Source organism: Geotrypetes seraphini, chromosome 3 (assembly GCF_902459505.1).
Source record: "Geotrypetes seraphini chromosome 3, aGeoSer1.1, whole genome shotgun sequence".
NCBI classification, from domain to species: domain Eukaryota; kingdom Metazoa; phylum Chordata; class Amphibia; order Gymnophiona; family Dermophiidae; genus Geotrypetes; species Geotrypetes seraphini.
This window is the reverse complement of record NC_047086.1, coordinates 1,173,477-1,317,655: the sequence shown is the minus strand read 5'-3', so window position 1 is coordinate 1,317,655 and position 144,179 is coordinate 1,173,477. Positions and strand designations below refer to the sequence as shown.

Here is a 144,179-nt window from a genome sequence, read left to right as displayed (position 1 = left end):
GCACTCCACTTTAGCCGTTATATCAAACCAAACCGTTTGATGATCGCTACTACCCAGGTGAGCACCCACTCGAACATTAGAGATACTCTCTCCATTTGTGAGGACCAGATCCAATATCGCTTTTTCCCTTGTGGGTTCCGTCACCATTTGTCTGAGCAGAGCCTCTTGAAAGGCATCCACAATCTCCCTACTTCTTTCCGATTCCGCAGACGGAACATTCCAGTCCGCATCCGGCAGGTTGAAATCTCCCAACAGCAGAACCTCCTCTTTCCTTCCAAACTTTTGGATATCCACAATCAGATCCTTATCAATTTGCTGCGATTGAGTCGGAGGTCTGTAGACTACACCCACGTAGATAGAAGTTCCATCTTCTCTTTTCAGAGCAATCCATATCGCTTCTTCCTCTCCCCAGGTCCCTTGCATTTCGGTCGCTTGGATATTGATCTTTACATAGAGAGCTACTCCTCCACCTTTATGACCATCTCTGTCCTTCCTAAAAAGATTATATCCCGGTATGTTTGCATCCCATCCATGTGATTCACTGAACCATGTCTCTGTGATAGCAACAATATCTAGATCTGCCTCTAATATCAGGGCTTGCAGATCATGAACTTTGTTGCTTAGACTGCGAGCATTTGTGGTCATCGCTTTCCAGCTATTTTTCAGCGATAATCTCCTTTTTCGTATGGATTTTTGTGTCGTTTCACTTTCCATTGCAATACTAAGAAATGAGTTGCTGATATTGCTTATGTTGCAGCCTTTACTACTATCACATCTTTTCTTTTGCCGGGGGTGGTCTCTATAATTGTCCTTCGTACATACACCACCCCCACCTTCTAGTTTAAATGCCTAGAAAAATATTGTCTAAATTTCTCTGCAAGGTTTCTTTTTCCTGCTGTAGTAATATGTAGCCCATCAGTGCAATATAGCTTCTTGTCCTTCCATGTATTTCCCCATCCTCCTATGTACCTGATAGCGTCCCTCATCGAAGATTACTGAACAAGCTGAAATCGATAGGATTAGGAGACACTCTAACTACATGGGTTGGGGATTGGCTGAGCGGTTGACTTCAGAAGGTGGTGGTGAACGGTACCCCATCCGAAGCATTGGACGTGATCAGTGGAGTGCCGCAGGGCTCGGTCCTGGGCCCGATTCTATTTAACTTATTCATAAGAGATATGACGCAAGGACTTAGAGGAAGGGTATCACTGTTCGCCGACGACGCCAAACTTTGCAACATAGTAGGCAAAAGCTTATTACCTGATAATATGACATACGACCTACTGTTGCTGGAACAATGGTCAACTACTTGGCAGCTAGGCTTCAATGCTAAAAAATGCAAGATAATGCATCTGGGTAAGAGAAACCCGCGTAGAACTTATGTACTAAATGGTGAGACCTTGGTTAGGACCACGGCGGAACGCGACCTAGGGGTGATCATTAGTGAGGACATGAAGGTTGCCAATCAAGTGGAGAAGGCTTCCTCCAGGGCAAGACAAATGATAGGGTGTATCCGCAGAGGTTTCGTCAGCAGGAGACCTGAAGTTATGATGCCGTTGTACAGAGCCATGGTGAGGCCTCACTTGGAGTACTGTGTTCAGTTTTGGAGACCACACTACCGAAAGGACGTGCTGAGGATCGAGTCGGTTCAGCGAACGGCCACCAGGATGGTCTTGGGGCTCAAGGATCTCACGTATGAAGAAAGATTAAAAAAATTGCGGCTGTACTCACTTGAGGAAAGAAGAGAACGAGGAGATATGATTGAAACATATAAGTACATCACGGGACACATCGAGTTAGAAGATGATATCTTCTGGCTCATGGGACCCTCGACCACCAGAGGGCATCCGCTGAAAATCAGGGGAGGGAAGTTTCATGGCGACTCCAGGAAGTACTTCTTCACCGAAAGAGTAGTGGATCATTGGAACAGACTCCCACTCCAGGTGATAAAGGCCAGCAGCGTGACGGATTTTAAGAGAAAATGGGATACTCACGTGGGATCTTTAAGGGAGTAAATTCAGGGGAGGGGATACTTGGAATGGGCAGACTTGGTGGGCTATAGCCCTTTTCTGCTGCTTTTTTCTATGTTTCTATGTTTCTAAGTTTCAATGCCAAAAAATGCAAGGTCATGCACCTTGGCGGCAAAAATCCATGCAGGACTTATACCCTAAATGGTGAGATCCTAGCAAGGACTGTAGCAGAACGTGACTTGGGGTGATCATTAGCGAAGACATGAAGACTGCCAATCAAGTGGAGAAAGCTTCATCCAGGGCTAGACAAATCATGGGCTGTATCCTTAGAAGTTTCGTCAGCCATAAGCCCGAGGTCATAATGTCATTGTACAGATCCATGGTGAGACCCCATCTGGAATACTGTATACAATTCTGGAGGCCGCATTATCAAAAAGATGTGCAGAGAGTTGAGTCAGTTCAGCGAATGGCCACCAGGATGGTCTCAGGACTCAAGGATCTCACATATGAGGAACGATTGGGTAAGTTGCAGCTGTACTCACTCGAGGAACGCAGAGAGAGGGGAGATATGATCGAGATGTTCAAATATGTCACAGGTCGTATCAAGGTGGAAGAGGATCTCTTTTTCCTTAAAGGACCCACCGCAACAAGAGGGCATCCATTGAAAATCAGGGGTGGGAAATTTCATGGCGACACCAGAAAATATTTCTTCACCGAAAGGATGGTTGATCGCTGGAATAATCTTCCACAACAGCAGCGTGCCAGATTTTAAGAAAAGATGGGATTGGCATGTGGGATCTCTTCATGGCGGTAGTTAGGAGGTGGGCAGACTAGATGGGCCGTGGCCCTTTTCTGTCATCATGTTCTATGTTTCTATGTTACCAAATTGTGGATTGTAGTGCAAATGACACTACAAAGTGCGGACCTTAGAAAACTGGAAGACTGGGCATCCAAATGCCATAAGAACATAAAAATTGCCGCTGCTGGCTCAGATCAGTGGTCCATCGTGCCCCGCAGTCCGCTCACCTGGCGGCCCTTCGGTCAAAGACCAGTGCCCTATCAGAGTCTAGCCTTACCTGCGTATAGAAACATAGAAACATAGAAAAAGACAGCAGATAAGGGCCGCGGCCCATCTAGTCTGCCCACCCCAATGACCCTCCCCTATTTATCCCTGTGCAGAGATCCCACGTGACGATCCCATTTCTTCTTAAAATCAGGCACGCTGCTTGCCTCAATCACCTGAAGTGTAAATCTATTCCAGCGATCAACCACTCTTTCGGTGAAAAAGTATTTCCTGGTGTCGCCGTGCAATTTCCCATCCCTGATTTTCCATGGATGTCCTCTTGTCGTCGTCGGACCTTTGAAAAAGAAGATATCTTCTTCTACCTCGATACGGCACGTGAGGTATTTGAACGTCTCGATCATGTCTCCCCTCTCTCTGCGTTCCTCGAGTGAGTATAGCTGTAATTTATCCAGCAGTTCCTCGTACGGGAGATCCTTGAGTCCCGAGACCATCCGGGTGGCCATTCGCTGGACTGACTCAAGCCTCAGTACATCCTTGCGGTAATGAGGCCTCCAGAATTGTACGCAGTATTCCAGATGAGGCCTCACCATGGATCTATACAATGGCATAATGACTTCAGGCTTGCGGCTGACGAAACTCCTACGTATACATCCTATGATCTGCCTAGCCTTAGATGAAGCCTGCTCCACTTGATTGGCAGTCTTCATGTCTTCACTGATGATTACCCCCAAGTCCCGTTCTGCAACAGTCCTTGCTAGGATCTCGCCATTTAGGGTGTAAGTCTTGCATGGATTTTGACTGCCAAGGTGCATGACTTTGCATTTCTTGGCATTGAAGCTCAGTTGCCAGGTCCTAGACCATTGCTCCAATAGGAGTAGGTCGTGTTTCATATTGTCCGTTGTGCTATTGCTTGTTATGTTACATAGTTTGGCGTCATCGGCGAATAACGTTATTTTACCGCGAAGCCCCTCAGCCAAGTCTCTTATAAAGATATTGAAAAGGATCGGGCCCAAGACCGAGCCCTGCGGCACTCCGCTGATCACTGCCATCGTTACGGAGGGGGTGCCGTTCACCACCACCCTCTGAAGCCTACCACCAAGCCAGTCCCCAACCCATTTAGTCAAAGTGTCACCTAATCCTATAGAACTCATTTTGCACAATAACCTGCAGTGAGGGACACTATCAAATGCTTTGCTGAAGTCCAAATATACAATGTCCAAGGACTCTCCAACATCGAGCTTCCCCGTCACCCAGTCAAAGAAGCTGATCAAGTTGGATTGGCAGGATTTCCCCTTGGTAAATCCATGCTGACGGGGATCCCGCAGATTCTCCTCATCCAGGATCATATCTAATTGATGTTTGATTAGAGTTTCCATTAGTTTGCTCACTATTGATGTGAGACTCAGTGGTCTCTAGTTTTCAGCCTCTGTTCTGCAACCTTTTTTGTGGAGTGGAATGATGTTAGCCGTTTTCCAGTCCAACGGGACTCTACCTGTACTAAGGGAGAGATTGAAGAATGCGGATAGTGGTTCCGCCAGGACGTCCCTTAACTCCCTGAGCACCCTGGGGTGTAGGTTATCTGGCCCCATTGCTTTGTTAACCTTGAGTTTTGACAACTCACAGTAGACACTGCTTGTTGTGAACTTGAAGTTACTAAACGGGTCTACTGAGCCATCCTTTTTTTGTAGTTGAGGGCCGGAACCTGGCGCCTCGTGGGTGAAGACTGAGCAGAAGTATTCGTTTAACAGTTTAGCTTTTTCCGAGTCTGCTTCTACATAGGTCCCGTCTGGTTTCTTAAGGCATACTATCCCGCTCGTGCTGCGGTTTCTGTCGCTAATGTACCTGAAGAAGGATTTATCGCCCTTCTTGATGTTCTTTGCTAGAGTTTCCTCCATTCGGATTTTGGCCTCTCTAACTGCTGTTTTGATGGCTCTTGCCCTAGTCAAATAGACTTCTCTAGAGTCCTGAGATCCTGTATGTTTGTAGGAGATGAACGCTTTTTTCTTCTCTTTGATGAGGTCCGAGATCTCCGCAGAGAACCATTGTGGCTTATTGTTCCTACGCCGTTTACTCCCTGATTTTATATAGCGATTGGTCGCCTCCTGAATGGTAGCTTTCAGAGTCGACCACAGTTCCTCTACGTTATCTGTTCCTGCTTGGTTTTGTAGTGCTTGATGGATGAAATCCCCCATACCCTCAAAGTTGGCGTTCTTGAAGCTAAGGACCCTGGTCAATGTGTTAGTTTTGGCGAAACCCTTCCTGAGCTTGAACCATATCATATTGTGGTCGCTGGAGGCCAACTTGTCGCACACTGAGACCTCAGTGACACTTTCACCATTGGTAAGCAATAGGTCCAGTATTGCCTGTTCCCTCGTTGGCTCCAATACCAGTTGCCTCAGTTTAGCTCCCTTCATAGAGTTCAATAGTCTCCTGCTGCTGCTGGATAAAGAGGAAAGTGTGTTCCAATCCACATCAGGCATGTTGAAGTCTCCTAACAACACTGTATCCCCACGTAAGGTGATATTCTCTATGTCACTGATTAGTTCTATATCTATGTCATCCTGTTGCCTTGGGGGTCTGTAAACTATGCCAAGATACAGGCATTTGTCATTCCCCCTGGCCAAATTTACCCAAAGGGATTCCCCTGTGTACCTGATATCTGTGATTCTGGTGATTTTAATATCATCCTTAGTGTATAATGCTACACCACCTCCCACTCTGCCCTTCCTGTCTTGGCGAAGGAGGTTGTATCCTGGTATCACCACGTCCCACCCGTGGGAGTCAGTGAGCCAGGTCTCAGATATCGCCACCACATCCAGGTCAGCGTTTCTCATTTCAGTCTCAAGTTCCAGGATCTTGTTGCCCAAACTATGGGCGTTGACGTACATAGCCCTCCATGTAGCATGTTTGCTATGCCTCCCTGGGGCTGTTCCTGTTTGAGCTGCGTGGACCTTTTCAGTACTACTTGTAGTTTGTGTACCTTCCCTAGAACCAGTATTGCAAAGTGTACCTGCCCTAGGTTCGAAAGTGTTTGTACTCTGTGGGGGAATAACTGTTTGAGCTACTTTTATTCTTTTAGTACAGCTTGCAATGTGTGTACCCTCCCTAGACCCGGAATTACAGTGTGAACCTACCTTAGACTTAGAAATGTGTGTACTCGCCCCATACTTAGAAATGTGTTTACTCATCACAGACCCAGGCCCAGGATTGCGGTGTTTGCTTACCCCAGTCTCAGAGAAATGTTGATGACATAGCTCGTCAGATAAGTTGTTTGTGTTTGTGCTTGTACCCTCCCCCAACATACCTAGTTTAAAGCCTTGTGAAGTAGGCGGCCAAGTCGGTGTCCAAGGACGTTCTTCCCTCTTCTGGTCAGGTGTAGCCCATCTGGTCCCTGTAGTCCTAGTAGTGTCTCTCCATGTTGCAGGAACCCGAAGTTCATCTCCTTGCACCAATCTCGCAGCCAGTCGTTAGTCCTCTGGATGCGATCCTCCCTGGCTCTGCCCTTGCCCCTTACAGGGAAGATCGAGGAGAAGACCACCTGTGCATCCATCCTCCTCAGCTTCTCACCCAGGGCTCTGAAGTCTGCCGGTATGCTATCCTGGGTGCTCCTGGCGGTGTCGTTTGTTCCGACGTGGATAAGGATCATGGGGAAGTGGTCCTGAGGTTTGATGAGTCTATCCAGGCAAGCGGTTACATCCCGGAACCTGGCCCCTGGCAAACAGCAAACCTCTCTTGATTGCAAGTCTGGTCTGCAGATTGGTCCCTCGGTGCCCCTCAGTAGCGAATCTCCAATGACAACCACTCTGCGCTTTTTAGGGGTGGTTCGATCTGGTGTCTCTGGAACTGGAATCTCTCTTTCTCTACTAAGTCAATTCCCTTCAATATCTTGAATGTTTCGATCATGTCCCCTCTCAGTCTCCTCTTTTCAAGGGAGAAGAGGCCCAGTTTCTCTAGCCTCTCATTGTACCTCAACTCCTCCAGTCCCTTAACCATTTTTGTCGCTCTCCTCTGGATCCTTTTAAGTTGTGCTATATCCTTTCATATATGGCAACCAGTGTTGGATGCAGTATTCTAGGTGGGGGCATACCATGGCCCGGTACAACGGCTTGATAACCTTCTCAGATCTGTTTGTGATCCCTTTCGTAATCATTCCTAGCATTCTGTTTGCCCTTTTCACTGCCGCCACACATTGTGCGGATGGTTTCATTGACTTGTGCATTGATTTTTGTTACTACAAAATTAACCTTAAGTAGTAGTGAATTTATCTACCATTTACATATACCCTTATGTGTTGAAACTTTTACAACAATTTTCTAGGATCCTCAGCGGCACCACTTAGAGCTCAAATAGATCTCATTGCTCTAAGCTTTATGTGTCAGTTCGTCATCGAGTCCTTTATATTCTTGACTTATATTTAAACCTTTTAGTTGCTTTTGTAAGTTAACTCATACTTCAATATTCATTTATAAGCGTTATACTTAGCTTAATCACGTGGTCTCTGGCTAGGGATTATATTAACCAGTATGTTTCACTGTTGTAGGTTTATCAAGGTTTAATCCCTATAAACAACAAAAGCTAAAGTTAATACCCAAGCATTGTGCAACAATAATAACTCAGTAACCAACTCCACTAAGTTACAAAGTATGCATTCTCACCTAACTGTTCTACCGCCAGATGCTGTGACCACTCTGTCCTCAGATATGGCAGCGGCGTTTGAACCCAAATCAGCTGAGCTCACACGTTGCATCAGCGTCAAGGGACTGCCCGTAAAATTTAAAGTAATAGTTTTTTGCTATTTCTACCGACTCTTAAAGAACCTCCCACCCAGACATCATATTAGATCAAGGATCCCCACTCAAGTTCTGCATTCAGTCCATAAGGAACCATAAATCCAGCGTTGTTCTTACTTACTTACTATAGAAAACTGCACTGGCTGCCAATAGAAGCGAGAGTCATCTTCAAATTCGCCTGCCTCTGCTTCAAAACCCTAACTGGCTTGTCCCTGATATATCTGTCTCACCACTTTGTGTTCCCTGGAACCACTCGCACGCGTAATGCCAACCTGTTTACCTACCCTTCCCCTAAGGGATGCACCTACAAAAGATTCCTCAATAGAACTCTCTCATACCAAGCTGGCAGATGGACAAACTGCCTGACCACCCTCATCTCATCTGCCCCATCTTACTCATCCTTCAGGAAACCTCTCAAATCTTTCCTCTACGACAAATTTCTCGAACCCCCCCCCCCCCCCCATCACCAAATAATCAAATACCTCCATCCTGTAATTGATACTGGTTGTCATCTTGACATTCACCACCCTGTATTGGTTTTGTACACTGCTTTGTTCTTTATAAGCCTCTCTACTATATATATATATCTCCGCTGTATACGTACAGTCTCCTGCATGGTAAATTTACATGGTGCCTCGCTGTTTAAACACCTTTACTGAATATGTACAGTTCTCATTGTATCTTCGCTGTAAATGTACAGTCTCTTACATTGTAAACCGCTCTGAACTGTTTGTGGTACTGCGGCATATAAAATAAAGTTATTATTATTATTCCTATTATTATAATTTAACAACTCTTCACTACTGTCTCCCTCCCGTCCCCATTCTACACTCTCTATTATGCCCCATTGAACCTGATCTATACAGTGCTGTGTATTCAAGAAATGCTCTACCATTGGAGCTTGAACATTTCTGGTCTTAATCCGTGATTTATGCTCGTTCAGTCTTATGTATATGGGCCGTGACTATTATATAGATGACATAGCTGACTGGCAATTTGTATTAGTTGAAGATGTTATAACTTTGCCTGTTTGGGGGTCCCACACCATTGGCAGTGCCACACTCTGTATGATTTCCAACTGATTTGTCTCTAAACTTTCCTAATTTTTGTTGAATCAAAATCTGTTCTATAGTTTTGCCTTTTTTAAAAGAAAACATTGGAATCTCATTAAATATGGCATGCAACTGTAGCACATGCCAATACTTTGTAATTTGAGCTACAGAAAACGGAAGGACACAAATCAACCTAACTAGGTTGTTATCAACCACTTTTTCAGCCAGTAACAAATCTCTATTGGCATATTTTGCCCTCGTGTAGGCACGTTGGACCGCTTTTGGAGGGTAACCTCTAGCCATAAACACATTTTCAGTTCTTTAGCTACTTCTTTAAAATCCCGTTCTTCAGAAGAAACCCTACAGATTCTTAAGAATTGGCTGACTGGAAGATTAAACTTTCGATGGTAAGGATGGTGACTGGAGAAATGTAGTAGGGTGTTGTGTGCTACTGGGTTCCTGAATAATTGAGTTATTATTGTTGCAAAATGCTTGGGTATTAACTTTAGCTTTTGTTGTTTATAGGGATTAAACCTTGATAAAGCTACAACAGTGAAACATATTGGTTAATACAATCCCTAGCCAGAGACCACGTGATTAAGCTAAGTATAATGCTTATAAATGAATATTGAAGTATGAGTTAACTTACAAAAGCAACTAAAAGGTTTAAATATAAGTCAAGAATATAAAGGACCTGATGACGAACTGACACATAAAGCTTAGAGCAATGAGATCTATTTGAGCTCTAAGTGGTGCCGCTGAGGATCCTAGAAAATTGTTGTAAAAGTTTCAACACATAAGGGTATATGTAAATGGTAGTTAAATTCACTACTACTTAAGGTTAATTTTGTGGATACAGCACCCTTGTGAAATAATATAGCGGATTGTGCAACTTTCATGATTGATTTTTGTTACTGACATGCATCACCTTACACTTCAAGGATTCCTACATTCCAGGACTTACAGAGTAAAGACAAAGAAAAATCAGAACCATGGTCCAACCCCTGCAGTGTACCCCAAGGATCACCTTTCTCTCCCACACTCTCAACCTCTACATTGCATCCCTCAGCATCTGTCTAGACAAATTAGGCCTAACCTCCTTTAGCTATGCAGACTACATCACCATTCTCCTTCCTTTTGATCAACCAGCACCCTCCATGACAGATGCACTACACAGAACTCTAGAAACAGTGGAAACATGGATGAAAGAGCACAAACTGAAACTGAATCCTGACAAAACAAAATTCATCCTCCTCGAAAATAACAAAACTCCAACCATAACAAATCTAGTAATAATCTCAACCACATACCCCACTCAACCCACTCTAAAACTTATGGGAATGCTGATAGACAGAGGCTGTACCATGCAGCCACAAATCAACAAAAAAATACAGAAATCATTTGCAGTCATGAGAAACCTAAGGTAAGTTCGAAAATTCTTCGACAGAAAACAATTCCAGCTCGTGGTCCAGTCCCTAGTCCTGGGTCTTCTAGACTACTGCAACATCCTCTATCTTCCCTGCCCTGCAACCATGATAAAACAACTACAAACAGTACAAAACACAGCTCTGAGACTTATCTACTCACTGAGGAAACATGACCACATCACAGTGGCTTACCTCGATTCACACTGGCTCCCAATACAAGCAAGAATACTATTCAGATTCTACTGTCTACTATTTAAGACCATAAACGGAGACTGCCCAGCCTACTTGAGCAACCAACTAATCAAAACAACCATAACCAGACTTAGGAGAACCCACACTCCATTCACGCATCCTCCAATCAGAAACGTCATACGAAAAAAAATGTACGATGGCCTCCTAGCCACTCAAGTAGCAAAATTAGACCACCAACTCTCCAATTTACTGATCTCAACCTCAGACTACAAAACCTTCAGAAAAGAAATAACAACCCTGCTATTCAAGAAATCCTTAAAGACAAACTAACACAGCAAGAATCATCTCAATAGCAACCCACTCCACTATGTAATACCACCGAAACTGTCCAGATAACTCCTTATGTATTCTTAAATGTCCAGATAACTCCTGTATGTAATCCACCTTGAACCACAAGGTAATGGCGGAATAGAAATCATTAATGTAATGTAACTTATCCATGCTGAACCTCATTTGCCATTTTGCGGCCCATTTCTCGAGTGTGTTTATGTCTCGTTGTAGGTCTTCGCAATCCTTCTGTGTCTTCACTACTCTGAATAACTTTGTATCGTCTGGAAATTTAATCACCTCACTCGTTGTGCCAATTTCTAGGTCATTTATAAATATGTTGAAAAGCACAGGCCCGAGCACCAAACCCTGTGGCACTCCACTCATGACGCTTTTCCAATCCAAGTGTTGTCTATTTGCCCCCACTCTCTGTTTCCTATCCACCAACCTGTTTTTAATCCACGTGAGTATATTACCCTCGATTCCATGGCTCGCAATTTTTCGAAGTGGGGAAATTTCAGGAACAAAGATGCAGCAAATTCTGGTAGGCCTCAAACAGGGTTAATTCCTGAAATTGTTGACCATGTCCTTGATCTGATTTTGACAGAGGTTCCTGAGGATAGTGTCACAGTTGTAGGGAAAGTTTGTGAGGTGTTATAAAACCAAAGGACTTTGGTATCTGTTGTGTTTAGTTTAAGTTTATTGATTGTAGCCCAGGTATGTATTTTGTCTATGCCATTGGATATTTTTTGAGAGACATCACGTGTGTTGTGTTTGATCGGGATGAACAGGAGGATGTCATCTGCATAAGACAGTAGACATTCATTGTTGTTGAAATTAATGTGACCCAAGGAACTCATGAAGAGGTTCTGGAGAATGTTCCATCTTTCCAAATGAGGTATTTCCTATTTTATAGCAAAATGGCTTAGAACGGTGCCTTCAATGCCTATTTCATTTAGTTTGGTTAAAAGTAAGTGGTGGTTGACTGAGTCAAAAGCAGCTGATAAAGTAGATTGGAGTAGAACTGCCTGGTGTCCCATGCTTAAGGTTTGTTTGATTTTGGTGGTTAAGGTTAATAGAGATTCTGTGCTATGCTGTGAGCGAAACCCAAACTGAGAGGGATGGAGGCAGGGGAATTTTTCAATAGAAATTTGAGAGTTATTGTTTGCAGACTTATACTTCTAGGCTGAATATAGAGATGAAATGATGGTCTCATTATAAGGTTTTGGTGACAAGAACATGAAGTGTAAGGAACATAAGAATAGCCTTACTGGTCCATCACACCCAGTAGCCCGTTCTCAAGGTGGCCAAAACCCAAAGAGTAGCAACGTTCCATGCTACCGATCCAGGGCAAGCAGAGGCTTCCCATGCCTTAATAACAGATTATGGACTTTTCCTCCAGAAATTTGTCCAAATCTTTCTTAAAGCCAGCTACATTATCTGCTTTTACCACAAGCACTGGCAATGCGTTCCAGAGCTTAACTATTCTCTGAGTAAAAAATATTCCCTTCAATTGGTTTTAAAAGTATTTCCCTGAAGTTTCGAGTGTCCCCTCATCTTTCTAATTTTTGACGGAGTGAAAAATCGATCCACTTTTACCTGTTCTACTCCTCTCAGGAATCAGCATATGAAACAGAAAAAAAAGAGTAAGAAATATTAAAGTGAGAATTTTATAAGGAATCCTTGCTGACCCTGGGAACCAGTGCTCTGATCTAATCAGGGCAGTAGCCTGATCACCGTGCTTTGCACCTGAGATTAACTTCACGACTGTGTTTTGGATTAGCTGAAGGGCATCGCAATAATCAAGATGCGTACGAAAAATGAATGAAGTAGAGCACCTAAAGTTTTTGTCTCAAAACAGGATTTAACCGAGTGTATCTTTTTCAATTTAGGAAAGCATTTCTGAGCAACCACTGAAATATGATGCTGAAAATTCAAACAGTGAGTTTCAAAGTAAGCTGTTATCTACTTAAATAAATGGCATAAAGCCCAGTCAGGCTTCAAAGTAGGACCTGTCTTCCTAGCCAGATACTCTCTAAAGCTGGGGGACCTGGCTAGCAATTCTTGCCGTGTTTTGATTTTAAATCCCTAACTCCGGGCTGATAATTCGTTCCTCTGCTCATTAACCTCTGTCATGCTAGTAATTGCATTTTCTGTTTTGCATTTGAGTCCTCGTTTCCACTGTGAATCTGCTGGGCCATGTCTTTTCCACAGCTGTGAAAACTGTTACAGCTGATCAAAGTGGATTAATTTATATGTATATAAAGCTGCTCCATTATTTCCACTCCTTCAGAGTCTAATCTTCAAAATGTGATGTTTGAAAGAGAAAGACAAACAAATCCTGGCTGACAGTGGGAGTCCAGATCCTTGTGTGCACATAGGAATTGATTTAATTTGCAGAAGACTGCTTTACCTCCTGACATGAAAAATTCCTTCTCAGAAGTGATGGAGTTTAGCAAGAAATGGAATAAGGAACCTGGATGGCAATATGGGTGCCCTCAGTTAATGGAGAGGTCTTCAATCTGCAGTCTCCCTCAGTCTGGGTGGCCGACAGGGTTGGTGGTCATTTCTGCAAGATGTTCTGGAGGTGGTTTCAGAGTGTGGTCTGTGCTTTCACTTCGGTTCTGAGAAGATCTGTCACAGGATAAACTTTGAAACTGAAAGTAATCATCATCTTTCTAAGTTACATATTTTCAAGGATTTGTTCTCTGTGGGATTGACAAGGCAAGGCTGCAGGCAGGGAGTGTATATTGGCCACTGTACTATGCACACCGGCATTCCTCAGGACCTCAGGGTGCCATGGCAAAAATGGCCACTGCCTGTTCTGGACTCTGCAAAAGCTTCTGCATGCGCACATGTCCTTCCTGGAGTGTGGGGACCAGAAGACAGCTGAGCCCTGATTTCTGCAGCACACACATTTGCACTGTATCACCTCCTCTGGGTCCTGACAGTCTCTGCAGACATTTTCACAGCTTCAGTAGCTTCTCTGTGGGTCACACTGCCACTGTGTTCCTCCCAGCATAGCTGAGAAGGTGGGTGTTGCTTTAGTTCACAAGGTGGAGGAATGGAGAAGACAAAAGCAGTAAGTTCTAAGACAGAAAGACTGCAAAGCGTCATAAAACACTAAGAGACAGATAGTAAACCAGGAGAGTAGCACTGACCCCTTTCATACTGCAAGATGTTAAAACAGGACACTGGCACCTGACAGGAGTATTAAAGAACATAAGAAAAGCCATACAGGGCCAGACCAATAGTACACAGTGGCCAATCCAGGTCACAAGTACCTGGCAAGATCCCAAAAGAGATTGTATGCTACTTATCCCAAAGTCCATCTTAATAATGGCTTATGGACTTTACTTTTATGAAATTATCCAAGCCATTTTAAAATCCTGCTAAGCTAACTGCTTTCACTACATTCTCTGGCAATGTATTACACAGAAACATAGCAAAATGAAAATAGATAAAGATCTATCTATTCTGTCTAACCATGCCATCTACTATCCCCTCCTCTCCCATACTTAGCCCAGCTTTCTTGAATTCAGATACAATTTTATTCTCTACCACCTCCACCAGGAGACCATTCATTGCATTCACCACCCTTTCCGTAAAAAAATATTTTCTGATATTCTAAATCTATCTCCTTTCATCTTTATCCTTTGCCCCTCATTCCAGAGTTTCCTTTCAACTGAGACTCACCTCATACGCTTTTATATTGTGTAGTTAATTAAACCTCTATCATATTCTATTCAATTCTATTCAATTCTATTCCGATTCTATTCAATTTATTCATAGGAGATTTGACCCAAGGACTTAGAGGAAAAGTATCACTGTTTGCCGACGATGCCAAACTATGCAACATAGTTGGCAAAAGCAGTGTGCCTGACTTTATGACGCAGGACCTAAAACAGCTTGAGCAGTGGTCATCAACTTGGCAGCTAGGCTTCAATGCTAAAAAATGTAAAATAATGCATCTAGGCAAAAAAAATCCACACAGAACTTACACACTAAATGGTGAAACCTTGTCCAGGACCACGATGGAACGTGATTTAGGAGTGATCATTAGCGACGATATGAAGGCTGCCAATCAAGTAGAGAAGGCTTCATCCAAGGCAAGACAAATGATGGGCTGTATCCGTAGGGGTTTTGTTAGCAGAAAACCTGAAGTAATAATGCCACTGTACAGATCCATGGTGAGACCTTATCTCGAGTATTGTGTTCAATTCTGGAGACCACACTACCGAAAAGATGTGTTGAGAATTGAGTCGGTTCAGCGAATGGCTACCAAGATGGTTTTGGGGCTCAGGGATCTCACGTATGAAGAAAGGTTAAAAAAACTGCGGATGTACTCATTGGAGGAGCGAAGACAGAGAGGAGACATGATTGAAACCTTCAAGTATATTACTGGGCGTATAGTGGTGAAAGATGATATCTTCAGTCTTACGGGGCCCTCGGTAACCAGAGGACACTCGCTGAAAATCAGAGGAGGGAAATTTCAGGGTGATGCTAGGAAGTACTTCTTCACCGAAAGGGTGGTCGATCATTGGAACGAGCTGCCTCAGCGGGTGATTGAGGCCAGCAGCGTGTTAGATTTCAAGAGGAAATGGGATATTCATGTGGGATCTCTAGGAGAGTAAGAATCAGGGAGTGGGTCACTGGTATGGGCAGATTCGATGGGCTATGGCCCTTTTCTGCCGTCAATTTCTATGTTTCTATGTTTCTATCATTGTATATGATGATCTTAAGGTGGCCAAACAGGTTGAAAAGGTGACGGCGAAAGCTAGAAGGATGCTAGGTTGCATAGGGAGAGGTATGGCCAGTAAGAAAAAGGAGGTATTGATGCCTCTGTATAAGACTCTGGTGAGACCTCATTTAGAATATTGTGTACAATTCTGGAGGCCGCCCCTTCAAAAAGATATAAAAAGGATGGAGTCGGTCCAGAGGAAGGCTACTAAAATGGTGTGTGGTCTTCGTGATAAGGTGTATGGGGACAAAGATCTCAATCTGTATACTTTGGAGGAAAGACGGGAAAGGGGAGATATGATAGAGACGTTTAAATACCTATGTGGTGTAAATGTGCATGAGTTGAGTCTCTTTCATTTGAAAGGAAACTGCAATGAGAGGTCATAGGATGAAGTTAAGAGGTGATAGGCTCCGGAGTAATCTAAGGAAATACTTTTATACAGAAACCGTGGTAGATGCATGGAACAGTCTCTTGGTAGAGGTGGTGGAGACAGAGACTGTGTCTAAATTTAAGAAAGCGTGGAATAGGCAGGTGGGATCTCTTAGAGAGAGGAAAAGATAATGGTTACTGCAGATGGGCCATTTGGCCTTTATCTGCCATCATGCTTCTATGTTTCTATATCTCCCCTCTCCCGTCTTTCCTCCCTGTCCCAAGGAAAAGAACAGTTAAACTTCCCCAGCAGGCATCAAAGGGCTTGGTAAAACCTGGCCTGGAACAGGCTCAGCTGACTCAGCCCAGAGGAAAGGGGCAGAGGCAAGATTCAGTACAACATAACAGCCAGGGGGGAAGGGCACTGCAAACCAATTATCTCCCCTATCGATCCTTTCCTCAGAGTGAGAAACCTAAACCCAACCCAGGAGGGGGTGGGGTCAGCACTCGTGATAGTGGGGACCGGCTTCCTCAAATAGAGAGGAGGCAGAGCAAGCAGAGGTTCTCAGCTGGCTCTAATGGAGAGAGTGCAGCTACTTGCCGAAGGGGCAGTTCCAGAGTTCCAGTTCCCCAGCCAAGGACGCTATACAAAGGTCAGCCTAGTAGGAGGGAGACTGTAAGCCCTGGGAGGTTTATTGCCTTGCCTGGGAGGGTGACCTGGGAGTTGTGTATGGGAAAGAGCACTTTAGCAGAGAGCTGACAGGCAGGCAAGGTGGGGGAGGGGAGGAACAGCCCAGGAGAGGAACCTGCCAATACAACCTGGACTCCCTGTCCAATGAAGAAGAAATGAATAGTCTTCATGGGGATAGTGAATGGGAGGAGGACATGGAGATAGGGGGGGAATGAAGTATGACCCTTAGCTAAAGCAGGCTGTGAGAAAGGCAGAAGCAGCTCTGCCTAATTAAAGGTAATTTGAGGGAAGTCTGTTTCCAGACTTTCCAGTAAGCCCCAAAAGACTCCAGGGGAGAAGTAAGGAGTAGAGAATGACACGGTGACAAAATTCATCACCGTTCCCGTCCCCATGGATAACCGCAGGAAATAATCCCATGTCATTTTCTAGTGTCTATTTCAATCTCAATCCTTCTACACCAGCATTCTTCAAAGCAAAGCTTGAGGGTCAGTGGTTGTGGCCATTCATACTCTGATTCTTCCCTCTCTCCTTAAAGAATGACATGAAGATGGTTTACCGTGGTTATCCGCGGGGACGGGAACGGTGATGAATTTTGTCACCATGTCATTCTCTAGTTAGGAGTTTGTGACTGCCTCGGTGAGGGAGACCCTTGGGGGGAGGGCAAGTAGCCCAGCAGCAGGGATGACTGACTGGGTGAGCCCATGAACACTGGCTGGAAGTTGCCAGCCTGCCACAGGAAGATGTGGGTTCCAGAAAACTAAAGTACACTCCTGAATGTTTGTTTGGGGAAAACGTTTTTTTTTTTTTCTCTTTACTGACAAGTACAGGGCAAGTTGCCCACATTGGGGGCAAGAGGGATTGCTCCATAGGACTTATAGGACATTGCCTTGATGAACATATTATTGGTTTACCATGCTCGTGGAATTACAAATAAAGTGAAGCTGTTTTTCTTTTGAGAAATCCCTTTTCCTGGTTTTCCTTTCTGCCAGCCATACAAAAGGCGCTACATAAATCTACCTGTGGTCCGAGGCGGGTTTCCCACCTACTCGGGGACTGGCCCGGTCACAGTATACAGATTGAGATCTTTGTCCCCATACGCCTTATCACGAAGCCAACACACCATTTTAGTGGCCTTCCTCTGGACCAACTCCATCCTTTTTATATCTTTTTGAAGGTGCAGCCTCCAGAATTGTACACAATATTCTAAATGAGATCTCACCAAAGTTTTATACAGGGCATCAATACCTCCTTTTTCCTACTGGCCATACCTCACCTTATCCACCTTAGCATCCTTCTAGCTTTTGAATAGGCCACACTACTTTAATTCAGGGGCATTTGAGTGGAGGAAGAGAAACAGCTGAAGGGAGGAGTTTAGACGGAGTTTAAATTTAGTATAGACACGCTGACGCCATCTTGGTCTGGGGAAGAGCTGGAGTGAGATGTTCTTGGCAGTAGCTAAAGGTGAGCTAAAAGAACATATTAAATATAAATATGGGATACATGAATTGAAGTTATAATCTGCTGTAATCTTTTTAGGGGTATGTCTTTAAAGAAGTGGTCTAGCAAAACATTTTGGATATTAAGCCCCTGGCCGAGTATGAAACCCGTAAAACACGCTTTTAAAGCTAAGTAACACAAATTCTTTATTTAAGTGAATAGGAATAAGAGAATGAGATTTAGTAGATTAAGGACCAATGAATTAGTACATAAAGCTTAGGGCAATGAAAGCTATTTGAGCCCCGAGTGGTACCGCTGAAGTCCTTGGCGAACTCTAATTAAGTACTGTATATTGAATATAGTTCTCAAGCTGAAAATATTGGCCTATAATAGAAGTGGTTCCTCCTTTTTTTTCATACATGGAATATATCTGATCTGGGCTTCCAGGATGGTATTTTTGAATAACATCCACACCTGATGTAAATTTTTGACTTTTGCAGCTGCTCCTCTAAGTTTCTTTTTTACCATTCCCTCATGTTATCATAGCCTTTTTAAAAAAGTTAAATGCAATTGAATTGGATTTCCTGTGTGAATCTATTTGAGGCATTATATCAAATCTGATCATTTTATGATCACTATTAATCAAGTGGCCCCAGTACAATTACCTCCCTCACCAATTCATGTACTCCACTAAGAACTAGATCTTGTCGGTTCCTGAACCAGCTGCTCCATAAAGCAGTCCTTGATTTCATCAGGGAATTTTGCTTTGCCACAATCTGCTGAACACATGTACCAGTTTTCAACAAGGTGAGCTCCCGCTGTCTACTTTTCCCTCTTAAGCCACATACTCACCCCTGTCTGAACTCCCCTGAAGGCATATAAGAACATAAGCAGTGCCTCTGCTGGGTCAGACCAGAGGTCCATCACACCCAGCAGTCCACTCATGCGGCGGTCCATCAGGTCCAATACCTGTATAGTAATCCTCTATCTATACCCCTCTATCCCCTTTTCCTTCAGAAAATCATCTAATCCCTTCTTGAACCCCAATACTGTACTCTGACCCTCAAATTCCTCCCCCCTCAGACACATACCCACCCAGTCTAATCCTCCACCCATAGGTACATAACCTTGCCACTGAGCATAAATTCTGTTTCCAGGTAGAAAATCAACTCTCCTTCCATTCCCTGACCTCATCTAGAAGTCTGGTAATCGGGTGCCACTCTACTCTCATCCTGGAACTGTGCTGGGTTCAAAATGTCAGCAATGACCCCTAGGGGAAGTGTTGTGGTACTAGAAGTAGGGGACATGGTTCTATATAAGTGGAATCCTTCATGCCCTGGACCTATTTGACCACCAGAGATTGACTTAATTAGGCCCAGAGAACCTACTGGTCTATGTGCAGTCTCAAACCATTGAGCCATATGGTATAAGAGAAAGTCAGTTTGTGTTTGGCAGCAGTTAACAGGGAGGGGCTTTTTCACAATACATCAAGTTTCAGGTTTATTCAAAATTTGATATACTGCCCAATCAGGCTTCAAGGCAGTTATACATAAATAAAATAGAAGGGGAAACAGAGAAATGAATACAAAATCAAAACAGATAACAGAGAAACATGGATCACATAATAGAAACATGACTGAACTGGACCAAAAGTAGAAAGAGGATAGAAAAGAACAAATGGGGAAAAGCATAAGGTTGGGAAAACAAGGAAACAGGCCTAAGAGCAAGTCTAAAATCCTTAAAAGGATGATCAACGTCAAAGGCATCTTTGAACAGGTTAGATTTGAAGATGTTTAGTGATGTCACCTCTCTTAAGTGATTGGGAGCTGAGTTCACTTGGTCTTAATATGTCTTAATGAAGGGATTGATTAGATGATCGGAGAGAACGCTGAGAAGAATATGGAATCCTGGTTGGCCAGCGGCTCTAGTTTGCAAGTCAATAGCATAATCTTGTAGATTATTTGAGATTCTATTGGTAACCAGTGGGGGCGTTAGGTATTGGTTAATAGCACAATTTTCTCATCATTTTGCAAAGTGCCCTTTCTGTTTCATGAAAACAAGCTAATTCCTCATTTTTATGTTCTAGGGCAGTGTTACCCATGTCAGTCCTGGTTAACCCCCTTGCCAGGACAGCCATGAATATGCAAGAACTTGATTTGCATCCCTAGTCTGCTATTGAGAGAGACCTGGGGAAGCCACTGCTTGCCCTGGATCGCTAGCATGGACTGTTGCTACTTTTTGGGTTTTGGCCAGGTACTAGGGACCTGGATTGGCCACCATTGGTCTGACCAGTAAGGCTAGTCTTAAATTCTTATACACTGCCTCCATTATCTGCAAAGATTCATTGTGGATATTGTGAACACTTGTCTGGCAGGGAATACTCTAGGACTGACTTTGGAAGCACTGAAGCTAGGATTAAAACTGTGGATATGACTGTCTTGGCCATCTCTGCTGTTCTTCCTGGCTCTGATTCCTCCACATCAACAACTCCATCAAGAACAACAAAAATCAATCAAACAAAATCCGGTGTAATGACAGGGGCCCACCCTCGAGACCCCCCAGGTCAGGCCTATTCAGTAACACTGCTGTATTTTGGAAATGATAAAGATTAGAATCCTTAGGGTCAATGATTTTCAGGCTTTGCTCCATCTTCTGCTGCTGATTATAAAAATAAGAGCAGGAATGTTTCGTTAAAATGCTCTATTTCCCCACCCCCCATTTCTCAGCTGGATTATTGCCTTTTCAATCACTGTGGGTTTGCGTTTACTGTCGCTGCTATCAGAGATCAGCTCAGAAAATTGCTCTGGAGATGTAGACCATTTAATATTTCATAAACTCATTACCCTGAGAGGGGAGGGAGCTAATGGAAGGACTTTTCTCGACAGTGCAAAGGTCTCTCAGGAGTTCAGCTCTCACGAGCCTCGGTCCATACCCAGGGTTACTCTGATCTCATTTCTAAACTCTGTGTACATTATAGCAGCACAGGTTTGCAAAGAGAATTGCTGAGGAAAATATCAATTATTAAAGCAAATGTTCTGCCTCCAGGGTTCATCTTTCATTTTCAAACCTTTTGTAACCTGTTTTGCCGAACTGCTGTAAAGATTTTTTCAAGGGAGTCAGAAATCTCTTAGCTAAACATTTCAGAGTCCCTCATTAAGCTTCCAGAGTATCTTGGGTTAGAAACAAGCACTAGGTCTTCCATTGGGAAGGACTGGTTAAAAAGCCCTGTCTTGTGTGAGGCTGCTGCACTTGTAAGAAAGCAGCACACACTAGGGACCTTCACCCCCTCCCCCGTCTCCCAGGATGGTCCAGGTCTCTTCCCTGACAAAAGACTCTTGCTTCCTCTCTCACAAGTGGACTGTCCTAGGATTTGTCTGAAGTATACTGTCCAGTGTGTGCATCATTAGATTGTAAGCTCTTTCTGGCAGGGACCATCTCTTGTGTGTTTAATGTACAGCACCCCATGGATCTGGTAGTGCTATAGTAAATATAAGGACATAACAATTGTTCTACTGAGACAAACAGAAGGTCCATCAAGCCCAGTATCTTGTTTCTAACAGAGGCCAACCCAGGTCCCAAGTACCTGGCAAGATCGCAAGTAGTAAAACAGATTTTGTGCTGCTTATCCTAGGAATAAGCAGTGGATTTCCCCAAGCCATCTCAATAATGGCTTATGGACTTTTCTTTTAGGAAATGATCCAAACCTTTTTTAAACCCTGCTAAGCTAACTGATTTCACCACATTCTCCGGCAATTACATGTTCAATTACATGCTGTGTGATTAAAAATTTTCTCCGGTTTGTTTTAAATCTACTGCTTAATAGCTTCATCGCATGCACCCTAGTCCTAGTATTTTTGGAAGGAACAAGCTATTCACATCTTCCCTTTCCACTCCACTCAGTAGTTTCTAGACCTCTATCATACCTCCCTGAGCTGTTTCTTCTCCAAGCTGGATACCACCATGATTCAGAGGTACTTTGCAATTGGATGGACAAATGTGTCAGCCAGTGGCTTAGCTAGGAGTGAATGGGCAGAAAAATTGAGATGGGCCCAAGATACTGGGGACGGTACGAAGATGCACATTTGTTAAAATTGTCAAATTACAATGAATAAATCAGAACAAATTCTTTTTATCGGCCTTTCTTGTACTGGAGTCTGTTTTTCTTAACTCTCTCCAATGTCTGTTGTACTTTAGAGGTATCTTCTCTTTGTCTTTGTCTCTATCCTCCCTGCATCTCTCCTCTGTATCCCTTTACCTCCCTTTGTGTCCAGTTTTGCCCCTCTGTGTCCCCTCCTGCACTCTTCCCCCCCCCCCCCCCCCTCTCTTCTGGTCCAGTGTACCTCTATCTCTTCTCTCTGCTCTCACCCTGAGAGAGCATTTTTATCCAATCAAAGTTGCCAGAGATGGGAAAAGACAAATAACATGAAGATTATCGAAAAGAAGAAGAACTAACATGCAGGCTGTTGGTGTGTTGCTTATTTGGCATCTTCAGTAGCTGGCAACTAAGGCCAGAACCAGAAAGACTTCTACAGTCAACATAAGAACATAAGAACAAAAGAATTGCCACTGCTGGGTCAGACCAGTGGTCCATCGTGCCAGCAGTCCACTCACGCGGCAGCCCTCTGGTCAAAGACCAGCGCCCTAACTGAGACTAGCCCTAATTGAGTACATTCTGGTTCAGCAGGCACTTGTCTAACTTTGTCTTGAATCCCTGGAGGGTGTTTTCTCCTATGACAGACTCCGGAAGAGCGTTCTAGTTTTCTACCACTCTCTGGGTGAAGAAGAACTTCCTTATGTTCATACAGAATCTAACCACTTTCAATTTTAGAGATTGCTCTATCGTTCTCCCTAACTTGGAGAGGGTGAACAGTCTGTCTTTATCTACTAAGTCTATTCCCTTCAGTACCTTGAATGTTTCGATCATGTCCTCTGCTCAAGGGAGAAGAGGCCCAGTTTCTCTAATCTTTCATTGTACGGCAAGTCCTCCAGCTCCTTAACCATCTTAGTCGCTCTTCTCTGGACCCTTTCGAGTAGTACCGTGTCCTTCTTCATGTACGGCGACCAGTGCTGGATGCAGTACTCCAGGTGAGGGCACACCATGGCCCGGTACAACGGCATGATAACCCTCTCCGATCTGTTTGTGATCCCCTTCTTTATCATTCCTAGCATTCTGTTCGCCCTTTTCGCTGCCGCCGTACATTGCATGGCTGGCTTCATCAACTTGTCGATCAGAACTCCCAAAGACAGATAAAGATCAAGTCTGCATATTTTATATCCCGTTAATATCATATGTTATGTATGCAAGCGCAGGGCATCTCAAGAGGGAGGGAAGACATCGTAATGCGGGCTATATATATATTTAAATAAATATTTAATGTTGAGATTGCTGAGTTAAATATTAGCAATATTGTTGGCTTTCAACTTTGTTTGGAGTTGTGCCATATATAATTGCCAAAAGTGGTTGGTACGGTAGCAAGTAGGCAGTGTTTAACCATGAACGACTGTAAGCACACAGAGTGCCTCGTTGGGCAGAATGGATGGTCCGAGGTCCATGCGTATCTTTATCTAGCGTCATTTATTCTGTTACTATGTGAAAAGTGTCTCCTGTCTTTCTGTGGCTGAGAAAAGGGGTTAGAGAGCAAAGATGCTTCTCTCTGAATATATTTATAGAGAAGCATTTCTCCATGCCATATCTCTTCAGTATTTTGCAATTTCTTCCCTTTGTCACTAGATAGAAAGGCAGACAGGTGCAGACAGAATTGTGAAGGTGCAGAGCTGAGCTATGGCAGCAGGATCTCAAGGAGAGTCTTCCTAGAGACTATAGCACCATCTAGAGGTGAACAGATGATATGCATTTGCCCAATAGCAGTAGACTTGATTTTAAATGCAGAACTCATTCTTGCAATTGATAATCTCTGAACCTCTGAGTGTATTTAGCACCCTGGAAAGTCCAGAAAAGAGCTTACCATTAATTCTATATGAACCTTTTCCCACCTCTGGCTACCACCACTTCCATTGACTGTGACCAGCAACTAATTCATTTATGTATAAACATTTGTCATCTGCACAGCTTGGGACCTGATCAAGGCCACCTGCAATTGTCCCAATATTCGGAACTTAAGCGCAAATAAGGTTGCATAAAAACAAGGCCTATCTTTACCCACTAAGCCAAGTCTGGTTAAGTCTGAATTTTGCCTCAACTGGTCGTGCACAAGCCAGAATAAAAAAAACAAATAGTTAATGCCAGTTGCCAGAAATGGCCCAGGGTTGAATATTACATTACATTACATTAGAAACATAGAAACATAGAAATAGACGGCAGATAAGGGCCCACGGCCCATCTAGTCTGCCCACCTTAATGTCCCTCCCCTACCTTTGCCCTGTGAATAGATCCCATGTGCCGATCCCATTTGGCCTTAAAATCAGGCACGCTGCTGGCCTCAATCACCTGTAGTGGAAGACTATTCCAACGATCAACCACTCTTTCAGTGAAAAAGAATTTCCTGGTGTCACCTCGTAGTTTCCCGCCCCTGATTTTCAACGGATGCCCTCTTGTTGTCGTGGGACCCTTGAAAAAGAAGATATCTTCCTCCGCCTCGATGCGGCCCGTAAGATACTTGAACGTCTCGATCATGTCTCCCCTCTCTCTGCGCTCCTCGAGCGAGTATAGCTGTAATTTGTCAAGCCGTTTTTCGTATGGTAGATCCTTGAGTCCCGAGACCATCCGGGTGGCCATTCTTTGCACCGACTCCAGTCTCAGCACATCCTTGCGATAATGCGGCCTCCAGAATTGCACACAGCATTCCAGGTGGGGCCTCACCATGGATCTATACAATGGCATAATGACTTCCGCCTTACGACTGACGAAACCCCTTCGTATGCAGCCCATGATTTGTCTTGCCTTGGACGAAGCCTGCTCCACTTGATTGGCAGACTTCATGTCCTCACTGACGATTACCCCCAAGTCCCGTTCTGCTACCATTTTTGCTAGGATCTCGCCATTAAGGGTATAAGACTTGCATGGATTCTGGCTGCCCAGGTGCATAACTTTGCATTTTTTGGCATTGAAGTTGAGTTGCCATGTCCTAGACCATCGCTCCAGTAGGAGTAGGTCGTGCATCATGTTGTCGGGCATTGAATCTTCATCTGTTGTGCATTTGCCCACTACATTACTCAGTTTGGCGTCATCGGCGAATAATGTTATTTTACCTCGAAGCCCTTCTGCCAAGTCTCTTATAAAGATGTTGAATAGGATTGGGCCCAAGACTGAGCCCTGTGGTACTCCACTAATCACCTCCGATATTTCGGAGGGGGTGCCGTTCACCACCACCCTTTGGAGCCTACCTCCAAGCCAGCTCCCAATCCATTTCGTCAATGTGTTACCTAATCCTATAGAACTCATCTTGCTCAGTAACCTGCGGTGTGGTACGCTATCGAATGCTTTGCTAAAGTCCAGGTACACGATGTCCAGGGACTCCCCAATATCCAGCTTCCCTGTCACCCAATCAAAGAAGCTGATCAGGTTGGATTGGCAGGATCTCCCCTTAGTAAATCCATGTTGTCAATTTGGAGCAGATACGAAAATTGGCCTTTACTATCGTCCCCCAGGACAGGCGGAGGAAACTGACTCAGAAATGATGGAGGAAATCAAACAAGAATGCAAGACAGGCAATGTAATTATATTGGGAGACTTCAATTTCCCAGGGATAGACTGGAAACTAGCAACCTCCAACTGCGGCAAGGAGGCCAAGTTCCTGGAGGTGCTAGGGGATTGCTTCCCGGAACAAATGGTAAAAGAGCCAACAAGAGGCAACGCCACCTTGGACTTGGTCCTAAATGGCCTCACGGGACCGATAACAGTAGTGGAAGTCATGGTTCCACTGGGAACGAGTGATCACAATGTAATTAACTTTAAACTTGACATCGGGAAAGGGAAACATGCCAAAACCTTAACCACCACATTGAACTTTAAAAAGGGTAAATACGATAGCATGAGAGCCATGGTAGAAAAACGACTCGAAAAGAAGGTGGACAAACTTGAAACGGTAGATCAGGCATGGTCCCTACTGAAAAATACTATCACAGAAGCACAAGATCTCTACATTCCGAGGATTTCCAAAGATCGGAGATCAAAGAGCAAAAGAGAACCGGCATGGCTTACCAAACAGGTGAAGGAAGCCATAAAAGAAAAGAAGGACTCTTTCAAAAAATGGAAATACATAAAGACAACCGAAGCCTGGAACAAACATAAAGATGATCAGAAGAAATGTCACAAGGCGGTGAGGGATGCAAAACAGGAATATGAGGAAAAAATAGCCCAGGAGGCCAAAAACTTCAAGCCCTTCTTTAGATACGTGAAAGGGAAAAAACCTGCAAAAGAGGCAGTCGGACCCTTGGACGACCAGGGAAGAAAAGGGTACATCAAGGAAGATAAACAAATCGCAGACAAACTAAATTCCTTCTTTGCGTCCGTCTTTACGAAGGAGGACACCTCAACAATACCTGAAGCGGAGAAAGTGTTTGCAGGAGAAATAGAAGACAGCCTCACCACAGTTGAAGTGGACTTAGACCAGATATACTATCAGATCGACAAACTTAAAAGTGACAAATCCCCTGGACCGGATGGAATTCACCCGAGAGTCTTAAAGGAATTGAAGGTTGAAATCGGAGAGTTATTGCAAAAACTTGCAAACCTGACAATCAGAATTGGACAGATACCGGACGACTGGAGGATAGCGAACGTCACCCCAATTTTCAAAAAAGGATCAAGAGGGGAACCGGGCAACTATAGACCTGTGAGTCTTACGTCTGTCCCCGGCAAGATGGTTGAAGCACTGATCAAGGATAGCATGGTCCGGCACTTGGACGCACACGACTTGATGAAACCCAGTCAACACGGATTCAGGAAAGGGAAATCATGTTTGACGAATTTACTCCAATTTTTTGAGACCGTGAACGAGCAAATTGATAGTGGGAAGCCGGTGGACATAATATACTTGGACTTCCAGAAAGCGTTCGACAAAGTTCCACATGAAAGACTTCTCAGGAAACTACACAGCCATGGCATAGAGGGGGATATACAAAGATGGATAGGCAAATGGCTGGAAAACCGAAAGCAGAGAGTGGGCATAAATGGGAAGTTCTCCGACTGGGAGAAAGTGACTAGTGGTGTACCCCAGGGCTCGGTACTTGGGCCGATCCTTTTTAATATTTATATCAATGATCTGGAGGAAGGAACATCCAGTGAGATCATCAAGTTTGCAGACGATACAAAACTATGCCGGGCGATCAGATCGCATGAGGATAGAGAGAAACTCCAGAGCGACTTGTGTCGGTTAGAAACATGGGCGGAGAAATGGCAGATGAAGTTCAATGTGGAGAAATGCAAGGTAATGCATTTAGGAAATAAGAATAAGGAATACGAGTATACAATGTCAGGTGCAACTCTGGGGAAGAGTGAACAAGAAAAGGACCTGGGTGTACTGATAGATAGGACCCTGAAGCCGTCGGCACAATGTGCGGCAGCGGCAAAGAAGGCAAATAGAATGTTGGGCATGATAAAGAAAGGAATCTCGAGTAGATCGGAGAAAGTTATAATGCCGCTTTATAGGGCAATGGTCAGACCACACTTGGAATACTGCGTCCAACATTGGTCTCCCTACCTAAAGAAGGATATAAAACTGCTGGAGAGGGTGCAGAGACGAGCAACAAAACTGGTGAAGGGTATGGAAAAACTGGAATACGAGGACAGACTTATAACACTAGGATTATTCTCCCTTGAGAAAAGGAGACTGCGTGGGGATATGATCGAGACCTTCAAAATACTGAAAGGAATCGACAAAATAGAGCAGAGAAGATTATTTACGTTGTCCAATTTGACACGGACTAGAGGACATGTAATGAAGCTAAGGGGGGACAGGTTCAGGACTAATGTCAGGAAGTTCTGCTTCACTCAGAGAGTGGTTGACACCTGGAATGCCCTCCCAGATGAGATTATTGCGGAATCGACCGTCCTAGGCTTCAAGAGCAAACTAGATGCATATCTCCTTAAGAGAGGCATGTAAGGATATGGTGGACTATAAATTACGACAGGTGTACACCTGGCAGGGCCTCCACGTGTGCGGATCGCCGGACTTGATGGACCGAAGGTCTGATCCGGAGATGGCATTTCTTATGTTCTTATGTTCTTATGTTGTCAGGGATCCCGTAGATTCTCCTCATCCAGGATCTTATCTAATTGGTGTTTGATTAGAGTTTCCATTAGTTTGCTCACTATCGATGTTAGACTCACTGGTCTGTAGTTTGCTGTCTCCATCTTTGAGCCTTTCTTGTGGAGTGGAATGACGTTAGCCGTCCTCCAGTCCAACGGGACGCTGCCTGTACTAAGGGAGAGGTTGAAGAGCGCGGACAGTGGCTCCGCCAAGACATCACTCAGCTCCCTAAGCACTCTGGGGTGCAGGTTGTCCGGCCCCATTGCTTTGTTAACCTTGAGCTTTGACAGCTCACCGTAGACACTGCTGGGCGTAAACTCAAAGTTACTAAACGGGTCAACTGAGTCAACCCTTGTCTGTAGCTGAGGGCCGAGCCCTGGCGCTTCTCGGGTGAAGACTGAGCAGAAGTATTCATTTAATAGTTGGGCTTTTTCCGAATCCTTTTCCACATAGTCTCCGTCTGGATTCCTAAGACGTACAATCCCGCCTGAGTTTTTTCTTCTATCACTGATATACCTGAAGAAGGATTTATCTCCCTTCTGGATGTTCTTTGCTAGAGACTCCTCCATGAGGAATTTAGCCTCCCTGACTGCTGTTTTGACGGCTTTTGATTTGGTCAGGTAGTCTGCTCTAGAGTCCTGCTTCCCTGATTGTTTGTAAGAGATGAATGCTTTTTTCTTCTCCTTGATCAGGTCTGAGATCTCCGCAGTAAACCACTGTGGCTTATTGTTCCTTCTCCGTTTACTTACTGATTTTACATAGCGGTTTGTTGCTTCTTGTATGGTTGCTTTCAAAGTCGACCACGTCTTCCACGTTATCGGTTTCTTCTTGGCTTTGTAGTGCCTGGTGAACGAAGTCTCCCATTTCTTTGAAATTTGTGTCCTTGAATTTGAGGACTTTGGTTAGTGTAGTAGATTTAGTGAAACCTTTCCTGATATTGAACCATACCATGTTGTGGTCACTGGAGGCCAATGTGTCGCCCACCGAGACCTCTGTGACACTTTCTCCATTGGTGAGTATCAGGTCCAGTATTGCCTGATCCCTTGTCGGTTCCAACACCAGTTGCCTGAGGCTTGCTCCTTTCATAGAGTTTAATAGCCTCCTGCTGCTGCCGGAAGCAGAGGTAAGTGTAACCCAATCCACATCAGGCATGTTGAAGTCACCTAGCAATACTGTGTCCCCACGCAAGGTGATATTTTCTATATCTTCGATTATTTCCATATCCAGGTCATCCTGTTGTCTTGGGGGTCTGTAAATTACGCCAAGATACAAGCATTTGTCCTTCCCTCTGGCCAAATTAACCCAAAGGGATTCCCCAGTATACTGGACATCTGAGATTCTCGTGACCTTAATGTCATCTTTAGTATATAATGCTACACCCCCTCCCATCCTACCCTCTCTGTCCCGGCGAAGCAAGTTGTAACCCGGTATGACCATGTCCCACCCGTGGGAGTCTGTGAGCCAGGTTTCGGATATCGCCACCACATCCAGGTCGGCATTCCTTATTTCTGTTTCCAATTCCAGGATCTTGTTTCCTAAACTGTGTGCGTTGACGTACATAGCCCTCCATGTTATATTTTTGTGATTTTTATTCTGCCTTTATCTTGCGGTTCAAGACGGATTACATAAGAATTGATTAAGATATTAAGTAGTATATATTGTTAAGAAATTAGGATATAAGAAATATTTAGGGAATAAATTGAACATTTCCTGGTTTGCTGATGGGTAATTGGTATTGTAGAAGGAGATTGGAGAATGTTTGGTTGAGTTATATTGGTTTTATAAAAAAATGTTTCTTCAGCCTTCACATGCTGAGGAAAGTGAGAACCTGTTTCCATCAAAAACACTTTGCCGTCCTTGTCCAATCCACCATCCTTTCCAGACTGGACTATTGCAACTCTATCTACCTCAGCCTAACAAAGAAAAATCTTCAAAGACTCCAGCGGATTCAGAATGCCGCTGCTAAGCTTATCTTCGCAAAAAGCAAATTCGACCACGTCTCACCACTTTTGTCCAAGCTCCACTGGCTTCCGATAATCTCCAGAGTCCACTTCAAATGTGCCTGCCTTACTTTCAAGATCCTACACGGCATCCTCCCCCCCTTTATTCCTCTTTCTTGGAATTCCTCTAACCCCAATTCCACCAGATCCACCCAAAAACTGAAACTCTCCTTTCCCTCTCTAAAAGTTTTCCCTTGTAGGAAAACTAGGTTCCTCCCTCCCTTTTAGAATCACTGAGCTCTGGAACAACCTTACTTCCCCTCTTAGGAATCTGAGCTCCCTCCAACTCTTCCGTAAACATCTGAAAACCTGGTTATTCTCAAAAATGTAACTCTTCCTCCCTCTCTGATTATTCTAGTCCTCTAAATTTCCTCTTCATCCTTCCCTCCTCTGGAGTTCCTTTCTACCCTAACTCCTGTTAACCGTGTCAAGATGATGCAGTATACAAACCTAAGGTTTAGTTTAGTTTAGTTTATGTATTTTCTGAAAAGTAGAGTTTTTGTTTCTTTTTTGAAGATTTTGTAGTCTGTGGTCGAAGTCATCAGATTGGTGAGTTGTCGGTCCAGTTTTGCTGCTTTGGAGGCCAATAGGTTGTCATACAGTTTTCTTCGTTTGACATTTTTGGTAAGTGGGTATGTGAATATTGTGTGGGTTCTTCTGTGTCTGGTTGAGGTGGATTGAATTAGTCTATTGTTCCAGTAGGTAGGGGCTGTCCCCGTTTATAGCTTTGAATAATAAGCAGAGGAATTTGAATTGCACTCATAGAAACATAGAAACATAGAAGATGACGGCAGAAAAGGGCTACAGCCCATCAAGTCTACCCACTCTGCTTACCCACCCCCTTGTATGGGGAGCCAGTGTGAGTCATGATACGCCTCTGTGATGTGGTTATATTTTTTCAGTGAGTAGATAAGGCTGTGTTTTGTATTGTTTGGAGTTATTTTATCGCGGCTGCTGGACAGGGGAGATAAAGTATGTTACAGTAATCAGTTAGGCCGAGGATAACAGATTGAACCACTAGTTGGAATTGTTTTCTGTCGAAGTATTTTCGTACTTGTCTTAGGTTTCTCATAGTTGCGAATGATATTTTTATTATTTTGTTGATTTGAGTTTGCAGGTGGCCTTGATCAGGAATATCTGGGTTGAACGCTGGCAGTAGAAGCACTGCCCACCACTGGCTGAATATTGAAGGGATTCTGACTGCTACAGAGTTCTACACCGAAACTACATAAAAACAGAATGCCACATCTCGGTCACATGCCAAACACAGAAAATAATAAAAAATAGAAATATGTAAGATAAAAAATGAACTGGGAGCAGCAAACAAGACATGGGAGAAAAAAAAAGAAAAATGCATTTCCTCCTGAACTGAACAAAATACAAAGACATCTGGGAAATTATAGACCAGTGAGTCTGACGTCGATGCTGGGCAAAATGGTAGAGACTATTATAAAGAACAAACATATACGTAAGCATGGATTAACAAGAGAAAGTCAACTTGGATTTAGTCAAGGGAAATCTTGCCTCAACAATCTACTGCATTTCTTTGAAGGGATGAATGAACATATGGATAAAAGTGAACCTGTTGATATTATGTATTTGAATTTTCAAAAGACATTTGACAAAGTATCTCATGAAAGACTTCTGAGGAAATTAGAAAGTCATGGGATAGGAGGTAATGAATGTCCTTTTATGGATTAAGAACTGATTGAAAGACAGAGAACAGAGGGTGGGTTTAAATGGTCAATATTCTCAATGGACAAAGTTAAATAGCAGGGTTCCCTGGGGGTCTGTGCTGGGACCGCTGCTTTTTAGCATATTTATCAATGATCTAGAGATGGGAATAACTAGTGAGATAATTAAATTTGCTGATGATACAAAGTTATATCACAAGAGGATTGTGAGGACCTTGTGAGACTGGAAGACTGGGCATCAAAATGGCCGATGATGTTTAATGCAGTCAGTGTTTGGGAATTCGGTGAGGGGGGGGGAAGAGATTGGTGGTTTCCAGGGCCCATAAGAGTCCAGGGCCTTGGTGTGCTTGGTATATTGGTATAGTTTTCACTTTATTCTTTGCGGGGGGAGGGTTATGACTTGAGCGGAGGTTGATGATGTAAAACTGTTGATGATGCATTCATTGCCTGTATTGATGTTCTTTTTTTTTTAAGTTCAAAAGATTTTTATTAGATTTTCTTATAAACAACATAACATAAATAAAATGTACAAAATGCAGTAAACTTCCTTTCGCGTATAAAATGAACATTCATAAGTAACAATATGAACAATGCATTAAGCCAAACTGAGAAGTCATCATAAAGAATATAAGGAAGAGAAGGTATATGAGCTACAAGGAAAAGATGAAAGGAAAGAAAGAAAAGGAAATAGGAAAGAGAAGACTGTCATGAGAAATGAGAAGGAAGAAAAAACTAGTAAACAAGAAAAGAAAGAGTGGTCAGCTAGGTAGAATGAATAAACTGATCCACAAATTTCCATGGTGAGGAGGGTCCTGAATAGCATGAAGATAGTTTGGATATACATCGTTTTTCCAAAAGCATATTGTTCATATCTTTGATAGAGGCAAAGAGAGTTCCACCAGAAAGTGTAATTTAACAAATCAGCAGATTTCCAGTTCTTGAGTATGTGCATAATGGCAGTAGTTATTATTGCATCTATCATCTTTGAAGGGCAGATCGTTGTGGCAAAACAAGGATGTTGAGATCAAAGGATGACAATATCAAACGATATGTCCTCTGTACAAGATGTCATGCCTTTAATAGTAATAATAATAATAATAATAATAATTTTATTCTTATATACCGCCATACCCGGAGAGTTCTAGGCGGTTTACATCAGTTACAGTAGTATCTGCGTTAACACGCAGATTTACAAACAGTTTGAACAATTTTAAACAATTTATCAGCAATACACAATTTATCAGATAGAAACAAATGTTAAAGCGGGGTTTACAGCATTTTATCATGTAAAGATAATTTATCCGATATAAATAGTTTATCGGATATAAGCAGTGTTAATCGAACTTAACAGAGGATGACTGGCGGAGGGGAGCTAGGGGAGAGGGGAGCAATTAAGGGGAGGAGAAGAGCGGGGGTGGGTGGGGGGGGCGTGTAGTAATGTAAGCGGGGGGGGGGGTTGTTAGGGGTCTTGTTTGCCGAATAGGTAGGTTTTGAGTGATTTTCTGAAGCCTAGGTAAGTGGGGGCCTCGAGTATCATTTGTGCAAGCCATGGGTTGAGCTTTGCTGCTTGGAAGGCGAAGGTTTTGTCTAGGAATCTTTTAAGGTGTTCAAATGCGGGATCAAAAGTTGTGAATAGTCTGACAATGAAACAACATGTGATCTAGGGAGCCATCTTCTTTTGAACAGTGGCAGCATTTTGGATCAGATTTCAAATTGGCCTTCCACATACGAAGAGGAGTCTACACTGCATGCCACATGACATAATATAGTGATTGTGATACTCTGGAGGATAGTAGAGGACGATTAGTTGTGGACCAAAATAAATTCCAGTTAACATCTGAAAGGGGGACAGTCAGCATGGTCTCCCATTGTCACATAGATTGAGGTGAGAAAGAGTAACGACTATTTCTCAGGATATGATAGAAGGTGGATATCGCTTTCCCTGAAGAGATGACCAATGATGTTCTTTACTTTCTGAATCCTTGGTGTTTGTGTGTTCATTCTTGTTCTGCTTGTATTTTGGAATCTCATCAATAAAAATTGTTTGAACATATTATTTGCAAGTGCAAAGTGATGCATGTGGGAAAGATGAACCCGAACTATAGCTAGGTGATGCTGGGTTCTGTGTTAGGAGTCACTGTCCAGGAAAAGGATCTAGGTGTCATCGCTGAGGATACATTGAAACTCTCAGCTCAATGTGCGGTGGTAGCTAAGAAAACAAATAGTATGTTAGGAATTATCAGGAAACGAAAGGAAAACAAAGATGAGAATGTTATAATGCCCTTGTATCGCTCTATAGTATGGCCGCATGTTGAATACTGTGTGCAATTCTGGTCGCCGTATCTCAAAAAAGATATGGCAGAATTAGAAAAGGTACAGAGAAAGGCAACAAAAATGATAAAATGGATGGGATGATTTCCCTATGAGGAAAGGCTAAAGCGGTAAGGATTCTTCAGCTTAGAGAAGAGACGGCTCAGGGGTGATATAATATGGTCTATAAAATACTGAGTGGAGTGGAAAAGGTAGATGTGAATCGCTTGTTCACTCTTTCCAAAAATACTAGGACTAGGGGACATGCGATGAAGCTACTAAGTAGTAGATTTAAAACAAACTGGAGAAAATATTTCTTTGCAAAATGTGTAATTAAATTCTGGAATTCATTGCTGGAGAATGTGGTGAAATCAGTTAGCTTAGCAGGGTTAAAAAAAGGTTTAGATAATTTCCTAAAAGAGAAGTCCCTAGGCCATTATTGAGATGTCGTGGAGAAATCCTCTGCTTATTCCTAGGATAATCTTGGGATCTAGCTAGGTACTTGGCATTTTTAATAGTCCCTGTTGGAAACAGGATCCTGGGCTTGATGGCAACTCTTATGCTCTTACCTTCTCAAAACTTCCTACTGATGTAGCCTAAAAAATGTACATGATTCCAACATGATAACCCTACCAATAGTAAGTCTATACCACTCATGTGTTATTACAGAGGAAGGGAAAGAACACAGTAATGCTTTAGTTAAACCTTCACGCCAACCAGCACAAAGTCATTGATCAGAAGAACCTTCCTTGTCTTAAGATTACTTTGTTTCCTGCACTTCATGTAATTTACTAACAGAACTGGATCAGTAACAATTCAAACCAACATCTTTCAAAAACCAACAGTTTATCTGGCTCTCAATTCAAATCCAGATCATTCCACCCCAGGAAGGGAAAAAGAAAAGTTTCAACAGAAGTCTGACTCACAGTTTGAATCACTTTCCGTTACAGCAGGAAAATTCTGTTTTTTCTATAAAACCAGCGAATATATGTCTGGCTTTGTGGACATTGTTCTCCCTCCCTCTCTTTCTTTCTTCCATCCCTATGGTCCAACATCTCCCTGTCCCCTACCTCTGTCTCTCTCTCATTTACCCCTATAATCCAGTAGTTCCTTGCCTAATTTAATCTAATCTAATCTAAATTTTATATACTGTGTTATCCCCCAAATAGGGTCCAGAATGGTTAACAAGAAGAAAGAAAACAAATTGATGCAATACAACAATTTTCTTTCAAATTACAATCTATAATCACTAAGGTCCCCTTTTATGAAGCTGCGTTAGGCTTTTTTTATTGCCAGCTGTGGTGGTATTAGCTCCAACGTTCATAGTCATAGCTTTTACTGCTGCAGCCAGTGATAAAAAGACTTTCATAAAAGGGGGCCTAAGCCATTAAATTCAATTTAAAAATCTCTGAAATAATTTTGACTTAAGAGTCTTACAAAATTTCTCATAGGAAGAGGAATTGCTATTGCTTTATAGGAGAACATGGATTCAAGTAATTCTCTCTCTCTCTCCTCTATCCCTACGGGGTATCTCTCTGTCCCCTATTGCACAGCAATTTCTCATTCCCTTTCCCTTCCACGCTCTCTTCCTTTACTGCCTATCCTCATTCTCTCTTTCCTCTTACCTCCACAGAAAAAGTGTAGCTTCAATGTTCAGCAAGGCAGGAGAGTTGGCTACACAAAAGTCAAGGCAAACTACACACTGCAAATGGAAGCCTGCTTTGTAGGTCGGAATAGCCATATTTCCTGTGGATCCAGGATCTCTCCCCTGTAGTCCAGCTAATTTCTCTCTCTCTTCTCTCCCTTGCTCCCCAAGGTCTGGTATCTCTCCCTCTCATCTTGGTCCCCTCACCTGTTGGGTCACAGTGAGAGGAAGAACTTTGCACCTTTCATCATGGCAGATGAGGTAGACGTATCTGTGAGCATACGCAGCACAGCTAAGTGTTTCACCGCCATAAGCTTGCAGTAACATTTCAAGAGTTTCATTACCACTCTTTCCAAGTTTAACACAAAATGTACGAAGTTCATCCTCTCAGTGTGAACCAATAATGAAGACTACAGCAGTCCAGATTCAGAAACGTCGATATATGAGCTTTACAAGAACCCGCAGAGTTGCTACGTCTACTTTTCAATCGACCCTCATTCCAGCTTTCCATGACATTGTCTTGTTGTGAAGGGAATTTACCACTCATTGGCATTACTTTCTGTTAATGCTTGTAAACCTACAAAAACACACACATTTGAATAAAGAAAAATAGTTTAATCAGTTTCATGTTCATATGAAAATATTGATTATTAATCTCTGTACAGGTAGAGGTGAATATGTTATGCAGATGGAAGACATGGGATTAAGAACACGACCCACAAGCGCTAGAATCCTTCATAAGGAGAACCACCATGGAGCACGGTGGAAACTCCCAAAACCGCAAGCAGGTGTGAAAGGGCTCGATCAGCCCATTCATTCTTCAGTAGTTAATAAATAGGAAAGCACGTTTGCAGGTGAACATCTGTATTCTTCCCAACAACACAGCGTCTGTTGAAGTGACTGCTCCTCAGTCCTCGCTGTCTGATTCATTTCACATTCAGGTGTGGAAGACAAAGAAATGTGCATTACTCTCTGTGCCCCACTGTTCATCTTGCAAATGTATTTGAGTCAAAATAGGATTCAGATTCTGTTTCGAAAAAGTCATCGAGCTGCCATTGCAGAGTCTCAAAGGTTGGTCTCTCCTCCGGGGATTTTTTCCAGCAGTCTAACATGATCAGGTAGAGATTCGGGGGACAGTCTGGTGGTTGGGGCATCCTGTATCCTTTTTCAAGCTTTTGCAATACTTGAGCTCCATTTAAACCTATAGAAAAAGATAAGACTATGTGAGGAAGGTCTCAGTAAAGAATTGCCTTGACTTTTTCACCTTCTAACCCGCTTAGTAGTTAATCTCTCTCAGGACAACATAAGAATTGAAAAACTGGGTCATAATGTCCACTATAGGGAGCAGCAGAAGTTCATGGCGGTGTTGGCCATTACAGTTTACATATGCAAGGGGTGACATTCCTGACTTTATGCACTGGCCTCTGCTAATACCATAATAAAAATCTATAATCCCGTTTGAGCCCTGAGGTCAGAAGACATTTCACTGTCACTCCTCCTTCCTGTAGGCCACCAATTCCCAAATCTGTCCTAGTTGAGATCGATTTGCATGAACTTCCCTTGCATGCAAATTCCTGTCATGCATTTTCTGTGTGGTTTCCCCCAGGTTTGGGAACCACTCACTGTGCTAGACAGTTGCATCTTCTGGAAACAGAGTGAAATGCAGCAATGTTTAGAAAGTGATTCAAAGCTAATGGACCCCATATGAGCAACATTATCCAGACAGGACTGGTTTGTCACTCGAGAAGCACTGTTGGCTGGAGCCGCTCGCACTCCACTAGCACTGACTTCTAAGCAGATAATGGTGCTAGGATTATTTACTGACCACTCCGGTAGAATCCATGTAGAGCCAGGATGGTCCACGGTGAAGCCCTTATCCAGTTACCTGTGATAGCCAACACAGAAAGTTCTCTGGCACCTGCATTGAATATCGGAGGTAACTTCTGGTGGTCAGTCTGAATATTTAAGCAGTTTATAGTCAGTGCTGACCACAATGTTTAAATATCAGGGAGTATACAGTATCTTTTGCAAACTTCATTGATCTTTGAGTTGTGCTTATAACTGATCTGGTGGTGTCAGGTGATTTGCTTTCTCAGCTTAATGTAGCCCAGTCTGGAGCTGAGGTGGGAACAGAGGCTTATTTTGGAAAGATGCTTAATGCGTAAAGCCTGTTGTACATGTGGAAAAGTCCTTTACTAAACTAAACTAAACTAAACCTTAGGTTTTTATACCGCGCCATCTCCATGGTCGTGGAGCTCGGCACGGTTTACAGGGATTGTAATGAGAAAGGAACTCCAGGGAAAGGGTTAGATGAAGATCGGAGGGAAGAAGAATGTTAGAGAGCTAGGATGTCAGAGAGGAGGGAGAGATAGATTTTAGAGAAAAGCCAGGTTTTCAGATGTTTGCGGAAGGGTTGGAGAGCACTCAGGTTCCGAAGGGGGGAGGTGAGGTTATTCCAGAGCTCGGTGAATCTGAAGAGGAGGGAAGTCCCCAGTTTTCCTGGGTGGGAAATGCCTTTTAGTGAGGGGAAGGATAGTTTCAATTTTTGGGTAGGTCTGGAGGTACTAAGATTCGAGGAATTCCAGGAAAGTGGAATTAATGGAGGAAGGATGCCGTGGAGGATCTTGAAAGTTAGGCTGATGCATTTGAAGTGGACTCTGGAAGTTATCAGAAGCCAGTGAAGCTTGGAAAAGAGTGGTGAGACGTGATCGAATTTACTTTTAGCAAATATAAGCTTGGCCGCAGCATTTTGGATCCGTTGGAGTCTGTGGAGGTTTTTCTTCGTTAGACATATGAAGATGGAATTGCAATAGTCCAGTCTGGAGAGGATGATGGATTGGACGAGAACGGCAAAATGTTTTTGATGGAAACAGGATCTTACTGACCTCAGCATGTGAAGGCTGAAATAGCATTTTTTTTACCAGGGAGTTGAGGTGGTCGTTGAAGGACAGTGTAGAATCAAAGGCTGCATGACCATTTGCTTGTGCGATGACCCTTACATGTGTGCTGTGTAGAGTTGCAATGTACAGGTTTATTAGATAAAAGAGATGAGTACACTTTAGAAATGATAAGTATTGCTGGTAGTAGTAATGAACCAAAGATGCACCCAGCTAGGCCTATTTCAGAGCAGACATCTCCTGGGACTTCTCACATAGGCTTTAACCTGCAGGGGAGATAAGGACAAAAGCAGAGGAAGTGTGTATATGTGGAGGCATGGATTTGGAGTGTACTTCTTGCTTCCATCCAAAACTCAAACTCTTTCCTGATCTTACAGGCGTGATCTTGCACTATGGACTCCTTCAGGAATGCAACATTGCCTCAAGAGCCCTTCTGGATTCGGCCTACCCATGACATCATCTATGAGAGGACAACTACAGCCCTCATGACCATTCCTCTTATCTTCTTAATTGCTTAATTGTATGTCAATATAAAATTATAATACGAATATCTTGACTCATTAAAATTCCAGCCGAGGGAGATTGCAGGCAAGCACGTGGAGAGTGGAGAGTGAGACTGCTTGCAAAGATAGTGGAGCGGAGCAGGCTGAGATAGCGGCAAGGGCACAGAGAGGCAGAGGCAGTGGGAGAGAGGAGCGGAAGTGATCAGAGACAGTGGGAGAGAGGAGCGGAGTTGATCAGAGGCAGTGGGAGAGAGGAGCGGAGGTGATCGGAGACAGTGGGAGAGAGGACCGGAGATGATCAGAGACAGTGGGAGAGAGGACCAGAGAGGAGCAGAATGCAGTCGGAGAGGCAGAGGACTGCATTAAGGGGAGCGGAGGAAGCGCAGCAGATCGGGACACGGAGAGGGGAAGAGGCGGGTTGTAACTCCGCCCACCTCCCGACATCTCAGCCGATCTCCCCATAAAAGGGGGTGAGCCAACGGCGCGTAGCCGTTCGGCGCGCAGCGAAGGCGAGCGGCAAAGGCACTCGCCTTAGCGAGAGCACCTTTGCGAAGGAGCCTTGAGAAGGAGCCAGGAGCCCAGGCAGCCCAGCAGCAATATCTAACTTCTGTAAAATAAACCACAGGTACTTCTCTCTACTCATTTCTCTCTTCTCTCTCTACTCTTTCAGCTAGCTGCGCACCGGGCACCACTCATACACACCATGGGACATAGGAACGAGAAAAGAGTAATGGAGGCTGTAGGAGCCCAGCAGAGCTACCCAGTATACTGCACCGAGTGTCATATGTATGACTACCTCCCCTCCGGGAGGCAGGCGTACATATGCGGTCGATGCCAGGAACTGGATAGCCTGAGGAAGGAGGTCGGGAGACTGCAGGTTAGAGTCCAGGAGCAGGAGGGACTCTGCACCATAGAGGAACAGTGCAGGGAAACTGAAGACACCACCAGAGAAAGCCACATCACGGAACAAGTTAGAGAGCTCGAGAAGTTCATCAAGGAGGCCTGCAAGATGGTGGAGGCACAGGACCACCAGCACATCAGGAGAGAACCAATAGTTGGACGACAGAATCCACCAGACGCCATGAGAGTAGGACCTTGCGGAGGATCTGGACAGGCAGATGAGATGGAGACCCAACAGAGCCCAGGGGAAGGACTAGCGGACTGCGCCACTGACACAGACCTGAGAGCAGAGAGACAGCTGAGGAAGGAAAGAACTGCTATCGTAGTGGGAGACTTAATCCTGAGAGAAGTGGACAGTCACATAGCCAGAGGGAGAGAGGACTGACTAGTGACATGTCTACCGGGGGCAAGAACGAAGGACGTCATCAACAAAATTGAGAGGATCCTGGAGGGAGCCGAGACGGAGGAGACAGCAGTAGTAATCCACATTGGGACCAACGACGTCAGCAGGAGGAACTACAACAGGACTACACTAACTGACCAGTTCAGGACCCTGGGGAGGAAACGGAAACTGAGGACAAGGAGGATAGCCTTCTCAGAGATCCTGCCAGTACCGAGAGCGGACGCAAGGAGGCAGAGCGAATTACAAGGAATAAACGGTTGGCTGAGGAGATGGTGCGAAGAGGAGGGTTTCCACTTTGTTCGGAACTGGACAACTTTCTTGGGGAAGAACAAGCTCTACAGGAGAGATGGACTGCACCTGAGCACGGCTGGGACGAGGATGCTGGCACGCAACGTCCAGAACGTCATTGACTTGGCTTTAAACTGAGGAGAAGGGAAAAGCCGATAGTCGATCTGACCTCGACACGTCGGACAAAAGTATCAAATAAGGATACTGAGCAAGGACATTGTAAAAAAGGGCTCAGGACTGAGTGAGAATTATTGGAAAAAGGACCTAAGGACGCAATGCAGGGGCCCAGGGCACAAAGGAAACTAGCAAGCAGGATTAACAGAGAACAACGGGAGCCAGAGGGGCAACCAAAAATGTGGAAACAAGCTGAGGACGAAACAGACACACCACAGGAGGAGGATGACCGAGACGAGACTCGGGGACTGGCAACCCATGAGGGGGATGGCATGAGTGCCAAACCACGAGGAAAACCAGCAGGGAAGGCAAACAACCAGGACTTACATTGCCTATATACTAATGCTAGGAGCCTAAGGGCCAAAATGGGAGAGCTGGAAGTCATAGCCAGCAAGAAGGACCTAGACATAATTGGAATCACAGAAACGTGGTGGACTGATGACAATAAATGGGATGTGGCCATACCAGGGTACAAACTCTACAGGAGAGACAGGACACACAAAAAGGGTGGAGGAATAGCACTATATATAAAAGACTCCATACCCTCAACCAGGAAGGAAACAACAGTAAGGGCGGATGGCTTGGAATCACTATGGGTTAAGCTACCGGGAGGAACTGGAGCAGACATAAAATTGGGTCTGTATTATTGCCCACCTGGACAATCGGAAGAAATCGACCAGGACCTGGAGGCTGAACTGAGGCAGGTATGCAAAAGCGGAAGTGTGGTGGTGATGGGGGACTTCAACTACTTCAACTGGGATTGACTGGAGTATCGGGCACTCAAACTGCACGAGGGAGACCAAATTCCTGGAGGCCACGAGGGACTGTTTCATGGAACAGCTGGTCACGGAACCAACACGGGGAGATGCCACTCTTGACCTAATCTTCAACGGACTAGGGCCCATCAAGTCTGCCCACACCAATGACCCTCCTCTACCTCCCTTTGCGAAGAGATCCCACCTTTCGATCCCATTTAGCTTTAAAATCAGGCACACTGCTGGCCTCAATCACCTGCATCGGAAGACCATTCCATCGATCCACCACCCTCTCGGTGAAGAAGTATTTCCTGGTGTCACCATGCAATGTCCCTCCCCTGATTTTCCATGGATGCCCTCGTGTTGCCCTCTGCCTGCAATTTGGCCTCAGAGGAGAATCTAGCAAAGAATATCAAAAAGGGCGATAAAGTATTCTTTAGGTATATTAGTGATAGAAACAGGAACACAGGAGGGATAGTACGCCTTAGGAAACCGGACGGGAACTATGTAGAATCGGACTCCGAGAAGGCTAAACTGTTAAATGAATACTTTTGCTCAGTTTTCACCCGTGAGGCGCAGGGATCCGGCCCTCAGCTACCAATAGGGGATAGCTCGATAGACCCGTTATGCAGCTTCGAGTTTACGCCCAGTAGTGTCTACAGTGAACTATCCAAACTCAAGGTTCACAAAGCTATGGGGCCAGACAACATACACCCCAGAGTACTCAGGGAGTTAAGAGACACCTTGGCGAAACCACTATCAACACTCTTCAATCTCTCCCTTAGCAAAGGAAAAGTCCCGCTAGACTGGAAAACGGCTAATGTCATTCCACTCCACAAAAAGGGAAGCAGGACGGAGGCTGCGAACTACAGACCTCTGGTCTGCCTCAGCGGAGGCAACTTCTTATGTTCTTATGACAAACAGCTAAGTAAAAGTTACTCTGCATCTCTTCGATTCCTCTTTCCTGCCAAGGCTTTCCTAACATAATTTGACCTTTGTTCTGGTCCAGTAATTTGTTTCTGAATTATATGGTGCATCATTATCAATTATTCCTACAGTTATCTCAGGGCCAGATTTAAGATTTTAGTGCCCATAGCCAGGACCAGAACATGAAAGCATAGATCCTCCCTTGTAGCTCAGAAAGGGAAAGGGGTTGCCTGGAGATTGGAAAGCAGGAATGGCACTGGTGGATAACCCTAAAGTGGGAGAAGACCCTTTGTCCTGGGTATCTCGCACATTCAACATTTGGTGCCCTAGCTGATTGCTCATGTTATCTACATCTCAGTCTGAGTATGGTCACACTGTCAGAAGAGAGAGATCAGATGTGCTGCTCATCTTATTAGACTTGAGTGCAGCCTTCACCACACTAGACCACAACATCCTATTATCTAGACAGAAATACAACAGAGTATCCTCGTCAACTTTCACCTCTCGACACTAAAATATGGTGTACCCCAGGGAGCACTATTATCCCCATTGCTCTTTAACCTCTACATCAAGCCAGTCATTGAAATTGCCTCAAATCATGGAATCCACATCTATTCTTTCACTGATGATATCCAGCTTTACATCCCACTAAAATCAATATGGAACTCCCAACTCGAAAAGCTAAGGGCCTGTCTCGATGAGATCAAATCACGGATGACATCCAACAAACTCCAACTAAACCTGTCCAAAATGGAGCTATTATGGATAAGTAGAGAGCCCTGTCAAGCCTCTCGACCCTCCCTCACCTGGGACAACATCATTCTCGTACCCAAGGATCAAGTATGCAGTCTAGGCATCATCCTAGATGCCAATCTTATGTTATCTGCCCATATCTCCAAGGTGGTATCCTCATCCTTCTACCACCTACATCAACTGAAGCATCTTCGGCATCTTTACTCAACTGTTATATGCCTTTATGGTATCTCACCTAGACTACTGTAATGGCCTTCCTATGAAGGACCAACATCGACTACAAAGAGTCCAGAATACAGCAGTCAGGCTATTAATAAACCTCGGTCCTTTCAATCCGATTACCCCAGCACTGAATGAAGTAGACTGGCTACCTGTAAAGAAGTGGGCCATCTTCAAACAACTGGCTATCGCCTTTAAGCACTTCCACACATGACTACCTATTATATAGCAGAAAAGCTCCCCATCTATCACCTGACCAGTTCACTCAGATCCTAGATGGAACGCCAACTATGTATCCCACCAGCACATCAGCTCCAACTAGAAACCACCCAAAAACGATCCTCTCATATCGTGACAAAACTGTGTAACCAGCTTCCCCTGAACATTCGAGCTATAGATAGCCTGCTACCTTTTCAGAAAGCAGTAAAAACTATTTTGTTCTCAAAACATCGCACACCTGCCTTGAGACCCTAATGGCCAGGCTGTAGCGGACTGTAACGTAAATCAACCACCAAAGACTCATTGCTATATGTGGTGTACTGTTCTGTATGGTGAACTGTTCTAACACCTTCCAAGGTCCAAGGTCTCATTAGTCTAATGCAGACATGTCAAACTCTGGCCCACGGTATGTTAAAAATTGACCTGCCAGACATTTTAAATTTTATAGTAAATCTGGCCCGCCGACACGAACCGCTGCCGCTGCTGCTGCTCTTCACTCGCGTTTGCCTTCACCTGGCCTCCTCTTCAAAGTAGCCTGCGGAGGATCGCCAGCCGACTGTAGCAAACCTCGTACGCCGCTGTCCACCTCGGTAGCACGTTCTCTCTGACGTGATCCCGTACATCCCAAAAATGGGGGTCTTAGTTTATATTTGAGTCACCTTCCAATGATGGTACTTTTTTCCTCCCCTCCCCACCCGATGAGCAACACTGTTATCTTCCACCACCCCCTTCCTTCGATGGCTGGCACTGCATCTCTTACCCCCCCCCCCCCCCCAATGACCAGCACATGTCCTCTTTTTGGCACTTGGTCAGAAAGTCCGGGCAGATTTTTCTTTTTGTCCTCTTTGTCTGGGTTTCGCCATTTGGGGAGGGTGGGGGTGAAGCAGCGGTGGCCAGCAACCTGAAAATTAAAGATCAGCTCCAGACCCCACTGCAGCAGTCAACTAAGTGGAGACACGACCGCATATGCCAAGTCACCTGATTGGCATGTGAAGTGCATGAAGCTGGATCCTCCACTCTGCTCGACCTTTTTCCCCTTGTCCCACCCACCTCATGCGCAGACACTGTGTATTGCATGTTGAGTCGATGCTGCCGAAGCCAGAGGAGAGGTGGTGGGGAAAACCTTTAAAAAAGATCAAAAGACGCCAGTCTGGAGTTGGGAACCGCCATGAAGGAGAGGACGACAGCAGGTAAGAAGAGCAGTCACTGTTCAGTGATATAGCAAAGATGGAAGGGGGTAGGGCTGTCTGCCCCAGGTGCAGCCCATAAGAGAGCTCTGAGGGCTGATGATCTTCTTCACCACAGCGGCCAGCAGCCTTTACAGCTGGCTACTCTCATCAGCGTCGGGCCTTCCTCTCTGCCTGTCCTGCCTACTTCCTGTTTTTGTTACGTCAGGACTCAGCAGAGAGGAAGGCCCGACCCTGGCGAGAGCAGCCAACTGTAAAGGCTTTCACTGCTGATGGGGAGGGGGGGACAGAGAGAAGGGGAACGGGGGCACATGGATGGAGGGGAAAGGAACGAGATGGTGAAATGGAAGCAGAAAAATGGAAGAAAACTGAATATGGAAATCAGTGTCAAAGATGGAGTGCAAAAAGTGAAGGAGAGGAAAGAAACAGCAAATGCATAAGGAGGCCTTGGAAACAGTGTTAAGAGCACAGATGGAACAAGATGATAAAAAAAGAAATAAAATCGTCCGATAACAAATGTATTTATTTTCAATGTAGTGATTGAAATACGGCAATTGTTTTTATAATTTGGACTGTTCAGGAAGAAATGCATTTCTTTTTACTTCTCGTCTGGCACATCAGGGTTTCCTTTGTGGGCTTGTGGTTTTCTTGTTCTGTTTTCTGCATGTGCGACTGAGCTCAGGTGTTCTGGTGGGGACAGAAGTCCAGAAACTTTGTTTGGTGTTGAGGCCCCAAATCGCCTCTGCTTCAGCTTTTTGGGACTGAAAAATGAGTGATTACTTATGGCATGATCCCTGACAAAAGATGCTCATGTACCCAGATGTCTAACCTCGGTTTATAGTCCAGTTCACTAGTTTATTCCTTAAACTGACTCCCCACTTCTCCCTTTGTTTTTTTACCCTTTTTTTGTTCTCTTTTCTTTACAAATTGTAGTTCTCCCCTTTTTTCCTTGTGGGGGGTTTTTTTACCCCTCCCCCCATGTCAACTTTGCTTAGTCTGTTTACATCTTGATTGTTATTTGATGAACCTTTTATCCTCCTTTTTTAGGGAAAAAGGTTACCTCAGTTTATATTCGGATCGGTTTATATTCGAGTATACTGTATACGGTAGATGGGTTTTTAGGCGTGTTAAAGTTTTGATTATGAACCCCATTATGTTTGGGAAGATTGAAGGAACCAGGTAAGGGTGACCTGCAGCCAAATGGCTAGACACGTTGAAAAAAACTATGGAGATGACACTGGAAGACTTTACAGGACTAGCTCAAAACCGATTTCTTAATAGGGCTGTAATTCATCAAGTCGGTAGCACTTGAACATGAGTTGATGGCACCTAACACAGTCTTAGAAGGATTTTTGTTAGCACTTGTCCTCCTCCTCTCTCCAGGCTTCATTTAGTCATTTAAAAGCACCTTATCAGTACCTTACTAGAGAATGACACGGTGGCGGTTTACCCGCGGCCACCGCATTTTAGCCGCGGGTCACCGCCGAAAACGGGGAAGAAAACTAGCAGTCGCTGCGGCGACGGGGACAAGGCCATTCACCGCCCGCGGGGCGGTGAATGGGTCTTGTCCCCGCAGTGAGGCATGAAGGATCGCGCGGTCCCCGCAGCTCACACCCGCCTGCCCAATCGATTCTAGTGTTTAGCCAGCTCTCTCCCTTCTCCTCACCTTAGTTTGTAGATTTTCTTTTTCGGCGACCCGCACGCTATCAAAGAGCCGCTGCTGCTCAGTTTCGATCTTCTGCTCTGACGCAACCGGAAACAGGAAGTTGCAGCAGAGCAGAAGATTGAACATTGAGCAGCCGCGCGTGTGCGGCTCTTTGGGAAAGCGTGCAGGTCGCTGAAAAAGAAAGCCTGCAAATTAAGGTGAGGAGAAGGGAGAGAACTGGCTAAACACTAGGATCGATTGGGCAGGCGGGTGGGGGCTGCGAGGACCGTGCGATCACCCGTGTTCCCGGCTCAGACTGTAAGGAGGGAGTGAAAGGGAAAAGGATTCTGGGCCAAGGGGATGAAAACGGAAAGAAAAACCCACAGCAGGAAAGAAAGGGAAGGACAGGCAGGTGAGCCAGATGCTAGAAGCAGGGGGGGGGGGAAGAAAGAGGGAAAAAAGCTAGATGGGGTTGAAAAGAAGAGACACACTGGTATGGAAGAGGAAGATAGGGGAAATCTGGACACAGGAAGGTAACAGAAAGAGGGGAAATTATGTGCATGGGGCATAGGGACAGAGACAAAAAGGGGACATGCCATGGGGATGGTATATGGACACAGGGGGGGGCAATGGCAGATACATAGGGGAGATATTAGAAAAGTATATAAAATCGTACCCGTTTGAGGCTTTTATGTATGCAGCGGTGACGGTGACGGGGCAGTGAATGGGGTTGCAGTGGCGGTGACGGGGCGGTGAATGGGGTGGCAGTGGCGGTGACGGGGCGGTGAAGGGAATGACGGTGACGGGGCGGTGCAGAGGATGGTGAGACGGGGACGGGGCGGTGACGGGGACCAATTTTTTCACCGTGTCATTCTCTATACTTACCTTTTCATGCTCTCCTTTGGGTGATTTCTGTTATTCTCTCTATAGCAGGGTTGTCCAACCTTTTGGCTTCCCTGGGCCACATTGGCCCAAAAAAATGTATCTGGGGCCGCAGAAATACGCAAACACTGCAGCAAGACAGAGGAGGGAGCCAGCAAGACGGTAAACACCCGGGGGCAGCAGAGGAAAACACTGCATCGCCCTCGACCGGGGCTGCAGAAAATACTTCACGGGGCCACAGGTTGGACACCCCTGCTCTATAGCATCCATAGGTGTTCTGCTCCATACATATTGGTATCTCAATGGAGGTTTTGTCCCTAATATAGAAGCTCCTCCCCTTCCCCTTTCTACCCTTCCTTTCTCAACAGAGTCCTGTCCCCTCTCAGGCCTGATTGTCACTGTGGAATCACTGCCTTCTTCATCACAGTGGTTTCTGGTGCAGCGATTTGGCTTCTTCTCTACTCACCAGGGTACGGCATCCTTCCATATGTCATGATCTCATAGAGAAGTACTCCAAATGACCAGATGTCTGATTTAACACTGAATTTATTGAACTGTAAAGCCTCAGGTGCAGTCCACTTAATAGGCAGTTTCATTCCAGCTACCGGCTCATATACATTTTCAACCTGTTAAGAAAGTGAAGAAACTTAAGATTTCTACACATTAAAGAGACACCATTCCAAACACAGCATTGAAATCCATATTCATGGAATTTTAGGCTACAAACATTACTTAGACATAAATTGCTCTAATTATCTGCTGGACTCTTTCACCCCAGCTCTAGAGGTCAAGAAATGATCCAATGTTGTCTCAAATGTCTGTTGAGTATGAACGATTCCATAAAATCCTTACCCTGGCGGGAAATTTCATGCTCTCCTCATTTACTGTAATGTTTGACAGGTATTTTTTTAATACAGCTTTTGTATTAGTTTTTAAAGTGAAGTTATGTGCCTACTTTCACATTGACAATTGCAGTGTTCTTCAACCTTTTCACACCTATGGACCGGCGGAAATAAAAGAATTATTTTGTGGACCGGCACAGGTCTGCGGACCGGTGGTTAAAGAGCACTGGGCTAAGTCGTGGGCCAGACCCTGCCCCCATAATAGTACTAATTGTAACACTATTTTTTCCATTCATTTTTCATATATACACACAATATAATCTTATTAACAACACATAATGGTTAACCACAAAATTAAACTACACAAAGCACACTGTATGCTTCTCAACATTCATTCCTACTAATATATACAAACCAAACCGTAAGATTCAAGACTGCATGCAGTACAGCCCCAGAGAAAAAGAAACAAATGCATTTCTTCCTGAACAGTGCAAAATACAGACAGCAGATGAAAATTCTCAAAATTGACACAATTCAATCACTAAATTGAAAATAAAATCATTTCCCTACCTTTGTTGTCTCCCTCCCTCCATTACGGTAGTTGGGTGAGGCTGGGTGTCCTGCCCTCTCTTGTTTACAAACAACGCCTTGAGAAAGCCAGCTGTCTCTCTTGTCTTCCTCCCCCTCTGTAAGAAACATACCAGCGCTCCCACCTGGATGTTTTATGCTGCCCGCGGCGGGCTCCCTCTTCCTCACTGCCTGCAGCTGCTGCAGAGCTGAGATTTACCACCACTACTTGCTCCGTAGAAAGAGAGAGAAGCCTGAATAAAGATTTCCTCTCCTATCCCTGTGGCTCTTCCTCACTTCCCCTCTTCCTCACTGCCGGTCTGTGGCCGAAACGTGCCTCAGGCCTAAGATCAGTGCACAAAGAAACATGCGGTGGCTCCTTGCGCACCCTGCGCATCATCCAGAAGCCTTCCCTCTGAAGTTGCCGGTTCTGGTGCTGGATGCACATAGGAGCCGCCACTCGCACCTTTGTGCATTGATCTCCTCAGGCCCGAGGCACGTTCTGGTCACGGACCAGCAGGAAATTTCTGTGGACCGGCGGTTGAAGAACACTGGTCTAGAGTATCTGCTTCTTCTACAGCACAGAAAATAAATCATATAGATCTGAAAACTACTTTTACATAGCAAGAGCAATCTGGAACAACATTTTAGAAAGGATAGCCTGTTCAGCATATGAACATCCAAGTCTACAGTATATGACAGATATGGACTTCCATTTCTCAAGATTCGGTTCTTGGGCCTAGTTTCTTTGTAACATTTTTGTAAGTGATATTTCTGAAGGGCTATCTGGTAAGATTTGCCTTTTTGCAGATGATACCAAAATCTGCAATAGAGTAGACACCCCTGATGGTGTGAATAACCTAGTGAAGCTTGAGGCATGGTCGGGAATTTGGCAGCTAAGATTTAATGCAAAGAAATGCAAGGTCAAAAACTTAAGGGAACGGTACTGTTTAGGGGCTGTTTTGTGCACCAAAGAGGAGCAGGACTTTGGTGTAATTGTATGGGATAGGCTAAATGGAATGGGACTTGATATACTGTTTTTTCCTGTGTGGTTACAATCAAAGTGGTTTGCATATTTTTTAGACAGATACTTATTGTGTACCTGGAGCAATGAAGTATTGAGTGACTTGCCCAGAAGTCACAAGGAGTTGCAGTGGGAATCAAACTCACAACCTCAGGGTGCTGAGGCAGTTGCTCTAACCACTAGGCCACTCTTAAAGTGGCCAATCAGAAGAATGCTAGGGTGCATATGGAGAGGTATGGCCAGCAGGAAAAATGAGGTATTGATGCCCCTGTATAAGATTCTGGTGAGACCTCATTTAGAATATTGTGTACAATTCTGGAGGCCGCATCTACAAAACAATATGTCACTTAACCCCCTATTGCCCCAGGTACATTAGGTAGAGTGTAGCCCACTGGGATAGATAGGAAAAAAATGCTTGAGTACCTGAATGTAAACCACTAAAAATAAATGAAATCGATCCAGAATGGTGTGTGGTCTTCGAAATAAGACGTATGGGGTCAGACTTAAAGATCTTAATATGTATACTTTGGAAGAAAGGTGGGAGAGGGGAGATAGGATAGAGATGTTTAAATGCTTACACAGCATAAATGCATGAGGCAAGTCTTTTAATTGAAAGGAAACTCTGGAATGAGGTGAAAAGGGATAAATTATGAAGTAGCCTCAGAGAAGACCTTTTCACGAAAGTGGTGGTGAATGCTTGGAATGGCTTCCCAGTGGAGGTGGTGGAGAGAAAAAGCTTGTGTTGAATCTCTCAGGGGAAGAGGGGATAGTAGATGGTATGGATGGGCCATATGGTTTTATCTGCATTCATTTTTCTCTCTTTCTATGCATTTTAAAACAAGATCTGCTGGCATACAGCCTGTTCTAAAATACATGAGAAATGGACATCCATGTGCTGGCTACATCCAACATGATTTAATGGGCTGGGCATCTCAGGCTTGATTTGCCTTGGAGGATCTTCCCTAGGGTTACCAGATGTCTGTGAAAACCTGGATTTGTCCTCTGTTTAGAGGACTATCCAGGCTCCCAGACGGACTTTCCAAAATCTGGCAGTTTGTCCAGGTTTTGGAAAGCCCCGAGCTCCGTCTGCGTCTGGAAAGCCTTCAACAAGCATGTGGAGATGACAACATATGCATTCACACCTACTGGTGGTCAGAAAAAAAAAAGAGATTAGGCTTTTGGGGGTGGGGCTGAGGCACAACAGGACGGGGCCATGCGTCCGGGTTTTCCAGTCCTTAACTATGGTAACCCTAGTCTTCCCCAACATCCACCCTTCCCACAGAGTAGTCCATAGAATACTCTGCCTGTTCACTTAACACAGTTCTTGGTTATGGTTTTATCAGCCAGAGAAGACAGATTCCACATAGGATTCCAGTTAACTTGCTCTGGTTCTCAATGCTCTCTCCGTACAGCTTCCATGATATCTGCACAGCCTTCATTCCTTTAAGCAGCTTTATGTAACAGTATCCTTCTGATAACTGTTGCAGCTTGTAAAGCCCACCAGATAGCTCCCACTTCTCCTCTACCTGGTTCAGTTATAGCATCTCTGCCCCAAGCACTCCTTTGGCCCTTTACACAGCCTTCTAGGGCTAAATAAGGCAGAGGGGAAATGGTCCCACCCTTTACTTCCATTGGCATTGGAGCGCCCCCCCTCCCACCCCCGCCCATTTCCCAGAACTGAGGCAAAGGACTTAAACCATCAGCTCTCCATAGCTTCTTGGAAATCCTAATTCCTATAATCTTCAGGTATGGGAATTCTAGGGCAACACGATGCCCGTAAATTCAAATGCAGGGCAAGCTGCCTCTGTGTCCTGCTCCTCTTTGGAAAGCCCTTTTAGTGGTCATTCTCCTCTCTTCCAGTAGCTTCTAAGTTTCCCCCTTCCTTCTCCTCAGGAGCTTACTCCAATTATCCTGTACCTCCTAGTGGAGTCTTTAGTAAGAGACTACAAGGAGGTCACGTGATGCTGTGAGCTGAACGGCTGTGTGTCTGTTCGGCTCCGGAGCCCTGCGCTTCATACCGCTAAAATTTGACCATCGGCACGAACGTTTTTGACTCCCCTTTGCCAGCGAACGAAACGCTCCTTGCCTGGACAGGTTTCTTGCCCACTCGGCGTCTCAAATGGCTTCTAAATCAACGAAGAAAGACCGGGAGAAGGTGCGGCCCAGCGAGGACAAAATGGCGGCCGCACCACGAGGGGACGCTCCGGTAACGGCGTTTACTCCCGATATGATCGCGGAGCTGCAGCAGGTGATCTTACAGGCTTTGGGACCGCGAATGGAAACAATATCCACTCAGTTAACTAAATTGGAATCCTTATTGGAGGACAATGCAAAGCGAGTGACAGAGCTGGAGGGACGGGTTTCAGCAGTGGAGGACGGGGCAACGGCGAGGGACTCTGCGGTGTCCACCCTGACCACACAGCTTCGATTTTGTCAAGACAAAATTGAAGATTTGGAAAACAGGTCTCGTCGGGGAAACCTGCGTTTTATCGGCTTACCGGAGACCATATCAGATGCGGGGCTTCTTTCGGTGGTAGTAAGAGACTACAATTCCCAGACTGCTCCAGGATCTACCCCTCCAGCTTAGGCTTCCCAGCATAACTGCCCCTCTCCTACATCCTCTACTTAGTATTTTCCTGATGATCAATCTAGTGTGCCTAGATGTTAGCTTATCTCCCCTTCCCCCTTCTGGCTTTCCCAGCCCCCCCTTGGGGAACAGCCTCCCAAGACCCCCCCTCCTTGGAAAACTAAACTAAACTAAACCTTAGGCTTATATACCGCATCTTCTCCATAACAGTAGAGCTTGGCACAGTTTACAAGAAATTAGAAAGGAGAACAGATACAATATGGATTTAAAATAGTATGGAGAGGAGCGTAATTTACAACTTTGAAAATAGCCCAGTTTTCAGATGTTTTTGAAATGGTTGGAAAGAGCCCAAATCGCGCAGTTGAATAGGAAAATCGTTCCACAGCTCAGTAATTTTGAAAAGTAGAGACTTCCCTAATTTGCCAATGTATGTAACGCCTTTCAACGTAGGAAAGGACAATTTGAGTACCGTATTTTCGCGGATATAACGCGCGCGTTATACGTGATTTTACGTACCGCGCATACCCCTCGCGCGTTATATGCCTGAGCGCGGTATAGAAAAGTTTTTAAACATAGTTCCCACCCCGCCCGACGCCCGATTCACCCCCCCAGCAGGACCGCTCGCACCCCCACCCCGAACGACCGCTCGCACGCGCTCCCACCCGCACCCGCATCCACGATCGGAGCAAGAGGGAGCCCAAGCCCTCTTGCCCGGCCGACTCCCCGACGTCCGCTACATCCCCCCCCCCCCCGGCAGGACCACTCGCACCCCCACCCCGAAGGACCGCCGACTTCCCGACAATATCGGGCCAGGAGGGAGCCCAAACCCTCCTGGCCACGGCGACCCCCTACCCCCACCCCGCACTACATTACGGGCAGGAGGGATCCCAGGCCCTCCTGCCCTCGACGCAAACCCCCCTCCCTCCAACGACCGCCCGCCCCCCAAGAACCTCCGCCCGTCCCCCAGCCGACCCGCGACCCCCCTGGCCGACCCCCACGACACCCCCACCCGCCTTCCCCGTACCTTTGTGTAGTTGGGCCAGAAGGGAGCCCAAACCCTCCTGGCCACGGCGACCCCCTAACCCCACCCCGCACTACATTACGGGCAGGAGGGATCCCAGGCCCTCCTGCCCTCGACGCAAACCCCCCTCCCTCCAACGACCGCCCCCCCCCAAGAACCTCCGACCGCCCCCCCAGCCGACCCGCGACCCCCCTGGCCGACCCCCACGACCCCCCCACCCCCCTTCCCCGTACCTTTGGAAGTTGGCCGGACAGACGGGAGCCAAACCCGCCTGTCCGGCAGGCAGCCAACGAAGAAATGAGGCCGGATTGGCCCATCCGTCCTAAAGCTCCGCCTACTGGTGGGGCCTAAGGCGCGTGGGCCAATCAGAATAGGCCCTGGAGCCTTAGGTCCCACCTGGGGGCGCGGCCTGAGACACATGGTCGGGTTTGGCCCATGTGCCTCAGGCCGCGCCCCCAGGTGGGACCTAAGGCTCCAGGGCCTATTCTGATTGGCCCACGCGCCTTAGGCCCCACCAGTAGGCGGAGCTTTAGGACGGATGGGCCAATCCGGCCTCATTTCTTCGTTGGCTGCCTGCCGGACAGGCGGGTTTGGCTCCCGTCTGTCCGGCCAACTTCCAAAGGTACGGGGAAGGGGGGTGGGGGGGTCGTGGGAGTCGGCCAGGGGGGTCGCGGGTCGGCTGGGGGACGGGCGGAGGTTCTTGGGGGGGGGCGGTCGTTGGGGGGAGGGGGTTTGCGTCGAGGGCAGGAGGGCCTGGGATCCCTCCTGCCCGTAATGTAGTGCGGGGTGGGGTTAGGGGGTCGCCGTGGCCAGGAGGGTTTGGGCTCCCTTCTGGCCCAACTACACAAAGGTACGGGGAAGGCGGGTGGGGGTGTCGTGGGGGTCGGCCAGGGGGGTCGCGGGTCGGCTGGGGGACGGGCGGAGGTTCTTGGGGGGGGGGGCGGTCGTTGGGGGGGGGGGGTTTGCGTCGGGGGCAGGGGGGCCTGGGATCCCTCCTGCCCGTAATGTAGTGCGGGGTGGGGTTAGGGGGTCGCCGTGGCCAGGAGGGTTTGGGCTCCCTCCTGGCCCGATATTGTTGGGGAGTCGGCGGTCCTTCGGGGTGAGGGTGCGAGTGGTCCTGCCGGGGGGGGGGGATGTATCGGACGTCGGGGGGGGGGGCATCAGGCTTTCAGGATGGGGACAGACCTTCAAGGGGGGACAGGACTTCAAGGGGGGACAGTGCACGGAAAGTCAGGGGGGGTGAACGGAGAGTCGGGACAGCGCACGGAAAGTCAGGGCAGTGCACGGAAGTCAGGGGGGTGAACGGAGAGTCGGGACAGCGCACGGAAAGTCAGGGCGGGCGAAAGGAGCGTCGGGCATCATGCGCGTTATATGCCTGAGCGCGGTATAGAAAAGTTTTGATACATATCATCGTGATTTCTGCGCGCTATACCCCTGTGCGCGTTTTACACAGGTGCGCGTTATATCCGCGAAAATACGGTAGATCTGGTAATGTCAGATCTTACAGAATTCCAAGACAGGGGAATTAAAGGAGGAAGGATGCCATTCAAGATCTTAAATGTTAAGCAGGCACATTTAAAATAAATCCTGGAAATTATTGGAAGCCAATTAAGTTTTTGCAGAAGCAGAGAGATGTGATCAAATTTACTTTTTGCAAAGATCAGCCTAGCAGCAGTATTCTGGATCAGTTGAAGTCTTTGAAAGCTTTTCTTGGTCAAGCTTAAATAGAATTACAATAATCCAGCCTTGAAAAGATGATTGATTGAACAAGGACAGCAAAGTGTTGATGATGATGGAAACAGGATCTCACTTTCCTCAACATATGGAGACTAAAAAAACATTTTTTTACCAGAGAATTAAGATGGTCGGCGAATGAAAGTGTTGAATCTATAATGACACTCAGAACTTTACTTGAGAATTCAATCTGCAATGAGGATCCTGAAGGCAACAGAATGGACGAAGGTAGTTGCTCTAATTTTAGGCCAAGCCAAAGTAACTTTGTTTTGGACTCGTTCAGTTTCATTTGTACAGTAAGGGCCCAAGACTGAAGTTTCATTATACATTCTATTATATTCCCAACGAAGTTAGTGAGGTTCGAGTCAATCTCAAATACAGTGGTGCCTCACACAACGAACTTAATTGGTTCCAGGAGCAAGTTTGTTATGCGAAAAGTTCGTTATGTGAAACGCGTTTTCCCATAACAATACATGTTAAAAAAAATAATTCGTTCTGTAGCATAAAATATGCTAAGATGACATAAAAAAAGATAAATTTATCTTGTTAGAGCTGGTGTTAGACACAACTGGGGACTGCAAAGTCCAGGCAGAGGCTTACGGCTCTCGTTGACCAGGGGGGACAGTTGCCCTAGTTGCACTACCCTAACCCTATTCCTGCTATGTGTGACTGTGGTATTCTGTTAGCATGATATTTCTGTGTAGCATTCTATAATAATTTGGCTTATTCAATTTTCTTGATAGTAGAGGGGATATATGTGAAGGGGAGGGGAGACAGGGGTTTTGTTGATCCTTGCTGTGTATTATAATCACCCCCCACATACTCCCCAGTACCTTTTTTAATTCCTCCCATCTTTCCCAGCCAGTGGCGTACAGGCCAGAAGCGCAGAGATCAGGAGCAATTCCTCTGCACGCCTGTGTGGGCCCATGCCGATCTCCGAATGGCTGCAGTTAGTTCTTGTGAGTCCCGCGAGAGCTGACTGCAGCCATTCAGAGATCAGCGCAGGCCCAGGCAGTAGCACAGAAGGCTTGCTCTTGATCTCTGCGCTTCTGGCTGGGAAATTTGCTAGACCACCAGTTACGAGTGAGCGGGTGAGATTAAAGTTGCAGCAGTGGTGGCTTTTTTAAAAAAATATGTGGTGGCGGGGGGAGGTTTAAAAATATGCGGTGGCGGCAGAGGCTTAAAAATATGCAGCAGCGGCGGCAGGGGGGTTTAAAATATGTAGCGCCACTGCACAGGGAGCCAGGCGGAGAGAGGGCAGTTAAGAGATGCAGCTCGGGCGACTTTGTTGTGTGAAACGAAGTTCGTTGTGGGAAGCAAGACCTGAAGTTCGTTGTGCGCAGCGTTCGCTGTGCGAGGCGTCCGTTATGCGAGGCACCACTGTAGAACAAAGATGTCGTCTGCATACATAAATAGTGTTTTGAAGGGGGATAAATGGAAAAGTTTCAAAGTAGTCATGTAGATGTTGAAAAGAATAGATGATAAAGATGATCCCTGTGGGACTCCGCATAAAGGCTTCCAAGAGGATGACATGGTGCCGTTCATATTAACAGTATTTGAGCGAGATCGTAAGAATTTTGAAAACCAGTCTAAGATTGTGGAATCAATACCTATCTCAGAAAGTTGGTAAATCAAAATATCATGGTGAATGACGTTGAAGGCCGCCGATAGATCGAATTGTAGCAAATTTGGAAAATTATTGCGCGCTTGCAATTGCTAAACCTTAGAGATTAGTGAGATCAGTAGAGATTCGGTACTGAAATTAGGTCTAAATCCATGTTGGCAAGATAAAAGAATGGAAAATCTCTCTAAATATGATGAAAGCTGAGCGGATATAATGGACTCTAACATTTTGGTCAGTAGAGGAATATTCGCTATAGGTCGATAGCTAGACTTTGAGGATGGATCTAAGTCAGCTTTCTTCAATAGTGGGGACAGAACAATGTGACCCATCTTTGCAGAAAAAAGACTTGATGAAAAGGCAGAATTAATAAGTTTGATAAGAAATGAAATGGCCTGAGTAGGAATTTTATCATTTTGATATGAAGGGAATGGATCCAGAGCACATTTTCAGGATCTTAATTTATGACACAAGTGTGAGACCTGGGCCTCAGATACAAACTCAAAGGCTGTCCAGATTATATTTGCTGGAATTGCGATTGGATTAGTATCACCCAAAACCAGAGAATTATAAGAAACTAAAGATAGAAAAGTCTTAAAAAATTTTGCTAAGTCATCCTCTACTGGCGAGGGTGTATTGATGAGTTATTGTTGGTAGTTAATGAGCGCCAGATGTTAAACAAGGTGCTACTTTGATTGTTGAATCTGATCATTTTATCACCTTAGAAATTTTTCCTATCTTTGTCTTTGAAAGGCATTAATATGGAAACCTATCTTTTCCAGAGAAGGGGAAGCCGTAGAACTAGAGGACATGAACTGAAGTTGTTGGGGGGGGGGGGGGGGGTCAACTTAGGACTAATGGCAGGAAGTACTTTTCCACAAAGAGTGTGTTGATTGTCTGACACGCCCTCCCACAGAAGCAGTAGTGGAATTCAACAATGCTTGGTAAAGAGAATGGAAGCAAAATGAAACGTTGTAATTCTGAAGGCAAGCCACTGCTGGGCAGACGTCTGGCAAGGACAGATCAAGGTCAAGCATATACGTGCCATGTTGCTACACATGATATGCGTTTATCTTATTGGGCAGACTGGATGAATCATGCAGGTCTTTATCTGCATCCCTGCCATAAGGCTCAATTGTTTCCTCTCTAGTGTTTGATCTACCATAATACAAGAGGTTTCTATTTCTTTCCATTTCTGTGTGGATTCTATCACACAGAGCTGGACAACCCTGACCTTTCAAGGCTATTTACATTCTATAGCACAATGGTCGACTGAGCACGATCTCACTAAATCATGATAAACCCATTGCCTGTTGGCTGGGAGACATCTTCCAATTCCAGCTTCTCTTCTTTACACATTTACTGAGCAAATTCTTTAAACTACCAATGCAAAAAAGCGCTTGTTGGACAAGCGCAGAAATGGGCTCAAGACCTACGGGTCTCTATAACGCCTGATATGTTGAAAAAGGGCCTACAGCTGGGTAATAAGCATTTTACTCAAGCCACAGACAAAAAACGTAATTATAAATTTGTCCTGAGGGCTTTTTATGCCCCTAACAGGGTCTATAGAGCAAAACTGTGTGAGGGTGATCACTTTATTAAATGTTTGCAGACACACACTACTCTTGGACACATGTTTTGGCTTTGCCCTTGTGTGTCTCAGTTTTGGACTCAGCTTATAGCCTATGTGGCACAACTTGGGAACCCTATTCGACCGGGTGGTGCAGCCTTTCTTAGGAGAGCTATTGCGTTTGGCAGAACTAGTATTCTGCACTGTTGGCTTTCTCCACAACCTCCCCCCCCCCCAACACACACATACTATTTCGCATTGGAGATCTCTGATGATTCAACACACACTGCTGGAAAGGAAAAATGTTGGAGACCTGAGCACAAGAAAGGGCCGTCTGTTTGAACAATGTTGGACTCTTTTTGGCCTGACATGGACCCCATTCATCCGGAACAAGCTTGATGTTTGAGCAGTTTAATATCTACCCAGGGGCCTGAGCTGGGCTCATGGGAGGCATTTCTGTACAGTTCTGTTTTTCTACGTTTTCTGTTTCTATGTTCCTTGAAGGGGGGGGGGGGGGGTCCCCTGTCTATGTACTTGCTGCTGCTGCTCCCGGGGTGGGGTTGGTTGCTGTTACGTTGATACTGAGGATTGTTTTTGTAAACACATATGCTGTATTTGTTTGCTGTTGACTTATGAACCTTTAATAAAGAGATTTAAACATAAACACTGCATTTTAGGAAAGTTTGGTCATTGGGGAGGGAGAAATAATCTAATATAATAAAATGCTAGGCCGCGCATGCGCACTAAAAAATCGTGTTCCCTGATCCGTCGCAAAAACACGATTGCGCATGTGCGGGTTTTACGTCACCACTTGCTCGCGGCGGCAAAATTACACCGCTGCGGCGGCCTTCCTCACCCCCGCCTCTCACTGTGAATGGTACCGGCTCCTCTCTCGAACTGCACCAGGATCGAGAGAGGAGCTGCAGCGTCGGCTTTCAACTTAAAACAAACCCCCCCCCCCCCAACTGGAGATCGCCGCTCTCTCCCGGCTCCCACTGTGCAAACCCCCCCCCCCCCAACTGGAGATCGCCGCTCTCACCCACCTCCCACTGTGCAAACCCCCCCCCCCCAACTGGAGATCGCCGCTCTCTCCCGGCTCCCACTGTGCAAACCCCCCCCATGGGAGGATGCGCCGCAGCAAAGTGCTGCACAGGTACTGGAGGGGGAGAGACATATCGCTTCTGCACCGGTACAAGCATCCCTCCAGCATTGGTAGTCACTGCACGTTAAACAGGCTGCTTCGGGCTTTCTCCTGCAGTTGAGTCCCTCTGCCACGTCACTGATGATGTCATCAATGACGCAACAGAGAGACTCATCGGCAGAAGAAAGCCGAAGCAGCCTGTTTAGCGTGCTGCGGCTGCCAACGCTGGAGGGAGGTTTGATATTAAAGTCATCTTGCTGGGAGGGTCGCAGAGTCAGCGGGGGTTGGACTGGGAGGGGAGAGAAGCGTCTGCCTCGGGTGCTTCAGGCAGCAGCAGCGTTTACAATTCGCTGCTGTTGCCGGCTTCAGGCCTTCCTCTCTGGCCGGTCCTGCCTACTTCCTGTTTTCATGAAGACAGGACCAGCCAGAGAGAAAGACCTGAAGCCAGCAACAGCAATGAATTGTGAATGCTGCTGCTGCCCAATGAAGTAGTTAAATGAGGAAAGGGAGCAGAGGGGGAGAGAATGGCTTGGAGGGAAGGAGGAAGGTATGCCAGACCAAGGCAAAAGGAAGGAGGAGATGGAGAGAGAGAGAGAGATGGAAAGAGAAGAGAGGGCAGTGAATGGAAGGGGCAACATAGAGGGTGAACAGTATTCTAGCACCCGTTAATGTAACGGGCTGAAAGACTAGTAATTATATATTTTTTTAATTCTTGGAAGTGCGTATCTTCTAAATTCTGCCTAAATGCTATTCTGTAAATATGCACGTAAGTTAAATAGTGTGTATCATACAAGAGGGGGAGAAATAACACTGGCAGAGCCTGGGTGGAGTTCACACTTATGCATGTAACTTATAGATTATATAGGTTACACAGGTATCTCCGACATTAGCTCTGTGGCTGCCATAAGTGCTTGTGCCCGACTTCTCAGTGTATTGGGCAAGTCACCTAATTTCCCATTGCCCCAGATCTATTAGATAGAGTGTGATCCCACCAGGACAGATAGGGAAAATGCTTCATTACCTGAATAAAGTTTTGGAAACCATTCTGAGCTCCCTTGGGGGAAAAAAGCGCTGACATATTTGCATTGTTAAATACCTGAAAAATTCTGGTCAATCCAAAGTCTGCCACTTTGTAAACATTATGTTCACCCACGAGAACATTTCTGGCAGCCAGATCCCGATGGACATAGTTTTGTGATTCCAAATACGCCATTCCTGCAGCGACTTGAGCGGCCATGTCCACCTGCTGCTGCACCTTGATAGCTGTCCCTCCATCGTCTGTAAAATGAAGAAGACAAATGCTACAATAGAGGTGGGCATTTGTGTGCAATGATACGGGAAATGTGAATGACGTATCTCATGCCTTTGCCTATTGTTATCAAACAAAACCAAGCAGAAATTCATGTTGATAATAGTGTGCATTCTCGAGAGACAGCGTGGTCTTTGCAAGAAGGGCATTTGCCAACCACTGCAGATGCCATCTTTGCACATAATCCAAACTCAGAAACATGGCCAAAGAAAAGAAAGAAAGAGTCCAGGAAACACACATAGAAAATTGTCTTGTTGCCAACCCCTACTTAAAAGTCGAGTTATTCACCCTGAGATGTGAAGAAATAAAAACAGCTGCTGAATGAAGAAGAAAGAGAAGTGGTGACGGTTTCATAGCATGGTGGAGATCTCTTCCTCCCCCCCAACCAAAATCAAATAGGATGCAAATTACATACCAGTATTCTCAATTTTCAGCCTGCAGAAGTCAGATATCTTAAAGACTGAATCTGGCCTGGATATTCAATGACAGCAAAATTGAATATTTGGGAATAATCTGAACAATGGTGTTGAATATTATCTGGGTTTCTGGAAGCCACTGGAGATTTCCCACATACTGGTGTGACAGGGTGGAATACCTGTCACTGGCCAGCGGAGGGAGCCTGAGCAGTGGAGCTCATTGAGCCTGAGAGGAAAGCTGATTTGCATAACAGCTGCAAATGCTGCTGGGAGCTGTCCACTTACTCTGAGTGGATTGTGGTGCTGAAAAGAACAGCTCCCAGCACATAGAGCTCAGAAAGCAAGGAAACTCCATTGGGAGATGCTTTTGAGTATGGAAGTTGTGTGTTTTGCTATGTTAATGATTTGTGAAATAGCAGCTATCTTTCCTTAGCAGTAATTTGTATGTAGAAAGCAATACAAGAACTTCAATACCCAGAAAACCAAAAAATGGTTCATTGTGGTTTGCAATAAGATCAACTAAATAAAATTCTGGGCACATGTAAGACAATGTTAGTACAAAGTTAAACATCAAATTAACTTAAATCATTTAAGCAGATATGTATTTAACTGCTTGCTATAGCTTCAATAATTGGGGATTGATCTGAAGATTACAGGTAAAGTATTCCAGGTCTTTGCTGCTTGATAGGAGAGTAGGTACTGTTTGTAATATTAGGTGTTATTGATGTCTTTCATAATATGTTAGCAATGGAAGAGTAGAATCCAGTACTTCCTTTCCTGACCATTGGACCATTGAAGATTTTCCTTGTAGTCTCCACTCATATAGCCCTAGTTCTCATTGGCAGACAGTATAAGCTTTGTTCTAACTCTTTAGTAGATCAGGTGAGGGGGAGAGCAGTCAGGTAGTCTCATCCTTCTCCTCTGAAAACATTTCTGTGGCAGCAGATCATACGATATTCCAAACTCGAATAATCTACTCATATGATCTACTATATCTACTATATATATGATCTACTATATATATATATATATATACACACACTGGACTACTGCAATATCGTTTATATGGGTATACCCCCCCAAAAAAACAGTGAGGAAACTAAGAATTGTTCAGAGCACAGCGGTCCACTTAATATTTGGATTGAAAAAAAGCGACCATGTTAGCCCCTACTATAGACTGCTGCACTGGTTGCCAATGGAGGCACAAATAATATTCAAGTTCTCTTGCATATGTTTCAAGCTGGTTTGGGGACTAGCTCCTACCTACCTGCTACCTTACTTGGTACTATACAGCCCTATAAGACCAACCAGAAACTGCAATCTATTTGCATACCCAAGAATTACCGGCTGTAAATACAAATCCTTTCTGGATAGGACTTTTATGCACCAAGCAAACAAACAGCAAACTTGGCTAGACAACTAATAATAATAATAATAATTTATTTCTTATATACCGCCAAAGCCGTAGTAGTTCAAGGTGGTTTACAATAAAGAAGGGCTGGACAAACAGTGGAAATTGGTACAATCAGCGAAAGAAGATACAATTAAGAGGGCTGGACAATCAGCGCATATTGGAACAGGATACAGGTACAGTATAATATAAGAAGGACTGGACAATCAGCGAATATTGGTACAATCAGCGAATGAAGATACAATTGAAGGGAAGCAGTTTTAGGTTATAAATCGGTTAAATAGGTTAGTTTTTAATAGTTTCCTGAAGTTTAGGTAGGATAAGGAGTGCAAGATAATATTGCCCAGCCAATCATTTAGTTGCATGGGCTGCATACGAATCATGGGCTGCATACAAAGGGGTTTCGTCAATCGTAAGGCGGAAGTCATTATGCCATTGTATAGATCCATGGTGAGGCCCCACCTGGAATACTGTGTGCAATTCTGGAGGCCGCATTATCGCAAGGATGTGCTGAGACTGGAGTCGGTGCAAAGAATGGCCACCCGGATGGTCTCGGGACTCAAGGATCTACCATACGAAAAACGGCTTGACAAATTACAGCTATACTCGCTCGAGGAGCGCAGAGAGAGGGGGGACATGATCGAGACGTTCAAGTATCTTACGGGCCGCATCGAGGCGGAGGAAGATATCTTCTTTTTCAAGGGTCCAACGACAACAAGAGGGCATCCGTTGAAAATCAGGGGCGGGAAACTACGAGGTGACACCAGGAAATTCTTTTTCACTGAAAGAGTGGTTGATCGCTGGAATAGTCTTCCACTACAGGTGATTGAGGCCAGCAGCGTGCCTGATTTTAAGGCCAAATGGGATCGGCACATGGGATCTCTTCACAGGGCAAAGGTAGGGGAGGGACATTAAGGTGGGCAGACTAGATGGGCCGTGGGCCCTTATCTGCCGTCTATTTCTATGTTTCTATGTTTCTATGTTTCTATGTATGTTTCTATGTTTCTATATGTTTCTATGTTTCTATGACCTGCTTGGAAGGCAAGTGTTCTATTCAGGAATCTTTTGTAACGGCAGCCCTTTAGAGTTGGGTGGTTGAACAGATGGGTTTTGCGTGTGGGTCTGGAAGGGCAGTCTAGGATAAAATGGGGAACCAAGTATAAGGGGGCCGAACCAAGGATGGATTTGAAACAGAAACAGGCAAACTTGAACTGTACTCTTGCTTCCAAGGGTAGCCAGTGGAGCTTTTGGTAGTAGGGGGTTATGTGTTCCCATTTTTTTAGCCCATATATCAGACGTATTGCCGAATTTTGGATGATTCTGAGTCTTTGAATGTTTTTTTTGAAAGACCCCCCAGATAGATGATATTACAGTAGTCGAGTAAGCTTAGAATGGAGGATTGCACCAGTAAGCAGAATGAGGTGGCATTGAAGTATTTTCGGATGGTTCTTAATTTCCATAAGGCGGAGAAGCCTTTCCTGACCAGTAGGTCCATGTGTGTTTCAAGGGTAAGGTTGCGGTCTAGGGTCACTCCCAGAATTTTTATGGAATCTGTGACAGGGAAGACTTGACCATTCAAGGAGATTGATGAATCTTTGATTTTGTCGTTTGGACTCGCCATTAATGGAGCTAGACTGACCTACGACGCTTTTAGAAAAGACATAAAACTGCCTTATTTGACAGATTTATCACCTAAACAGTAACTACACCAAAAACTAAATCCAATTCTATTACTTCTAATATGTCCACTCATGCGTATAAGTCTGTAATTTTTAATAAACTGTATATTGTAACTCACTGATTGTCCAGTTTTCTTCAATGTGAACCGCCTAGAAGTCATATGATTATGGCGGTATAGAAGAATAAAGTTGTTATTATTATTATTATAGTCAACCTCTTGTATTTTCCCTTAAATGCTTCCCACTTACTTTGTTGTAGAGGACAAATACAATCTGTGATGAGACCTTACCCAGACCACAGCTTGCTCCTAAAATAAACTCAGGCCTGGTCTTAGTGCTGCCTCCTGTCATTAATTTCTTTCCCTGAGCCTTCAACTTACTCTGGAGGTACTGCTGGAGACTGCCATGGCGCATCAGCTCAGTGATAATATAAATAGGATCCTCCAAGCTGCAGACAGCGTACAGCTGGATAAGTTTTGGATGTCTCAGTTTCTTCATGGTCTGGGCCTCTCTCAGGAAGTCTCTGCGTTCCATGGACCCTATAAGGAGGACAGAATATTACAAATCAGACAATTAGGGTCAGATTCTATAAATGGCAACATAATTGAGGTTGCCTAGCGATGTCTAACTTAAATTAAATCAATGGCATGGTAATTAATCTTTTGGCGCACATACGTTTGGCTATGCAGCGTCCATTGTTGTTTTTATCCGCAATCCAGTACCTGTTTACTTGTTTAGTCTCCTGAAGAAGATATTCCAGATAGCCGAAACTGGGATCCTGGTTAGGACTCTAACTTTATGGTTTCACCAAGTAAAAGTACTATTTATTTATTTAAAATTATTTATAACCTGCCTATCCACAAATCTAAATGGACTTTATCTATATATATAAAATCGGAGGTATGTATGTGTGTATGTGCCGCGATCACGCAAAAACGGCTTGACCGATTTGAACAAAACTTGGTATGCAGATCCCTCACTACCTGGGGTGATATGTTCTGGGGGTCTCGCGGCCCACCTGCACACGTGGGCGGAGCTACAAACAGAAAATCTGATTTCACCCATTCAAGTCAATGGAAAAAATGTAAAAAGCTGTGGGATCTCCAGTTATTTTACTTAGCAACCTTGACCCACCAAAACTTTGCAATGGCACAAGGCTTTGTGTAAAGAGGTTACTGGCCAATGTAATTGAAGCAACTATCTTAACCAGAAAGGGACAAGGTGAAACCGTATTTATCCCGCGGATACCACTTATTCCAACAGATCTTCCTTTTCAGTTTAAGAGATTGCAAATTCCAGTGAGACTTGCATTCTCTATCACAATCAACAAATCACAAGGACAGACTATTACATACTGTGGAATGGATTTAAGATCCCCCTGTTTTTACCATGGACAACTCTATGTTGCTTGCTCAAGGGTGGGTTCACCCAAGAATGTATATGTTCTTGCTCCTGGAGGTGAAACTAAAAATGTTGTTTATAATCAAGTTTTGTGTTAGTTGTATTGTATTCATTTTGTCAAATATTTCACTTTATAATTTGAATATTGTACTTTTTATAAAGCTGTAACAAAATAATTTCATTCACCACTATAAAGTATCTTTATTTGAATCCATTTACAGTGTTATTGCTAGAATTAAATACCCATGCAACGCCGGGGCATCAGCTAGTCTATATATATATAAAATCGGAGGTATGTATGTGTGTATGTATGTGTGTGTGTATGTGCCGCGATCACGCAAAAATGGCTTGACCGATTTGAACGAAACTTGGTATGCAGATCCCTCACTACCTGGGGTGATATGTTCTAGGGGTCTCGCGGCCCACCTGCACACGTGGGCAGAGCTACAAACAGATAATCAGATTTCACCCATTCATGTCAATGGAAAAAATGTTAAAAGCTGCCATTCTCACAGTAATTCAAAAACGGCTTGACTGATTTGAATGAAACTTGGTATGCAGATCCTTCACTACCTGGGGTGATATGTTCTGGGGGTCTCGCGGCCCACAACTCTGTGTTGCTTGCTCAAGGGTGGGTTCACCCAAGAATTTATATGTTCTTGCTCCAGGAGGTGAAACTAAAATTGTTGTTTATAATCACGTTTTGCGTTAGTTGTATTGTATTCATTTTGTCAAATATTTCACATTATAATTTGAATATTGTACTTTTTATTAAGCTGTAAAAAAAATAATTTCATTCACCACTATAAAGTATCTTTATTTGAATCCATTTACAGTGTTATTGCTATAATTAAATACCCGTGCAACGCCGGGGCATCAGCTAGTATGCTAATAAATGTACCCTTTGGTTGTTTTAAGACATCTTGCATGCCTTTTTTTGTTTGACATATATTGAGGCAAGTCTTCTTCCCTTCTCTTGTTCGTATAGTAATTAATCGAGTCATTGAAGTTAACTGAATAATTACTACATATTAAAATTAAAAGTTAGGCAAGGAATTTTGCATGGCATGTAGCAATGTCTAAGTGGAGGTGCCTTCTGATACCTAATGACGTCTACCTGAAAAGTAGGCCTAGTTGAGTTAGGCATTGCTGGCTCTCTGAGATAGGTGCTTGTACATTAGACCAGTGAAGACCTGGCCTAATATACCAGTGCCTACCTTTTGAATGCCTCTGATGCTTAAGTCCACTAGGTGTGATTCTATAAATAGCACTTTGCGATTAATTGACAGCTGCGCCGTTTGTAGAATCCAGTCCGTAATATTTGATTTCTTGTTGGTGGAGTAAAAGCTCAAACTGTGTAAATAGGATGCAAAGGAGTGTTTGTAACTTCCTTAATGGCTGTTGGTGGAGAAGCAGGATTGCCAAAAGAAGACAGTGTCATGAAGAGAAAGGACTGTGGCATAAAATTACAAGTATTTCAAACTTCTGAACTAGTGAATCTGCTGAAAGCACCTTTATATATATGTTCTTCTTGAATGAAAAGGCAATTCTTACTTCATCCCCTCCTCCTTCCAATGGAGTTCACTTTATGAGAACTTTTAACATAATTCACTTTCATTGTGATCTCCTTTTGGAACTCATTTCTTTCAACTATTAGATTAAAATCAAACTATGAGGGGCATTTTCAAAAGATATGTCTAAGGTCAATGAGCACTGGGGGAAGTGTGGGTGCCTTCCCTTGATGCATGCAGTGATCATCTGGTCAATTTGGGTACATGGCACATAGATGCTTCTACAACAGGTCTAGTTCCAAATGCAAAAAAGTTTGACCATGTCACCCCCTCTTGTATAAAGCACACTGGCTACCCGTTCTTCACCGTATCACCTACAAAACACTTCTACTAACATTCAAAACCAAACAGTCCAATTCACCAGCTTTCATTGATAAACTTCTAATTCCTTATGCTCCTACCCGGACTCTCCAATCCAACACTCAAAATCTGATTTCAGTCCTGTCTATGTGTGAATTATTTCTCCACACAACCCGTAAAACTATCTTTTCTGTCACTTCCCCTACACTATGGAACAGCCTTCCATCGGACCTCCGACTAGAAACATCTCTTGAAAAGTTCAAGTCTAAACTAAACACATTCCTTTTCGAAGATGCCTACACCTTCTGACTTTTTCCTTTTCAATAAGAGTCCAAACAGTTTCCATGCAGTCAGTAATACTAAATTAAAAGGCTTCTTTTGAAGCAAACCCTACCCTACCCTACCCTCTTGTTCAATCCCCTTCCCTCACATCCCTCCCTCTTATGATTTTTTTTTCTCTCGATGTATTTAATCTCTTACCATTTCCCGCCTCTTTTTTTTGGTTCCAGTGAGTCAGCTTGTATTGTCCCCCCTCCTTTTAATTTTCTTTCTATTCTTTTTTAATAACATTGAAGAAATGTAAACTGTTTAGGTATATATTTGATAAATGGTATATCAAAGATTAAATAAACTTGGAAACTCACTTGTCTAAGTCTTGTTTAATATTTCATTACTAGCTGATACCCCAGCGTTGCACGGGTATTTAATTATAGCAATAACACTGTAAATGGATTCAAATAAAGATACTTTATAGTGGTGAATGAAATTATTTATTTACAGCTTAATAAAAAGTACAATATTCAAATTATAATGTGAAATATTTGACAAAATGAATACAATACAACTAACGCAAAACGTGATTATAAACAACAATTTTAGTTTCACCTCCTGGAGCAAGAACAAATAAATTCTTGGGTGAACCCACCCTTGAGCAAGCAACATAGAGTTGTGGGACGCGAGACCCCCAGAACATATCACCCCAGGTAGTGAGGGATCTGCATACCAAGTTTCGTTCAAATCGGTCAAGCCGTTTTTGCGTGATTGTGGCACATACACACACACATACATACACACATACATACCTCCGATTTTATATATATAGATTGCTGTAAGGTGTCTACATCTAACCTGCTCTTATGCATACCCAAAGCCCGTCCATCAGGCCCATCTCAAACTCTGGACGCTAGATGTCCAGAAAGGTGGTTTCGATTATCAGCACTTGGATGTTCTGGCAATTAGGCTGTCTAAGTGCTGATTTAGGATGCTTTTTGGAAATGTATGTTTTTTGATTATGGGCCCCTATATCTCTTTCTAAAAGAAATAGAAGAACTTTTGTATTTGCTAAATACATGTAACAATTAGGTTACGGTAACTGTTGTTATACTGTAATTCTACCAGTAGTGCTTGTAGAATGTGGATATGATTTCTATCTCAGTCTTGTGCACCGCATTGGACCATGAAATGGGATATAGTGGTCAATAACTGCTATGTTAGTACTGATGTGTAGGTCATTAATTTCCAGAAAAAACCCCAGTGGGTGGCCTCTTTCTCTCCTATTTCTCAGTTCCAGAGGAATTGTTCTCTTGGATTACCAATGTATCTGCTGTAAGTGTGCTGAATCGGAAGAGGAAGAGGGAGTCCCCTTCCTCGCTTTACCAAGGTCTCCACAGAGCCCAGTTACCCTCTCCTCCCCCCCTCTCCACACTTGGTCTCACTCTCGTTATCGCTCTCCAACCCTACCTTGGCTCAATCTCAGTTATAGAGTTCCCCACGACCCCTCTTCATTGCCTGTAATTTTGTTAAAATTTTGTAAATCCGTGTGTCACCGCGGACCTTAATTAATTGAATGTGAACCGCCTAGAACTTTTTGGGTATGGCGGTATACAAGAATAAAATTATTATTATTATTATGAATACTGCTAAATAAAGTGATGTTGCTTGTGTTAGGAGACCAGATTACAGAAGTCTAAACAGAGGGAACTACTATGATTTGATCTGATTTTAATACTTAATATACCGCTAAAAACCAAAGTGCTGTGGTGGTTTACAATTCTAAAATCAGCTTATTATAACAAGTTACAAACTTAATCAATTATTATACTAATTATACCATTACATCCCAATATAATAATCATCTAATTGCAACCCTCATTATCCAATCCACTCGTTAGCGGTTAGCCCCAGCATTCTCACTCTCCTTACTATCCATGTTATGTTATTCATTCCACAATACAAAAGTTTTCAATCAAAAGCCACCTTTTCAATAGCTCATGAAAACCCAGGTAACTTTCCATCGATTGCAATTCAATTGGCAGCTTATTCCACAAGTGTTCCAGTCAATCTTACTTTATCCAATGAGGGTAATTGAAGCAATTTCTTCTATGATGAACACAGAACACGTGTTTATCTGACAAATACTCTGGGACATTCCACTTCAAAGCTTTAAACACCAAACATAAAATTTTAAAAAGTACTTTGTCCTGTAATAGGCAACCAATGATCTGATTTATTTTTTCCAGTTATCAATTTAGCAGCAGTATTTTGCCCTAGTTACAATCTTGCTAAACAATTCTTACTTAATCCATTGTACTAGGAATTGCAATAATCTAATTCAGGTATCTCAAAGTCCCTCCTTGAGGACAGCAATCCAGTCGGGTTTTTAGGATTTCCCCACTGAATATGCATTGAAAGCAGTGCATGCACATAGATCTCATGAAATCCTGAAAATCCGACTGGATTGCGGCCCTCAAGGAGGGACTTTGAGACCCCTGATCTAATTAGTACCAATGAGTATCTACTCTAGCCCTGGCACGATCTGGACAGTGTCAGGGTGATCCATGGTTAGAGCTGGATCCGGTTTGTGGCCATTTTGAGACTTTGAAAGGTGTCCTAGCTACGTAGATACGGTTTGCTGTCCAATTAGCAGTCTGACTGCTTCTGGCTGGGCTGGTATCCAGACGGTGTTTTTCTTAACCACTGGGCAACATGTTTAAATACTGTGTCTGCTGTTCTTAGAATAATTTCATTGTGCAGTTTTTTAAAGAATGTGCTGAGAGAACAAACATTTTTTGTTCTTTTTTTTTCTCTTTTTCAAACTTATTTCAGTTCATTTCATATATTTAGTTTTAATGTAAAAACTTTTAGTACACACAGCATTTTAATATGTGTTGATCGACTGAATACACATTAATTCATGGATTCAAACAGATTCAAGCAATCTATGGGTCCGTTTACTAAGCTGCAGTGGAACCTGGCCTTAGCGGAAAAGAAGCCTAATGGTTAATGCAGTGGCTTCAGAACCAAGGGAACTGGCTTCGATTTCCACTGCGGCTCCTTCTGACTCTGGGCAACGTCACTTAACCCTCTGTGTATAATGTGTAAACCGCTTTGATTGTAACCATAGAAAGGGAGGAGAGTGTCACCTAGTGGTTGGAGCTATAGCCTCAGCATTCTGAGGTTGAGGGTTCAAACCCTGTGCTGCTTCTTGTGACCCTGGGAAAGTCACTTAGGCCCAGATTCACTAAAGTTAGGGAGTCAATCACTGTTGGCCGATTCCTGGCTGATTTTAAAACAGCGATTGATTCACTATCTTTTTTGCTAGCAAATGATTTGCATGGAGGTGCAAATTATTTGCATGCAAACTCCCGACTCAAAACGATTGAGTCAGGGCAGAGCCCTGACAGTAGTGACAGACGTAGCCTCCTGTCACTATTGTCAGGGCTTCTGCCAGGTTTTTTCCTTTTTAAAAAATGGCACCAATATATTGCGTGTATTACACACGCAAAATATCAGCCCGATTTAAAAAAAAAATCCCCCCTCCTCTCAACAAAAGTGCCCCCCTCCCCAAACAAAACAAAAAAATGCCCTCCCCCCCATGCCGATGCCTGCCGCCATCTGAAAACTTGGCTATTCTCAAAAATGTAATACTTCCTCCCTCTATGGTATACTAAGTCCCTCTAAACCTTCTTTATATTAAGTTCCTGTAACCCTTACTTTGGAGTTCCTTCTTTATACCAGTTCCTGTAAACCGTGCCGAGCTCTACGATTGTGGAGATGATGTGGTATACAAACTTAAGGTTTAGTTTAGTTTAGTTTAGATTATGGCAGGAGGGATTCTCACTCCCTCCTGCCATCGGGCAAGCTCTCCCCGCAAAAAAAAAACCCCAAACAACAGGAGGGATGCAGACTCCCTCCTGCTACCATATGCCCCTCCCCATTCCCGTTCCTGTTACTCCCTCCTGCTCCTAAGACTCCACCGATGCGTCTGGGCCTTAGGCCCCGCCCCAGTGCATCATGTTATTCACGGAGAGGGGCCTAAGACCCTGATTGGCTGAGGCACCTCGGGCTCCTCCCTTGGGACTTCCTTAGTGAGTAGCCTAAGGAAGTCCCCGATTGGCCAGGTCTGCAGCAGTTGGGTTTGACAATAGTAAAACCCGATGTAAAATAGCCAAACAATTGTTAGTGAATCAATCGCTTGGCTATTTGCATGGGGTTTTACTAATTTACATGGGTTGGATCGGATCAGGTAGGAGATTGATTGGGCAGCAGTTTAGTGAATTGAGTCGGGGTTGGGAAACGATTGCAAAACCAGTAAAACTGGTTTTGCAATCATTGGGACAGGATGAGAAGGTTTAGTAAATCTAGCCCTTAATCCTCCACTGTGAGCCCACCAAGACAGATAAGGAAAATGCTTGAGCATCTGATTCGTAACCCTTCTGAGCTCCTTTGGGAATTGAATAAATAAATAAATCTCACCCCCTACCCTTATATGGGTCATTCCTGTGCACTGAGGCCACTTTTTACCTCAGCTGGAAAAAAGGCTGATTTCACATTTTCCCAATTCATGGCTATTTACAAAAGTTAGCGTTTGACCCCTTATCATCACCTATTTCTAGGCGGTGAGAGTTCATGCACTAACCAGTGCTAATCAGGTAGCCTGTGGTAATATGCGGTGAGATATCCCCTCTCCACTCCTAGATAAATCAGGGATTTTATTTTTGCACGTGGTTTGCGCATGGCAAGCCCTTTTAAGGTGCTCTAGCACACACTCACAGCAGCTTAGCAAACGGACACAAATAAATTTCTCCTTCTTTGGAAATCTGCAATATTTGTATCTTGTTCTTTCTTTAAAGGGTATCTCAAGCTGTAAATCTGCTGTTCTTATGATAAATGATTGCCCAGCATTCTGCTGAGGGTAAACCAACCTGGCTTCAACGTCTTGATAGCAACTGGTGTGGTGTTATTCCACATTCCTTCCCACACATCGCCAAACTGGCCTGATCCCAGTTTCTTAAGCAATTTCAGAGAATTGCGATCAATTTCCCATTCATCTTGTGTTTTATAGGATAAGTCAAAAGGCGCTGGGACTTCCTTCTGTATTAATGAAAAACAATCAATAAAAAATATTCTTACTGCAACCTTCTCCTTGTTAATAAGGGTCACAGCACTAGGGTTACCATATTTGCAGAAATTAAACAAAAAGAGCACAAAAACCCAAAATGGTTGCTGCTTTTGCTGAAGAAGTATTAAATCATACCAAAAGTGTATGTGGCTTTTAGTTAATGAACACACATCAAACAGTGACTTACCAAAAAAGGAATGGAAAACAAAGATGAAAATAATGCCCTTGCGTCACTCTATGATAGGGCCACACCTAAAACACTGTGGGCAGTTCTGGTCACCGTATCTCAAAAAAGATATAGCGGAATTAGAAAAGGTACAGAGAAGGGCGATGAGAATGATAAAAGGGATGGGATGACTTCCCTATGCGGAAAGGCTATAGCAGCTGGAGAAGGGATGGCTCAGGAGAAGAATGAAAGCATTCCTAAAGAAAGAACTTGTGGGATGGGAGAATATAAGGGAAGAGGAAACATGTGATCCAAGCTGAAAGGAGCTATAAAAATGGCAACTGAACTCTATGTAAAGAAAGATAATAAAAACAAGAGGAAAAGGAAACCGTTGATAAAATAAAGGCAAAAGAGGTGCATTCAAGGAATACAAAAGAACACAAGAAGAGAAACACAGAGAAGAATACCAAAGAAACCTCAAAGAAGTGAAGAAAGAAATACGATTGTCGAAGCACAGATGAAAGAAAAAAATGACTAGAGAGGTCTAAAGAGGAGATATTAGAAAGAAGACTAGAAATGGAATTGTGAGACTAAAAGATGCTGAGAGCAATGTGAAAAGTGATGAGGAAAAAGCAAATGTGCTAAACTGATACTTCTGTATTCATGGAAGAAAAGTCTGGAGAAGGACCTCGGTTGGCTGACCAAGTAGATATCACTCCATTCATGGAAGAAAGTGTTTATGAACAACTGGGAAAACTCAACGTGAACAAAGCCATGGGACCTGAAGAGATCCATCTTAGGGTATTGAGGGAACTTGGAGAAGTTCTTACGGATTTATTTAATAAATACTTGGAGACAGGAGAGGTTCCTTGGGATTGGAGAAGAGCGAATGTGGCTCTTCTTCACAAAAGTGGTAACTGAGAAGACGCTGGAAACTAAGTCAGAAGCTACAGGCCAGTAAACCTCATTTCAGTGCTCTGCTGAAAGAAAGTATAGTGAACTACCTGGAATCTAACGCGTCGAAGGCGAGCATTAAAGGCGCTCACCTTAGCGAGAGCGCTTTCGCAAAGGGCCTTAAGATGCTGCGAGTCACTGCACAAACAGCAGAAGGACAACCACAGCAGACACTGAAAACAACTGCAGCAGACGCAGAGGACACAGCAGAGTACACAGAGGACAACAGACACAGAGGAGAGCCACAGCAAACGCAGAGGACAGCCACAGCAGATGCAGAGGACAACAGACACAGAGTACAGCCAGAGCAGACGCAGAGGACAGCCACAGCAGATGTAGAGGACAGGAGAAGCAAAGGACGCAAAGGACAACAGACACAGAGTACAGCCACAGCAGATGCAGAGGACAGCCACAGCAGACGCAGAGGACAGCCACAGCAGATGCAGAGGACGCAAAGGACAGGAGATGCAGAGGACGCAAAGGACAACAGACACAGAGTACAGCCACAGCAGACGCAGAGGACAGCCACAGCAGATGCAGAGGACAGGAGATGCAGAGGACGCAAAGGACAACAGACACAGAGTACAGCCACAGCAGACGCAGAGGACAGCCACAGTAGACCGGCAAGCAGGCAGCAATGGAAGGAGCAGACAGAAGCAGGAAGTTGAGCTACCCAGTTTTCTGCACTGTCTGCCATATGTATGACTACCTCCCCTCTGGGAGGCGGTCTTATGTATGCACTCGATGCAGGGAACTGGATAGCCTGAAGAAGCAAGTCAGATTACTGGAGGGCAGAATACTGGAACTGGAAGCACTTCAAGCAGTGGAGGAGGAGGACTTAGATGCAGAGAACGTCAAGACAGAGGAAACCATTGAGGAAGAAGTCCGGGAGTTGGAGAAGTTCATCGAGGTGGCATATAGGGAGGATGTGGAAAATCACTAGCAACAATGGATACACCTACAGAGAGTGATACACCTACAGAGAGTGAGGATCATCTGGAGGACAACCACAAGGAAGAAATGGGTGACACAGCAGCTAGATCTGGAAACATCGGAGGGAACCCACAAGAAAACGAGTCCGGTGCAAGCCAATGCCAGGATGAGGGAAGATGGAAGTGCGCAGAGGACACGGACCTACGGCTGGAGAGATGGTCATACACCAGGGACATGGACCTGTGGCTAGAGAGGCAAGAGAAGATAGAGAGGACAGCAATCATCTTGGGGGACTCCATCATCAGACAAGTCAATAGCCACATAACGGAAGGAAGACAGGATCAGCTGCCTACCAGGAGCCAAGGTAGAAAACATAGTGAGCCGCATTGACAGGATCATCGACAGTGTGGAAGAGGAAGATACGGTGATGGTGATCCATGTTGAGACAAACAACGTGAGCAACAGGAACTACAACAGGGAAGAACTGAAGGACCAGTTCTGGATGCTAGGAAGGAAGCTGAAGATCAGAACGCAGAGAGAAGCGTTCTCGGAGATCCTGCTGGTACCCAGGGCCAACGAGAAGAGGCAGACAGAGCTGCAAGCAGTCAACGCGTGAATGCGGCGCTGGTGTGAGGAAGAAGGATTCCACTTCATGTGCAACTGGACGACGTTCTGGAGAAAAAGCAAGCTATTCAGGAAGGATGGACTCCACCTCAGTGGAGATGGAACGAGGCTGCTTGCAGGCAACATCAAGAGAGAAATTGAGAAGTTTTTAAACTAGGAAGAAGAGGAAAGCCGACAGTCGACCGAGAGTCGATGGTTCAGGAACCGGTATACCTAGAGGATACCATGCAGGAAGATAGCAGGGAAGCCTCACCGGATCATGGGCAGGACAGAAATCCTGACAGATTGAAAGGGACACAGGAGTGAAGGAATAGCAAGTAAATAACAGGCCGCAAACTCAAGTGTATGTACACAAATGCATGGAGCCTAAAGAATAAGATGGGTGAATTAGAAGCTATGACACAAAAAGATAACCTTGACATCACCAGTATCACGGAAACATGGTGGAACGAGGAAAACGTCTAGGACACTGCTACCGGGATACAAGCTATACCACAGAGACAGAGTGGGTCAAAAAGGTGGGGGCCTTGCCCTATACATCAAAGAGGGAATCGAGTCTACCAGAGAGAACACGAAGAATAAGTTAGAGTCTCTATGGGTTAAAATTCAGGGAACAAATGGCATCTACTACCGACCCCCAGGGCAGTCCGAAGAAATTGATGGAGAAATGATGGACGAGATTAAATGCAACTGCAAGGGAGGCAACGCACTTATCATGGGTGACTTCAATTATCCAGGGATAGACTGGAACCTAGGCACCTCCGGCTGTGGTAGGGAGACCAAGTTCCTGGATGTTGTAGACCAGGGGTAGGGAACTCCGATCTTCGAGAACCTTATTCCAGTTGGGTTTTCAGGATTTCCCCAATGAATATGCATTGAAAGCAGTGCATGCAAATAGATCTCATGCATATTCATTGGGGAAATCCTGAAAACCCGACTGGAATACGGCTCTCGAGGACCGGAGTTCCCTTCCCCTGCTGTAGACGATTGCTTCCTGTAACAACTTGTCAAGGAAAATACAAGAGCAAACGCAATTCTGGACTTAATTTTAAATGGATTACGAGGACCGGCGCATGGTGTAGAAGTAGAGGGGACGCTGGGAACCAGTAATTACAATATGATCCGCTTCGACCTGGACACAGGGGTGAAACATCGATTCAGAATGACAGCCACAGCACTGAACTTCCAAAAAGGGAATTACGAAGGGATAAGACTCATGATGGGGAAGAAGATTAAGAAGAGGATAAGCACTGTAAAGACGCTAGAGCAAGCATGGTCCCTTTGTAAGGACACAGTCACCGAGGTGCAAAATCTATATATACTGCGTATCAACAAGGGATCCAAGAGGAAAAATAACAAGGAACCGGCGTGGCTCACTGTAGCGGTGAAGAAAGCGATCAGAGACAAGAAGACTTGGTTTAAGGAATGGAAAAGGTCAAAAACAGATGAAAACTGGAAAAAGCACAAACAGCATCAAAGCAGGTGCCATAAGGCGGTAAGAGGGGCCAAAAGAGACTACGAGGAAAAAATAGCCAAGGAGGCCAAAAACTTCAAGCCGTTCCGAAAGACTGGAAGATGGGGAATGTTACGCTGATCATCAAGAAAGGGTTGAGAGGTGATCCGGGAAACTACAGGTTGGTGAGTCTGACCTCGGTACCGGGAAAGATGGTAAAGGCACTGATAAAGGACCACATCATTGAGCACCTTGATGGACATGATCTGATGAGGACCAGCCAGCATGGCTTCAGCAAAAGAAGATATTGCTTGACGAACTTGCTGCACTTTTCAAGGGAGTAAACAGGCGGATAGGCAAGGGTGACCCGGTCGACATTGTATATCTGGATTTTCAGAAGGCATTCGACAAGGTTCCACATGAACGACTACTTCGGAAAATTGCGAGCCATGGAATCGAGACTGAAATACTCACGTGGATGAAAAACTGGCTGGCGGATAGGAAACGGAGAGTGGGAGTAAATGGACAATGCTCAGACTGGAAAAGCATCACCAGTGGAGTTCCACAGGGTTCAGTGCTTGGACACGTGCTCTTCAACATATTTATAAATGGTCTGGAAATTGGTACGACGAGTGAGGTGATTAAATTTGCAGATGATACAAAGTTATTCCTGGTAGTGAAGATGCAGGAGGATTGCAAAGACCTGCAACGTGACATAAACATGCTTGAAAAATGGGCCATGACGTGGCAAATGAGGTTCAACATGGATAAGTGTAAGGTGATGCATGTCAGTAACAAAAATCTTATACACAAATACAGGATGTCTGGGGCGGTACTTGGAGAGATCCCCCAGGAAAGAGACTTGGGAGTACTGGTCGACAAATCAATGAAGCCATCCGCACAATGTTTGGCGGCGACAAAAAGGGCGAACAGAATGCTAGGAATGATTAAGAAGGGGATCATGAACAGATCGTATAAGGTTATCATTGTGCTGTACCAGACCATGGGACACCTTCACCTGGAATACTACTCGAAAGGGTCCAGAGAAGAGCGACTAAAATGGTTAAGGGGCTGGAGGAGTTGCTGTGCAGCGAAAGATTAGAGAAACTGGGCCTCTTCTCCCTTGAAAAGAGGAGACTGAGAGGGAACATGATAGAAACATTCAAGATACTGAAGGGAATAGACATAGATAAGGACAGGTTGTTCAACCTCTCCAAGGTAGGGAGAACGAGAGAGCACTCTCTAAAGTTGAAAGGGGATAGATTCCATACAAACATAAGGAAGTTCTTCTTTACCCAGAGAGTGGTAGAAAACTGGAACGCTCTTCTGGAGGCTGTTATAGGGGAAAACACCCTCCAGGTATTCAAGACAAAGTTAGACAAGTTCCTGCTGAACCGGAACGTACGCAGGTAGGGCTGGTCTCAGTTAGGGCACTGATCTTTGACTTAGGGGCCGCCATGGGAGCGGACTGCTGGGCATGATGGACCACTGGTCTGACCCAGCAGTGGCAATTCTTAAGTTCTTATGACTGAATCCTTTTCGTGTTACCTTTTCACATGGCTGCCCCAGCCTTACACAAAGTCCATCTGGGTATCTCTTGTAATATTCAACCAAAGCCGTGACATCAGGGAATGTTTTCTTTCTGGCCACAAAATAATCTCCAGTGTCCAGCTGTTTGATTCTGTAGTGCTTCACAGACATCCCATCAAACACTGAAAAACAAGAATAAGCGTGTGAATCTATTACCGTAAATGACGAGGCTTATACACTTCTCCCTCTGTATTTGCGGTTTTGAGCTTGCTGGCTCCTCCCCCAAATTACGTCAGCTTACATAGAGAAATGGCTGATTCTCAGCACTTTCTTCACCGTGTTTTGCCTCTCCTTCTGGAACAGGCCAGGTCTCCCACCATGTTATTTGTGGTTTCACCATATTCACGTTGATTTTTAATAGAAAACAGCGAACAACGTATGAAAAAGTTATTTGCAGTTTTTCTGTATTTGTGGTTCTGTTAATCCCCTATCACAGCGAATACGGAGGGAGAAGTGTAGTCAAAAATTCAGAGGCATGCTTTAGTTTGAAATAACGTGTTTTTCTTTTTTTTACCAAGCATTTACGTCTTGTACAGAAAAGAGTGATCTAGTTACATAATTCCTCAAAAGAAAAAAAATTTTTAAAGAAATATTATTAACTAATCATTCTCAAGTCCCCAAATATGGATCCAAGAGTACATTAAAGAAGAGTTTAAAGCAGGGCTGCCCAAGTCCGGTCCTCGAGATCTACTGGCAGGCCAGGTTTTCAGGATATCCATAATGAATATGCATGAGAGAGATTTGCATACCGAGAAGGTAGTGTAGGCAAATCTTTCTCCTGCATATTCATTGTGGATATCCTGAAAACCTGGCCTGCCAGTAGATCTCGAGGACCGGACTTGGGCAGCCCTGGTTTAAAGAAAGCAAAACATCTAATGCCTGTTTGAGAGATCAGCAATCTTTTGAGAGCTCAAACTTCGTGATGTCATGTTTTCTTGGGTCATTCTCAATCCAGTGTGACAAAGGAAAAAACCAAGATGTTTGGATTTCTTGTCAATGCACAACAGTGCCTGCTAGTGTTCAACACTAGTGTTCACTAATGCACGCTGTAAACTAAGATGAACCCCAGTATCTGGGGATGGTTTGGTATATAAATGTAAGGATTGGATTGGACCAGTAATTGTTCGCTAGTGATGATATCATCTCCGAACAAAAACTCTGCAAACGATGAGGGGAAGTAAAGCAAGCAATGGGCTCAATATTCAGAGAAAGATAAGCTCCAAAACTTATGCTCCTAAGTTCAGGGTCTTTGGTGCACACTTATGTGGGTCTTACCCATGCACTAAGGCCACTTTATACCACAGCTTAACAAAAGGCACCCAGTTGACAAGGCATCAAAACAGCTGTTTTCTGTGCTAAGCTTATGTAGTTGCCCAACTGGTTAGTAGACTGAAAATCTCTGTGCCAACTCCACCCAACACCACCCTCCAACTAACAACACTATCCGATTAAGGCCACTGACTGTAAGCAATTGAATCATCCAGGAGCCTCTGCTGGATATTGAGCTCTATGTGGTATGTCCCAAGAAGGTCTCTCTATTCTGAAACTGCACATCTCTTTGCTGATTTTGACAATACAGGAGGTACATCTAGAACAGGGGTGCCCAAAAGGTCGATTGCGATTGACCGGTAGATCGCGAAGGCAATGCAAGTCGATCGAGTTGCCTTCACGTTCTACTTGCTTCCCAACTCAGAAGCACTGAGCCGACCAACTTCCCCCACCCGACATCAATTCTGACGTCAGAGAGGAAGTTCCGGGCCAGCCAATCGCTGCCTGGTTGGCCCGGAACTTCCTCTCTGACTTCAGAAATGACGTCGGGGAGAGGAAATCTGGTCGGCCCAACGCTTCTGTTTGGGGAAGCAGGAGAGCTTGGGGTGGCGGTGGTTTGGAGGCCTGTTCCCCAATGGCAGCGGCAGTGGCTTGGGAGCAGGCAGGGAGACAGAAATAAGGGGGGAGCAGGGAGAGAGAAAGAAAGAAGGGAAAAAGAAAGAAAGAAAGGGGGGACAGGAAGACAGAAAGAAAGGGGGCATGGAGAGAGAAAGAAAGACAGAAAAAAAGGAGGGTAAGGGAGACAGAAAGAAAGAAAGGGGAGGGGGCAGGGAGAGAAGAAGAAAAAGTTGGCGGAGGGAATGAGGTCTGGAAGCATACAGCAGGCTGAAAGAAGGGAAGAAATATTGGATGCACAGTCAGAAGAATAAAGTACAACTAGAGACTCATGAAATCACCAGACAACAAAGATAGGGAAAATGATTTTATTTTCAATTTAGTGATCAAAATGTGACCGTTTTGAGAATTTATATCTACTGTACTGTCTATATTTTGCAATATGGTCCCCTTTTACTAAACTGCGACAGTGGTTTTTAGTGCAGGGAGCCCATGAGCATCGGGAGCAATGCGGGGCATTCAACGCAGCTGCCTGCACTAAAAACTGTTATTGCGGTTTAGTAAAAGGGAAGGGGGTATATTTATCTATTTTTGTATAGTTGTTACTGAGGTGACATTGCATAAAGTCATCTGCCTTGACCTCTTTGAAAACCCACGGAATATAACAAACTTCCGTTGCAGGTGGTCAAGGCCACCAGCGTGCTCGACTTTAAAAATAAATGGGACATCCACGTGGGATCCCTACGGGGGTCTAGCTAAGGAACTGGGTCATTAGCACTCAGACTTGATGGGGTGGATCAGAAGAGTGGGCAGACTTGATGGGCTGTAGCCCTTTTCTGCCGTCATCTTTCTATGTTTCTATGATAATTAACATTTTCTCAGCGTACAGTGTGCTTTGTGTTTTTTTTAATTTTATTGTTGGTAGATCATTTTGACTTGGGCATTTTAAAAGTAGCTCACAAGCCCAAAAAATGTGGGCACCCCTGGTCTAGAATGTACTCACAGACGAAGCTATTCAGGGGCAGGCCCTGTGGCTTGGAATATGTTACTGAGAAGACTGGTGTCAACCACGTTTGATTCAGTGTAAACAGCTGTTGAAGCGACATCTCTTTATCTGAGACAAATGACACAAGGACTTATGATTTGACCTCTGTGTTGGTTTCTTTCTTTGATTGCTCTTTTAATGTTATGTCTGAACTTATGTATACTGCTTTAGAATAAGGCAATCTATATGTTTTCAATAAATGAAATGAAATATTCCAGAGCTTACTCACAGCAGAGTATTAATAGACCTCTCTGACTTTCTTTTATAGTATTTTAGCCCCTCAAAATAGAGTATTAGTATCTGGCAGTTAGTAATCCCCTCTTTGGCTCTCCTTAACAATATACTGCTTCTTCACTGAAGGTGAAGGGGAGAAATATGTAGAAGATGATCAAGATTAGACTGAATTGTTTATCAAATATTTCTGTTTTGTGTTCACAGTTAAAGCGTCAGGAGAGGGACTGCAGAAAACAAAAGGAAATAGGGATGGGAGTGTGGTAGACCCTGATCAATTTTCAGAGGGTTGTGTTCACGAGGAGCTAGCTAAACAGAAGGTGGACAAAGTTTCAAGTTTCAAGTTTATTAAAAAGTTTGTTATACCGCTTATACAAATTTCTAAGCGGTGGACAATAATAGTAAAAAAAAGGGGAAATCATTAAAAATTACACCAAACGAAAGACCACTGAAGACAACAAAGTAAACTCCACACGAAAGGGGAAAAGGGGAGAACTACAATATTTAAAATAAAGTACATTTAAAAGGGAAAAAACAGTAGGAAGGGAAAGACTGACAATTGTTTAGTCCTGAAAAGGACAGTTTTATCCGAATGCATCCTCATATAAAAAAGTTTTGAGTTTAGCTTTAAATTGTTTAAGAGAGGGTTCCGTCCGCAAATAGGGAGGCAATGAGTTCCAAAGGGTAGGAGCAGTAACAGCAAAATTATTGGATCTCAAAGTGTTGATCGATTTGAGAGATGGGACAATTAAAAGATTCTGCGATGTGGAACGAAGAGATCTAGCTGGGTGATAAGGAGTAAGAAGTTGGTCAATAAATGCTGGTTGATTGAATGATTTGGTAGTAAAAGTTAATAACAAGATTTTATAGTTAATTCGATGTTCAACCGGAAACCAGTGAGCATCAATTAGAAGAGGTGAAACATGGTCATATTTTCTAGCACCATAAATAATTTTAATAGCAGTGTTTTGTATTATCTGTAAGCGTCTTATTTCCTTTCTGGTGATACCCTTATAGAGGGAGTTACAGTAATCTATACAAGCGATGACTAAAGAATGGATTAATGTATTTAAGGAGGAAAGGTCTAAGAGTTTGGAAAGAGAGCGAATCATTCTGAGGCGGTGGAAACATTTCTGAACCACCGTACTGATGTGATCATGGAAAGAAAATTTAGAGTCAAAGGTTACTCCTAAAAGTTTCAGGGTGGGAACCATGTTAATTGGAAGGGATTCGAATTTCAAGGGGGCCTGGAGAGTTAGCCCCTCTTTAAGAGGGAAAATCATAAGTTTGGATTTATCAATGTTGAGTGATAACATATTTGCATCAAGCCATGATTTGATTTTTTCGAGTTTTAGGTTGATTGAGGCAACTTCCCCAATGTTATTCAAGTCAATCGGGTAAACTAACTGTACATCGTCGGCATAAGCATAAGTGGTGAAGCCAATAGATTGGCCCACCATCAGAAGAGGAGACAGAAAGATATTGAAAAGGAGAGGGGACAGGATAGATCCTTGAGGAATCCCATATCCAGTGGAAAAAGGTTCAGAGGAGGAGTTGTTAAAGATAACCTTAGATGATCTGTGCGAAAAGTAAGAGGTAAACCATTCCATAGCAAGTCCTGTTATACCTATTTTGCGGAGCCTGGAAAGTAATAAACTGTGATCAATAGTGTCGAAGGCAGAAGAGAGGTCTAGAGAGATAAGCAAGACTGATTGATGGTGATCTAAATAATAAAGTATTTTAGTAGTTAAACCCAACAAGGAGAGTTCTGTGGAATGTTGGGGGCGAAAACCAGTTTGATTGGGATGTAATACTTTAGTTTTTTCAATAAAATCTGAAAGTTGATGAAACACAATTTTTTCAGTAAGCTTGGCCATAAATGGAACATTAGCTATTGGGCGATAGTTGGACAATTCCTGAGTACTGGATTTGTGATCCTTAACAGTTGGGAAGATGATTGTTTGTTTCCAAGCTTTAGGTATATGGCCTGAAGATAAGCTAGAATTAACCATGTCTTTAATGTATGGACCAAAAAAGGAGTAGAAACGTTTCAGAAGAAAAGAAGGAATAACTTCAAAAGCAATGGGGCCAGAAGGTGTACATCAAAGGATATTTAGGAAACCTAGGGAAGTTTTGGCAGCTCCACTGGTTGACCTTTTCAAAGCTTCTCTAGAATTGGGAGTGGTACCGGAGGACAGAAGAAGGGCAGATGTTGTCCCTCCCCACAAAAGTGGAAGTAAGGAAAAAGTAGGGAATTACAGGCCAGTATGTCTGACTTCTGTGGCAAGCAAATTAATGGAAATGCTTTTAAAACAGAGAATTGGGAAGTTTCTGGAATCTGGTGGATTACAGGACCAGAGGCAACATGGATTCACTAGAGGTAGGTCTTTTCAGACAAATCTGGTGATCAGAGAATTGGATAGAGAGAGTTTGCTAGATGTGGTGTATTTAGATTTTTCCAAAGCCTTTGACAATGTTCCACACAGATGTCTAATAAATAAACTGAGTGCCCTCGGGATGGGCCCCAAATTGACAGACTGGGTCAGGAACTGGTTGAGTGGAAGGCAACAGAAAGTAGTGGTTAGTGGAGATTGCTCTGAGAAAAAGGATGTTACCAGTGGTGTGCTTCAAGGTTTGGTCCTTGGGCCTGTTCTTTTTAACATTTTTGTAAGCGATATTGCTGAAGGGCTGTCAGGCAAGATTTGTCTCTTTGCAGATGGTACCAAAATCTACAATACCACTGATGGTATGGAAAACATGAGGAAGTATCTAGAGAAGCTTGAGGAATGGTCTGAAATTTGGTAGCTAAGAAATACAATGCCATGTATTTGGGCTGCAGAGACCCAAGGGAATGGTACAGTTTAGGCACGAAAGAGGAGTGGGACTTAGGTGTAATATGTGATGATCTTAAGGTGGCCAAACAGGTTGAAAAGGTGACGGCGAAAGCTAGAAGGATGCTAGGTTATATAGGGAGAGGTATGACCAGTAGGAAAAAGGAGGTATTAATGCCCCTGTATAAGACTCTGGTGAGACTTCATTTAGAATATTGTGTAAAATTCTGGAGTCCGCACCTTCAAAAAGATATAAATAGGGTGAAGTCGATCCAGAGGAATGCTACTAAAATGATGAATCATCTTTATAAAAAACATAAGAATTGGCATAATGGGACATACCAAAGGTCCATCGAGCCCAGTATCCTGTTTCCAACAGTGGCCAACCCCGTTCCCAAGTACCTAGCTAGATCCCAAGTAGCAAAACAGATTCTATGCTGCTTATCCTAGGAATAAGCAGTGGATTTCCCCAAGCCATCTCAATAATATCTTTTTTGAGATATGGCGACCAGAACTGCACACAGTGTTTGAGGTACGGCCATACCATAGAGCGATCCAAGGGCATAACATTTTCATTTTTGTTTTCCATTCCTTTCCTGATAATTCCTAACATTATCTTTGCTTTCTTAGCCGCCAACACACATTGAGTTGAGGGTTCCAACGTATCCTCAACAATGACACCTGGATCCTTTTCCTAACACAGAACCCAGCATCACATAGCTATAGTTTGGGTTCCTTTTTCCCACATGCATCACTTTGCACTTGCTCACATTAAACGTCATCTGCCATTTTGACTCCCAGTCTCATAATGTCTTTTTGCAATTTTTCACAGCTTTTCTTCAGAAGAGAGTATTAATACCTGAAAGTGAATATTCTCCTCGCTGAGTTTCACTCTCTCGAATCAGAAAGACTCCAGCCTCTGTTCCAGGATACATCAGCTGTTTCTCAGCATCCACTCGCTTCACCTCCCCAAAGAACCATCTGGGTAAAAAGTAGAAAACTGTATATTCATTTCAAGTTTATATGTTTTCTTGTTAGATTTCATCTATCACTTTATTTCTAGACATATCACACATGGACATTCATAGCCTTTTTTCGATATTCCCTTATGCAATCCCAGTTTCTCCACAAGCCCCAGCCCTGTAAAAGGTCATGAATCACATCCATTAAGATTTATCATTTCTATGGTGCTACTACAGTGGGTGTACACAGAGCCGTACATAGTATATGCAGTGGGCTCACAATCTAAGGTGTGGGGCTTTTGGGGGGGTCTGTTTGTCCATGGGGCAATGGAGTGTTAGGTGACGTCCCCGGGTATAGTAGGTGCAATCTTTCTTCCCCAGGAACCATTAGGCTCCTCCTCCTCCTCTAAATGAGATGTACAAAAATCAATACACGTTCACAAAAGCTATTTTGAAGTTAGGTCACTTGTGTTAGAAACCCAGAGAATCTCTGTTTTGTTTGGGTTCAGGCCGTTTGTTATATGCGGTTAGACAGATAGATCTGGTTCAAAGGGAATGAGAAGTTGCCTATCATTGGTATAGTTATAGAATTTTGTGTCCGTTGATTGAAGCTGCTCAGCCAGAAGCTTCAGGTATATATTAAATAAGATGGGAGACAGTATGGACCCCCTTGGCACCCCACAGTTCAGTGCCCAAGGTAATGAGGTGCTATTGCTGAACAGAACTGATTGACTGACAAATAGGATTTGATCCATGTAAACACTGGGCCACAGAACATCGATCTGGAAGAAGTGAATACACCTATTTCATCAGAGTATTGGGTGGATGGATTGATGCTAGACTATCTCTGGAAACTCATGTCAATGTGATAGTATGAAAAATCCTTTTTAATTTCAAGATGATCAGAAGAATATGTAAATTTCTGAAACTCAAATTATGCAAGCTTTGATACTATCCCATTCGGATTACGTAAATATTATGCTTTTGAGTTTGTCGGACAAACAACTCTAGACTACAAGTTTTGCAGAATGTTGTTGTTAAGTGCCATCAACTCATGTTTTAGTCCTAGTGACTTGATGAATATCAAGTTTTTTTGGCAGAATATAGAAGCAGATTGCCGGGCCTTTCTTCTGTGCAGTATAAATTCAACGTTATCTCATCAAACGCGATCCTTCACTTCCAACACTGTCCATCTTGCTGCTGCCCAGATGGGTGGTAGATCATTAGTCTGCCATCTCTGCTGACCTTGGGAGGCCCTGCTGGTAGTGAAAGTACCGATAGCATAGCTTTCAGCATCTCAGTAGCATGACAAGCCCATGTACAATGTAGCTGTGAAAGTTATATGGAAGGGAAATAGGGTGGACCTTGTTTCATTGTTTTCAATTAGAGCTCATTGGTTGCCATTAAGGACAAGAATTGAGTTTAAAGTTTTAATATTTGTTTTAAAAATTTATATGGAATGGCACCCAATTATAGAAACATAGAAATAGACGGCAGATAAGGGCCATGGCCCATCTAGTCTGCCCACCCTAATGATCCTCCCCTACCTTTACTCTGTGAGTAGATCCCACGTGTCGATCCCATTTGGCCTTAAAATCAGGCATGCTGCTGGCCTCAATCACCTGAAGTGGAAGACTATTCCAGCGATCAATCACCCTTTCAGTGAAAAAGAATTTCCTGGTGTCACCGTGCAGTTTCCCGCCCCTGATTTTCCACGGATGCCCTCTTGTTGCCGTGGGACCCTTGAAAAAGAAGATATCTTCTTTTGCCTCGATGCGGCCCGTGAGATACTTGAACGTCTCGATCATGTCAAAAATTTGTGGGTTATACACACCAACACGTAGTTTAAGGTCAGAGTCTGAAATTCGATTGAATGTCCTAAATTTATCTGAAATCCATTTACAATCCACAAGGCATAAACTATTATGGGTCAGGGTCCTCTTTTGTGAAATGCACTGCCTCAGCAACTTAGAATGATAACTCTTATAAGTTATTTAGACAACAATTGAAAACATGATAGCTTCAACTGCTCTTCTTTATCATTTCAAAGAAATGTTTTTTCAGCTTATGAATGTTAAGGAAAGTTAGACATCTGTTTCACTAGCAACATTTTGCAGTATTGGTGCAAGCTATTATCCTAGCACAATTAGATTACTGTAATTCAATCTATAAAGGCATGAGAAAGGGGAATCTAAAATGGTTACAACTAATCCAAAATACTGCAGCAAAGCTAATATTTGGTAAGGGGAAATATGATCATATGTCTCCTCTTTTGAGAAATCTTTACTGGCTCCCTATCTATCTTAGACTACAGTTTAAATGCACTTCTATGGTTTTAAAAATCATACATGGGCTATTTACATCTTTGATTCCCCTATCTTTGAATAATCAGAGATCTTCTGATTCAAGAAACTCTCAGAAACTTAAACTGTCTTTTCCATCTTTAAAAGGAATAAAATCTATTAGTAATATTACATTACATTAGTTTCTTTTATTCTGCCAATGCCTTGCGGTTCTAAGGGGATTACAAAAGGATGAGATTCTGGTCATATCCAGAAGATTACAGGGAAGATAATGGTTGGAACATTTATAGTCTGGTGATGGGGTGAGGTTATTGGTTGTATCAGGAGCTTGTCTTCATATATTTCTTGAATAACCTGGTTTATATTTCCCTCCTGAAGGTTTTGTGGTTTGGTGCTGAGATTAGTAAATTGGAGACGTAGCTGTCTAGTTTTGCTGCTTGCGTATTTTTTTTTACACTGAATGCCTTTGATTGGGGGGTGGGTGAAGGGTGTCTGAGATCTCCTTGGTCTGGAAAAGTTATTCCAAGTTAGGCGAGTGTTCAGGTAAGATGGTCCATTGCCATGTATAGTTTTGAAGAGCATGCAGTAGAATTTAAAAAGTATTAATGCTTTTATAGTGTGTGTCTTGGTAGGCGGTGGTGATGTGGTCACACTTCTTCAGTAAGTAGATCAGTCTAAGGGCTGTGTTTTGTACTGTTTGTAGTTGTTTAATCATGGTGGCGGGGCAGGGTAGGTATATGATATTGCAGTAGTCCAGTAGGCCTAGTATTAATGCCTGGACCAGGAGTCTGAATTGTGTTATATTTGTCTTAGGTTACGCATGACTGTGAAGGCTTTATGGAAAGTGGCATTGTGAGACTCAAAAGTGAAGAGGAGGAATATGTAGAAGGTGATAAAGAAAAGGCTAAATTGCTTTACAGATATTTCTGTTCTGTGTTCACGGCTGAAGCGCCGGGAGCGGGACCACCGAAGACAAATGTGAATAGGGATGGAGGAGTAATAGACCCTGATCTAGATTTTCAGAAAACTTTCAAGAATTTCAACTGTCTCACCTTTATCTAGATGTTTATTCATACTTTCAAAAAAATGCAGCAAATGTTGAGGCACGAGCTCTCCTGGCGGAAACCATGCTAACTATGTGCCATTAAACATGTTTGTCTATGTGTTCCTTAATTTTATTTTTTATAATGGTTTCAACTATTTTTCCCAGCACTGAAGTCAGGCTCATCGGCCTGTAATTTCCCAAATACCCCAGAACTCTTTTTAAAGATTGGCGTAACATTAGCCATTGTCCAATCTTCAAGTACTTCAAACGATTATAGCGATAGGTTACAAATCACTAACAGCAGATCAGCAATTTCATGTTTGAGTTCTTTTAGTACCCTGGGATATATACCATCTGGTCCAGGTGATTTATCACAGTTTAGTTTGTCAGTTTGTCTTAGTACATCTTCAAAGTTCACCGAGATTTCTTTCAGTTCCACCGCTTCATCGCTCTTCAAAACCATTTCTGGTTTAGGTGGATCTCTTACATCTTTGTCCATATAGACTGAAGCAAAGAATTCATTCAGTCCCTCTGCCATGGCCTTATCCTCCCTAAGGGCACCCTTTGCTCCATGATAATCAATAGTCCCACGTATTCCCTCACAAGCTTTCTGCTTTTGATATACTTGATAAAGTTGTTATCAAAGTATTTTCCTGTCCCTGGAGGCAAAAGAGGATTCAGTTACTGATTTGTCCCAATGAAGAGAGACTCGCGGCCTAAAGTGAATTTCTTCTATGTTTTTAATTAGTCTATAGCCACTCAGACAGCCTTGTGATGGATGGGAGAGCAAATATTCAAATAAACTTGACTTGAATAAATCCTGATCAATAACTATAATCATGAAGGGTAGATGTGGGGTTTGAACTCTGATTTCTTTGGCTCATCACAGCTTGCTGTTGTCACCACTAGGCCACTCCTCTACTCTAATATCAAAGTCCAAACTCTTATACCTTCTGCTATCACTACACATAACAGTATCAATTTTCTTTCACTTGTATCTAGAGGGTGAGGCCAGAAAGGGACTGTACATTGACCAGAAAAAGCTTCCAAGTACGATAAGTACAGAATGCAGATATAGCAAGAGTAACAGGGAGCAAGTTTGTTGTCTCGAATCATGTCTTGTTTTATAATCCAGCCCTTGCTTTCCACTGAGCTATCAGAAGCTCCATGAATGTGATAAATCGGTCACTGGGAGTTTAATAGAGAGACGTGTTGTGAAGGGAATGTACTAATGGACTCAAGAGAGGAAGTTCAGAAAGGTCTGAGAATCCCAAAAAGTGGGAGGATGGGCACTCATACCCCCCTAATTGGTTTCAATGGAAATAAAACCCAGATGTCTCAATCCGTCCTCCTTTTTCTGGAGCCATATGGTAACCCTAGGGTTTGGGGACTGGAACACAGTGCTTTGCTCCCTTGTATGTGAAATTGCCAGGAAAAGTGAGGGGCAGCTCAGAGGCGGGAGGGAAATAAGTGTGCTGAAATGATGACCCATAGGAGCAATTCTGATTTCTTTGCTCTCTTTTTTTCTACAATCTCAGGTGTCAGTATTTAACTTTTTCTATACTTTTGTTTTTATTTACAATTTTCTTCCCCCCACACTGCTTATTTGACATCCAGATGTCCAGTGCTGGGTATAATAACTTAGCAACCAGCACGTACCCAGATTACTAACTGGATCAGCTTTGCTGCCATAAATTTCAGGGCAGGTACCCAGTTAGTATTTTTTTTTTTTTAATTCAATTTTCTATACGTTCTCCCAGACTTAATGTTGCCAGATAAATGGAAACTGTGCCCCCCTCCTCACCCATATTATCCCCAAGGTGGTCTCTCTGGGTTTTCAGTACTGAAAATGCAGATCTAGAGCTAGTGAGTGAGAGACAAACCAACAGGAAAAGGTAATGATGGGCAAACAATCAAAGCAGCAGAACAGAAAGGAACACAGGAGACAGTGGCATAGTGGTTAGAACTATAGCCTCAATACCCTAAGGTTGTGGGATCAAACCCCACATTGCTCCTTATGACTTGAGCAAGTCACTTAGGGGAAGATTCTCAAAACTAAAATGTGCCTTTAACATGCTCCGGTTCCAGCCGGTTTAGAAACATAGAAATATGATGGCAGATAAAGGCTAAATGGCCCATCCAGTCTGCCCATCCACAGTAACCATTATCTCTTCTTCTCTCTAAGAGATCCCATGTTCCTATCCCAAGCTTTCTTGAATTCAGACACAGTCTCTGTCTCCACCACTTCTTCTGGGAGACTGTTCCACGCATCTACCACCCTTTCCGTAAAAAGTATTTCCTCAGATTACTCCAGAGCCTATCACCTCTTAACTTCATCCTTTGCCCTCTCATTGTAGAGTTTCCTTTCAAATGAAGGAGACTCGACTCATGTGCATTTACATTACATAGGTATTTGAACATCTCTATCATATCTCCCCTCTCCCGCCTTTCCTCCAAAGTATAGAGATTGAGATCTTTAAATCTGTCCCCATACGCATTATCACAAAGATCACACACCATTTTAGTATCCTTCCTCTGGACCGATTCTATCTTTTTTATATCTTTTTGAAGATGCGGCCTCCAGAATTGTACACAATATTCTAAATGAGTCTTATACAGGGACATCAATACCTCCTTTTTCCTACTAGCCATACCTCTCCCTATGCAACCTAGCATCCTTCTAGCTTTCACGGTCACCTTTTCAACCTGTTTGGCCACCTTAAGATCATCTCGGGAACAACAAAACTACTATCCAAACTGTCAGCACGTCACAGTCCTCTAGACCAGTGGTTCCCAACCCTGTCCTGGAGGAACACCAGGCCAATCGGTTTTCAGGCTAGCCCTAATGAATATGCATGAGAGAGATTTGCATAAGATGGAAGTGATAGGCATGCAAATTTGCTTCATGCATATTCATTAGGGCTAGCCTGAAAACCCAATTGGCCTGGTGTTCCTCCAGGACAGGGTTGGGAATCACTGCTCTAGACAACTTCCCCACCTACCTCCTTGCAACCGTGCCAGAGGAAATCATCATTTGGATCACCAACCTTCTCAACACCTCCCTAAACCAAGGCCAATTACCAGAAACAATGGGAAAAATAGCACTTACTCCCATACCAAAAAATCCAAAGGCAGATCTCTTCATGACCTCCATCTACAGACCCATCGCTAGCATACCTATTTTAACAAAAATCATCGTGACCCACATAAGTAAACAACTTGCAATCTATATCGAACAATATTCATGTCTCCACTTGACCCAGTTCGGATTCCGTTAACAACACAGCACTGAACTTCTCATCCTCACTTTAATCACAAAAACCAAACAACTACTCAGTACGGGACGTCAGGCAATACACCTGCAATTTGATATTTCAGCTGCCTTTGACTTCGTGGATCATCACCTTTTATTAACAAAACTGTCAGAAATTGGTATAACTGGAGCAGTGCTAAAATGGTTCACTATCTACAAAACAGAGAATACATCATTAAAAATAATGAAGAGATCTCCAAACAATCAACAAGCTAAAACTAAACCAAACCAAATCTTATTCTTCCACACAGCCCAACAGACAGCACCGACAAGCATCACTCTCCGAATGGACCACTCCCTCGCAGTCGATAGAACCTCCAAAATCCTAGGCTGCATTCTTGACTCCACACTAACCATGGAAGCCCAAATCTCTAATATTCAGAAAAAGTCCCTCTCACCATGAGGCAACTAAGACTCATCAGGCCGTACTTTCATCAACATCACTTTGCTCTGATTGTACAGTCGATGATCCTAACACAGCTGGACTACTGTAACTCTGCCTACATGGGTATCAACAGCGCACTGACCCATAAATTGCAACTCATACAAAACACAGCTGTAAGACTAATTTTCAACCTGAAAAAATACGACTCGAAATCAGCCTTCATCAGGCAACTACACTGGCTTCCCATCCCATCACGAATAAAATTTAAAACTTCATGCATCATATACCAAATAATTCACGGAAACTCAGCGGCTCCACTCATCCAACTCTTCTCAAAAGCATGGTCTACCTCCCACACAACCCTTAACAGGATCCTACTGAACCTCCCTTCAACAAAGAATCTCCAATACAAGCGAATCTTTCACTCCATGCTCACCTTCCTTGGAGTGAAAACCTGGAATGGCCAATACAGAACCCAACTATACCACATTCTGGAAAAAAATGATAACCAGCCTCTTTGACTTAAACTTCTCAGATCTTCCCTTGCCCCATGTTTCCCCTTTTCTCCTTCCCTACTCTCTTCACTCCTCTCTCTTCTCTTTGTAAGTCGCCCTGAGCCTGCTTAGGTATGTGTGACGCAGAAATAGAAGATTAGATTAGATCACTCCCAAGTCCCGCTCTTCTGTTGTGCACATAAGTTCTGTACCGCTCTCATGGGTTTTAGCAGTCTAAATGCATTACCTAACATTTCCTAGCATTAAATTCTAGCTGCCAAATTTTAGACCATTCTTCATGTTATTCACACCATCCAGCGTGTCTACTCTATTGCAGATTTTGGTATCATCCACAAAGAGGCAAATATTACCCAACAACCCTTCAGCAATATTGTTTATAAAAATCTTAAAAAGAACAGGCCCTAGAAGAGAACCTTGAGGCACACCACTGGTAACATTCCTTTCCTCAGAGCGATCTCCATTGATCACTACCCTCTGTCACCTTCCATTCAACCAGTTCTTGACCCAGCCCGTTACTTTGGAACCCATCCTGAGGGCACTCAGTTTATTTATTAAACAGCTTTACCAACTTTTCTACCAATCTCCAATACTTAATGCAAATGTAGTACAACAAGGTCATTAATATTAAAATGAGAACTCCAAGCGATTCTCTATAGTCACCAAGTGATTCCCTAACTTCATTGTTCCACATTGCGGCCAAAATTTGCCAACAGGTCTGAGCTGTTGTAGTCTTACTTTTTGATCAGTGCCTAAGTGCTGATTGGCTCAGGCACTGAAAGTAAGGATTGACAGCTCAGACCTCCCCACACATACAAATTTTTTAAAAAACAACAAACCCCAAATCGAACATCAGCAAGAGAGATACCCACTTTCTCCCACTTCGCTTCCCCCCCCCCCACACACACACACAGCGGGAAGGATGCCTTTGCCCTTCTGCTGTTGCCCAAACCCCCAACTCCCTCAATGCCCCCGATGAACCTCCCACCCCTCCCTACCTTATTCAGGAAGTTCGACCAGAGGGGCACCTACCCTGCTTCGGCTGGTAGGTCTACCTCTTACAAAATGGTGCATCTTCCACTTCCGGGTTCATCCTGGGATTCTCCAGAGAGGGGCCTAAGGCTCTGATTGGCCCAGGTTGCTGAAGGCCCGTCCTATGGGCAGGGCCTTAGGCATCTGGGCCAATAAGAGCTTAGGCCCCTCCATCATGTAGTGGGGGACTGGACTGGATGGGATGGAGAGGTGCAAGACCCACACCTGGGTGCTGAAGGGGAGGGATAGAGGTGTTGGACCCATGGCAAGGGGAATAGAGGGAAGGGACAGAGGTGCAGGACCTGCAAGGAGGAGGAGAGGGAAGGGAAACATAGAATATGATGGCAGAAAAGGGCCACGGCCTAACTTCAGTCTCTGTGCAGACAGAAGTGCACACCCAGCAACAACCCAACGGAGACATCCTGCAAGAACTGACAAGTCTGAGGGAAGAAGTGCGGCGACTAAGAAGTATCCGGGAGAGTGAGGCGTTCATCGATGAAATCCTCCAAGAACTAGTGCACGAAGGCAGATCCATCTTCAAGACACCCAAACCAACCAGGTTTGCAGCATTGGAAGTAACAACTGGGGTACAAGAAGAGACTCGAGACGATGGCACCTGGCAACTAGTAACCTCTGCAAGCAAACACAGAAGGTGGTCCTCCTCTTAGTTATCTTCATGCAAGCACAGAAACCTCACAAGGACACCACAAATCACCCTGAGCAACAGATTTCAACTCATACAAGAAGGATCCGCCAACAGAACTCAGGAGGATATTGAGGAGGACATCCAGGAGTCAACCCCAACTCAAGAAGCAACAAATCAGCACCCCTAAAAGAAGCGCAGAGTGGTTGTCATAGGGGACTCTCTTCTGCGGGGAACCGAGGGACCGGTATGCAGACCTGATCTACAATCAAGAGAGGTCTGCTGTCTACCAGGAGCCAGGATCTGAGATGTGACCACCTGCGTAGGAAAAATTATCAAGCCCCAAGACCACTACCCGATGCTCCTCATCCATGTTGGGACAAACAACACAGCCAGGAACTCACCGGAGAAGATACCAGAAGACTTTAGAGCCCTAGGGGTGAAGCTGAAGCAGATGGAAGCACAGGTAGTTTTCTCCTCCATCCTACCAGTAAGAGACAAGGGAAGAGCTAGAGAAGAATGGCTATGGGGATGGTGCAAAGAAATGAACTTTGGCTTCTTGGACCACGGAGAGACGCTGCAGGGACTGCAGGGACCAGATGGGCTACACCTAACCAGAAGAGGGGAGAACGTCCTTGGAAGACGTGTAGCTCACCTGCTCCGGAAAGCTTTAAACTAGGTGAGCTGGGGGAGGGACCCACTCTCACACTAGTAGAGTAAGTAACTCCATCTTGGAGCCTGAGGTAAGTAATAGCGCAAGTACTGCAGGGGTTATTGAAAGGGGCACAGGCAACACTAAGAGCGACAAAGGCATAATGGAAGGGGACAAACTATCTAGGAAAGAACACACTCCATGCAAACAGAAAGAATGGACGGCCGTGTATGCTAATGTCCGTAGCTTGGGCAATAAAATCCTGGAACTGGATACAGAAATAAGAAACGCTGACCTGGATGTGGTGGCGCTATCAGAAACGTGGTTCTCGGAGTCTCATGGATGGGATATGGTTATACCAGGATACAACTTACTCCGTCACGAAAGAAAAGGCAAATCAGAAGGAGGAGTAGCTCTATACATTAGAGAGGACATCAAAGTTACTAAAATCACAGACACACTATTTTTTCAGTAACCGCTCCTCAATCCTGGAATGCACTTCCATTACATATAAGACAGGAAAATAATTTGGACAAATTGAAGATTAAACTTAAGACTTTTTTCTTTAAAGATGCATTTAATGAGTAAACGAAACGCTTTTGTTTCTCTTTGCCCAATACTTTATTATATTCTACATTTGTTTCCCCTCCTATTGTTTTTACCTTAACTGTATTGAATTAAACACCTATTGTAATTCCTTAATAATTTTCCCTCTTGTTTTGATATCGTATGTATAAGTTATTTTATTTAATAGATTTAAATTTTGTATAAGAATGTCTGTATCTGTTGATTTAATCTGCATAGATTTATGTTTGTGTGTTTTGTTACCCATGGTTTTTTATCTAGTGTACATCGCCTAGTATTTGGAATAGGCGATTAATCAAATTTTATAATTTGTAAACTTATAAAATACTTGTAAACTTGTAAACATCAAGTATACGGGAGAATCCCTCTGGGTGAACCTTGCCAGGGGCAATAACAAATGCCTGTATCTTGGTGTTGTGTATAGACCGCCAAGACAAAAAGACGATGCGGACCAAGAACTAATCGAAGACATTGAGACCATCACACTGCGAGGAGACACAGTGCAGTTGGGAGACTTCAATATGCCCGATGTGCACTGGAATAAACTTTCCGCCATGGCCAGCGGCAGTAAGAGGCTACTAACCTCTATACGAGGAGCACACCTCAAAAAGATGGTGTTAGAACCCACCAGGGATCAGGCGATCCTGGACCTGCTGCTCACCAACGGGGATAATGTCACAGAGGTATCGGTGGGAGAGGCTTTGGCTTCCAGTGACCACAACATGGTGTGGTTCCACCCGAAGAAGGGAACCACTAGGTCAAATACTTCGACTAAAGTCCTAAATTTTAAAGGAACTAACTTTCAGCGCATGGGGGACTATGTCTACAAAGCGCTGCAAAACCAAGGCATGACAGACAGTGTGGAGGTACTATGATCGGTTCTGAAATCCATCCTGCAAGAAGCAACCAACATATACATAAAAACCGTGAGCAAACGGTGCAGAAATAATAGACCACAATGGTTCTCTGCTGAGATCTCAGATCTAGTAAAGCAAAAGAAAAAAGCATTCATAACCTACAAACAATCGCAAAAGCCGGAAACTACAGAAGCCTATCTGACAAAATCTAGAAAGGTTAAGACGGCAGTCAGGGAGGCCAAACTCCGGATGGAAGAAAATATTGCTAGACAGGTTAAAAAGGGGGATAAATCCTTTTTTAAATACGTTAGCAACAGGAATAAGAACTCAAGTGGTATTGTGCGCTTAAAAAAACCTGACGGTAACTTCATAGACTCGGACGCAGACAAAGCAGAACTACTCAATAACTACTTCTGCTCAGTCTTCACCTGTGAAGCGTCAGGATCCGGACCTCAGCTGCAGACAAAGTCCCATTCTGGGACTTTGCATTTACCATGGGCAAAGTCTACCACGAGCTATCAAAGCTAAAAGTAAACAAAGCTATGGGCCTGGATAATCTACACCCCAAAGTATTTCGGGAATTGAGAGATGTCCTGGCAGAACCGTTAGCTGAGCTTTTTAACCTTTTCCTAAGCAAGGGAAAAGTTCCCTTGGACTAGAAAACTGAAGATCAGAGGCCGAAAATTACAGACCAGTGAGTCTCATATCAATAGTATGTAAACCTATGGAAACTTGATCAAAAACAAAGTGGACACGTTTCTGAATGATGAAAGACTTTACAAAGGGAAGGTCTTGTCAATCCAATCTGATAAACTTCTTTGACTGGGTAACAAAAAAACTGGATAAGGGAGAGTCCTCTTGTTTTTCCCTTCTTTTCTTGCCATACCTAATAATGTAACTTTTAACTCCTTTCCTCACCCCTCATGTAGGTATTAATTGTAATGTTATTGTTATTATGTTAAGTTTCTTTATCTATTTTACTTTTACTATGTACATCGCCTAGCAATTGTAATAGGCGATTCATCAAAAGCTTAAATAAACTTGAAACTTGAAACTATTTGGACTTCAGTAAGGCTTTTGATAGTGTCCCACACCGGAGGTTACTGAACAAGATGAACACGATTGGCCTTGGAGAAACACTATCGACATGGGTAGAAGACTGGCTTAGCGGCAGACTTCAAAGGGTGATAATAATAATAATAATAATTTTATTTCTTATATACCACTATACCATAAGTTCAAAGCGGTTTACAACAAGTTACATACAATGAGAGTAAGAGATGTTTACAACGAGATGCGTACAATGAGTGTATGAGATGTAAGGGAAACAGAAAAAGTACTTTCTGGGATACAAATTGCAAATGGAAGAGAACCAAGATGGTTTGAATCAAAAGGAAGTATCTAGTCAAAGATTGGGGTGCAGGGGAAAACAATTTGGGTGGAATACCTTTACAAATGGGAAGAAGGATAAGTTAATCTAAAATCAAGAGAATTGGGGATTGGGATGAGGATAGCTGAGGGGGAATGGGCAAGAATTAGGAATTAGAATTTGTTAAAGAGACGGGTCTTCAGTGATTTTTTGAAGTCGGCGTAAGAAGTGGCCTCGAGAATGGGTTTTACGAGCCATGTGTTCAGTTTGGCTGCCTGGAATGATAACATTCTGTCTAGGAACTTCTTGTAAAGACATGATTTCAGGGATGGGTAATTAAAAAGATTTATTCTGCGAGAGCTCTTATTAGAGCTGTTGAGGATGAATTGAGAGGCGAGGTAAGTTGGTAGCATCCCAAAGATAGCTTTTTAGCTGATACAGGCAAACTTAAAGAGTATTCTGGATTCTACCGGCAACCAGTGGAGTATCTGGAAGTATGGGGTGATATGTTCCCATTTTTTTAAACTAAAGATGAGCCGGACCGCAGTGTTCTGAATTAATCTCAGCTTGTTAAGTGTCTTCATATAAGCTCCCAGATTTATAATGTTGCAGTAATCCAGCGTACTCAAGATGGATGATTGTACAAGTATTCGAAAGGATGAATCATAATACTATTCAACATCTTTGTAAGGGATCTGCCTCAGGGACTTCGAGGCAAAATTACATTATTCGCTGATAACGCTAAACTATGCAACATTGTGGGCGGCACAGCAGAACCTGACGGCGCAACCATGCCCGACACGATGGAACAGGAACTGCTTTTACTAGAACAGTGGTCCAGTACTTGGCAGCTGAATTTTAATGCCAAACAATGTAAGGTAATGCACCTTGGTAGCGGAAATCCATGCAGAACGTACACCCTGAATGGTGAAAACCTAACAAGAACTGCAGCAGAACGGGACTTGGGAGTAATCATCCGGGAAGATATGAAAGTTGCCAATCAAATGGAGAAAGCTTGAGCAAAGGCTAGACAAATGCTGGGATGCATTAGAAGAAGCTTTATCAGCCGAAAGCCTGAAGTTATACTGCCATTATACAGATCCATGGTGAGACCTCACCTGGAGTATTGTGTTTAGTTTTGGAGGCCACATTATCAAAAGGATGTGAAGAGAATGGAGTCAATTCAGCGAATGGCCACTAGGATGGTCTCAGGACTCAAAGATCTCCTATATGAAGAACAGGCTATGCTTATATTCTCTCGAAGAGCGCAGAGAAAGGGGAGACATGATAGAAACATTCAAATACATCACGGGCCGCATTGAAGTGGAAGAAGAAATCTTTTATCTTACGGGTCCCACGGCAACAAGAGGGCACCTGCTATAACTCAGGGGGGGAAGATTTCATGGGGACACCAGGAAATACTTCTTCACCGAAAGGGTAATTGATAAATGGAATGGTCTTCCACTCCAGGTAGTTGAGGCCAGTACAACGCTCGACTTCAAGGGACAATGGGACCGTCAGGTGGGGTCGCTCCAGAGGAATGCTTAAAAGACGGATTCTCGAGGAGGGAGGGTTCTTGAGTGGGGCCGTTGGCCCGTTTCTGCCGCCATACTCTATGTTTCTATGTTTGCCAAATCTAATGACCCACCCCCCTAAGTTCTTCTTTGAAGTGAACCCACATATTGTGGGACCGGGATCCTGGCGAGGCCTAGTAGCTTCGCAGAATCCTAGTCTTGGCGCGAGCATAAAGGTGGTGGAACACAGCTTGCCTGGTGTCTCCCATAAATTGAACACCAAAATGGCCTGGTTTGTCCAAATATTACACTTTTATTGAACAAATCAATGAAAGTTCCAAACAAAAAGGTCAAAATTTGGCATCAATACAAACCAAAAGTTCCAGTTTTCTCTGCTGCTTCTTTTCTCATACATGCCAGTTCTAATTCCAGCACCGGCTGTGCTTTCAGAAATAAGTTCAAAACAATAACAACACAAAACACAGTTCATCTTATATGCCACCTTCAAGGTAAGATAGAACAGTTCATGCCTCTGGTAATGGTTTAGGACAGCGATGGCGAACCTATGGCACGCGTGCCAGCTGTGGCACGCGGGAAGGTCCACAATTAAGATATGCGGCGCGGCGGGAGGCGAGTGTGCCAGTGTCTGCTTTGCAGCTCACCTGGCAACAGGGCCGGACTGGCCATTGGGAGGAACGGGCATTGTCCCGGTGGGCCGCGGCCCATCCTCCTGTGCTGGCTGCAGTCCTGTGAGTGGATGTTTAGCCTGCCTGTCTTCCCCTTAGTATCCTATGAGCCAGGCAGTGTGTGAGGGGGAAGTGGGGGGAGGAAGAGAAGCTTCACACTTGAGTCTGTCACAGGAACTCAGTGAGGCTGTAGTGTGACTCCACATGTGACATCTGTAATCAGGAACAGTTCCTAGTGCTCCCATGCTAGAGAGGTGAGGATATGGGGGGAAGTTAATGTGTCTAATAATGTGCTCCTCTGTAAAAACCTCTGTATCTTCCAGGGGGGACATGAAAAAGCTGCTTATGATGATTGCATAGAGAAGTTCAGCAACACTGTTATGGTTGGTCTCAAAGTGACGTTTGACACTTGATGTGCGAGACACACTTTCATTACACATCCGTAATTCACTCCATATGTCTCCATATCCATTCAATCACTCCATATGTCTCTGTCCAGGCCTCTTGGAATGGTCTTCCACTATCTGTTTTTGCTGTACTCATTTTCTTTGTTCAAGACTTCAAGTCTACAAAAAGATAAAATTTGTATAATAAAAAAAATCTAATAAAGTGCTGTATACAAATCCGTCCCCATAAAAAAATATGTGATTGGGGAATTTTACTAATTGTAGACATCCGTTTTGGTCAAAAAATATACTGTCCGGGTGAAAACCGGACTTGTGCAACCTGAGTATATGGGAAAAGGACTTTTATTTTTCATTATTGGAGCTTTTGTTATTTTATTATGATGTTTACAAAAGCACTGTGAAGGGTCACATATACACTTTACTGTTTTTTGCTATATTGAGTTTTCCATAAGGTACAGCGCAGAGGATTAGTGTGTTGGTTGTTCACAGAGAGCCCAGCCCTCCTCTCAGCTTACTGAACTTCTCTATGCAATCATCATAAGCAGCTTTTTTATTTCCTCGAATTTAGCATGTCCCCCCTGGAAGATACAGAGGTTTTTACAGAGGAGCACATTATTAGATACATTAACAGTATCTGTAGCATGGAATATTGCTACACCTTAGATTTTGGCCAGGTATAGTGACCTGGATTGGCCACATGAGAACAGGCTATTGGGCTTGATGGACCATTGGTCTGACCGAGTAAGGCTATTCTTATGTTCAAAGAGCGACCAAGATGGTAAAGGGGATGGAACTCCTCTCGCAAGAGGAAAGACTAAAATGGTTAGGGCTCTTTAGCTTGGAAAAGAGACGGCTGAGGGGAGATACGATTGAAGTCTACAAAATCCTGAGTGGAGTAGAACAGGTACAAGTGGATCGATTTTTCACTCCGTCAAAAATTACAAAGACTAGGGGACACTCAATGAAGTTACAGGGAAATACTTTTAAAACCAAAAGGAGGAAAATTTTTTTCACTCAGAGAATAGTTAAGCTCCGGAATGCATTGCCAGAGGTTGTGGTAAGAGCAAATAGCGTAGCTGTTTTTAAGAAAGGTTTGGACAATTTCCTGGAGGAAAAGTCCTTAGTCTGTTATTGAGAAAGACATGGAGGAAGCCACTGCTTGCCCTGGATCGGTAGCATGGAATGTTGCTACTCTTTGAGATTCTAGAATCTTGTTTGAGATTCCGGAATCTTGCTGTTCTTTGAGATTCTGTATGGAATGTTGCTACTCTTTGGGGAGTCCGCATGGAATGGTATACTTTTTGAGGTTCCGGAATCTTGCTTACTCTGAGATAATGGAATTTTGCTAACCCTATATATCTCCATCCGCCCCCTCCGCTCTGAAATGGAGAAACGCCTATGCATCCCCCCAGGAAGGTCTCTCCTATCAGAAACTGCCCCCAAACGCTCCCATTTCATCCCCCAACTCTGGAACCAACTCCCCCCGCAAATCAGATTACAGAACTCATTGATGACTTTCCAGAAAGCTGTAAAGACCCTCCTCTTCAACCCCCATCGCCCCCTAAAATTCCCCCTTCCTCATGCACACACTTCTCCATTCTTAACCTATACTTAAGTTGCTGTCTTTGTATTGTCCAAATGTATTCCACTGTGAATGTTTGCTTGTAACCCATTCTGAGCTACTGGGAGGACGGGATAGAAATCCAAATTAAATAAATAAATAAATAAATAAATACCATAGTAGATAGTTAATATATCTCTATTTAAAAAAGATTTGGACAAGTTCCTGGAGGACAAGTCCATAGTCTGTTATTGAGACAGACATGAGGGAAGCCACTACTTGCCCTGGATCAGTAGCATAGAATGTTGTTACTGGTTGGGTTTCTGGCAGGTAGCTGTGACCTGGATTGGCTACTGTGGAAACAGGATACTGGGTACATGAACCATTGGTAGACCCAGTACTGTATAGTTCTTTTAATGTTCTTATACAGCCTGGGGGTGTACTTTTTTTCTATTTGAATTATTCGCTATTCAAGACTATCCTATATAATAAAAGGCTAACTCGCGCATGCGCAGTCCTATTTTCGTGTTCCGTGCGCTGTAGGTCTGTGGCCGAAGGAGTGCGCATGCGCGCGAATACGTCACAACCAGATCGCCTCCACAAGCCGGACCGCAGCCAGACGACGTTCTCCGTTTCTCCTGTCGCCGCCGCCGATCTCCGTTTCTCCTTTGCCGCCCACCCCCTTCTCTTCCCGCGGGTCCGAATGGCGATTCAAGCAGCGTGTACATCAGTCTCCACACGCTGCTTCGGGCCCTTCTACTGCCCTGATTTGCTCTGCCGCGTCTCTGATGATGTCATCAGGGACGTGCCAGAGTAAATCAGGGCAGAAGGGCCCGAAGCAGCGTGTGGAGACTGATAAAAGCGCTGCTGGAATCACCACCTTTGTAGTCCGGCCCGCGGGAAGGGGAAGGGACAGGGGCGGGTAGAGGAAACGCTAATGCTGCTGCACAGGGAACTGGTGGGGGGGGAGGGAAATGGAGGGGAAGGGAATGCTGCTTTGGACGGACAGACAGACAGAGAGAGGAAGGGAAACACAAAGAAAATAAAAAATACACAGGGGCAGGTGCTCAGGGAACTGGTGTGGGGGGAGGGGGATGGAATGCTGCTTTGGACAGACAGACAGAGGGAGGAAGGGAGACAGAAAGGAAAGAAGAAAGACACAGGGTCAGGGAGATACACAGAAAGACAGACAGGCAAAGGGGGCCAGGGACAGAGACAGACAGAAAGGACAGCGGGAGCCGCGTCAGGAGGGGTGCGGGATGCGGCAGTGGGAACTTTTCCAATGGGTGCAACTGGGCAGCTGTCGGGAACCTCTGATCAGGGGCAGAGCAAGGTAAGAGTATCATAGGGATAAGAAGGAGGAGGGAGGATAAAAAAGGAAGGGATGCCTACTGCTGGACAGGGGGAGAAGGAAAGAGGTGCTGCTGGACAGGGGGGAGGTAAAACAAAGGGAGAAGGGCTGCTGCTGCATAAGGAGAGCAGTGAAGGGGTGGTGGTGGACACAGTGGAGGTAAAAGGAAGGGAAAATGGACAGGGGGAGCAGGCAAGGGGTGGTGATGGACAGCCAAGGAAAAAGAAAGGCAGAAAGAAAGAAAGCGGCTAAGGAGAGAGAGAAAAAAAGACAGACACACACACATATGTTCTAGCACCCGTTAATCTAACGGGCTTAAAGACTAGTATTTCAATAATAAGCAGAAGAAGCAGTGTGCTTAACTGTCCAGACGCTAGAGATACTAGGATTTATCATAAACGACCTCAAGTCTCAGGTAATTGGAAGCACAGCTATAAATGACTCGTGCAAAAGCCTTTTTGCCGTAACAAAGAATCTTCAATCTGGTGTTTGTAGTGGAAGAAATTTAGATGAGTCAGCAGCCACATGACCTCAGTGATGCATGTAACTCCCCTGGCAGGTCTCAAACTAGAATAAGCTCAATGAACTTTGAGAATGAGATGCACAAGCTCTCTGACATCATATCTGTCACCAAACTAGGGAAGCAGAGAAAACTGAAGGCAGATAAAGACCATATTATTTATTTATTTATTCATTTATTTAGCCCGTCCTTACGCCGATCTTCAGAAAAGGTTCAAGGGGAGATCCAGGAAACTACAGACCGGTGAGTCTGACCTTGGTACCGGGAAAGATGGTAGAGGCCCTGATAAAGGACTGCATCATTGATCACCTTGATGGACACGGTCTGATGAGGACCAGCCAACACGGTTTCAGCAAAGGCAGATCTTGTTTGACGAACTTGTTGCACTTCTTCGAGGGAGTAAACAGGCAGATAGACAAGGGCAACCCGGTTGACATTGTATATCTGGATTTTCAGAAGGCGTTTGACAAGGTTCCACATGAGTGACTACTTCAGAAAATTGCATGCCATGGAATCGAGGATGAAATACTCATGTGGATTAAAAACTGGCTGGAGCATAGGAAAAAGAAAGTGGGGGTAAATGGACAATACTCGGACTGGAAGAACGTCACCAGTGGGGTGCCGCAGAGCTCAGTACTTGGACCCTTGCTCTTCAACATATTCATAAATGATCTGGAAATGGGTACGACGAGTGAGGTGATTAAATTTGCAGATGATACCAAGTTATTCAGAGTAGTGAAGATGCAGGGGGATTGTGAAGATCTACAACACGACATAACCACGCTCGAGAAATGGGCAACGAAATGGCAAATGAGGTTCAATGTGGATAAGTGTAAGGTAATGCATGTCGGTATCAAAAATCCCATACACGAATACAAGATGTCCGGGGCGGTATTTGGAGAGACCCCCCCAGGAAAGAGACCTGGGAGTACTGGTCAACAAGTCAATGAAGCCATCTGCGCAATGTGCAGTGGTGGTCAAAAGGGCGAACAGAATGCTAGGAATGATTAAGAAGGGGATCACGCACGAATAGATTGGAGAAGGTTATTATGCCGCTATACTGGGCTATGGTACACCCTCACCTGGAATACTGCGTCCAGCACTGGTCGCTGTACATGAAGAAGGACATGGTACTACTTGAAAGGGTCCAGAGAAGAGCGACTAAAATGGTTAAGTGGTTAGAGGAGTTGCCATATATATATGGGGGCTCACAATCTACCTAATGAACCTGGGGCAATGAGGGGATTAAGTGACTTGCCCAGGGTTACAAGGAGCAGCGTGGGTTTGAACCCACAACCCCAGGATGCTGAGGCTGTAGCTTTAACCACTGCGCCACATACTCCCCTTAGGTGAAACACTAACCACATGGGTCAATGATTAGCTAAGTGGTAGACTTCAGAGGGTGGTGGTTAACGGTACCCTCTCTAAAACATCGGAGGTGACCAGTGGAGTGCCGCAGGGCTCGGTCTTGGGCCCAATCCTTTTCAACATATTCATAGGAGACCTGACCCAGGGGCTTCAAGGTAAAATAACATTGTTCGCTGATGACGCTAAACTATGTAACATTGTAAGTGACAGCAATTTGTCAGACAGGACCTGCTTTTATTGGAACACTGGTCCTTGACCTGGCAGCTGAGCTTCAACGCTAAAAAATGCAAGGTCATGCACCTTGGCAACAATAATCCGTGCAGAACGTACACATTGAATGGTGAGACCTTGGCTAGAATTACAGCAGAACGAGATTTAGGGGTGATCATTAGTGAAGACATGAAAACTGCCAATCAAGTGGAGAAGGCTTCATCCAAGGCTAGACAAATGCTGGGTTGTATCCGTAGAAGTTTTGTTAGTCGGAAGCCCGAGGTCCTAATGCCATTGTACAGAACCATGGTGAGACCTCATCTAGAGTACTGTGTACAATTCTGGAGGCCACATTACCGTAAAGATGTGCTGAGAGTTGAGTCGGTTCAGCGAATTGCCACCAGGATGGTCTCGGGGCTCAAGGATCTCTCGTATGAGGAAAGGCTGAACCAATTGCGGCTGTACTCTCTCGAAGAACGCAAGGAGAAGGGAGACATGATTGAGACATTTAAGTATATCACTGGTCGTCTCGAGGCGGAAGACTATATTTTCTTTCTTAAAGGGCCCTCGTCCACAAGAGGGCATCCGTTGAAAATCAGGGGCGGAAAATTTCATGATGACACCAGGAAGTATTTCTTTACTGAAAGAGTGGTTAATCATTGGAATGAGCTCTCAGTGCAGGTGATCGAGGCCAGCAGCGTGCCAGATTTTAAGAATAAATGGGATGCCCATGTTGGATCTCTAAGAGGGTAGATCTAAGGGGATGGGTCATCAAAGTGTGATCTTTCAGAGGGTTAAGGGGGAGGGTCAATAGAGTGGGCAGACATTTTTCTATGTTTCTAAGCTAAATGATCTCACCACTTTCTTTGGCAACAAATTCCAGAGTTTAATTACACATTGTGTGAAAAAAATATTTTCTCCGATTTGTTTTGAATCTACTACTTAGTAGCTCCAATGCATGCCCCCTAGTCCTAGTATTTCAGGAAAGAATAAACAAGCGATTCACATCTATCCTTTGCCACTCCACTCAGTATTTTATAGACCTCTATCATATCTCCCCCAAGCTGTTTCTTCTCCAGGCTGAAGAGCCCTAGCCACTTTAACCTCTCCTGATAGGGAAGTCATCCCATCCCTTTTATCATTTTAATCTTCCTTCTCTGTACCTTTTCTAATTCCTCTATCTTTTTTGAGATATAGTGACCAGAACTGCACACATTATTTGAGGTGCGGCCGTACCATAAAGTGATAATTCCTAACATTCTCTTTGCTTTCTTAGTCATTGCCACACATTGAGCTGAGGGTTTCAACGTATCCTCAACAATGACACCTGGATCCTTTTCCTGGGCTTTGACTCCTAACACTGAACCCAGCATCACGTAGCTATAGTTTGGGTTCCTCTGTCTCACATGCATCACTTTGCACTTGCTCATCTGCAATTTTGACACCCAGTCTTCCAGTCTCCCAAGCTCCTCTTGCAATGTTTCACAATCCTCTTGAGATTTAACAACTTTGTGTCATCAGCAAATTTAATTATCTCACTAGTTCATCCCATATCTAGATCATTGATAAATATGTTAAATAGGAGAGGTAGAGGGGAATTCAAAACATCCAGGTCAGGAGATTTGGAATTCCCACAGTACGTTACATGAGGTTTTGCCTAATATAAACCCTCTTGTAAACTAGGAGCAGGGCTGCACATCTAAGCCCCACCATCACCACAACCACCATATCCAGAGGGTGCGTCAATTTTAGAAAGCAGGATGTGGTGAAAGAAAATGGCCTTTCTTCCCCACACAGTCATGGGAGTGGTTTCTAAGCTTGCTGCTCCTTCTGCAAAGGTTCCCATTTACTACAGTGTTACCCTCAATATGTGACCCCCCCCCCCTTCTGATGCCAGCTTCCCCAACCTGACAGCATCCAACTGGCGGAAAAGAGATCCTTTGCTCGTAGATACCTCCCACCTTCCAGCAGAAAAGACCCTTTGCCTGATCCCCCTGGCAGCAATGAAATCCTTTAATGGAGCCCCTTTCCAGCCTGACATATGGGACCCTCCCCTCACTATTTACTCCCCAACCCAGTCCCCTGACACTGGCGTGTAGTGGTGTAAGAACGATGCTCATGTGAGCTGGTTCTCCACAATAGCCACCAAGACCTCTAGCGTTTCTAGGGTCAGGTTTCCCTAAATGGCTAAAACATGAGGACTGACAGCTGCCTTTCAGGCGGATGTCAAGGATTACCCATTTGAAATAGAGGTCGCAGATCTGATCTGCTATGTAGACTGAAGAGCCCCTGTTCTGAAATGGTATTTGAACATCTGGGCCATTAACATTACATTACAATCTCAGGAAGTACAAATTAACTGATTCTAATTTTGTAAAAATTTGTCAAAAGAGATGTATTTTCAGAAGTTTTTTTAAAAATGTGTATAAGTCATAGCATTGACTAATAGCCGGCTAAATTCTTTGTCACTAACTGCAGCCTGAAAAGAGAGAAGCCTATCAAAATATCTTTTATATTGACAGTTCTTAAGGGTACAGTCAGTAGCGTGCAGGACAATTGCACCCCGACAAATCCTCTCCGACAAATGCGCACACTGACAAGTGCGCAATTATAAGTATAGTGGGGGTGGGGTTGAATTCTGAGCCCCCTGACTAGAGCATGAGTGTAGTGGGAGGGTTCCCCCCCCACACTCCCTCAGACCGGAAACAGGAAGGCAATAGGCGGCAGAGCGAGCATGAAGACAGTGGAAGTAGTAAGTGTATTGAGGGGTTCCCCCCACACCCCCCCTCAATGAAAGCACGAATACCCCTCTAAACCACCCCCTGAGAGCAGAAAGTGAAGGTTGTAGGGCAGCGCACATTTGTCCTATGCGCAAATGTCAGGGCAGAATTGTCGGCACGCCAATGTCTTGCGCACATTTGATGGGTCACTGTTCTTAGCAGGAGGAAAAGAAAAATATGTCAAAATACGTTGTGTACATTTAGATGTAGCAAATCTAAAATGTTCCACTAAGTTTCAAGTTTATTTAAGATTTCTTATACCGCCTAATCGGACTTTTAGACGGTGCACAAAATCATAAAAACATACATTGGCTAAAATACAGATTTAAAATGACAAGGCATCTCTAAGGATGACGACAGCATTCAGAGACATTTAAACCATGACAAACGGGAACAGAAGGTAAAAAGACGAGAACTACAATGTTCAAGGTAAAAGATAACATTTAGGGGGAGATACTGAAGGAATAATCATTCTAGGTCACCCTTACAAGGGCAGTTAGGTCTGAAAAGCGTCAAGAAATAGAAACATCTTAAGCTTTGTCTTAAATTGATTAAGGCTAGATTTGTCTCATAAATAAGCCGGGATAAATGGAAGACCTCATTGTGTTAATGTATTTTAATGACGGAATAGAAAGGAGATTCTGGGCAGATGATGGAAGAGTCTTAAAAGGGCTGTAGGGGATAAGAAGATTATTCATGAATTCTGGCTGATTATTTTGTCGGGTTTTGAATGTTAACAGAAGGATTTTATAGGTGATCCTATGTTCTACTAAGTAGTCAGCTTTGAGATCGAACAATACTTTGTAACATAATCCAAATTTAAAAATAAGCCTCGCCTCAATTGGAAGTCAATGCAGTCTGTGATAGAAAGGAGTGACATGATCTGATTTTTTTCAAATTAAAAATCAACCTTACTGCCGTATTTTGGATCAGTCGCAGTCTGTGAAGATTACTCTTAAGGCCGGCATAATAGATAATGTTACAATAATCCAAAGAACGGAGAATCAGAGATTGCACCAGCAATTTAAAGGTGGGATAATCAAAATAAGCTCTTATAGTATGTATCTTCCAAAGTGTAAAATAAAAGCCATAACTGTTTTGTGCATTTGTCGTACACAATTTAGTTCTGCAAAGATAGGTAATGAGCCGCTTTACATAATTATCATGTACACTGGCTAATTTCTATAAATTTTGCAGTTCATAGAAACTGGCAAAGAGCAAAATTATGCAGGCTATATGGTGATATTTGTACAGAAAGGCTTACTCGTGACACATTGAATAAAAAGTCTAGTGAACCAGGTCATTAAGAACCAGGGAAGATCACATCTTACTGCCGGGAGCCAGAGGTGAGTCAGCTGATTAACACTTCCTCTATACATTTTCCACGATCTTTGGGCTGAGACACTCCATATCTGTAACCAGAAAGCAGTGAAGGGATATTTGCAAAGGAATGTAAACAGGTGTGACTAGCTGCGGTTTCTTGTAGTCAGCTTATGTCAGATGTGGTGTACCCATGTTTTGCCTCCTTGTCACATGAAGGAGCTGTGGGGTGATGGAAGGCTTGTGGAATCCAGGCCTTGAACAAATAGATCTGTCTGGTAAGCTGGGTGACTCCCAGTAAACAGAACAGCACACGGCCTCCTCTCATAAACCTGCCTTTCCAGTCACTAATGGATAAAATAGCTGAGCATTCCAGGAACGAAAGTTTCTCTATTTCTTCTACCAACTGAAGTCACCTCACTGCATTAGGTGATAGGGTGATTAGGTAGTGAGGGCTGTGCTCAGAGCTCTTTCTTATATCAGTCCACTTTCGGAAATTTACAGGTCTGGCTGTGTGCACCTGGCACAGGATAGGGGAATTTTAATAGGGTATTTAAAAAGTCTACTTCCTGGGACTGGCACTTAGGCATGTAATAAACAAACACACATATTTCTAACAACACATCGTCACAGGCATTTCCGGCATTAAAGGAATAAAAGCACTGTGTCTGCCCTCCCTCCTGTGTGAAAAGCACAGCCTCCCGCAGCTGGCTCCTTCTGGCTCTATTGTTTCACTCACTGATGCAGCCTTGGCTTTATGTCCTATGTTTTGGCTCACCTAGGGGATGACCCTGGAGGATCTTACAAGACTAGCACAAAACCAATCTCTTTTTAGATCTGTCAGTCATCAAATCGCTAGGACTCAAGCACGAGTCAATGGCACCTAAGTAACTATGATTTTACTATCCCACACAGTGGGCATTGGCCTTCTAGGTGGTTTACAGTCTAATTGGGTAGAGAGGGAGTGATGTAGTGTACACACAACATCAAACAAGAAAGTGAGGATAGGGGAGAGGACAGAGGATGAGGCATTGTATCTGCAGTACCTAATCCAGCATAGGAGAGAGGAAGAAAAAAGAAAGGGGAAATGTGTTATGCGTCTCTGAAGAGAAAGGTCTTCTGTTCTCATTCAAACTTGTCTATTGACATCACTTGTCGAAGATGTGTCGGTATAGAGTACCAAAACTATGGTTCCTGAGAAGATGATATGTCTGACATGTTCAAGAATCAGTTTGTGGTACTTAGGAATGATGAGTTGGTTCTGAATGCTTGATCTAAAGGTTCTTGATGGCATGTAGGGTATCAGTATATGGGTGAGATAGATGGGCCCAACAGTATGAAGTACTTTATAGGCTAGAAGTAGTATTTTATATGCAAAGCAATGCTCAATGTGAAGCCAGTGAGATTTTTTTAGTAGAGGGGAAATATGATCAAATTTCTTAGCATTCACCAGCGAAATGCCTAGGCCAACTTTGAGGTAACAAAGATGACATCCACAAGGTTCCCCATGTCTCGATACCACTGGGAAGCTGAGTCCATTGGGTACTCCATAAATGGAGGTGAGCCATGGGAGTGACATGAACAGTGGAGCCATGTGGTCAATCAATCTCGACATCTGCTGACTGCTCTGAACCTGAGTGGTGATGGCAATGAGGGCATCTGCCCATGCTGATGGTAGATAGAGTACATAGGAGCTTTGCTAGACATGGTACAAGCTTGGGCCTAATTGTTGCATCATGAGTAGATGGCACTTGGAGTAGTTTAAGAAGAAGTTTCTCCAACACTGAAAACAGTTCTCTGTATTTACTCCTGAGCATCTTCCTTTGATGAGCTCTTGACCAGCCAATTGTCCAAGTAGGGAAACATATGCACCCTGGGTAGTCTGGATAGTGATGCTGTGACTATAGCAAAATTCTTCATACAGTCTTTAAGAGGTGGATATAAGGCCAAACAGCAGTCCGTAATACTGGAAGTGTTGTTTTCCTTACTCAAAATATGAAATACCTCCTGTGACTTGGATCTGGATCTGGGTGTATGCATCCTTTAAGTCCAGAAAGCATAGCATGGGAAGAAGGATGCCCAGGGAAATCATCCTGAACTTTTCTTTGACCAAAAATTTGTTTAGGAATCTTAGCTCTAAGATGGGCGATAACCCCCCCCCCCCTACTTTCTTGGGCATAAGGAAGTACCTGGAATAGAATCTCTTCCTTTCTTTGCCTGGGTTTGACCATGTGGGCCTTGAGGAAGGAAGAGTTCCTCTATCCTTTGCTGACAACTTAGGAATGTCACTCTCGGAGGGCAATTTGGAGGTTTCAGTTGCCCATTGAGAGTATAACCAGCCTGGACTACTTTGTGAACTCACCAGTCTGAAATTCCAAGGGGCCATCTTTCTTGGAAAAAGTTCAATCTCCTTTTCACCAGCAGGTCATCTGGAACAGATACATTTATTGTGGCTATGCTTTCTTAGAGCCAGCAAAAACTCCTTCTGCAGCTTCAGCTTCAGCTATGAGGTTTCTGGGCCTGCTGTTGCCCAGGATAAGAATACTGGGCCTGTTGCTGAGGATAAGACTTTCCTTTTGAGAACATATGCTTTGTCGATACTTAACAAGTTTGCTCTTCCACACAAACTTACACAGCATTTCACCCTTCTAGAAACCATAACAGCTCCCTCCCCAAACTCTACATAACATAATCGCACCAATCTACTTGTATCTAACTCAACTGTTTTGTACTTCAAACTGCTGTTCTCTAATTCTAATGACAGCTGAATGTTCCCCTCTACTGAATGATTACTACATCTCTTATCTTTGGGAACTACCTACCTTATGGTATACTGCTTACTTTACATTTCATTGTTGTAACTCCTAAATATAATATAAACTTCCTGATTTGTAAGCCACCTTGAAATTGACCCAGAAATTGAAAATTAAATTAGATTAGAAGAAGGGGTAAACTTTTGCCTTTGAAAGTAGTAAGAAGCTCAACTATACCCTCCAGAAAACCTCCGTGATGCAGAGGATGTAAAAGGATAAAGATGATGAGCCTGTTTTACTTCTTGGGATCTAGCTAGGGACTGAGTTGGCTACTGTTGGAAACAGGATACCGGGCTTGATGGACCTTCAGTCTGTTCCAGTATGGCAGTTCTTATGTACTAATTCCAGATTACAAACTGGTAGTTGACACATGTTGTTTCATGAAGAATCTAAATGTTGTGACCAGAGCTGGAGTCAACTGATTCCACATGAAAACTAGGTGACTTTGGCTCTTGAGATTGGTGGGTGCAGCTCAGGCCACCTTGTTGAGCAGACTGGGTGGACGGTGTGGGCCATTTACTGTATAGGCACCTGTGATGGTGTACACAATACAGCCAAGACAAAATGCAATTCAAGCAGGTTTACAATTGCCCTGGTACTTTTTAATAACTAAACTAACTCCCCACTTAACTAACTATCTCTATATTAAACAAGAAATCATTCCAGGTTTAATCTATGAAATATTACTACGAGATGAATTTAAAAAAAAAAGGAAAAGAAAGAACTAGAATTAGACTTTTTATCAGGCACTTGCAGAGAAACAAAACAAAAAAGATTGTTCCTATTACAAGCAAATGTGGTTTCAATTCAAGAAATTGTTTTCTATGTAATTGTGTGGGAGCATTTGTAACTTTTCACCACAAAAAAAGATAATCCTTCTTTCTGAAATAAGACCTCAACACTGTCAGGACACTAAGAGTCGTTTGCTCTGAGAAATGATCCTGTGATGTTTCAAGAACTTGTGTTAATATCAGGCTCTTCCTCCCCCTGAGAAATCTGTTCCACATTCTTAGGAATATAATAACATGAAGAAATCAGAATATTGCCATAGTCAGAAATTAACAATATTTCCTTGAGATATTTCTGAAACAGAATCGCAGGTGATACTGAAAAACATACAGGAAAATTCAGTATTCTTAAATGTTTACTCTTATTCGTAGCCTTGTTTTCCGTGGCCTCTAAAGAGCCAAGCTAGCTTTGATCCCTGAAGATCCAACAGCCTTTAAAGTACCACACTTAGGGCCTAATGCTGAATATGGTGCTGGTCTCTATACCTAAGAAACAGCTGGGAATCGTGTATTGCTGTCCTATGCAGAATCACATCTACCTGAAAGGAGAGATGTCTTACCCCCACCCCCAATTATCTAACTGGAGCCTACGTCAACCTTCACTGGTCAGAGAATTGCACCTGCCTGATTGCAAAGATTGGCAGCTTAGCCCCCTATTTTTGCCTAGGGATCCCTTACCATCAGCTGATCGTGGCATGGAAATCCCTGATTATCTGAGCTGGCAGGACTCCCCGAAGCCACGGCTTTGGGGAGTCCTGCCGGTTCAGCTGTTCGGGGGGGAAAATGCCCCTGCCACGATCAGTTGAGCCATCTGTGGCATAGGACCCCCTAACACCTCACCCTGATACCCCTAACACTCCAACACTCCACCCTGACACCCCCTGAAGGAGACTGGCCCACCTCTTCAAAATTGCAGGCCTTCCCCTTCCTGGAGCTCCTGGGATGCACATAGGAGGGGCCTAAGGCCCTGATTAGCCCAGACACCTAAGGCCCCCTCCCATAGGAGGGCCTTTAGGTATCTGGGCCAATCAGAGCCTTAGGCTTCCTTCCCGGTGCATACTGGGAAGCACTGGGCATGGCCTAAGACTCCAATTGACCCAGATACCAAAGGCCATTCCCATGGGATGCACAGGGGAAAGGCCTAAGGCCCTGACTAGCCCAGATACCTAAGACTCCTCTCCGCCTTGGGCAAGCTTAAATGTCCCTACATGTCTCCCTAGACTCACGACAAATACCTACAGTGTTAGGCGTCCTTGGGAGAATTTTTCGCCAGAAGGCGGTAGGATGCCTACCTCCACCTACAATCAGGATGCCCACTTGTTGAATCAGCCCCTTTCAAATGGCATTCAAACGTTCCTCCAGTTTAGCCTTAATGTTACATTACATTAGGGATTTCTATTCTGCCATTACCTTGCGGTTCAAGGCGGATTACAATACCAACATTAGTTACTATTTGAGATGAAAAATCATATAACTGAAAAACAGTCTTTTCAAAAGATTTTCTAAACCTCAAACTATCTTCCATACATCAAACAAGGTCACTTTCCCAGGAGTAAGTTCCTGTGAAGATAGACTTCTTCCATAGCACAGGCTGCAAAGTCTGGGAGGTTCATTTGGTGGTAACATAGAGGGCAGGTCTGAGATGAAAATATCTCTCCTCAGAGGATTAGGGTAACCTTCCAAGATATGCCTTACAACTTCTAGACTTCTAGAATGAAGGTGAAATAGCTCAAGCCCTTGGACTTAATGAGACACCCAAAAGAGGTGTGGAGGATGCTGGAGATTCAACTGGCCCTGGTCTCACTTGAATATCCATTAGCCCAGTGGACTTTGAAATAGTCTTAGACAAAGGTCTCCTTACTCCTTTCAAAGGACAGGATACTCCCTTGGCTCTATGCCCCTTTGGGCCACATCCCTATAGTCACATACCACAAGAACAACTGTGCTTTGTTCCTCCCTGTGGGCCCCAAAAGGTGGCATCATAGGGCTGACAGTGCTACTCTCCGCCAGGCACTCCTCTGGTACCAGTAGTTCTCTATGTGGGTAGGTGCCACTTCATTTCTGATCTCCCCAAGTAATCTAATCTAATACACAATTTATTAATCACACTATACAAAAAAGATTCAAGACAATTTATATTCAAAGAGGCAGTAAAATCTACAGGAACATACAAAATCAGTTTAGCTTGCTGGGCCTATGCAATCAGCAGCGTCCCACAGCCACGGAGCCTCGCTTTAAACCAACCCCCCAGCTGAGCATGTGAGCTAGCCAGCTCCGCCCCTCCTGACCTGCGGGAAGAATTTAAACTGAGCGGAGGGAACGGTGCGCAGCTGTTCGGTGCGCCGGCTAAAGCACACGGCAAAGGCGCGTGCCTTAGCGCGCGCCTTTGCAAAGCGACTGAGCAGAGCAGAAGAATAAGATCCCCTACACCACAGCATCTTCTCCCCTGCAACTAGGCTCTGTCCAGGGCGGCCTAACAACGAGTGTGAAAACCTCTACCTTACCACCAGCACCAGGTTTAAACAACACGAAGACCTTCCCCTGGTCCTCCATACTATCCTTTCATCACCTATCTTAGAGGATCCTGGAAGACCTTCCCACTGACCCATTGACTGAAAAACGATAAGTATTTGCATGTTTAACCAATTTGCATGTTTAGCTAATCGACTGAAAAACTGATAGGTATTTGCATGTTTAGCATATTTGCATGTCTAACCAATTGACTGGAAAAAATCGATAAGTATTTGCATGTTTAACCAGCTACAATCTCACAACAAAATGGCTTTGGCAAATCAGCATTTTCTACTGTTTCTCATATTTTACTGGTCCTGCTACAAAAGCAGGTCAGCCGATGCCCTGTACTTCACTCCTATCCCAATCCTCACAAGACCCCGTTACACCAACTTAGAAACCCAGAGACCTGCCCATCGATTCATACATGACTGTTCTCGAAAAGGCCCTTTCCAAATTCTGGTCTTACCCCCCTCTCGTAAATCAAACAGACCCCCCTGCAAAAACCTGCGGAAACTGAGGAAAGTCCCCTACATAATAACAACTGACACCCCCCACTTCCATATGGTCCAAGGTTCTTACCTAAATATTAGATCTATAAGGAACAAGGACAATTGGTGAAAGACTGGCTTGAAGAGACCAACCCTGACTTTGTCCTGTTAACTGAAACATGGTTGATCTCCGATAACGACATCATCATACGCGAGTGCCTCCCACCCGCGTTCAAAATTACGTCAGATGTACATCTGGCAGGGCCTGCGCGTGTGTGGATTGCTGGACTTGATGAACCGAAGGTCTAATCCAGAGATGGCGCTTCTTATGTTATGTTATATTAAAATCATTTCTCAGCCCAGAAACAGGGGAAGAGGGGGAGGATTAGCCATCATTGTAAAAGACTCATTTAAATCTACCATCTTAGCTTTGAAATTCTCAGTGGATCTCAAAATCCTTTCTTGTAAACTCGGGTCAGACCAACTAGAAGAGGGTTTAATCATCACGCTATTTTACATCCCTCCCAAGAAATGGTCCACAGCTAAGGATACCTTCTTTGAATTTCTCCTTACGAACTCAACAGCTGGTCCCTACAACCTACTGACTGGTGACTTGAACATCCACCTAGAGCAGGGTGAACAAGGCGACACCAAAGAATTTCTATCCTTTATTGCTTCTCTAGACTTCCTTGTGCCACCTCCAGAGAGAACCCACCAAAAAGGACACCAACTAGACCTAGTTACCTTTTCTTCCAAAGACCTAGTCTATCCAAAAATGCTCTGGCACCAAACCATCTGGACCGATACTCTATGGTCGGACCACCGCCTATGCAATTTCTAATTCAACAGGCAAGCCAAACGTTCCCCAACCAAGCCCAAAGGGGCAAAAAGGATTAGGAAAATGACAGCTTCCAGAGGCTTGGTAAACCCAGTAGAATTCTGGTCACATTACGACTCAGACTCCCTCTCAGTAGACTCATGGACCAATACAAGCACGCAAATTCTAAACAAGATGGCACCCATCAAATTAAGAAAAAAACCTAGACGGCTGGTTTGACGCTGAGCTAGGAACAGCGAAACAAGAATTACGAAAACTGGAAAGACAATGGCTAAAATCAGGAGATAACAAAGGAAGAACAATTTGTAGACTAATATTAAAAGAATACAAAAAACTTATTACTACAAAACGCACAAATTTTTACGCACAAAAAAAACTTTTCCAACACCAACACCAAGAATCTATTTAAACTAGTTAACAATCTTTACGATATACAGGCCTTTTCCCGTACCATAACAGACTCCCCACCATCGGCCAATGCTTTGGCTGAATTTTTCAACTACAAAATCAATAACATAAGATCCAATCTACCGACCTCCACAACCAACCATTTGAACTACCCAGTTGCCCAATACATTGACGAACCCATGGTAGACATGCTCTGGAGCAATTTTTCTATCCCCACCTGGAATTAGTTCTGCAAATTCTATTCAAAATATGCTGATTCGTACTGCAGATTAGACATATTGCCCACCTAACGTCATGAAAGCCGCTCCAGTCACCTTCAAAGCCAAGCTACACAATTGGCTCTCCTCTCTATTGCTGTCTGCTACATTTCCCAAGGAGTTAGGTCAGATACTAATCACACTGATTATAAAAAAATCCCAAGGAATCTAATAAGTTGACATCGAATTACAGGCCCATTGAAAACATTCCCTTTTTTGTAAAGCTGATGGAAGGCTTGGTAAACCAGGATTTAGTATCGTACCTGGACAAATTCAACATACTTCATGACAACCAATCAGGTTTTTGTTCCGGGTTCAGCACGGAAACAGTTATTGCTTCATTGCTGGACTCCCTCCTGAATCTATTCAGCCAAGGCTCTAGTGCACTAATCCTTCAGCTAGACTTGAGTAGTGCCTTCGATCTAGTCGATCATGCCATCCTAACTTTCAAGACTCAAAGTTGACAAAGCCATGGGGCCAGACAATCTACACCCCAGGGTACTCAGAGAGCTGAGTGAAGTTCTGGCTGAACCACTATCCGTACTCTTCAATCTTTCCATGCGCACGGGAAAAGTACCCCTAGACTGGAAATCAGCTAACGTAATTCCACTCCACAAAAAGGGATGCAGAACAGAGACAGGAAATTACAGACCGGTGAGTCTTACATCCATAGTGTGCAAACTCATGGAAACACTGATCAAACAGGAACTTGACAAAATTCTAGACGAAGAAAGTTTACGCGATCCACATCAACACGGATTTACCAGGGGAAGGTCCTGCCAATCTAATCTGATTGACTTCTTTGATTGGGTAACCAATCATCTGGATGCCGGTGAGTCCCTTGACGTGATATATTTGGACTTCAGCAAAGCTTTTGATAGCGTCCCACACCGCAGGCTGTTGAACAAACTAAAATCAATGGGATTAGGGGATACATTCACTACATGGGTAAAGGATTGGCTAGATGGTAGGATTCAAAGGGTGATGGTAAACGGTACCCCCTCCAAAATGTCAGCAGTGATGAGTGGAGTACCTCAGGGCTCCGTCTTAGGGCCGATTCTATTCAATTTATTCATAGGAGATTTGACCCAAGGACTTAGAGGAAAAGTATCACTGTTTGCCGACGATGCCAAACTATGCAACATAGTTGGCAAAAGCAGTGTGCCTGACTTTATGACGCAGGACCTAAGACAGCTCGAGCAGTGGTCATCAACTTGGCAGCTAGGCTTCAATGCTAAAAAATGTAAAATAATGCATCTAGGCAAAAAAAATCCACACAGAACTTACACACTAAATGGTGAAACCTTGTCCAGGACCACGATGGAACGTGATTTAGGAGTGATCATTAGCGACGATATGAAGGCTGCCAATCAGGTAGAGAAGGCTTCATCCAAGGCAAGACAAATGATGGGATGTATCCGTAGGGGTTTTGTCAGCAGAAAACCTGAAGTAATAATGCCACTGTACAGATCCATGGTGAGACCTCATCTCGAGTATTGTGTTCAATTCTGGAGACCACACTACCGAAAAGATGTGTTGAGAATTGAGTCGGTTCAGCGAATGGCTACCAGGATGGTCTTGGGGCTCAGGGATCTCACGTATGAAGAAAGGTTAAAGGAACTGCGGATGTACTCATTGGAGGAGCGAAGACAGAGAGGAGACATGATTGAAACCTTTAAGTATATTACTGGGCGTATAGTGGTGAAAGATGATATCTTCAGTCTTACGGGGCCCTCGGTAACCAGAGGACACTCGCTGAAAATCAGGGGAGGGAAATTTCAGGGTGATGCTAGGAAGTACTTCTTCACCGAAAGGGTGGTCGATCATTGGAACGAGCTGCCTAAGCGGGTGATTGAGGCCAGCAGCGTGTTAGATTTCAAGAGGAAATGGGATATTCATGTGGGATCTCTAGGAGAGTAAGAATCAGGGAGTGGGTCATTGGTATGGGCAGACTCGATGGGCTATAGCCCTTTTCTGCCGTCAATTTCTATGTTTCTATGTTTCTATGTAACTGACTGCTTGGAGTCAATTGGTCTCACCGGTAATGTATTGAAATGGTTCCAAAGTTTCCTGACTAAACGATTGTACCGAGTCCATAGTGATAACAATCAATCCTCCAGCTGGGTAAACCCATGCAGAGTCCCACAGGGTTCCCCCCCCTATCCCCCACCCTGTTTAACATTTACCTAGCCTTTTTGGTGACTCTACAAAAATAAAAAAATCAAATTTTACAGCTATGCAGATGACATCACCAAAGTCTATCCTCTAACAAACCTGACTCCCGAAACGAAGAATCATCTAGCATCAACATTAAAGCAAATTGAGTCATGGATGACCGAGTTCAAACTGAAACTCAACTCTGAAAAAAACAGATTCTTCCTGGTGAGCCCGAATTGACAAAATCAAAGATACTTCAATTTCCCTGAACGGACAGGACTTCCCTATCGTCGATTCCATAAAAATCCTGGGAGTGACGCTAGACCGTTACCTCACTCTAGATATTCACACAGAGTCACTGATCAAAAAAGGCTTCTCGACACTATGCAAACTTAGAACCATCAGAAAGTACTTCGACGCAGCATCCTTTCGCCTACTGGTACAATCCTCCATCTTAAGCCTGCTCGACTATTGTAACATCATCTATCTGGGGTTCCTCAAGAAAACCATTCAAAGACTCAGAATTATACAAAATTCAGCAGTGCGACTGATTTTGGCATAAGAAAATGAGATCCCATAACCCCCTACTATCAAAAACTTCATTGGCTGCCCCTAGAAGCAAGAGTGCTGTTCAAATTTGCCTGCCTTTGTTTCAAATCTATTCTTGGTATGGCCCCCCTATACCTGGTCTCCCATTTTAAATTGGATTGTTCCACCAGGCCTACACGTAGAATACATATGTTCAGCCACCCTACAATAAAAACCTGCTGATACAAAAGATTCCTTGACAGAACTCTAGCCTTCCAAGCAAGTCTTGCCAGTTCATAGTAGACGTCGCCAGGTGTGAACTCAAAATTCTGAAACGGGTCTTCCACGCTGGGCCTTGCCTGTAACTGCGGACTGTGCCCCAATGCCTCGCAGGTGAAGACCAAGCAGAAGTATTCATTCAGTAGTTCTGCTTTATCGGAATCTGATTCTGCGCAGTTCCCATCTGGTTTTCTAAGGCGTACTATCCCGTCTATGTTCTTTTTCCTATCACTAATACTCTACGAACGTGGAGATGATGCAGTATACAAACCTAAGGATTAGATTAGATTAGATTAGATTTGTCCCCTTTCTTCATGTTCTTTGCCAGAGTCTCTTCCACTCGAAGTTTGGCCTCCCTGACTGCCGTTTTGACCGCTGAACATAGGGCGAGGTCTGCAGCGTTCAAAACGGCAGTCAGGGAGGCCAAACTTTGAGTGGAAGAGACTCTGGCAAAGAACATGAAGAAAGGGGACAAATCCTTCTTCGAGTATATTAGTGATAGGAAAAAGAACACAGACGGGATAGTACGCCTTAGAAAACCAGATGGGAACTGCGCAGAATCAGATTCCGATAAAGCAGAACTACTGAATGAATACTTCTGCTCGGTCTTCACCTGCGAGGCACCGGGGCACGGTCCGCAGTTGCAGGCAAGGCCCAGCGTGGAAGACCCGTTTCAGAATTTCGAGTTCACACCTGGTGATGTTTACTACGAACTGGCAAGACTCAAGGTGAACAAAGCCATGGGACCGGACAATCTACACCCCAGGGTGCTCAGTGAGTTGCGTGATGTCCTGGCAGAACCGCTATCAGGACTCTTCAATCTCTCCCTAAGTTCGGGGAGAGTCTCCATAGACTGGAAAACAGCTAACGTCGTTTCACTGCACAAAAAGGGTTGCAGGGCAGAGGCTGCAAACTTCAGACTGGTGAGTCTAACATCAATAGTATGCAAACTCATGGAAACACTAATCAAACGTAAATTAGATGCAATCTTGAATGAGGAGAATCTACGGGATCCCAGTCAACACGGATTCACCAAGGGTAGGTCCTGCCAATCCAATCACATCAGCTTCTTTGACTAGGTAACAAAACAGCTAGACTTGGGAGAATCCGTGGATATCGTATACCTAGACTTCAGCAAAGCTTTCGATAGTGTCCCTCATCGCAGGCTGTTGAGCAAGATGAAATCAATGGGGCTGGGAGAAACACTAATTACATGGGTCAATGACTGGCTGAGTGGCAGACTTCAGAGGGTGGTAGTTAACGGTACCCTCTCTAAAACATCGGAGGTGACCAGTGGAGTACCGCAGGGCTCAGTCTTGGGCCTGCTCCTTTTCAACATATTCATAGGGGACCTAACTCAGGGGCTTCAAAGTAAGGTAACGTTATTCGCTGACGACGCCAAACTATGCAATACAGTGAGAGATGGCAATTCACCCGATAGTATGACACAGGACCTATATTTGTTGGAGCTATGGTCCTCGACGTAGAAGCTGGGCTTCAACGCTAAGAAATGCAAGATCATGCACCTTGGCAGCAGAAATCCATGCAGAACTTACACCTTGAATGGTGAGATCGTAGCTAGAACTTCAACAGAACGAGACTTGGGAGTGATCATCAGCGCAGACATGAAAACTGCTGATCATGTGGAGAAGGCTTCATTTAAGGCAAGACAGTTGTTAGGTTGCATCCGCAGGAGTTTCGTCAGCCGGAAGCCTGAAGTCATAATGCCATTATACAGAACCATGGTGAGGCCTCATTTGGAATACTGTGTACAATTCTGGAGGACACACTACCGAAAAGATGTGCTGAGAATAGAGTCGGTGCAACGATGGCCACCAGGATGGTCTCGGGGCTCAAGGATCTATCGTACGAGGAAAGGCTGAAAAATTTGCGGCTGTACTCACTCGAGGAACGTAGGGAGAGAGGAGACATGATCGAGACGTTTAAGTATATTACCAGCCGTATCGAGATGGAAGAAGAGATTCTCTTTCTCAAAGGACCCTCAGCCACAAGAGGACATCCGCTCAAACTCAGGGGTGGGAAATTTCATGGCGACACCAGGAAATATTTCTTCACCGAGAGAGTGGTTGATCCTTGGAACGAACTCCCGGTGCAGGTGATCGAGGCAAACAGCGTGCAAGAATTTAAGAGCAAATGGGATGCCCATGTGGGATCCCTTAGAGGGTTAAGCCAAGGGAACCTGTCACCAGGAGTGGGATCCCTAGGATAGTAGACTTGGAGGTGGGTCAGTAGAGTGGGCAGACCTGATGGGCTATGACCCTTATCTGCCGTCATCTTCTATGTTTCTATGTTAACAGCTGGCTAGGCAACATCATCAAGCACTCCTCATTCTATTTTAACTTCAGAAAACTAGGTAAAACCACCCTGATTAACCCATTTATAACCAAGAACTCTTAAACCTTCCCCTGTACTCTTATCACATGTACTCGATATCCCTATATTGTGACTTTATGTAACCAAAGACTTCATTGTTATTTTTTTTTCGCTGACTGTCCAGCTCTTCTTGATATAAACCGCCTTGAACTACTATGGCTTTGGCGGTATATAAAAATAAAATTATTATTATTATTATGCTTCCAGACAGATTTGCTAGGGCATCAGGCAGCCAAGTGGTATACATTAATATCTGAGCATCTGAATAAAAAACCTAAAACTAGTCTAAAAGACATTTGGAGCATTGAGATTAAGCAGCAGATTTCTGCTACTCAATGGCCACGGATTTGGACTTGGAGGATGAGATGTACAGCATCAGCATCTATTGCTGTTATATAGAATTTTTTGGACCCCTGTTCATTTGCAAAAGTTAGATAGTTCTAAGTCTAATAGATGCTGGCACTGTCATCTTGATATAGGGACACTAGGAGCTCCTTTTACAAAGGTGCGCTAGCGTTTTTAACGCACGCACCGGATTAGCGTGCGCTATAGTGCACGTTAGCCGGAAATCTACCGCCTGCTCAAAAGGAGGCGGTAGCGATTAGCACATGCACCCTTAGCGCACGCTATTTCGCGCATTAAGGCTCTAGTGTGGCTTTGTAAAAGGAGCCCTAGATCATCTGCTGTTCTATTGTCCCTCGATACTTAAATTTTGGAGATCCATATGGGGTCAAATCAATAGTGTTGTTTGGAACATTCTTAATGCCCAAGAATCTACTCAATGCAAATAAGAATAGATTACTTCTCATCATGACAGGAGTTGCTATGCAGCTAATCACGAAAAACTGGAAAAATTGGGACAGGTTAAATTACAACTTTTGGTGGGAAATCTTAAGTCAAATCTATAAGTTTGAACTTATGCATTCGGTACAAATTCAAAGAGATTTGAGGTCCATTAACAAAATTTTGTAAGAATTGATCATTTGTATTTCCCTTTGATTTCTGAATGAGTGTTATGCACATCCAGGAAGGGTGGGTGGGAGGGGGGATTATGTACTTATTATATCATTTTATTGTAATGTGCTGTTTATTGAATTAATTGTTTGTTAACCTGTTGCACTTTATGTTGGCTTTTAAAAATGAATAAAGATTTACAAATCAGAGGCAAAAAAAAATCATCATAACATGAATATTACAACAGGTCATATAAAAAGTTTTCTAATTCTTACGTAATGTAAACAGGTAGATTATTCCAAATTGTAACGGAAACGTAAGCAAAAGCATTTATACCGTATTCCTCTAATCTGTGGAAAAGTTAGTAATAAAGTGCCACAGAATCGGGTGGAAGAATAATGCAAATGAGAAAAAGGCAAAAGCAGATGATCTGAAGAGACAGTCTGAACCTCTCAACCGATAACCGATGAAGATTCTTATATGCTAATGCAATACTTTCATATCTTTGTAGACCAAAAATTTATCTAACCACTGTATTCTGGAGCAACTGCAATTTTTTGATCAGTTTTAATGTTAAGTTCAAATATAAAGAATTACAGTAATCAAGTTGAGGTAACATAACATTTGAATCAACAGTGCAAAATGATGTTAAAAAAAGCACAACTTCACCAGCCTACGTTTCCTTGTAATATAGAAATCTTCCTCTATAAATTAGACATTTGATCTTCAAATGTAAGAGAAGAGTCTAAAAGAATACCCAAAACTTTAGACGTTTTATCCACTTGCAAATTGTAGAGTAAGAAATGAAAGAACAGAAGAGAGTGAAGTATGAGTCCAAAGAACCTTCGTCATACTTGCATTCAATTTCAACTTATTAGTAGAAGCCCAATCTCCAATTCTATTCATGCAATCAGTGATCTTAGCTGAAATGTCCTCCTTGTTTGAACTTAATAAAAAAAATATCATCATCATAGGATAGTATACAAACTTTGGCTGACAAATGAACTTTTTGCAGAGTATGCATAAAAATATTAAAAATTTTGGTTAAAAAAGGTATATTGGCAACTGGTCTGAAGTTAAGTCTGTGGTAAAACAAGGATTAAGTTGACAGCGGTATATTCTCACCCGATTCGGAGACATGGGATTAGTGGGACCGCGAGCTGTTGGAAAGTTGTCTTTTAAATGTCATGGAAGATTATTCCACATTTTAGGTCCTGAAATGAAAAATGTGCGTATACAAGTTTCAGCATAATGATATGCACAATAAAATTTGCCCCTAAGATGTATTAACAAGGAACTTTAGCACCATTTAGGGGAGAAATGATCAAGGAGCGCTAACTGTTGGAGTGTCGGAGCATTTATCTCTCCAGTTCATGGGAAAAACCTTTACCATAGCTTTGTAAAAGCCAGCGTTAGTCCCATAAAAATGTGCCAGCTTGCTTTCTTTTCCAACAAAGATGAAAGAGTTCCTGAAATGTAGGAAGCCCTAAAGGCCAGATTCTGTAACAGGTACCTAAGTTAGCACCTATCTTAACTACCTAAATAAGCTTTAAGAAGCTTATAATTGGAAATACATAATTGGCCGATTCTATAAAAAAATAGGTGCTTTTCGCATGGAGCCTACGTGGGCATGTTTGGGGTAGAGACAGAGATAGACACCGCTAGGCGTGATTCTCAAAACAGAAAGGATGGTAGATGCGTGATACAGTCTCCTAGAGGAAGTGGTGGAGACAGAGACTGTGTCTGAATTCAAGAAGGCATGAGCTAGTCATGTGGGATCTCTCAGAGAGAGAAAGAGATAATGGAATATAGAATTAAGATATCTTTTTGTTGAACTATTTTTAATACATTTTTGACCAAGTGTCCGTGAGAATTGAGATTGCAGGCAAATGTTAAAGCATTTAAAACAAGCCTTTGGGAGAATTTTCAACATCTTCTGATTTACTGCATATATATTAGTTGAAATGGGTCTCTTTAATTTGATCTCTGTGATACAGAATGGATACAAGGATCTTTATACTTACGTGTAGGTGTGAATGAGGGAGGGTATTGTGTGTTCTTTTTAGCGCTGGAGTTCCTTTCTCTTATGGTATTTATATTGTAAACTGCTTGGACCTGTCATAAGAACAGGCTGTATAACAAGTTTTAATAAAACATAAAATATGTAACTTAAAAAAAAAAAAAAAAAATTCTGCTTATTCTGCCCTGCAGTACCAGTGGAGTACCAACAGGGGGCAGGGGGGTGTTGGTATAATGGGTACAGTGCTCTGCTAACTCCTTGAGGGCCGGTGTCAGCAGCAGCATTCACTTTTTGTTGGTCTTGTTGGCTTCGGGCCTCCCTCTCTACCGGGTCCCGCCTAAATTCTATTTCTGCAAAGGCAGGGCCCGACAGAGAGGAAGGTCAACAAGAGTAGTCAGTTGTGAGTGCTGCGCTGACAACTGGGCAGGGAGGGTGACAAAGAGAGGGAGGGAGCGTAAGGGGAGAGAATTGCTGCACCAGGCACCTTTACTGTTCAAATTCTGCCTTAAATCTACTTCTTTGGGATAGCATTTTGTTGATATGCCAACCCTACTGAATTGGGGAGAGGGATGAAGAAGGGGTATTGGTTTTATGCCTATTCTGGCAGATGTCTGACTGTTTTGATATTTTTTGTAAAACTCAATTAAAACTAAAATCAAAACTGTAATAAGTAATTGCTGCTTTTTATGGGAACAGGTAATTTTTATGGGGAGGGACGGGCAGGGACGGAGGGGACTCTTCGTGGGGATGGGTGGGGACAAAGGGGATTCTTCGAAGACATGCAGAGATGGAGGAGATTCTGGTGGGGATGGGCGGGATTTCTATTCCTGCACAACTGTCTACTGTGAGCACTATTCGCCTCCAAACCACAGAAAAGCACCAAAATATAACTTGAGGTTTTCTGCTCAGTGGCAATTTGCAGAGCCAGCCCAGATAATAAAACAACTTATGTCTAAAAAGCCTATTGTTTGCCATTCAGAGCTTTTTATTTAGGTGTCTGGTTGTTGCCAATCTCTTCAAGGAGGCAGTATGGGGTTCCCTTTCTGTTTCAGCAAGAAGCATTTCAATTTAGTGAACTAGAAGCAGCTGGAATAAAATATGGCTTTAAAAACCATGTAACCAACTGGATGTTATAAGATCACAGGTAACAGACAACAATACAAGTAAATGCATCTGTACAGAACAAGAAGGGAAAGCATGCAGAGCAAGGCTCATGGCATGAAATTTGTGCTTAGCATGCATCCTCACGGTGCCTATCTTCAGGTGATCTACAGAGAATTTTTTCACACATGCTAAATTTGGCCTTGTCCCTTAAAAGATTTTAGTTGTTTTGCCCCAGACAGATGGACAGGCCAGACATTCTCAAACCCGACTTAAAGGCATTTAGTGCTGGACTAGAGCACGTGTTAAAATGCACAGAATTTCAGAGGGTCAACACGGATCTTGATGTGCATGCCAAAGATGGCTGCAAATTGTATTTATAAGGTATTCAAATGGACAGGTTGTTCACCCTCTCCAAGTTAGGGAAACGAGAGGGCACTCTCTAAAATTGAAAGGGGATAGATTCTGTAAGAGCATAAGGAAGTTCTTCTTCACCCAGAGAGTGGTAGAAAACTGGAACGCTCTTCCAGAGTCTGTCATAGAGGAAAAGACCCTCCAGGGATTCAAGACGAAGTTAGACAAGTTCCTGCTGAACCAGAACGTACACAGGTAGGGCTAGTCTCAGTTAGGGCACTGGTCTTTGACCAGAGGGCCACTGCGTAAGCAGACTGCTGGGCACGATGGACCACTGGTCTGACCCAGCAGTGGCAATTCTTATGTTCTTATGGTTACTGCGGATGGGCCAACTGGATGGGCCATTTGGCCTTTATCTGCTATCATGCTTCTGAACCAGTTCTTTATAGAGTCAATGAAAAAGTTGCAATAATACATCCACAGGGTGAATTCCACATATGTATAAGTTGGTGCAGACCCAACATGGTCTGTGTTTCAACTAAAATAGCCTTCTTCAGGGTCCTAAAGAAGTGAGGAAGTATGTAAGAAACTGAAGCATGAAAGTTGAGATTTGAGAAAAGATACTCAGAAGTGTGATGTGAAGTATTTTACTGAGGTTTAACAAGAAGGGAAAATATAAAACTTAGGTACATAAACGAAAGGAGAGTGGTTTATCCAAAAAACGAGGTGATTATAATAGAAACATAGAATATGACGGCAGAAAAGGGCTATCAGCCCAACAAGTCTGCCCACTCTAAGAACCCTCCCCCCTAAGCACTTCCTCGAAGTGAACGCACATGCTGATCCCATTTTTTTCTTAAAACTGAGCACGTTGCTGGCCTCAATTACCTGAAGTGGAAGATTATTCCAACGATCAACCACCCTTTCGGTGAAGAAGTACTTCCTAGTATGAGTACAATAAAAAATCTCAGACTCAACTAGGTGCCTTTGATGTAGGCCAGTAAAACCCCAGCGTACATTACCAGTGTCTACATTTTGTGATTCTGTAAATGGCACCCAAGCGTGATTGGCACAGAACCAGCACCTTTCTTCAAGGTGTCTGACGATTTAGGCACTGTTTACAGAATCCAGCCCTAACTGTCATGTTTCAGAAAAGTCATGTTGGTGGTTTTTGGGAAGGATTGCAAAGAAATGTAACTTACAAATCTCATCATCCTCATTATTGATTGGAGTTCACATGATATTAAATGTTTTATTTTTCTCTGTATATTTTTGCAATCCTCCTGGAACTCCCTGAGGGTTAAGCAAACTAGAAATGATTAATTTGACACAGTTGTCCTAGTGGACGTGTAGTAGAAGATTCTAGCATGGTGACCGTAGCTCCAGACCGTGTGCCACATATGACAGGACGTTTTCTCTGGGTGGCACAGTATCAGTGAGCCTGCAGGGATTTCACCGGCACTGAGCCAGTCGCTTGGGTGTAGCTAGCAGCTGGCTTGCTTAGGATGTAATTAATGTGTGTACGTGTTTATTTATGGATCTTTCTAATTTGGCTGCTGGTATCTGTTTTATGTGGGAGAAGAGAAACACATGACTCTGGGATGTAGAATGGAAGGAACGTAAGGTTGAGAGTCACGATATGAACTATGGAGAGTAAACAAACATGCTTGTAATAAATTCCCTCAGAGACCAAAAACTGTAATCACAGCAGTGAATACAAGGTGGAGGCCATCTGAGTCTGCAGCTTTTTATAAAGACATAAATTGGATTTCATTTCAAACTTCACAACTTTTCACTGCTTACTCAATGTTCCTCTACAGAAATTGAGTGGAGATGGGTATTAGCAGAATGAGAGCGGGTCTTAGTAGGAAATTTCAGGCTACAGGATCTGGCCAGGACCCAGAACTGCAGAAGTGCTTAGATTCCTCAGACAACTTGTGGAGGCTACACTGGAGCTACCAGGGACACCTGAGCAATTATTCAGTGTTAGGCTCACAGCTATCTCTATCATGCTACGACTAGGGTGATGGACCTCAGAAGAACTGGCTTCCCACTGATGAGCTTTATGAAGAATCCCAGGAACATGGAAAGAACTAAAGGAGAAATAGGCCATTCTCGAGATGGACTTGGGGAAACCCACTGCTTATTCCTAGGAGAAGCAGCATAAAGTCTGTTTTACTCATTGAAGACTTGCCAGGTACCTGTGACCTCGGTTGACTACACCTGCCTTTCATTCCTTGGATTTCTAAAGTAATATGATATGCAGACTTTCACTTAGACAATTATCCCAGGAAAAACATCTGCCCACAGTTATACCTACTGATGTAACCGGAAACTTGAGTACAAAGACGCATAATTTGAAAATGTAGATGTGAGTATTTTAAACTCCACCTTAACTACTTCCCAGAAATACATCCCCCCCCTCAATCCCAGCACGAAAAAGCATTGCAAAATCACATCTAGTACAGGGTGGGCAAGTTTCAAAAAGTCTATTGCCACAGGGAATGTGCTGTTTACTCTCTGAAATGGCTTTTAAAACCACCTTTTAGGAAAGATGATAATGGAAACAGAAAGTTCAGACTTCTTCAAGGGCATAAAGAAAACACAAAGAGAGTCTGACCTGGATCGGTAGCAGGGAATGTTGTTACTCTTTGGGTTTTGGCCAGGCATTAGGGACCTGGATTGATGAACCTTTGGTCTGACCCAGTAAGGTTAGTCTTATGTTCTTATGAGAGGGAGATTCCAAGGACTGGCATTTTGTGGGAGATTTGGATTTTCCTACCTTGGCATATTAAAGGTCAAATCAAGAGCTGCCAACATGCTGGAGTGGAACAGATAAAGTCCCTCTCCACAGAAGTAGAGGAAAAGGAAAGCTTAGGTTTAATTCTGAGGACCACGAATAAAGAGAAGCATCAGAGGTCTCCAGTGCAGTGCAATAGACCTCACTCTGATCAGATGTTCCCTTCTACTTAGTCTGTTATTGAGAAAGGCATGGGGGAAGCCACTACTTGCCCTGTATTGCTAGCATGGAATATTGCTACACCTTGGGTTTTGGCCAGGTACTAGTGACCTGGATTGGCCACTGTGAGAACAGGCTCCTGGGTTTGATGGACCATTGGTCTGACCCAGTAAGGCTATTCCTAAGTTCTTATGTTTTTCAATTCTGAAACTTTCAGTTTTGCTCTGGAGGCCTTTCCCTGAAAAAATATTTTAATGCAGTTTACATATGTTAATTTATAAGAAGTTGAAACTTGAAAGAAAAGATACTCTTTGACCACACAGAAAAAGTAATGTACTGCAGAATATAACCAGCTGCCACTATTCCTCCCCCCCCCCCCCCCCCCCACCTCAGCAGAGTAGAAAAACACAATCACTTAAATAGTCATGGACTAGAATGTGTTAAGAGCAGATTCAGGAAAGGTTTCTACCTTCAGTTCCCCCTCCCTTTGTTCTTTCCCTTGAATGTTCTCTTTTTTTCTATCAATTGTAGTTCCAACCCTTCTTCCCTCTTGTTCCGGTTCGTCAATGTCTTTACAAATTGTCTTTGTTCATATTGTATTTTAGTTGGCGCATTGTTTTGGCGTTTTTTGTACACCGCCTAGAAGGCTTGATTATGTGGTATAAAAAATTTTAAATAAACTTGAAACTTGAGATATGAACACATCAAGAGACCTTTAACAGGTAATCGAGAAGGAAAGGCATTCAAAGGTGTAGGACCTACCAAACCAAAAATTTTGGTCTAGACAAAATTAAAATAGATGTGCTGGAAAGATGGGAATACGAGATGGTGTTGCTGCAAAGATCTGAGTTTTCTGGAGAGTAGGATACCAATAATCAGGAAAGGTATGACACTCACCTTGAATTGTGGATCTGAAGAATAACGAAAGGGATTCAAAGAAACTGGCCGCCAACACTCTTTGCAGAGGAGCAGACTTGGTCGATTCAGACAAAAGCTTCACAACCATATTTGATGTAAAGCCCTGATCCTCAGGCCATGTAAAAGGGAATTCCCATAATCCATATTAGGCATAAGGAGCAAATGAGTAAGAATATGAAGAGCTGCCTTATCAAAAAGGCAACACACTGAAAAAAATCATTTAGAGCTTGAGAAAACTGCCCTTAACTATGTTGGAAATTTGTGAAAATCTTCTGAGGTGTTTTATTTTGCTAGTGTCTTTTTTAAGGTGTATTCGAGTCCTTCGCCCTGACGCAGCCACATGGCGAAACGCCGGCTAGCCATCATCGTCAGTAGACCAGAGGTACAGCATGAATTGAGTGATCGACACAGTGAATTGAGCAAAATAAGTTTCTTTGTTCTATGCATATTAAGTTGCTATTCTGTTACATTGCAAAGTGTTTGAAAGACTTAAGCACACTCTGGGCCTCTTCTCCCTTGAAAAGAGGAGACTGAGAGAGGACATGATCAAAACGTTCAAGATAACGAAGGGAATAGACTTAGGGGTCCTTTTATCAAGCGCGTCAGACATTTCATCACACGCTAAACCCCGCGGCCAGCTAAAAAACTAACGCCTGCTCAATGCAGGTATTAGCGGCTAGTGCGGCAAGCGGTATTATGCGCGTTAAACTCCTTAGTAGATAAAGACAGGTTCCTCACCCTCTCCAAGGTAGAGAGAACGAGAGGGCACTCTCTAAAGTTAAAAGGGGATAGATTCCGTACAAACGTAAGGAAGTTCTTCTTCACCCAGAGAGTGGTGGAAAACTGGAACGCTCTTCCGGAGTCTGTCATAGGGGAAAACACCCTCCAGGGACTCAAGACAAAGTAGATAAAGACAGGTTGTTCAACCTCTCCAAGGTAGAGAGAACGAGAGGGCACTCTCTAAAGTTAAAAGGGGATAGATTCCGTACAAACGTAGGGAAGTTCTTCACCCAGAGAGTGGTAGAAATCTGTGGAGGCTGTTTTTTGTTTGTTTGTTTTTTTAATTATAATTTTTCCAAATTACAGAATAAAGATAGCAAAATCATAAAGCATTCAAATAACAACTTTCCTCACATTATATCTTTCTAGCCCACTATAATGGAGAAGTTACTGAACATTTTTCATAATATTATAAAGAAATATTTAACCCAAATTATACTTGAGTTAAAACTTATTATGTGCTGTAATTACTTAATTCCCAGTAAAGATCAGCATACTGGAGGCTGTTATAGGGGAAAACACCCTCCAGGGATTCAAGACAAAGTTAGACAAGTTCCTGCAGGTAAGGCTAGTCTCAGTTAGGGCACTTTGACCTTAGGGCTGTCGCGGGCACGATGGACCACTGGTCTTATGTTCTTATTGCTCAAACAGGAGGTTTTTTCAAAGTTGGTGAGGTGGTTTCCCTCTCTAGTTTTGCACGTGCAGCATAGGGGGATTTGAGGCTTTTTTCCTCCTTTAATGGCGATTTGAGCATCATTATAACAGTTTCCAGTGAAGTGAAAGGTTCTTTATAGTACGGAACTGGTTTAAAGACTAACATGATTTCTCAGGGAGTGAAGTAGTTGTTGATGATATATTCGGTTCTCTCTTGTCCCTGCATATAATATATGGGGATAAGAACCCACTATTTACCCTTCTCCATTGCGAATATTGACCATTTAAACCCACTCTCTGTTTTCTGCCTTTCAACTAGTTTTTTTCAGGAGGGGACTGAGAACTGGGGAACTGGGTTCAATTCTCACTGCAGCTCCTTCTGACTCTGGGCCGGTCACTTAATCCTCCACTGCCCCTAGGGCAGAGAAAGAGCCTGCATCTAATGTATACAACACTATGTAAACCACTATGGGTGAATCTCTTCATGATATCGCAGTTAATCCCAATAAATAAATGCACCTTATATGGAAGGATGAGCCCTCACAGTAGTAGCGGGAGATTAGTGCCTGGGATCTTGGGTATCATTCTGAGCACCAGTTTGTTTGAGGGGCAAAACAGAGGGGGATCACCCCCATGCCAGGAAAACTCTTAGTTAGGGGGAGGATTGGGATATTGTGTTGGGGAAGTGATTACTCTGTGGATGCCATCGTCTTAGGAGTGGGTTCAGTTGGGGTGAACACAGGGGGCTTGGGGTCATCTTTGACTCCGCTCAGATCCAAATTGCTAGAATATTACCAAAATCTGGCCTCATCACCTCTCACTGCGATTACTGCAGGTCTTCCACTCAACCATCTCTCCCCCATTCAATCCACGCAACATTCGACTGCTCACATCACCCCACTCCTCAGCTCATTTCATTGGCTTCCTATTCATTTCTGCACACAGTTCAAACTCCTCTTATTGGCTAACAAGTGCATTTACTCTGCAGCTCCTCGGTATCTCTCTCGCCATGAACTCTATCGAGCAAGTTCCTCTTATCAGTACCCTTTTCCTCCTCTGCCAACTCCAGACTCCATCCCTTCTATCTTGCTGCACCGTATGCCTGGAACAGACTGCCTGAGTCAATACATCAAGCTCCGTCTCTACCAGTATTCAAATAAAGCCCACTTTTTCGAGGCTGCTTTCAACTCCTAACTCCCACTCATTGTAAGATAACTATGTCCAAACTCTCATTCTTTCTGCAAGAAACTCCCCAACCCCTCTATGTTCTCTTTGTCTTTCTTTATTAGATTGTAAGCTCTTCTGAGCAGGGACTGTCTATTACATGTTAAATGTCCACCTTCCAGCGCTATAGAAATGATAAATAGAAATAGTAGTACTGTAGTAGGTAAACCATAGCTGTTCTGATATTGTTGATTGATCAGGGAGGTTCAGATTGGGGATGTTAAGTGGGGAATGGAATGAGGGTAACGTGGTGAATGTCTTGCCTGTTTAGATTGTAAGCTCTTTGGAGCAGGGACTGTTTTCTTATTCTTTGTGACTCTGTGCAGTGCTGCGTGCATCTAGTAGCACTATAGAAATAATTCATAGTAGTAGTAGATAAAGACCTGCATGGCCCGTCCAAGTTCAGTGCAGCTGTGCATTTACTGCACCCTAGGCTTTGAAGTCAAAGTCTGATACTTCTGTTTAGCAAAAATACTCCAATGTACATAAGAATTGCCGCTGCTGGGTCAGACCAGTGGTCCATCGTGTCCAGCAGTCCACTCATGCGGTGGCCCCAAGGTCAAGACCTGTGCTCCACATGAGTCCAGTCTCACCAGTTTAGCAGGAACTTGTCCAACTTTGTCTTAAGAACACAAGAATTGCCACTGCTGAGTCAGACCAGTGGTCCATCATGCCCAGCAGTCCGCTCACGTGGCAGCCCTCTGGTCTAAGACCAGCACCCTAACTGAGACTAGCCCCACCAGCGCATGTTCTTGTTCAGCAGAAACTTGTCTAACTTTGTCTTGAATCCCTGGAGGGTGTTTTCCCCTATATAAAACTCCGGAAGAGCGTTCCAGTTTTCTACCACTCTCTGGGTGAAGAAGAACTTCTTACGTTTGTACAGAATCTATCCCCTTTTAACTTTAGAGAGTGCCCTCTCATTCTCCCTACCTTGGAGAGGGTGAATAATCTGTCTTTATCTGCTAAGTTTATTCCCTTCATTATCTTGAATGTTTCGATCATGTCCCCTCTCAGTCTCCTCTTTTCAAGGGAGAAGAGGCCCAGTTTCTCCACTCTCTCACTGTATGGCAACTCCTCCAGCCCCTTAACCATTTTAGTCACTCTTCTCTGGACCCTTTTGAGTAGTACCGTGTCCTTCTTCATGTAGGGTGACCAGTGCTGGACGCAGTACTCCAGGTGAGGGTGCACCATGGCCCGGTACAGTGGCATGATAACCTCTGATCTGTTCATGATCCCCTTCTGAATCATTCCTAGCATTCTGTTCACCCTTTTCACCGCCGCTATCATTGACTTGTCGATCAGATCTCTCCAAGTACCGCCCCGGACATCCTGTATTCGTGCATGAGATTTTTGTTACCGACATGCATCACTGTACACTTATCCACGTTGAACCTCATTTGCCATGTCGATGCCCATATCTCGAGCTTGATTATGTCACATTGCAGATCTTCACAATCCCCCCATGTCTTCACTACTCTGAATAACTTCATATCGTCTGCAAATTTAATCACCTCACTCGTCATACCAATGTCCAGATTGTTTCTAAAGATGTTGAAGAGCACGGGTCCAAGCGCCGAACCCTGCGGCACCCCACTGATGATGCTCTTCCAGTCTGAGCACTTTAACATCAGAAGGAGGAGTAATGCAATGAATTTTCAGCGTGAGGTATCCTGGTAACTGGAACTCAATGTGTGTTGTTATTAAATCGTTAAATAATGTGTGTCACCGGTGGGGGGGGGGGACTCTGTGCTTCTCTGCTCAGGGTTCCACATTATTTGATATGAGTGTGTTTCAAGGACAGATCTGTGAGGTTTACAACCACAAAATATCACAGCAGGAAGATTGCTAGTATCAGGGCAAAGGAACCTGGTTGCAGTGTTAACAGAAGGAAAACATTTTACTTGGGTAGATAGTGGGGCTTAGCTGGAGCTGGACAGATTTCTATGGCAAAGACAGACTGCATATTCCCGATGCCATGACTGTAAAATGTTGGGTTGATCATGAGGTGACTGCTGAACACGCTGGCTTTGACTGCGATCTGGGAAGGAGCATTCGTGAGCAGGATTCGATGCTGGCTTTGCTAGGAAAGTTAAAGTAGCTGTTGCTTCTCCTTTTTGCCAAATGGACTGAGTGGAAAATAAGGTGACATCCTTCAGTAGACTATCTTTGTACATTTTTGGACTAACTTTTGGATGGGATTAGCAAAACTTGACACCACAGTATGTAACACCGCTATATGTAACTTACAGCAAATGTACAGTCTCTTCATCTGTTAACCGCATAGAACTTCCATGGTAATGCGGTATACAAGAATAAAGTTATTCTTACGCCATCCAACGCCAGTCTCAAGGAGAAAAGGACTTTCATCATTCATTTCTGGATTTCTGTGTTGCTTTTCCTTATACAGTCCTGACCTGAGGGAGGAGGTTTGAACTTTGAAAAGCTTTGGAAGTATATCGCCATATATTTATTTTCTTTTATCTTCTTTCCTTAAACTAGGGAACTGCAAATATGTCCTTTTCAGCCTCTCATTTCTGCTTCACTCTTCAGCCCTAACAGCTGCAGCAAATCGTTTGGGTTTGTTCTTTAATAGGAAGGCCCCCCCCCCCCCCCCACATACTTCATACTTGAGTGGATGAGATGCCTAGTAGTTAGTGCCGTGGCCTGAGAACTGGGGAACTAGGTTCAATCCCCACTGCAACTCCTGACTCTGGGCAGGTCACTTAACCCTTCACTGCCCCAGGTAGAAAATAAGTTCCTGATTGCAACCGTAGAAAGGCGATATCTGAAATCCCACCCCCTTCTCTTTCATCCCAACACAGCCCCCACAGCCCTGACATAGGCTTACCGTATGGCTCCAGAAAAAGGAGGACGGATTGAGACATCTGGATTGTACTTCCATTTAAAGTAATGGAAGTAAAACCTGGATGTCTCACTCTGTCCTCCTTTTTCTGGAGCCATATGGTAACCCTACCGTGACACAATATAGACTCAGCCTGGCAGGGCACACATCACCCAAAGCTCTCAGATCTCACCTCTGGCATAGTATAGACCAGGGGGAGGCAATTCCGGTACTGGAGAGCCACATGCAGGTCAGCTTTTCAGGATATCCACAATGAATATGTATGAGATACATTTGCATGCACTGCCTCCTTGAGATGCAAATTAGAGAATGACACGGTGACAAAATTCATCACCGTTCCCGTCCCTGCGAATAACCGCGGGAAATCAGCTTCATGTCATTCTTTAAGGAAAGAGGGAAGAATCAGAGTATGAATGGCCACAACCACTGACCCGGAAGCTTTGCTTTGAATAATGCTGGTGTAGAAGGACAGAGGATGAAATAGACACTAGAAAATGACATGGGTTTATTTCCCACGATTATCCGCGGGGACGGGAACAGTGATGAATTTTGTCACCTTGTCATTTTCTAATGCAAATCTCTCTCATGCATATCTATTGTGTATATCCTGAAAATCTGACCTGCCTGTGGCTCTCCAGGACCGGAATTGCCTACACCTGGTATAGACAATGTGCCCCTAGCTTTCAAACCTCCTCCTGTAACACCCCAGCACAGAGCTCAGTATCCCTCCCTCTCCCCCATGGTAAGAGGATCAGTTCATTCATTCCTTCCCCAGGACCTGCAGGGTCTGCACCCTAGAAACAAACTTACGGTTCTGCTTCAATGCTCTTATATGGGGCCACAAAGTTGCTGGGGATATATCCCTCCCTCTTGTGCAGAGATCCCAGAGACCTGGCATGCCACCAGCCCGAGTGCTGGGTGTCTTCTCCATTAAGCACCTCCAGCAGCTCTCCAGCCTTGAAGCTCAGATCCTCAGCCGTGCGAGCCTGGTAATCGTAGAGGGCCACATAAACTCTGGAAGACAGAGATGCTCTCAGCACTGGGGCACTGGCCACTGGCTGAGATGGCTGCTGGCTAATCGAGGTGTTCACCATAGGGTTGCTGATGACAATGCTCTCAGTGACGTAGCAAGTTCCCTTCTCCTCGGAAGGGCAGCAGCAAAGCACATAGGGCCGCAGGTTCCCACAGTGTTTCTGGCAGCTGTTGCCCATCCTTCTCTCTCCTTTACCAGGGCTGAATTTGCTCAGGTGTCCTTTTCTCCCCCTGGATCTTCTCAGGCTTCTCGCTGACAGAGTACAGATCAGCAGTGACAGTCTAAGAAAACTGACATATTTGTTGCCTAAAACTCAGTCCATGTGAGATTCTCGTTGCAGGATACACTGAGAGTAAAGAAAACCATCACCTCTTAGAACAGTTCCTGTTCATTAAAGCCAAACACAAAAGCAAATAAAGAAATTCTCAGCAGAGGGTGATTGTTGCCTTGAAAGGTGCCCGTCACAATCTCAGGTGCCCTCTCTCTGCCTTGTTAATCCTGAAAGCTGCGGTTTGTGTTAGTACTGAGGGCCAGTCACTGATTTCCTTCTGTAACTTCCTGGTTTACATTCTTCTTTGCACTTTGGAACTCCCTTCACTGTGATTAGGTTGAAGCATTAACCCTCTGGCCTCACCTGGCAGAGCGGCACAGAGACAGATGACAGGCTACAAAGGGAATCCTTTACTCATGACTACAGCAATTCAAAGCGTCCTTACTGTGGGAATGTAGCTACGTACAGATACAAAGAGAAACCCTTTTCCAAGACACATTAGACACGTGAAATCACGTCACCCCAGCCCAAACTATTATGGCAATCGTGTGCTTTTAAATAATAATACCCTGCAAATTCATGCAAAACAGCTCATTATTACACAAAACAAACAATGCAACTTTCCCCTGATGTGCAACTGGCTCTTCAGGAAGCAAATGAAAGGCTTTTATGTTCTCTGGCATCACGACCAGGTCTTGCCGTGTCTGGGTTAAAAGGGTTCCAATCCCCTGATTCAATTGAAAAAAGTGTGGTTCTCCCTACCTACCGCCTATTATATTTCCTTGATCCCTGTTTCTGAAAAGAAGCCCTTCTCAACTGACCTCCCCACACACAGTTCCATTTACCTGCCCCCCCTCCAAATGGCTCCTCATCCCCACCCCATTCCCTATTCATGCACGGCTCTTAAATTAGTTTGAATCTTTGTAAATGCAGCACACTTAGCCTGAGATTGAATAACTGCTCTAGTTAGCCAGCAGCGGTCAGGAAAACACTCACTGATGCTAGCTGAATATTGGGAGTTAAAAGTTTAATCAACCCCCAAGCACCTAAAAGTTTCTACAAGCGTCAGAGCAATGCAGCGCACAGTTTTGTAAAAGGGGGTTAAATCAGCTAGAAATGGGGAGAAATAGATTCGATCATGTTACCCTGTTAAGGTGAGAACTGCATTGGCTGCCAATTGAGGCAAGAATTTAATTGAAAAGCTTTTTATTTTTAAAATTATATAAGGCTTATGTCCAGGTTATTTGATGGATCTGATAACAATATATCACTCAACTAGATGTTTATGCTCTTCCCGAGAATTGTTATTGTTAATACCATCTTGGGAAGAGCTGGAATTTTCTGCCCAGTGAAATAAGTAAATTGTCTAATATCGGGCTTTTTAGGAAAGCGATAAAAACATGGCTATTTCAGAAATATTTTTGATTAAGTAAGGTGGCTATTATGATTATACGAGGGTCATTTCATAAACATTGGAGAGAGGATGATGCAATTAAGGTAAACCTTGTTTTACTTTCACTTCAGTGCTTGAAGCAGCAGGACGTGGGGTTAGGAGCTCTGTAGCGTACAAAGTGTGGCTGTGACAAGTGTGGAAAATGGAGGCTACTGTGTCTGTTGACGATCAGAGGTCATACATTAAGATTGAAACTCTACATGGCAAAAACCCGACAGAAATCCACAGTGCATTACGTGAAGTTTGTGGTGAGTTAACAGTGGATCGTAGTACAGTTTCTCGGTGGGCAACTTGTTTTCGAAGTGGTCATGTGAGCATAGATGATGATGCAAGACCAGGAAGGCCAAAATCAACAACCAATGAACAATGTGTGAAACTCGTGGCTGATGCTCTTGAACAAGATCGTCGTGCGACATGCGAGGAACTTTCTGAAGGCACAGGGATTCCATCGACATCAGTATACCGAATTCTGACAAATGATTTAAAAAAGAGAGAAATTTCTGTGCGATGGATTCCCTACTTCTTGACTGCTGAACAGCAGCAGAGATGCCTGGACAATGCAACCATGCTGAAACAAAGATTCGACGAAGGTACAGAGTACAATTTCGGGTTTCAAGAAGGGGTTGGACAGGTTCCTGAAGGAAAAGGGGATTGAGGGATATAGATAGAGGGGGTACTATACAGGTCAAAATGTCTTCAAAAGAGGATCATTTGCAGGTCAATGACCTGGGGGGCCGCCGCGAGAGCGGACTGCTGGGCACGATGGACCTGTGGTCTGACTCGGCAGAGGCGATGCTTATGTTCTTATGTCAGGCATTCTTGAATCACATTGTTGCTATTGATGAAACGTGGGTCGGAGACTTTGAGCCGGAGCTGAAATCACCGTCCAACGAATGGAGAGCTTCATCTTCCCCACAACCAAAAAAATTTTGATGAGCTCAATCAAAAGTCAAACAAATGATTTTTCCTTATGATCATGAAGGAATCATCATCACAGCCAAAGTTTTTGCAAAATATGTGCAGAAAAATGTATAAAACCCAACCTCAATTGCTCTTGGCTGGGCCACTCATTCTTCACGACAACGTTCGCCCGCACATAGGGAATCTCGTCACTGAAAAACTACACGAATATGGTTGGGAAGTGTTACCTCATGCTCCCTACAAGTCCAGACATGAGTCCACCAGACTTTGACCTTTTTCCAAAGTTGAAACAATCTATGCATGGACATCATTTTGCATCTCTAGAAGAGCTTTCTTCCACTGTTACCCGAGCCATTCGGCAACAGAACAAAAACAGTGTCTTGGATGGAATAATGAAGCTTCCCGGACATTGGGACTCGGTCATTGCAAAGCAGGGAACTATATTGAAGGATTGTAAAGAAATAGTTTAAAAAAAATAAAACATGTAAATTCCCTCTGTGAAGGAGGCCTGTATATAACGCCAATGCAAATTTACTAGAAACATAGAAACATAGAAAAAAGCGGCAGAAAAGGGCTATAGCCCACCAAGTCTGCCCATTCCAAGTATCCCCCCCCCCTGAATTCACTCCCTTAAAGATCCCACGTGAGTATCCCATTTTCTCTTAAAATTTGTCACGCTGTTGGCCTCAATCACCTGCTGTGGGAGTCTGTTCCAATGATCCACCACTCTTTCGGTGAAGAAGTACTTCCTGGAGTCACCATGAAACTTCCCTCCCCTGATCTTCAGCGGATGCCCTCTGGTGGTCGAGGGTCCCATGAGCCAGAAGATATCATCTTCCGACTCTATACGTCCCGTGATGTACTTATATGTTTCAACCATGTCTCCCCGTTCTCTTCTTTCCTCAAGTGAGTACAGTCTCAATTTTTTTTAGTCTTTCTTCATACGTGAGATCCTTGAGCCCCAAGACCATCCTGGTGGCCGTTCGTTGAATCGACTCGATTCTCAGCACGTGCTTTTGGTAGTGTGGTCTCCAAAACTGAACACAGTACTCCAAGTGAGGCCTCACCATGGATCTGTATAACGGCATCATAACTTCAGGTCTCCTGCTGACGAAACCTCTGCGGATACACCCCATCATTTGTCTTGCCCTGGAGGAAGCCTTCTCCACTTGACTGGCAGCCTTCATGTCCTCGCTAATGATCACCCCTAGATCTCGTTCCGCCGTGGTCCTAACCAAGGTCTCACCATTTAGTACATAAGTTCTACACGGGTTTCTCTTACCCAGGTGCATTATCTTGCATTTTTTAGCATTTACTACTGCTGAATGAACTGGTAACTTCCAATGACCTTCTTCTTGAAAACCTGGCTCAAGTACAAATCAAGTCCAGAACTGACCCACCTGTGTTCCCCTGGCTACAGTATTATTCAAACGCCAAGACCATGAAGACCATACAACAAGAAATCAAGACTGCTTCCATCACAACAGCTCTAGTTCAGCCACCACCAACACAACAGACCTCTGACTCCTGTGCTGCTGACCAAATCTGGAGCACGTTTTCACTGCTAGAAATTTCCAACATAGAAAAACTAAAGAAACTCTCCTCATGAAGCAGCATCCTTGATAATTGCCCCGGCTGGTTACTAGCCAATGCCCCGGCTTGCATTACTGCCTGGCTCACTCAGCTTCTGAATAGTCTACTCCCCCAAGGCCAACTCCCATCCCAAATGAGTCAGATTGCACTCACCCTAATTCCCAAAGCCTCAAACACTGGCCTAACAAACCCTGTGAATTATTGACCTATAGCCGGTATTCCAATACTCACCAAACTTTTAGAAACGCATATAAGTAAACAACTCTCAACCTATACTGAAAAATATTCCTTCCTTCACCACGCTGTTTGGATTTTGTCTACAACACAGCATAGAACTGCTCCTACTAACCTTATCTACCAAAATCAAGCAAATACTAAGCAAAGGACATCAAGCCATCCTTCTTCAATTCGATATCTCCGCAGGGTTTCACTCCATTAATCATCAACTCCTCCTAAACACACTCAGTGAAATAGGCATAACAGGCATAGTATTCAACTGGTTTAAAGACTTCCTGAAGAACAGGCATGGCCTTGTCTGGAAAGATGATGATGAATTCTCAAAAATAATACCCTACAAATTCATGCAAAACAGCTCATTATTACATTTTATGGTGTTCCGCAAAGACCCCCCCTCTCCCCAGTACTCTACAACCTATTCATGAGCTCCCTAAGCAACATTACTTTCAACAACAATGAAAGCTATCATCATATGCCGATGATATATTCCTCCTCATCCCAATAGAACACAACTCCAAAGACATTCCGCAATTCCAAAGACATTCTGCAGAGAATCACCAGCAACATAGAAAAGATAAAAATGTGGACCACACTGAAAAAGCTCAAATTGAACATAGAAAAAACGAAAGCACTGGAGTTTCACAAACCCTGCAAACAGCCCCCAGAGCTGTCACCCTGCCCATAGGAACCAAACTTGAAATCAACAAAACCTCAAAAATACTCAGGGTTTTACTAGACTCAACTCTCTCCTATGAACCCTGGATCTCCAACATACGAAGAAAATCCTTCTACAGCATGAGACAACTCCGACTGATCAGACCCTTCTTCCTTAGTCATCACTTTGCGATACTGACACAGATGTTGGTACTATCTCAACTGGACTATTTTCACTCTATGCAGGTATAAGCACTGCCCCCCACCTGCAAACTTCAATTGATTCAAAACATGGCAATACGATTGATCTTCAAACTGAAAAAATATGACTCCATCTTGCCGTACTTCAACAAACTCCACAGGCTGCCAATCACTGCATGCATTAAATTCAAAATATCATGCATACTGTATCA

At 43.9% G+C, this 144,179-nt stretch overlaps 1 protein-coding gene across 1 annotated transcript; it reads right to left on the bottom strand.

Moving 5' to 3' along the window:
* Positions 1-36,509: 36,509 nt before the first annotated feature.
* FRK (fyn related Src family tyrosine kinase) lies at positions 36,510-139,165 on the bottom strand. The gene is made up of 8 exons (XM_033939440.1): positions 138,415-139,165; positions 85,798-85,919; positions 78,906-79,069; positions 73,031-73,199; positions 64,935-65,093; positions 60,836-61,017; positions 48,099-48,258; positions 36,510-37,081 (listed from the first exon to the last, which is right to left on the bottom strand). The coding sequence occupies exons 1-8, from the start codon at positions 138,813-138,815 to the stop codon at positions 36,867-36,869; spliced, it is 1,572 nt and encodes a 523-aa protein (XP_033795331.1). The 5' UTR covers positions 138,816-139,165; the 3' UTR covers positions 36,510-36,866.
* Positions 139,166-144,179: the final 5,014 nt, after the last annotated feature.

Excerpts from the sequence above, each read along its gene's own strand:
- FRK (XM_033939440.1), bottom strand. The coding sequence starts at position 138,815 with ATGGGCAACAGCTGCCAGAAACACTGTGGGAACCTGCGGCCCTATGTG. Across the intron at positions 73,200-78,905 it reads TGGGGCAGCCATGTGAAAAG|AAGGAAGTCCCAGCGCCTTT; the intron begins GTAACACGAAAA and ends TCATTAATACAG. Across the intron at positions 37,082-48,098 it reads TGGAAGGATGCCGTACCCTG|GTTTAAATGGAGCTCAAGTA; the intron begins GTGAGTAGAGAA and ends CTTTTTCTATAG.